Source organism: Agelaius tricolor, unplaced genomic scaffold, assembly GCF_023055355.1.
Source record: "Agelaius tricolor isolate 1412-34295 unplaced genomic scaffold, bAgeTri1.0.p SCAF_17, whole genome shotgun sequence".
Taxonomy (NCBI): domain Eukaryota; kingdom Metazoa; phylum Chordata; class Aves; order Passeriformes; family Icteridae; genus Agelaius; species Agelaius tricolor.
In genome coordinates, this window is record NW_027269277.1 from 5,578,530 (window position 1) to 5,717,907 (window position 139,378).

General features: G+C 55.6%; 2 protein-coding genes and 1 pseudogene across 2 annotated transcripts; 2 read left to right on the forward strand and 1 right to left on the reverse strand.

Moving 5' to 3' along the window:
• Positions 1-1,551: 1,551 nt before the first annotated feature.
• NALF2 (NALCN channel auxiliary factor 2) lies at positions 1,552-29,021 on the reverse strand. The gene is made up of 3 exons (XM_071442236.1): positions 27,828-29,021; positions 11,205-11,376; positions 1,552-10,716 (listed from the first exon to the last, which is right to left on the reverse strand). The coding sequence occupies exons 1-3, from the start codon at positions 28,602-28,604 to the stop codon at positions 10,307-10,309; spliced, it is 1,359 nt and encodes a 452-aa protein (XP_071298337.1). The 5' UTR covers positions 28,605-29,021; the 3' UTR covers positions 1,552-10,306.
• Positions 4,283-5,060, forward strand: LOC139597488 (SAP30-binding protein pseudogene; annotated as a pseudogene).
• Positions 29,022-73,276: 44,255 nt separating the features above from the next.
• Positions 73,277-116,928, forward strand: EFNB1 (ephrin B1). Its single transcript, XM_071442237.1, has 5 exons — positions 73,277-73,490; positions 101,728-102,005; positions 114,221-114,313; positions 115,246-115,374; positions 116,275-116,928. Exons 1-5 carry the CDS (start codon positions 73,375-73,377, stop codon positions 116,661-116,663), a joined length of 1,005 nt encoding a protein of 334 aa, XP_071298338.1. The 5' UTR covers positions 73,277-73,374; the 3' UTR covers positions 116,664-116,928.
• Positions 116,929-139,378: the final 22,450 nt, after the last annotated feature.

Here is a 139,378-nt window from a genome sequence, read left to right on the forward strand (position 1 = left end):
AAAACCCTTCCCTGGGAGCTCAGGAGTGGCATCACTACTCCCCAAGCACCCAGGAGAATGAGAGATAGCAGCAGGATTGCCAGGGCACATCTTGCAAGCAGCATTCCCTAAGGAAAAGACCCCAAACACCCTCCTGAAAAGGCTGATGCTGCATCCCAACACTGTTCACCAGCCCAGCCCTTTGCAGGACCCTTTTATGCAGTTCCTAAAGCCCAGCTGGGGCCCAGAGCTCTCAGACTGGGGCAGTTTAGGGCACACCCAGGAGGAATCACTCTGGAACTGGGAATTACCTGGGCTGCTGTAATTGCCTGCAGCAGGACAAGCTGAGACACCTGAGGCTTCCTGGGGACGGCCTCCAGTGGGTGCTTTCCTGTCTGAGGGGACAAACACCTCTTCCATCCTCTCTGGGCACCCTGTGTCAGGCTCTCACCACCCTCACAGCCAGGAATTCCCTCCCAATATCCCATCCATCCCTGCTCTCTGGCAGTGGGAAGTGGGAAGCCATTCCCCTTGTCCTTCTCTCCATCCCTTGTCCCCATTCCCTCTCCAGCTCTCTTGGAGCCCCTTTAGGCACTGGAAGAGGCTCTGGGGTCACCCTGGAGCCTTCTCCTCTCCAGGTGAGCACTTCCAGCTCTCCCAGCCTGGCTACAGAAGGGCTCCAGCCCTTGGAGCAGCTCTGTGGGCTCATCTGGACTTGCTCCAGCAGCTCCAGGTCCTTCTGATTTTGGGGTTCCAGCGTTTGAGGCTCTGAGTTTGGGGTTCCAGAGTGTGGTCTCACCTGAGCAGGGCAGGGAGACAGAATCCCCCTTCCTGCTGCTCACACTGGGGAAGTGCAGGCCCCTCATTGGCACCCCCAGCCCCTCTCACTGTGACCCACCAGCCCCTTCAATTCCCCCTCCTGCACCCCCAACTCTGTGCCTTGGTTCTTCAGCACAGCGGGTGCCTCCCCCCTTTGCCTCCTGCACCAATCTGTGTTTTTAAAACCATTTATTTCCATCCCCATCCAATTTCTTCCCCTTTTCCTGGTTTTCTTTCCAAGCAGAGGGTTTCCAGCTCAGGATGGGGATGGCCACAGTGTAACTCCAGAGCTTTGTCCCGTGGCCTTTCCCAGCCTGGCACGCAGCGCTCAATTTGGAGTGCGGTGTCCTTGCTCTGTTCCATGCCGAGCTCTGTTGTCCAGAGGAATTAATTCCAGATTATGTGTGGGTGTGGACTTCAGCTGGGCAAAATTTGGATACCCTGGTTGAGTCATTATTGTCTGATGAATCTCTTGGTGACAGCCTTCGCCCCTATTGTTCTGAGGTGAGCCCCGTGGCAAGAAATGTGAAAGCAAGAAACAAAAGAATATAAAGAAAGGTTACGAAATCAAATTCAGTTAAGGCAGGGTTATTGTCCCTCCATCCCGCCCCTCTGGCCTCCAGTTGGGATTGGATTTGGCAGGAAAACAACCCCCATGGGACAGTGGCTGGGGTTTAGAGCAGGTTCTGGGGGGAGCCCGTCCCTGTGGGACCCTGGTGGCCCCAGTGACACAGCAGAGACAGGGAGGAGGAGTTATCATCAATTCTTAACATTTTATTTCTTTACTGGGTTAAACAAGGAGCAGAGAAAACCTCGACCCCAAAATACAACAGAACTGAAAGCATTACAGGTACAGAGACTATTGAACACAGAGAGTAGTAGGATAATATTTTAATACAACTGAATTATAGCATGGGATTGTGTTTTTGTTGGGTTTTTTTTGTTTGTTTTTTGTCAAACCAGTTTGGAAAATAAATGTAATAGGAACTAGTGCAAAAAAGTTCTAAACATGAAGCACAGTGTATAAAATGGCATAAGAAAACTGTCCCCTCGAGGACACAGTCACTTTCTTATGACAGAAGGGAGAAAGAGAAACAGAAGGGGGGTGGGAACAGAGGGAGGGTCCAGGAGGCGGAGGAGGAAAAGCTGGAAAGAAAGAGAAACCGGGCCAGGGGATTAGAAAGGATACTTTGACTTCAGCAATGTTGGTTTGTGTTTCACCACCACGCACTGTTAAAGGACCTCGTTGGGGTCGGGCCGAGCTCTGTCACCACCCACATGGCACAAGCACTTGAGAAGGGTTCGGGCAGCAGCAGCAGCCTGGGCACTGCAGGGGTCGGGTCCCACAGGTGCCCCCGAGATCCCCACAGGTGCCCCAAGGCCCTGGGACACCCACGCAAGGCAGGGAGCCCCAGCTCGGACACAATCCAGAGGGAGAAGGGCACGAGGGGCTGGGCTCCCCTCCTGCTCTCCCTTCCCACATCCCTCAAGGACCAGCACATGGAATTTGTTCCCAATTTCCACTCCCGGGCTCAGATGGGAGCGTTTCCCTTTTGAAGGCATCCTGAGGCTGTGTCCGAACGGGAGGCTCAGAGGAGCTGGATTCAGTTTGGGTTGGAACAGAAAACCAAACCAAACCTCCCTCAGAGGGATGGCTGGGGATCCCCAGGAACTCCTGCCAGGCATCAGCATCTCTGATTCCCACGGGGAAGGTGTCCCTGCATTCCCAAGGTGTTTTCCCAGCCTGCTCAGCCAGGATTTGCTCCAGCCTGTTCCCACCATGGAGCCACCCAGCCTCCTGCCCTGGAGAAACTGGCTGGATGCTATTTTAAGGAGAGCTGGTTGGAATTCCTTACAAATTGCTATTCTCTCCCAATCCACTGCTGCCTGTTCCAACTCTGTGAGCAGAAAAAGTGTGATTTTTTTTTTTTTTTTGCCTCGTTTTCTTTTTGGAAAATGAAAGGTTTTGCGGGAAAGGACTGTTCTGGATGCATTTCTCAATTTGCAAAAAAAAAGAAAAAAAAGGAAAAAAAAGAAAAAAAGAAAAAAAATTGGTCATAATGATCAATCTGGCTTGTTTTGACAAGTTTCAAAATTAAAAAGAATCACTGTCTGGCTCTTTTTGTCTTTTTGTTTTGCAACTTAGGCATGTCCAGTTCCCAAATACATTTAAAAATGGTAAAACCAACCCCAAATTTCATAAACCAAACCTAATTCTTGGGGTTTTCTTGTTGAGTTTCAGTTCACAACAAGCAGAGTTGTCGACCTTCTGGGCTGAAAAAAGATCATCCTGAAGTGCTAAAAAGGCTGGAAACCGCTCCTGGCCTGCCTGGAACACAGGTCCTGGAGATGTGGAGCAGGAAAGGGTGGAGGGACTGGGCTAAGGAACTCACCCATCTCCTGCCCAGGCCTTTGAGAGGGACTGAGAGCTTTGATAAAACCCCAACAACTTTTAAAATTTATTATTCCTTATTTTTTTTATGATCCTCAATTAAAAGTGGTCCATCCCCCACCACAGTCTTCCCTTTGCTCCCTTCCTCCTTCCTCATACAGACATGCAGGGCTGGGAGGTCACCCAAAGAGCCACCTGGATCAAGAACACCCAAAAAGAGCTGCCAAAATCCTTCAATTCCTGGAATAAAATGAACCCATGGTGGGAGCTGTGCAGCTCCAGGGCTGCTGTGATGCAGGAGCTCCGAGCAGGCTCCTTCTGTGGCAGAAGGGATGATTTTGGGCTTGTGTGATGGTGGTACCTCCAGCTGGGATGCCTGTGAGCCAGCTTTTGGGCTGAAGGAAATCCTTAACATCCAACCTGAACACCTGACATGGCCCTTCCCAACTTTTCCAGCCTAGTTTAAGGGAGATTCAACCAGCCAGGGACGGGAAACCCCAGGGAAGGGCAAAAAGCTGATTCACAGAATTCCCTGCCTGTCTTGGGTTACAATGTAAGATGTAACCAAAAGATAGGTGGGGCAGTGTTCTTTATCTTCTCCCTGATAACCCCCTCCAGGGAAGCACCAGCCACTCTGCGGGGAGCCATCTCCAGGAATGGGCCAGCAAGGTTCCACTCATAGAATCTTATCATCCCACTGTGAGATGCTCCACCCTGGGGGAGGAACCAAACATTCCTACCTGGATAGAATCTGAGGCCTGGAACACCAGGGGAGCACTACCACTGCATTCCCAGAGGACAAGAGCTCCATAACCAACATGGGACTGACAGAGAAGGACCAGATCTTTTACAGGATCACTGCTTTGACAGAACCACATCCATCACTCCACCAGCCCCCATTTAATCAGAATGCTCCCACTTCCCTGACCAACGGGCTATCAGGTTGTACTCTGACTCTGTCAGTCTAAGCCAGTGCTTCTGTACTACTGCCTTTAATTTTCCTATTAAATTGTAGTTGTGACTTGGAATCTCCTGCTGGGTTGCTTTCAAGCTGGAACATTTCTGGTGCCCGGAGTGGGGCACCCCTGGGGGATGGTGGTGGTGGAGCACGGTGCTCTCTCCTTGCTGGGGGCTCACGGTGAGGACTCGGACCTGCAGCGGCATGGAGAGGCCGGCACAGAGGGGAGTGATGGGGGAAAGCCCATGGGGAGAAGGGAGGCCTGGTGTCAGCTGGGTATGGAGAAGGGGACCTCACCCACCTCGATGGGGATGAGGAGGGGAAAAAGAGGAGGATGATAGGAACAGCAGGCAGCCAGAAGATGATGATTTGCAGATTGAAAAACCTGAGGCTGGTGACCTAAAGGAATTCCAAGAAGTGGAGGAAAGAGATCCTCAGGAACTGGTTGCTTTTGCAGAGAGAGTGTGGAACATGTCTTCAGATAAGATCAAAATCCCTCCTGAGCCTCTTGGCAGATGTTCTAACCAATTGCAGGATAAAATTAAAAAGCTGTACGAGAGGAAAATGAAAGAGGGCATGGATATGAACTACATCATCCAGAACAAAAAGGAATTTCGCAACCCCAGCGTCCATGAAAAGCTGATCCAGTTTTGTTCCATTGATGAAATTGGTACAAATTGCCCAAAGGACACGTTTGATCCTTATAGCTGGTTAGAGGATTCATATTATGAGGCACTAGCTAAAGCCCAGAAGACTGAGATGGACGAATTGAAGAAGGCCAAGAAAGAACTTACAAAGATTGAATTTGTGACTGGCACTAAAAAGGGTACAGCAAGAAGCGCTGGTTCCACAACCACCACAACATCCAGCACCACTGTGGGAGATGCCCAGAAGAAGAGGAGGAGCGAGTGAGACATGTTGAGGAAGGGTCTCAAAGAATGACTCATAAAATCACATAATCTCATTGTGAGCTCCCTCACCCTGGGGGAGGAACCAAACATTCCTACCTGGATAGAATCTGAGGCCTGGAACACCAGGGGAGCACTACCACTGCATTCCCAGAGGACAAGAGCTCCATAACCACCACTGCACCTCCAGAGAAGGACCAGAGAAGGACCAGATCTTTCTACAGGATCACTGCTTTGACAGAACCACATCCATCACTCCATGGATGCCCCCATTTAATCAGACTGCTCCCACCTCCCTGACCAACAGGCTGTCAGGTTGTACTCTGACTCTGTCAGCCTAAGCCAGTGCTTCTGTACTACTGCCTTTACTTTAATTTTCCTATTAAATTGTAGTTGTGACTTGGAATCTCCTGCTGGATTGCTTTCAAACTAGTACGCTGCCCCATCACTTTCTGGCAGAATCCAGGAATGTTTCTGTCCTGACATTGTCTCCACCAAGCCCTACAGGCATTCTTTTCCCAGACAGCAGCAGGAATGGGATTAGGATGAATCACAAGCTGAAGGTAACCTGGGCTATGGGACTTCACTCCCTTTGCCTCTGTGAAAATCATGGAATCCCAGAGTGGTTTGGGTTGGAAGGGACCTTCAAGATCATGCAGTTGCACCTCCTGCCATGGAGGGACACTCCACTATCCCAGGTTGCTCCAAGCCCCATCCAACCTGGCCTTGGATGCCCCCAGGGATGGGGCAGCCACAGCATTTCCAGGCAACCTCAACAACCCATTCCAAACCATCACACTCGGTGCCACCAGAGGCCAAGAGGCACCTGCAGAGTTCTGCACAGGGACACTCCATGGCCTGGCCTCCCAGGATCCTGCCCAGGAGCAGCAGATATCTGGGATTTTGCCTTTATCCCCTTCCTCCAGGCGGCAGCCGAGCATCTCCCGGCCCCGCCCGCGGCCCTGAGTGGCAGTGAATGAACTGCCCTGACATCTCCTCTTGAAGCAAAGCAAAATGTGTTGAAGATAAACCAGTTCCAGATGTTTTCCCAGTGTTGCCAAGTTACTCAACATGTTCTGCTTTAGTTGTCAGATGCTTTCAAAGCGATTTCCCTAACTCCGAGCACGAATGGTGAGGGCTCTCCCTGGGAATCTTCTGCCTGAGGCTACCATGGATCTGTATTTTCATAAGAAAAAGACTCAGCTAATGATTAATGTTCCCCAGAGGAAGCGGGGCCTTTCTTTGGGATTTTTCTTCAGTTATTTTTAATTAATTTGTACAACTGGCAGCTACATGAAAGTGCAAAACCCGGGAATAACGCTGGATCCGACTCCTTTTGCTCCTTCTCTCTGCCCACACCTGGAGCTTGTGGAGACATCATCATCCCTCACTTCCCTGGGAATGAGAAACCCCCTCACCAGGGAGGAATCACTGCTTCCCACTGGGAATTTTCTCTGAGAAAAGGGAAGTTTGTCTACTGAAGGAAAAGTTGAGTTTTACATATAAATCCCAACATGGGGCATCTTCTTCAGGGAGAAGAGATAAGATCATTGGATGAAAAGGACAAAGTCCCTTAGGTTTAAATTCCTGGTAGGATAAATCATTTAGAGCTCAATGTATTCCAGGGTGGCTTTGGGAATGTGGAAAGCGTTTGGGATTGCGAAGGGCAATGGTGGACACAGGGCTTGGGGTGAAGCATGCCTGGACACACAGGGTAAGGAAGCCCTTCCCCCCCTTATCCAGGCACATTCCTTCTTTATCCAAGCACACTTGCTCCTTTTCCAGGCACATTCCCTCCACTTTGTAATAAAAATAATGCCAGTGGTGTTAAGTGAGACAATGTCACCGTCTGCTTCCTGGGCTGTTCTCTTAGAGACCAAAGCCAGAGTACTCAGGGATGGAGGATTAGGAGGTTGTAATGTCAGACAAAAAGCAGGAATTTTATCCAATGGGCTCCTGATGATGGACTGCTTCATACACCACTTCCAGCTGCTCCTGCTCTGGGAACAGCCTCGTCTGGATCCGTTTAAACAGATTGGCAAAGTGTTGAATGCAGCATATGGTGCCCTAAAACCACAGAACTTATTGACAGCAGCCCAGACTCACTAAAGAAAAGATCTTCTACAGCCTTGCTCTGGGAAGACCCAGCACTTTCCTCCCACTTGCAGCAGGTAAAGTCCATCCCACTCTCCCAGAGTGGATCCGCATCCCGTGTGCTCTCTCCGGCATCTTGTCCTCTTGGGAACACCCCTCGGGAGCTGTGGCCTGGAAAACACATGGATCTCCTGTCCTGGTGGCCTCCTCACTCCTGGTGGATGGGGCTCAAACCTCCCCAGTAGCCACCCAAACCAGCTCAGCCCTGAATTGGCTCCACCTCCTGATTCACTGGGATGAAACATGTGCTCCTGATGAGGGAAGCCTCCAGCTGGTGTTAGGGAAGGTGAAACTGTTTCTAACAGCTCCCAGGTTATCCCAGCAAATCCCTGCCAGCACTCCCTGAAGATGACTTAGGTCATTGAATCTCACTCCTGCAACTCTGTGGAAATCATGGAATCATGGAATGGTTTAGGTTGAAGGGATCTTAAAGCCCATCCAGTTCCACTCTCTGCCATGAGCAGGGACACTTCCTACTGGACCAGGTTGCTCCAAGCCCTGTACAACCTGGCCTTGGACACTTCCACAGCTCCTCTGGGAATCCCACATCACCCATCACCACCCCCAAGCCTGGTCTGACGCTCCATCACCAGCAGGACACAAGGGCTTCAGGGCAGGGAGAAGGACACACATCCCTCAGGGAGGTGCCGGATCTGGATGTGTGCAGGGACCGAGGCTGGGCCACCCCGTGCCCACCAGCACTGCTCAGTGTCACACATGACACAATGCACAGGGCCAGTGACTCAGGGCCACTTGCTGACGCACCACACTGGGCTATTCTTCTCTCTCCTGATGAGTCGCTCCAAGATTGGACACAGTCTATCTCTGAGAGAGGCGCCTGGAATTAGCTTAACTCTTGGCAGTGCAGGAGAAATCTAATTTCCTTCGGGATCCGGCTGTCTGGAGGCAGGGACAGGGCTGTGCTCCCTCCCATGGCCTGCCTGGGAGCTTTTGCTCCTTGTCAGAGCATCTCCACAACCAACTGCTCACAGAAAACCAAGGGACTGGATCCCAGCTTGCAGAACTGCTCCATGTCCAGCTGTTCTGATTGGTGTAAACTAGGCTGAAATTATATGGATGTCATGAGGAATAGTCAAATGAGAGACATCCTACTTTTTGGGTGGTAGTAGCAAGGGAATCTGCTTGGGAAACACTCTCAATCTTCCATGTGCCCCACCTCTCCCACCCCAAAAACCATGGGACAATGGGATCACAGGCCTCGTCTCTGCAGGACTTTGGGAACAGGCAACTGGTAGTGTGTAAACATCACCCCAAAGCTCTGAGATTCAAGTCAAAGCAGGAATCAAACATTCAGCTGCTTCTCAGAGCCTCTTTGGTCTGGAAATGGGCTGGAAATGTCAGGAAACCTGTGCTTCCCACGAGATGCCTGGTACTTCCTTCTTCCAGCCGGGCAGGAAGTAGCTTTGCTCATGGGGCTCTGCTCTTGGGGCTCTGCTTGGTTTTGCTTCACCTCAACAGACCAGAAACAACAAAACTCCTACAGATCATCAACTCTGGGACTTCTTGCATCCTCACAGGGATCTGGGATTAATTTGGGATGCAGGACATTCCTCCTGCTCCATCCCTGTCTCCTGCAGTGACCCACACAGGGCTCTGCTGTAGGTTCCTATCAAGAGCCAGCCTGGAAACAGAGGGACCATCCCAGCCCTTCTGGGAGCAGGGAGTGGGCTCACACCCAACTCGTGACCTTGTGCTAAAACACCCTTTTTCCTTCCCTGCCCACACCCAGGACAAATTACAGCCCCTGGTGCCTGGCCTGGAGGCACCTCCTCGCAGTGTCCATGCTGGGAACAGTTCTGGTGGCTGGGTGGAGAATTGGGAGTTTCCTAGGAAATGACCTGGGGATCAGGTCCTAGGGATCTGATGTTTGTTTGGGGCTGAATCCTTGGATATGCTGAGCTCAGGTTAAAAATCCACCCCAAGTGAGCCAAATGAGGCTACACCAGCCAGCACCTTGCCCAGCCAAGTCCAGCTGGGCTCCCAGAAATTTCCGGATCTGGGGGCATCCATGGATTGAAACTATTCACAAAAATGCTCCTCCCTAGCTGGGCCTTATTAGTGCCTCTTTGTGTGGGAGACTCTCCCTCCAAGCTAGATTTCTCCAGCCCGTTTGCCCAGTCCTCCTGCCATCCAGTCAATGATTTGTAGCTGGGAAGCATGGAAGGATGCCTTTGGGATTCCCTGCATCCAACTGCTGCCACGTGGGATCCCTCTCCCTCACAGCCTGTGTGCTGCTGGAGTCACATCTCCCCAACTCCTCACTGAGACCAGTCCCACCAGCCGGGGAGGACAACAAAAAAGGTTACACCAAATCATCAGGACACTTTGCAAAGTGGGATGTGGGAATGCTGGGGACATCCCTCCTGCTCCAAGCCTCCTCCCTCTCCTCCTCCTCGCATAGAGCAGCAGGAAAGGCCAGGCTGGAGGAGCAGGCTGGGATGCAGTGAGACCAACCCCGCGTGGTACCACAGTGCAGTGTCACAGCGTCCCACTCCTGTCCCCAAACGCCACCAGCGCCGCGCTGAGGACATTGCGTCTCACCAGGGCGGTTCTGCCCCGAGCCCCAGTGGCTTTTCCCTGGGACAGGAGTGGGCCAGGCTGTGCCGGGAGGTGCTGCCCCTCCGCCTGCTCCCTCGGCATTCAGACCCAGGAGAAAAGGAACCAGGGCCGGGCTGACCGTCCAACCTCGGCACGGTGCGGGCGGGGGAGGCGCGGGCACTCAAGGCACTCGCGGCAGCGGCCGGGGGACACCCGGCAGTCCCATGGGGACACCCTTCGATTCCCAGGGACCCCTCCCCTCGGTCCCCCCGCCTCCGTGCCGTTCCTGCCCTCCCGGCGCCTGCGGGGCCGGGAATGCTGGCCCTGCCCGAACCCTTCTGGCGCCGGGTCCCGCAGCCCTGTGCGCGTTAGAGACTCTTCACCACGGGGATGCCCCGCGCGAGCAGCTCTTGGGGGATGTGCGGGGGTGCGCGTGTGCCACCCCCAACCCCGTGCCTCCCATTGGAGGAATAGCATGTGCCCCCCTTATGGGAAAAGATCTGGCGTTCTCCTTGGAGGTCGGCTCTGCCCTCTGTGTCACTCGTCCCGGGCCACGCTCTCCTCCAGGGCGGGCGGGGCCTCCAGGCCGAGCCCCCCGGCGCCGCCGTGCACGCTCGAGAAGGACACCATGGTGTGGAGGAGCATCAGGACCAGCACGCACAGTCTGATCCTGCTGCTGCCGAGGCGAGACCCCGCAGAGACCGGCAGCAAGGACGGGGAGCGAGGCTGGTGGTACTGGTGGTACTGGTGGTGGTGGTGGTGGTAGAGGTGGTAGTGGTTCTGCCTCTGGTGATGGAGGTGGGGGTCGTGGCGGTGGAAATGGAGCGACTCTGACGCCGTGGATTTGGGGGATGTGTCCTCGTTGCTGTCTGGGGGGTGCTCGCAGGAGTCCCATTGCACCTCGCAGCACTTGGCCTCCTCGTCGGGCAGCTGGTTCTCCAGCAGCCCTGCAGGGAGGAAGGAAGCAGAGGAGGGGTCAGCGGGACACTGAGGAGGAAGCGAGCCCTGGTGCCCACCAGCCGTGGGATGGGCACACCTGAGAGCCAGGACATCCAGACACCCCCTGGCACTGGCCCCAGCATGTGTGAGCCTGCACACACCAGCAAGGCGAGCTCAGGGCTCCCCAAATCCTGCTCACAGTGGTTCAATATCCTCACCCTGCTTTAATCCATCACCTGCAGCTCCCTCTGTGCTTTAGCTTTCAGTCAGAGGTAGGACTTTCACCTCCTGGGCTGAGATGTTGCTGTGTCCCCATTAACCCCTTACCCCCGTACCCTTGGGATGGACACGTTTTGGCATCAGGCAATGTTTCCACACTGCCCCTCCTCCCACTCCACCCCGGCAAGCCTTCCAAACTTGGGGAGTGGCTTGGAAATTCGCCAGGGCTCCCCATCACCCCCGCCCCTGTGCCCGGTGTGAGCCCGGCCCTCCTTACCCGTACAGATGAAGCCAGGCAAACCTCCATAGATCAGCTCATCATTGTCCGGTAACACGAAGGGGCACCTGGTCTGCACCTCCAGGCAGTATTGCTTGCATGGGATCCGCTGCCGGCACTGCTGCTGGGTCACGTTGAAGTACTCGGAGCACAGCCACGCCTTGTAGACAGCCTGGGGGAAATCGTGGAGAAAGGGACACGTCACTTCCCAAGCACCGGGACAGCTGCAGCACCGCAGGGTGGAAGGGGACGGGAGAGCTCCCAGCTCTGGTAGGAAATGCGTGTTGGGGTCATTTGTTGAACAGCCATGGATTCAAACAATCCACTGGAGTGTAACAATGGTGGAATTCGTCTATCCAGCTAAATCCACCATGAAAATAAAGCTAATTACCACATGGAATAATGTCCCCTACAGACAGGCATCGTGACAGATTCTGCCAACATCAGTGACCCAAGAGCTCAGTCCATCACACAGAAATTCAAACACTGCTTATCACCTGTCCCAGAGTGTCCTCCTCATCCCCAAGACATCCCACTGCTCTCCTGGGAAGGGGAGGATTCTCACCTCCTCTAAAGTGCTTTGGCCACCATCAGCTCTGGACATGGGACAGCAAAACACATCATGGGCTGGTCTTCACTGGAAATTTCCTGCTGGAAAAGCTGCTGGACAGAAGCAGCTGGGATGCAGCACATGCAGCCACTGCACCTCAGGCTTGTCCCTCTCTGCCACCAAGTAACACCTTCCTCACCTTCCCCACCAGGTCCTGGGAGAGGTTCCTGATTCCTTGACATCTGGAACTTCTGCTGTTTCTGCCATTTCTTTTGGCTGAAGGGGAAAACTTGTTCATTTTCCATGGATGTTCTGGCACTGGGATGTACCAGTGGTGCAGGTGTCTCCATGTGCTCCGTTCATCTTCCTGATACTTCAAGCTGTGCTTGGCAACATTTCCAGAAGGAAGAGCACCCTGGGGGTTCAGCTGTGACTGCAAGGCTGCCACATTCCCTGCCTCTCCAGCCTGTCCAGTCCTGGGTTTCCCTCTTCCCTTCCAGCCTCCATGTGCCTGTGCCCACAGCACACAGCCGGCCATAGCCCAGCTGGCTCAGTTACAACCATATTCCCAAATTTCCCTTACTTCCCCAGCATCAAGCATGGAGGAAGTTGCTTGTTTCCACTGGCTGTAACAGACAGGGAGGGAGAGCCCCCATTTCTCCTGGTGTGCATCATTCCACAGGCTGCAAGAAACCCGTGGCACTTCCAGCTCATCCATGAACTCATGAGGGCACGAGTGACAGCACCATGGTCATTCCATGGCCACATGCAACTTCCTTTGAAACCAGCTAGAAAGGGCTCCCTGTGATTCAAAGGGAATGAGTTTCCCTCTTCTGCATGCTTAGAGAAACCCCCTGCTCTGCCTTCCAGCTGCATTTTCATTTTCTTGAGGCTTTAAACCCATCACTTCTTTGTTTCCCCATGTTTTTCATAGATCCTTATCATTGTTTCTTTGGCCCATGGTAGTGTCTCAGGATTAAAGCTGGTTGGGAAATTCTTGGCAAGTTATTTTAGTTTGTTTTTTTTTCCTGTAAAATGCCAAATCATGAAAGCCAGAATTTTCACAGAATTGTGTTAGCTTTGGTGAAACTTTCATCCCAAAAAGTTTAATGGGCACCAGGACACAATTTATGGAGTGAACATTTTGGAGCTGTCCCCAGTACTGTGGGCAGGGCTGGCCCCTGGGATGTGGGAATGCAGGTGCTTGTTCTCCTTGTCTTGTTGGATGTTAATTACTGGGACACAGTGGAGTGGCTCCAGAGAAGGGAATGACTGCAGAGTATGAGGACACAAGCAGGAGAGTTTTGAGGTCTGGATCTGTCATCCCTGGAAGTGTCCAGGGCCAGGCTGGATGGGGCTGGGAGCACCCTGGGATAGTGGGAGGTGTCCCTGCCTGTGGCAGGAGGTGGGACAGGATGGATTTAAGGTCCCTTCTAACCCAAACCATGCTATGACTGCACGATCTGCCCGAGCTGATTCCCTAGAACCGAGGAGGAAGAGGCCGTGCTCCGGAGGGGCCACAACCCCCACTGCAGCAGTGCCCTCCCTGATGGCCTCTGCTCCCTTGGGGACAGTGTCAGGAGCAAGCAGACAGAGGGACAGCAAGGAGGACACAGCAGGACCCCTCAGTGGGTGGCACATGGCCCTCTGCAGGCACCATGAGTTTCTCTCTGTTGGGAAAGCAGGACCTGTCCCTGCTGCTGTGGAACCTCAACAGGGTGTAAAGGAGGGTTAGAGAGCTCAGGGGACAGTGACACCTCACACTGATGGGACACAGCACCAGGGGGTGACAATGGGCTCCAAAGCACAAACTGACTGCCCAGGATGTATTCAGACAGGCCAGATCCTTAATTCCAATCTGAGGACTCAACAAGTCCCTGCCTGGACACGATGCTGTTATTCCCACACACTCCAGACACACTCCAGTGTAATCTGGAGCAAAACAGAGAGAGGTCTTATTAATTACCTTAATTATTTGGGGTGCCTTTAGAGCAACAAGGAGAGGGTGTTCTTAGAACAGCCCAACCCTCAGAGTGTCCAGCAGCGAGCAGCTGGATGAGCTTCTCCTTCCTCTGGTGACCATCCAGGATTTTGGACAGCTGGTGTGGATGACCTGCTTGAATTTGAACTGGCTGATGTCAGGTGAATTCTTCCCAAAGCCATGAAGCTTAAGGATTAAAATCTGGATGGATTAATTGAACCACAACCAGCCTGCAGTTTAAAGGGGAATTATGAATGCACAAGGAGCTGGATTGACATTACTGGTGTGCCCAGTCCCATCTGGGATGGACACCCTGAATCCATCCCTCCAGCTCAGCCTCTTTTCCAGCCCTCATCTGCCTCAGGATAAAGATCTCCATCAATGGGACTTCCTCGTGTTTCCCAAGGAGGTTGTTTTACAGCACTTATCTCGCTGCCTACAAGTTTTCCTTCATACTTGACCTACATTTTTCCATCCAAAAGTTCACTCCCTTCAATCATTCCCTCCACCATTCCCTCTCCCTGCTCTGTGTTTACACATCTCTAATATTTGCAGATGTCTCATGCTCCCCCTTTAGTCACAACTCAGGCGAGCTGGGCTGATTTACTCACTCCCATTTCCTGCCAGTCTCCTTCCCAGCTCTGCTCTCCCACGCTGCTTCCCAGATCCCAGTCACATCCCAGCTCCCACCTGGGCTCACATGCAGCCTGGCATGGAGGCTACACTGAGTGCTTCAGCAGAGGATTGTGGGTGTCACCTGAGCTGTCCCAGCTCCAGATTTGGGTGGAAAAGGCAGCTGGAGCAGGAGATTTCCCAGAGCTTTGTAGGAAACTGATTAGGTTAATCCTGCTCTCATGTGGAAACAGCTGGCACAAGCAGGCTCTGCATGGATTCACACATATCCCCCCTAAAATGTTTGTGATGATTCCCATCAGGGAAGTCTGGCAGGGGGCTGGGGTCACACACAGGGACATTCCATGAATATAATGAAAATATGGAAGGAGACACTGCAAGGAGCTGGTGATACCACTGGGGAGGGCAGAGCTGGAGCACTCACCCAGAACCTGAACCAGGATTCCCTGGCTGCCTTCCATTCTTCCTTCCCTTTCCCCTTGAGGGAAGCACTGACCCCAGCCAGCCCTTGCCATTCCCTTGTGGCAGATCCTCCAGGTGCTGCAGCAGGAATTCCTACAGCTCTGCAGGATGGAAACTGCCTGTGTGTACTCACAAACAGACACATCCAAGACCTGCTGGTCCAACGGGGCTCTCCCACTCCACTGGGATCAGGCTGAGACACAGGTGAGATCCCAGTGGCCTCCCATCACTCACCCAGAGAGATCCATGTCACAGACAAGGAGCAAATTCCCTGGGAGATGCTCAAGGTTTTGGTACCCCCAAGCTTACCCCCCCACAACCTCCTTAGTTCTGCTGTTAAAAAGGACATGTGAGAATTTAGGACAGGAGGAAATTTATTCCCTGCTTAGATCAACTAGGAAAACTCCCTGGTTTCCATCCTCACCCTCTCTGGATTCTTCAGGAAGCGGGTTGGGTTGCAATCAGTGTTCCTGCCATTCTGGTTTGGCTTTTGGCAGATCTCCAGCCTGGCCAAGTAAATTAAAGTGACCTCAACTCCAAAATAGCTCCAATTTGGTGCCCTCTTCCTGCATTTTTAGCTCTGGAGGACTGGCTGCATGACTCTGAGGAAGCACACAGAATTTGGGTGCCTAGGAAAGGAGCCAGCTTCACAGACTCAATTTATATGGAAGGAAGAGGACAGGCTATCTGTCCACATTGGAATTTTGGAGGTGGGATGAAAAACCTCATCCTAAAAGACATTAAAAAAAACCAAAATTAATTGGATTTCTAATAGTGAATTAGGCTGTCTGCTCATGCTTCCAGTGGGATCTGGAAGCAGCAGTCAGAGGGATGGCACTTTCACAGGGAATTCTGTGCCAAGTGGGAGTTCTTCCCTGCTTGCACTATTCCCTCTGTCTCCTGGCAGTACCAGGACAGCATTCCCCACCAAACAGCTTTTCCAAAGTCTTTTTGTGTCCTTAGGATTTCTGCACAAATGTGGGCACTTCAAGGCCAGTCCAGTTGCTGCCAGTATGTTGGAAACACTGGCACTGCCTGTGGAACCATCCCAGCTGCATTTTGGGAGAACTGAGGAGCAGGAATGGAGCAGCATTCTCAGGACACACCAGCACTGCAGAGGATGCAGTGTTTGGGATAGTCTGGATGCCCACTGGGAATGCCAGCTGTAATTAACACAACAAACTGCTGTTTTCCCATCTGAACAGGAATCAATGCTTGGGAAGTTTCCCCAAGGAAAATCCTGCTAATGGCATAAACATAATAAACCTTCTCATTAATTAGTGGCAGGGATTGGGGCAGCATCCCCAGCCCCAAATCTACTTCTCTGGAAGGGGGAGATGCAGTCTGGAAGGCAGAGAGGGAAATGGGGAGATTTTCCCTACAGAATAACCTCAGAAGGAGTCCTGGGAATGTGCTTGGACAAAAGGTGAGGATCACTCTGGAAGCTGGGCTCTGCCATCATGACTCTCCTCCTTTCCCTCTTCTCACTGGGTGCACCCAGCTCCCAGCAGGGATAGGATGAAAAATCCCTGCCTGTCCCTGCCAGACCCCCAGGCTGCAGCAGCCCCCTCCCCTCCCAGAGCAGTTCCTGGGACTCACATTTCCATCCTGGTCTGAGAGGAGCATCTGGAGTGGCTGTGCCTCATTAATCTTGGACACAGGGAAATGAGCACTGCTAATGAGCCACTCGGGCAGCTCTCCAAGCTCTGGCACATGAGGATGCAGCGCGGGAAGCAGGACAGGCTGGGGGGGAGAGAAGAGCCCCCCTGGATGGCAGAGGATTAAGGGAATACTGAGGTCCAGGGCCAGCCAGAAGGAGTCACAAACACATCTGCAATGTCCAATTACCACTGTATTCAATTAACTCAGACAGTAACAATGTGGAGCTTTAAACCAGCTTCTTTTAGGCTTTTTAAAAAATTCTCCTTGCTATGGGCTGTTCCAACATCATCTCTGGAACAGCTGATTTTTGGTTTCTTTGATAGTTCTGGAGTTGTTATCCCTGCCTTAACACATTCACATGCTCTGGGTTAGGAGAGAGGGGACCAAAAACACCAACCCAAGCCTAAACCTCAACAACTGGACAGGATTATGGGATTTGTATTGTTTTTCCTTCATTTTTAATATAAAGTTGCCTTTTGCCTGGCGATGACAGCCCTGGAGCCGCAGCTCCTCCGTTTCCCAACCAGGGGAGCCTCTGCCCATTGTACCCAGCTCCAGAGGGCACGGAGCAGCAGGCACGGGGATGGGGCTGCCAGCAGGAATGGCTGGGACATGGATGGGATGGGGGAATGGGGATGGATGCACATTGTGCCCAGCTCCAGAGGGCACAGGGATGGGGCTGCCAGCAGGAATGGCTGGGACAGGGATGGGGATGGGGGAATGGGGATGGATGCACACAGGCTGCAGGGAATGGCACTGGTGGGAATCCCAACTGGATTGGGTGTCATCCCAGCAGATGCCACACTGCCCTTGGAACAAGCCCAGGAGGAAGAGCTTGTGCTCGTGGTTGCACTGAAGCAGGAAGCATTCCCTGGAAGAGCAGGGCTTGAGGACTTGCTTTGGGCACCTCTGACAGTTCCTGTGCTGAGGGGACAGAGCACATGGCATCCCAACATGGCCATGTGCCTGTGCCTGTTGATTAATCACAGTAATTAATGGCACAGCTGGATGAACAGGAAGGCAGTGACCACTGCCAGGCCCTCCTGCCTCCCACAGCCAGTGTCTGTCACAGGTTGCTCCATGCCCCTGCCCAGCAGTGTCTGCAGCCCTTTCCCTCCCACCACAGCTCCCACTTTTCCCAGTGCAGGCTGGGATCTGGCTGGAGTTTACTCCTGTGGAGCCACCCGGCCCTGCCTGACCACTCCTACAGCCCCCAGCCCATTGCAGGAGGCTCCTGATCCCAGACCACTGCTGTAAACATCCCAATTCCCATGGAATATTTCCATTTCATTATCAGACTCCACCTCGGGGTAGATGCATCCTGTCTCCAAGGGGGGTGAGCAGGGGGTGCCAGTGCTCTGCTCACAGATGGGAGCTCTCATCCCAGCATTCCTGATGTCAGTCTCCTGTTGAGTCCCCCCTCCTCACATGCTGGGTGTGTCCCCTCTACTCACCCTGGGAATTCCCTGGCAGTGTCTGGGACAGGGTGGCCCAGGCATGGTGGGCTGCCCGTGGGCACTGCTGCCAGACCCCAGGCACAGCCAGTCCCTGTCCCAAGATCCCAGCCCAGGAGCACGGGCAGGACACAGGGACCTGCATTCCCAGGCTGCAGTTAATCCAGGCTGCTGCTCTGTGCTCCCCTTTCAAAAAGGGTCTTGGCTGGGCTTTAGAGAAGAGAAGAGCAGCTTGTGAGGAAGGCAAGGCCAGCTGGAGTGTGGAGGTTTGTGTGGACACCAGGAGACAGGGACAAACAGCTGGTGGCCAGAGAGAGAGCAGCTCTCCCTGGCATCTGGAGGGCTCTGTCCTTGTGACACCACATGGCCATGCCCCAAGGAGGAAGAGGGGAGGCCAGCCCTCCAGTTCCAGGGTGTCACCACACTCTGAGGAAAATTTTTCCCAATATCCCATCTAACCCTGCCCTCTGGCAGTGGGAAGCCATTCCCTGTGTCCTGTCTCTCCATCCCTTGTCCCAAGTCCCTCTCCAGCTCTCCTGGAGCTCCTTTAGGCCCTGGAAGGGGCTCTAAGGTCTCTCTGGAGTCTCCTCCTCTCCAGGTGAGCACTTCCAGCTCTCCCAGTCTGGCTCCAGAGGGGCTCCAGCCCTCAGAGCAGCTCCATAGCCTCCTTGGGACTCGCTCCAGCAGCTCCATCCTGTACAGTCCTCACCTGCCAGCCCCCAGTGGGTCAGATACCAGCCCATCCTACCAGCCCAATGACTTAAAAAGTAATTAAAGACCTCTGCAAAACTGAAGCTGAACACGATGGAGTTGGGGACAGAGGGAAAGTGAGGTCCCTGCAATCCATTAGGATGGCCTGAGGAATTCACTCCCATTAGATCCTGCTGCAGCCAGGGGCTTAACAGGATTCAAAAGTGGATTAAACATTTATACAGCTAATGAGAACATCCTGTTACATTAGATAGGATATAAAAAAATAAAGGCGAGACACTTCAGTGCCACGAGCCATAAATTACCCACCAGTGATGGGGGCATGGGAGAAGTTTCTCTGCTCATCCCCCTTCCAAGGAAATGGTGAGGCTGGAAAATTGTTCTCAGGATGGTGTGAGTGTCCAGCCCAGCAAGGGCTTGCCACAGCAGGGCTGTCTTGCATCCAATGCCTATGGAACAGCCCAATCCTGTACTCTGCCAGGAGCCCCCTGCACAGCATCCTGTGAAGTGCCACTTGGCTTGAGTGGGAATGGGACAGGGTATAAGGCAGGAGGAACCTGGACCCTCATGTCATCCTTGTGCACTCTGCAGAGATGGGCAAACAGCAGGATCTGGCCCATCCCCACTTCCCCATGGAGCAAAGAGTGGGGACACAGGAGCATCCCAGTGCCTAGGCACCTTCCATGGTCACAGGGAAGTGCAGTTTTCCATGCTCATGCTGGGTCTTGTATCCACCTCAACTTGTGCCCACAGGTCCCTTAAATGCAAGCAGAGATGATTTTGAGATGCTTATCAGCACTCCTGGCAGCTCCTACTGCTGGAGACACACAACAGGCCACGGCTCATATCAGACCTGAGAGCTGCAGCCTCTGGTTTTCTCTCCCTGGCTGAACAGCACTTGCAGAAATCTCCTGCTCCCTTCCAGGGAGGAAAGCCCCAGGATAATTCTCAGTCTCCGTGGTGAGCAGCAGGCAGGCGCTGCTGGCATCGCTCCTCAGCCAGAGAATCCCAAGGGATGCTCTACTGCAGGGAAACCCATCCCTGCTGCTTCCCCTGGAGCAAGCCAGGCCAGGCTGGGGCTCTCCCTGTCCCTGTCCCTCTTCCTCATGCTCCACAGAGTGGAAGTGCTTCCCCTGCATTCCCATGAGCAAGGGGTGTCTGGAGAGCGGTCCCAGGATCACACTCTGAGCCAGGCTGCCACCCCAGAGCTCCTGGTGCTTCCTGACAGTCTCATTTGAATGGGAGAGCAAGGAATGATGACAAACAAGCAACACAGCATGGCAGGAAAACACAGCTCCCTGCACACACAGGCAGAGACCCCTGTGGATTCCTCCTCTCTACATCCAGCTCCATGGAAAATGACACAGAAGATGACCAGCTCCAAGGAATATGACACTGAATACCAAGAGCAGGTCAGGGAGATGCCCAGGTCTGAAGGGGGTTGAACTCATTACAATAAAGACACAAACACAGCTCCTGCTCAGCCAGCATTGGTCAGTCCTTCCCAAACTGCAGCTGTTCAGAAAATTCCAAGAAAATTCCACTTGTCTCCTCTCCCTCTGTAACCACCAGCAGTGGGTAATGCTTGGAACTGGTGCCTGTGGGCTCAGGGTGTTCCAGGCTCTCTGATCTGTGCAAACCCAGGAGCTGGCACACCCCTCACCATGAAAACCCCCCACCCAGCCACTTCCAGGCCCCCTCTCCAGCTCTACCTTTGCTGTCCATCCACAGCCTCCACCCACCAGCAGTGAAGCAGAGGTGCCATGCAGGGATAAGATTCCAGTCAAACACGTGTATCTGTTACTCCCAAGAGGATGAGCAGGGCAGGTGGCATTTCCTTCTCCAGCCAGGACCAGGAACACCAGGATGCTGGCACAGGCAGGGCTCTGGAAAACCAAATCCTTGCCGGGTGAGGCCATTTCAAGCTGCTTTTTGAACAGAGTGGCCACGTTGGCAGCATCTGGGGGTGGCCAATGCTGCCAGCACTGCTCTTCCTGTGACACCCCACGAGCATGGCTGGGAGAGAGGCCCCAAGGAAAAGCCAGGAGCTGGGAAGAGGAGCGAGGCTGAAGCAGGCGGGCCATTCCAGGCAGGCAGCTGCTGGCTCTGCCCACGGGAATGGGGCTGGAGCAGCGTGGACAGATGGCTACTTCTTGCCCAGGCAGCCTCTGTGTCTCATTCACAGATTTGCTGTCCCTGAGTCATTGCCCTTCAAAGGACAGCAGAGCTGAGCTCCTGCGTGGAGCCAGGCATGAGTCGCATCCTAATGGCATCCCGGTGACAGCAGGAATAGCCCCCGGCAGCCAAGCACGTCCTGCCTCTCCCACCTGCCTGCCTCCCACCCTGGAGGGCAGCTCTGGAGCCCACAGCAGAGGAAGAGCCTGTGGGGCATCCCTAGGCACAGGCCTGGGGCTGTGGGATGTTTTGACAAACCCTCTCTGTGTGGGATCCTTGGCACTGCCCAGTACTGGGGTCAGGCCAGGCCATGTGTGATCCCCGCTGGGCAGAACAGCTCCTTTGCTGCTGGAAAAGAATCCTGTCCTCAGGCAGGGACCAGGTGAAGCCCCTTGTGAGGGCAGGTCCAGCTGGGCTCAAGCAGACACCCAGTGCATCTTCTCCCCTCTCCCAGTGCTGCTGTGGGAGGTGCTGCCTGCTCTCCCTGGGATGTGTGTGGGGCTGGAGGTCAGTGTGGCACCAGCAGATCCCTTTGTCCATGGGGAGCACAGATCACTGCCTGGTGGGAAAGGCAGCCTGATCTGGATGGCCACAGGCAGCCTGTGCCAATGGATGTGCACAGCAAGGGGGCTGAGGGTCCTGTTGTTCTCCCAGATCTCACACTTTGCTGGCATCACTGTATGCACTGCTGAGCTCCTGACTCCCAGAGCCTTCCTGCACCACACAGAGCAGCCAGATACTTTCCATCTCCAGCTGCTGAGGTGGCATCTCTGAGGAGCTCATCCCACCCTGCTGGTGAAGCCCCTGTGCCCACCATGCTTCCAGGGATGGGCACACATAGAGAAGAACGTGGGCTTGCATCTGGCACTGATGGCAGCAGGCACAGCTGGGAGCACACAGAGCAGGAGCTGGTGCTGGAGCCTGTGGCACTTGGAGCTACTGGTGACAGTTTGATGGAGAGAGATGTCACCCTCCCTCGCTGTCCCTGCACCATTTGCCAACCTGCCTGTTGCTCCATGGACCTGCTGCTGCCTTGGGAAACTTGTGGGTTGTCCCTGCAGCACCACTGACAGACACAGGCGAGGACAGGCAGACGACAAGGACTGACAGACAACCAGAGCAAAGGAGGCAGCCAAAAACCACCCAATATCCCCTGTAAATCTCTCCCATTCATACCCTGACCCCACCAGAGGCTGCTTCACCCCACAGTACCTGTGTAGGTTCAGCCTCCAGCCCACCACACACTCTCAGGCAGCTTGAGATGTCTCCACCCCAAGCAAAACTCAGGACTGTCCAAGCACCATCTGAGCACCCCTACTCCCACCTGGCTTGCAGCCCTCCCAAGTCCCAGGTACCACTGGCACATTCCTGACACCTCTATATCTTTTATTCCAGGGGGCAAACTCCTTCCATAAGTTCAGCTTTTGTTTCTCCTGTTTTTCAAGCCTTGATCTCAATTTTCAAGCATCGAGGAGGTACCAGACACAAGGCACTGGAATTGGGCTGTGCCAGAGGCTGCAGCATCAGCACCTGCAGACCAAACCCACCATGGTCATTTGGCCCAAATTCTTTATACAACTGAACCACATCTTTGTGCAAGGCTGAAAAAAATTCCCTTTGTTCCCATGGAATGGGTGGGGAACATGGAGCTGCACACTTGGCTAAGCTCATGCATGTGCTCTTGCTCAAGCTGCCAAATGACTGCACTGATCTGCTGGAATTACTTTCGAATTCACTCTGGAACCTTTTTTCACCTCATGAAACACCTCACTGGCCAGGCTGGTTGTGGAGAAGATCTGGAGCTGCCACAGGTGTGTGGGAGCAGCCTCTCCCCTCCTGCTGCTCCTGGTGCACCAAATGCTCCACAGGAGACCAGGTCCAGGGTGCAACTTTGCAGTCACCCATCCAAAGATTCTCTGGAAGCCTCACTTCTAAAGTAACTTAGCAACCTTAAAAAACCTAAAGTAACTTAGTAACCTCAAAAAAAACCCCACAAGGTTTTGGTGAAATCACTTTTGCTGTGGTTCTCAAGGGACCTTCCCTCTGTGCAAGGAGCCATCCAGGCTCAGAGCAGGAGTGCACCAGGTTTAGCAGCATTTTGGATAAGCCCAGCCCAAAAAAACTCAACTTGAGCTACTTTTGTGAAGCTAAAACGCTGCTTTGGTTCCCCCAAGAGGTGCCCCTGGCACTGGGATAACCCCAGGACATGGTGTTCCCAAAGCTCCCGGTGCCAGCAGGCTTAGGTTTCCAGAGGATGTTCCACAGGGAGGGATGCTCTGTAGGGATGCTGATTGCTGATGCTATTCCTGGTTAAACAAGAGCCAGAAAACAGGACCCCAGAGGGTGCTGAACCTGGGCACTGGGGATTTGCTCCCTGCTCCATGTGAGATGTGCCAGGGATGATGCCAGAGCAGGAACAGCCTCCATTTCTCACCACATCACTGCACACCAGCGACACAGAAACACCAGCAAAGCCTCGGGAGTGAAATCCTGCCCTGCCAGGGGCACTGAGGAAACCAGAGGTGCAGAACCAGATCTCACAGCCACGGGCCTGTGTGTAGTGAAACCTGATAATCTAATCACATCTGAGATGCTACAGGTCCTGTCCAGCCCAGCTCTGCTGCCAGCCCCCTCCTGCCTGTCAGCCCTTCTCTTGCCACAGCTTTGTTTCTTGCAGCCTAATGACTCCTTAATGGGCTTTGTCCCATAGATCTTGATTTGCCCCAGGACGGGTGGGAGGGGGCACTTTTGGGAGCTGTTGGGGCGGGAGCCAGCATGCAGAGCTTGGCCTTGGCATGAGCAAAGCTCTCATCTGGTGTCTGAGCTGGAGCAACACTGCTCTTTTCCTGTTTGGAAAGATGGGAAAAGGCACAAACAAACCCTAAGCATCCCTCAGGGCATTGCTTTGGAGGGACAGTGATTTCCTCCTGCACTAAGCCCTGCAAAGCCTGGGCTGACAGTTTGAGTGCTGCTGCTGCCCCACATTTCCTGATGGATATTCGTGTCCAATATCCACGTCCCCAGGCCATGACCTCCTCAAGCCCCTTTGGAGGATGCTCCAAAGTGTCCCCACAACTACTCAGTGCACTGAGTTCACTGTGTCTTGCAGTGACAAAGGGTACAAGTTACACAGCAACAGGCGAGATGGAGGCGGCCGGCAGCTGCTCCTGACTCAATTAATGACTTTTCCCTCTTATGTTCAGGAAAACAGGCATTTGCCACCTTTCATCCACATCATCTCTACCTAGCACCATCACCCAGCAGCTGGCAGGCAGATCCTCACAGCACAAGGTGAAATGTATTTGAGAAGATGGATGGACCTTGTGAACTCACTTCCCTCTGTTCCTCCTGTCACAGGATGCCGGTGCCCCTGTCCATGAGCGTCCCTGTGGGAGCCAGACCCTCAAAATCCCACCAAGGGGGAAATGCAAACAATAAACCCCAGAAGTGCATCTTCATGGTTTAATGTCTCTCAGCCACAGGGATTTCTGGTGTTAGTTGGAAGAGTAACAAACAAAACATTTCCAGGGAGTGATTTGGAAGTTGACGGCGCTGCACAGGAATAACAACATATGCACAAAGTGGGATCTGCCCAGGAATGATCCCCAAGCAGAAAATAAAAAGGGAGAGTATGACAGCACTGAGTAATCTCAGCAGCTGAATTACACACAGATCCCACCATTTCATGGGATTCCTATCTCCCAGGGGGACTTTGGTCCAGTCTTCCCCAACCTCTGGGCACAGATGGATGTAGCAGATAGGTAAAGAAATTATAAAAGAAAGGCCTCATAAAATCAGGCCTGCTCTGTTAAATCAATATCTAGTCTGTCATTTCTTCTAAGTGCAGCTCGTACTTTGCAAGTTCCCATGTGAAAACAATCTGGGTATGAACAGTTTGTTAACATAACAACCTTTTTTGGGTGAAAAATAAGTGCACCTGCACTTATTAGATTTGTTCCATGAGAACCCACAAAAGAAAAATGTAAATAACTTGAACCTTAGCACATACACACAAATCACCTTCTGACTAACAAATGAAGTAGTAAGAAACTACCAGGTAATAGATTTGGTACAGGAAGTCTGTGAAAACTATACAATAAGTTATGTGAATAAAAATTTGGCTTTTCCTGCATGAAGAAAATGGAGCTCAAGTGATTTATTCCAATAGACAGATCTGGGGTTGGGATGCCCAGGATGCTGTTTCCCCTCCTGGCAGGACCTGCTTTTTCTCCCCAAACCTGAGGGCAGCTCTCAAGATGATTTTTTAACAGGGCATTATGTGTCTCCTGAAACCAATCCACAACACTTACACGCTTCCAAATTTTTAGCTCGGGGTGAAACCTGCTGCCACAGGAAGGAACTGGCAGCTCCAGTTGGGATTTGGTGTTGCTGTTGTTTGAATTCAGGTGGAAAAAAGAGCAAAAATCACCAGAGTGGTTTGGCTGCCTTAGAGCTCCCTGTGAGGTGTCTGCTGAGCCACACTTCTTAGGCACCAAATTCCAGAGGGATCCATGCCTCAGCAGAGGGAGGCTGTGTGCAGGTGAGCTGGAGCTGCTGTGCTTCCTCATCTTCAATTTTCCAGCTGCTGTTACAGAATGGCAGGGATGTGAATGGGATGCAGCACTAACCCTCCACACTCAGCCCTGCTCCCACGGTCCCATGTCCCAGAATTATCATTTAAATCCTGTTTCTCCAGCTCCAGAGCTCCTGAAGCCAGAATCCTGCTGTGAGGGCTCTGCAGGAGCTCTCACACTGGCCAAGCTGCACATTCCACTGTTTTCCTCCACTCCTCTGCTGTTTTCCTGTTATTTGCTCTCAGATGTTATCACTATCAAGCAGTACCTTTGCTATCCCTCACAAACAGGTATTATCCAGCATCTGTAAGGGAATCACAAATTCAAACTGCTTCCAAAAATCCCACCAGCCACATTTTTCCAAGGCAATGAGTAACTGTAGTCCCTGCTCAAGTCCAGAGGACTCAAAATCAGGCCAAAACTCGCTTGTCACAACAGTGCTGGAGGGGTCTGGTATTAGCCTCAATTCACAGATGGGGAACAGCCACTGAGAGGGAAAAGCTGAGTCTCATGGATGTAAGGCTGGGGTAAGACACATAAATATGGAGTGAATGGCTTAAACAAAGCAGCCTGATTTTTCAGGATGGGATCAGTGAGGGCTCCAGTGGGAGTGTGTAGGCTCAGGCACTCCCATGGGAATTTCCCAGTGGGTGGCTCAGGGGAGTGTGCACAGGTTGTCCCTGCTGCTCCTGCCTCCTGTTGCTTCCCAAGTGCTGCCTGAGGAATGCAAGGTTGGAGCTCACAGATGCTCTAAGGATGCACTGACATGACACAGAACCAGCTCAGAGTCCAGCCACTACCTCCAGTTCTGCATCTCCCCAGCACATTTCCTGCTCTCCCATCAAGGATGTTAAACCCAGGGATAATTAATGGAGACTCATTGAAGCACAGCTCTGTTTCTACACATTTTGGAGTCCCAACATAATTATTTTCTCACCTCTTTTGCTTCTCTCTCTGGGACTCCCAGCAGAGATGGAAGCTAAGCCTGAAGTTGGAACGTTTATGCTCCACCAGACATGGCACAGAGAGATCCTGATCCTGCTGGGCCCCTGGAAGCAGGAGCAGCACAATGGACAGCACCCTGTGGAAGTGGAGCAGCAGGACCAAACTACTCAGAGCAGGCTGAATACCATGTCCCTTGGAAACCACAGGGGGAATTTGGGAAGCAGACTGTAATTACCTGCCCTGGCCCATGCCCAGAACACAAGCACAAGCTCCTGCTCAAACCCAGCTCCCCACAAAAGCGACCCTTGGAGTAGCGGCCAGGATCTCAGCAATGTGCCCTTGCTGAAAGACACCACCTCGGTGTCCCAGTGCTGCTCTCGGTGCTGCTCCTGCACTTTCCCAGGGCATGAACATCACTTCAAGAGCTGCTCTGCAAATCCAAGTGTCCCTCAAAACTCCTGTCCCAGAAGAGGAGCAGCCAACCCCATTGTACTGCCAGGGAGGAAGCTCTGCAACCATCCCTGTGGGGACAATGCTGTCACACACCCCAAGACACAGCTCTGAGAAAGGGAAGCAGATTTAATTATGGAGACCATTGCACTTCCCAGAGGTGATGTCTGGAAGGAGCATGCACAGGTGAGCCAGGCAGCTTGGAGCTGGTGGAAGCTGGAGGCACCACAGGCTTGTAAGAATGAGCATCCAGCAGAACCACACTGGGGGTTTGATGGAGATCCAACCACAACTCTCATCTGGGAGAGGAGATGGCTCCATACTGAGCCTTGATCCCACTGATGCTGAGAGACACAACCAACCCATCAGCTTTCAGAACAGGGACTGTGTCCCAAGGCTGGGGACAGTCAGTGACACTGGGGGAACACCAAGGTGGGAGGCACAGTCCAGCACCCCTGGGCAGAAAGGGTGTAAGAGCTGGAAAACAGCTGCTGCATACAGGGAAGGGGCCCTGGCACCATGGTTCATCTCAGGTCATCACTGGTCTAATGACAGCCAGGCAGAACCCTGGAGTGCACACGGAAAGGGGTGTGGGTAAGGCTAGCAGGGATTGGGGTGTCAGGAGTGAGGTACTTGGACTGAGGTGGCATGAGGGGATTGGGGTGTCAGGAGAGGTGTCAGGATTGGGGTGCTGGCAGTGGAGTGTCATGAGCTGGGTGCTCAGACTGTGTTGGGAGCAGGGTGTTGGGAATGGCAGTGGGATGTCGGGAGCTGCCTGTGTGTGCACAGGTGTGAAGGGATGTGCGAGTGCTCATTCAGGCCAAGTCCTGCTTTGCCTTTTCTGTCCCATCACCCTGTCCCAGCTTTCCCAAGGGCTCCAGACCTGTCCCACCACCACTGCCAGGAGAGGTTTGGGGAGCAAAGCGAGATCCCAGCCTGCAGGTAGGTGTGAGAGCAGGGGGACCATAACACCCACACACCACCAAGCCCGCTGTGGCCTGGCTCACCCGGGACACCCCCTCGTACCTTGCAGTCCGTCAGGCAGGATCTGACCGAGTACTCTTCCGATTGCAAGTACTTCTCCAGCAAGAGGTCGAACTCCTCGTATTTTTCCTGAGCGTGTTGGTCCAGCCGCTGGTACGCCTGGACGCAGCTGCTACAGGCCTCCCCGTCCAGCGCCCCGGCCGCCGCCACCACCAGGTCCACCATCAGGTTGTCCAGGCTGCAGTCCAGGCCGTCGGGGCCGGCCATCTCCCGCAGCAGGTCCCAGATCGTGTAAGTATCACAAAAGGAGAGGTTGAAGTTCCTGAAGTAAGCCTGCAGGAAGGTCCTTTTGGAGGAGGGCGAGGCGAAGAAGGGCGCGGCGGCGGCGGCGGCGGCGGCGGCGGCGGGGGGCGAGCGCAGGGGCGCGCCGGGGGCCCGCGGGCGCTGCGGGGCGAGCAGCCGGGCGCACGCCGAGTCCAGGTCCCCGCGGGCGGCGGGGCAGGGCCCGCCGGGGCCGCGGCTCAGGTTGCCCAGCAGGGCCTCGCAGCTGCCGCCGCCGCCGCCGCCCGCCGGCTCGGCCGCCAGCAGCGCCCGCGGCCCGCGGCCCCGCGGCCGCTCCCGCGCCCGCAGCTTGGCCCCGGCGCAGAGCCACAGATGGTCGGAGAGGAGCACGGTGAAAAAGAGGAGCGAGGCGAGCGACAGGCGCCATTTCTGCGCCCGCTCGGGGTCGGCCACCGGCTTGTCGCTGCGGCGCGGCGCGCAGCACACGGCCCCGCCGGCGGCGCCCCCGCGGGGGGACATCCAGGCGCCGCGGATCATGCCGGGGGCGCGCGGGCGGCGGGCGGGCAGCGCCGCGCTGCCGCCGCTGTCACCTGCCCCGCACCGCCGCCATGCCCGCGCCGCCCCCGCCGCGCCCCGCCGCCGCCGCCCGCCCCGGCCCCGGCCCCGGTCCCGGCCCCGGGCATGCCCCGGCCGCCCTCACTCGGCTTTCCGCTTGCCCCGGCGCGGTGCCGGGGCCGCGCCGCGCCCGCCGCCGCCGCCGCCCGGCCCCATCGCCCTCAGTCTGTCGCCATCTTCGGCCGCGCCGCCAACACCTTGAGGAGCCGCGAGCGCTGCGCCTGCGCGCTGCCTCCGCTCCGCCGGCACCGGCACGGCCGCGGCCCGGCCCGGCCGGCGCTGCCGAGGTGCTGAAGGACAGCTCCGATCGGCTCCGCTCCGCTCGGCCCGGCCCGGCCCGGCCGGGACACCCCCGCGCCCGCACACCCGCCACACCCCGGCGGCAGCTCCGCGCTCAGCCCCGTCCTCACCCCCACCCTGGCCGTCACCTCATCCGCACCTCATCCGCACCCTCAGCCTCAGCCTCTTCCTCATCCCTTCCCTCACCCTCGCCGTCACTACACCCCCACCGTCATCCTCACCTCACCTTTGCCATCATCTTCACACTCATCCTCATCCTCATCCTAACCCTCACTTGAATCCTCATCCTCACCTCAGCCTCACGGACTGGTCCCATCCCCTCCCCGGTATCAACAGGTCCCAGAGGAGAGCGGCCCTGGGGGCTCCGGCAGCAGCCACACTCACGGTGCTGTCCCCCAAGATCAGAGCCTGGTGTCCCTTTACTGCCCACACACCCTCAGCCCCACAAAGAGCCCCAAGTGATTCCATTTCTGGGGGACTGGGAGACAGATATCACCAGACAGCAAAAGCAGCTTCCAGGGACATCCCTTATTCATGTCCCTAAATCCCTGTTAGGGGGTTCTTGGCATGACTAAACCCTGAGAGACCATCAGCTCCCTGGGAGTGGAAAATAAAGAGCAGCTGAGGGAGCTGGGGGGACTCAGCCTGGAGAAAAAGAGGCTCAGGGGGGATCTTCTGGCTCTGCACAGCTCCTGACGGGAAGGGACAGCCCGGGGGATCAGGCTCTGCTCCCCAGGAACAACAGGCAGGACAATAGGAAATAGACTCAAGTTGCACCAGTGGAGGTTTAGGTGGGATGTCAGGGAAAATTTCTTCACTGAAAACATGGCCAGGCATTGAAACAGGCACCAAGGGAAGCAGTGAAGTCACTGGAAGTGGTCAAAATCATGGGGATGTGGCACTTGGGAATATGGATTAATGATGGCCTTGGTGGTGCTGGGGGTGATGGTTGGACTCACAGTCTCTGAGAGCCATTCCAACTTAAATGATTCCATAATTTTATGGACATGAAACCCCAGTGTACACAGAATAGAGGGCAGAGCCTGCTTGGAGGCTCCTTCTCCATTCACAAAGCCATCCTCAGCCTCGGGAACTACCCTGGCTGTGGGAATTGGTTTCTGGGGTTTTCCTCAAGATCTGTCATGAAGTGAACCAGCTCCGTCAAGGCCATGGGGTGCTGGAGCTGGTTACCCAAGCTCCCTCAGGAAAGTGGGATCCCACGGGCACAGGGAGACACCAGAGGCTTTATCCTTCTCCTGTTCATCATCCTAATCTGCAAGGAGAGCAAGCCCCATGGGAAAGGGGCTCTCATGGAGGGGCTGTCACCCCAGCTGGTGCCATTAGTCACAAAGGCCACGGTGTGTGAGCTGCTCACGCTCCAGCAGCTCAGCCCTGGCTGAGGCACTGAGGGAGGGAAATACCTGGTGCAGAGCCAGGAGAGGTTTTACAGCCGGAACGAACAAATGTTGAACATCACCGGGAGTGATGTAAGGATCTGCAACCCAGGCTGGAGGCTCAGCTCCTCTGAGCCGTGGCACAGACACCTGTGACTCCCCCAGGGGCTGCTTCCCTCCTTCTCTTCCACCCCATCCCTTCCTGCTCCTCCAGCGTGTCCACAGCCCCGCTGGGAGGAGATGCTGGAATAGCTGAGAGTTCTGTTCCTGCAGGTCTGGGGTTCCTGGGTTGGGTTTCTTTCCCAGCACTGTCTGTGCCTGCTCTGTGCACACAGGGTCAGACTGGCATTTGAGGAATCACTGGAGGGTTTGGGTTGAAGGGACTTTTAAACATCACCTTGCCCATACCCCTGCCATGCACAGGGATGCCTTCCACTAGCCCTGGTTCCTCCACTCCCCAGGCTGCTCCAAGCCCTGTCCAACCTGGCCTTTGACTCTTCCAGGGATCCAGGGGCAGCCCCAGCTTCTCTGAGCAACCTGTGCCAGGGCCTCCCCACCTCACCACCCTCACAGGGAATAATTTCTTCCCAATTTGCCATCTAAACTTCCCTTCTCTTTAGTTTAAAGCCATTCCCTCTTGTCCCATCACTCCGTGTCTCAGGGGGAGTGGTGCAGGCAGGAGATCAGCCCTGTCCTGTCCTGTCCTGTCCAGGTCTAGGAAGAGCTGAGACAGCCACAGAGCCCCTCCAAGCCTTGTGCACCCTGTTAGTCATGGGACATTGAGTCCTGCTGTCCTTTCTTTATTTCCTGTCTGTCCCCACTTGTTCCCACCCTTTTTCAGCTTTCTCCCCAGCCTGAGGACTCAGCTTTCTTCCTGCCCCAGCACTCCTGGTCCTTTTGTGTAGCTGGGGCTGAATGAAACCAGGAGGGAGGCCACGGAGAGGGTGTCCCAGGGAGCCACCGTTCAGGAGCACTCTGCCTGTCCCTGACCTCAGCTCCCCTGTGCTCCCACAGGGCCATGACAGGAGCCCATCACTCCCATTCCCATCAGGAGAGGTCCATCCAGCCTGGAGCCTGTGCCCAGCTCAGCATGACCTGCTGAGACGAGGCTGCACCAGCCCTGTTTGCTGACAGCTCTGTTTCCAGGGCACAGCGCTATTTCCACCCGGGAGTTTCCTGTGCCTGGGAAAACATTATCTGCTCCTCCCACTGCCTGCCAAACCAGCGGCTCACACATGACCCTTCAGGAGAGAACAGCTTTGCTCAGCCCTCCTCTGGCTTCTCTCCCTCTAGTGCTGCTGCTGCTGTGCTGAGGGCAGTGTTGTACGGATGTTTTACTGCCAGTATTCCAAGGGAAATGTGATTTACGGATGTTTTTTTACTCCAAGCAGATATGGACAGGCTGGCACTCAAGTCCTGGTTCCTCAGGTGGGAGAGGCAGCTCTGCCAGCCTCTGCCTTGGTGCTTGGGAAGATTCCCTGGGGAATTTGGAGTTTCCATGATTACCTGTGAGGCAGATCCTTGATGGGGATAACTAGGAAGGAAATCACCATCAGCATGAGGTGTTTTCTCACTTCCCACTGCTCCAGCCAAGGCTTGGCCTGGCCTTGGCAAAGGGCTTCAATGAGATGTTTTTATGTTTTATCACACCCCTTGTTTGTCATGGGGTGACATTCCTGGCAAGCCCTGCTGCCCCCCAGCTCCCAGGCAGGAGTTGAAAGGGGGTTTTTGGGGTTTTGGGTTTTATCCCCAGCTGAGGAGGGCACTGGGGGTTTGGGGACTCTCCCAAGGGATGTCCCCAGGGTGGGATATTTTGCTGCAGCCAGAATGCAGCTGAGATTGCTTTGTACAGAGGGAGAGGCCCTGAGAGCTCCCCGGAGAGTGAGTAAATCAAGGATAATCAGTTCTAATGGCCAAAATGTGGGGAAGGAGTGGACATACTGGACATTCCTGGAATGAGGCTGGGAAAGGCGGGGAAGCGCTTGGTGCCGTGTCAGACATCAGGAGCGCCCTGCCAGTGCTGCCCGTGGGACTCCCTTGTCCCCTCCTGGCACCAGGGTGAGAGGGGACAGCCGCCTCCAGGTGGGGGCTCAGGGACCCCCTGTCCCCATGGTTTTGTCCCATCAGCACTGCCCGTCCCGCTCCCATTCACAAATCCCAATCCCGGCTGGCTCCGTGCCCTCCCTGCCGACCTCGGTGGCCTCGTGTGGCGCCGCTCGGCGTTCGGAGGCATCCGCGGAATGATGACAGCAGCGTCCAGCCCTGCTGCTATACGGCCCTCCCGGGACAGCCCGCCCGGCCCGCCAGGCTCCTCGGCAAAGGGCTCCGATTGCTTCAGCTCCCGAACAATGGGTGCTGGCGGGGGCTCTCAGCCAGCCTCCAGGGCATGGGCTGGTTTTCATAGAATCATGGGATCATTGAGGTTGGAAAAGACTTCCAAGGTCATCAAGCCCAACCTTTGACCGATCTCCATCTGGTCAACAAGCCCAGAGGACTGAGTGCCACATCCAGTCCTTCCTTCGACACTTCCAGGGATGAGGAATCCACCACCTCCCTGGGCAGCTCCTTCCAATGCCTGATCACCTTTTCCATGAAGAAATTCCTGCTGATGTCCGACCTGAACCTTCCCTGGCACAGCTTAAGGCTGTTTCCTCTCATTCTGTCCCTGTTGCCTGGAAGCAGAGCCCGACCCCTCCAGCTGCTCCCTCCTGTCAGGGAGTTGTGGAGAAGGTCCCCTCTGAGTCTCCTTTCTCCAGGCTGAGCACTCCCAGACACTCCAGGTTCTCCAGACCCTTCCCTCTGTTTGATGCCTGACCACCCTCTAGGGGAAGAACCTTTTCCCAATATCCAACCTAACCCTCCCTGACACAGCTCCAGCCATTCCTTGGTTACCAGAGAGAACAGCTCACTCCTTGTCCCTCACACTCAGCTGCCATCAGGCCATGGATCTGAGGGGTCTGGAGAGTGGTGGCAGAGGTGGCACAGTGGCAGAGGTGGCACAGCAAGCTATGACAGCTGTGGGCCAGGGGCACAGCTCCCCTGGCCGGGCTGGCTGCAGCCCCATGCTGCTCCCAGCTGTGAGCGCTCGGAGCAAGGGAGGGGAGCAGCGAGAGGGTTTTACAGCCCACAAGAGCAGATGTTGCTAATTGAGCCTTTGAGTTCCATGCCAAGCCATGGCATGGAGGCTCTGCCCGGCTTTCAGAACCACTGCCAGGTCCCTGGCTTTGAAGATGGTGGGGGTGGGAGAGGGGGCTGGTGAGGGGGGTCATGCTTGGATATTGGATTGGGCACAGAGCCCGAGGCCAGGCTGATAGACCCCAGTCTGCACCAGCAGCAACTGCTGGGAAGCTCATCCTGCTGGAGCAAAGGAGCCCTGGAGTGATGATCCTCAAACCTGCTCCCCAGCCAGGGCTGGGCCAGGACAGATTAATGACTCAGAGTGGAGGGGAAGGTAGCACCCACAGACACAAGTGGGTCCTCAGTTATTTGGTGGTTGAAGATGAAGAAGCCCTTGTGAACAATGCCAGGTCCTGGAGCTGCCTGAGTAGGAGAGAGGAGCTGACACCTTCTGAGTAGGAGAGAGGAGCCGACACCAGGCTCCATCAGAGCATCCCGGGAGACCTGGCACAGGGGGCCCAGAGAAGCTGCGGCTGCCCCTGGATGCCTGCAAGTGTCCAAGGCTAGGCTGGACATTGGCGATGGGAACAAGCTGCTCTGGCGGCAGTGTCGCTGCCCAGGGCAGGGGGGGTCGGGCGGTGTTTCGGGTCCCTGTCCCCGGTAACTCAGGGGCTCTGCCCCGCTGAGGGTCCCGGCCCCGCTCCCGCCCGGCGCTGCTCCCGCCGCCCGTGCCCGGCGCTCTGCTGCCCTCCCGCGGCCACCGCCGGCACCGCAGCGCGGGGACAGCGGGGCGACAACGGGAACAGCGCGGGGACAGCGCCGGGACAGCGCCGGGACAAGGCGGGGATAGAGCCGAGACAGCGCGGGGACAGCGCTGGGGACAGCGCCGGGAGAGCGTGACCCATGTCCCCAAAGGACCTCAAAAGAGCCCCAAAACACCCAGCCCATGGAGGGGACAGGGGTGCCACCCACCCCCGTGGCTTAAGGACAGGTGTCCCTCTGTGCAGCACTGGCAGCAGCCTCGGAGCCTCTGTCCCTGTGCCCACAGCCCCGGAGGGGACAGGGCAGGGTCACCTCGATGGGCTGTGGAGCGGGAGGCAGGGCCAGAGCTGGGCACACTGGCAGCGAGGTGAGGAAGGAACTGAGGCTGAGCTGAAATAGAGCCAGGGCAGGTGTGTGGGAGCCCCAGGTGACGCTGCTCAGGCTGTGACAGCCCCAGGCGCTCAGGGACCTGCACTCCATCCCTCCTCCCTCGCTCTTCCCCTCCTTTCCCCCTGCCATGTGCCTGTGGTGGCTCCCCTGTGTCGAAATGGGGTGGGAGTCCAAAGAGGTGTGGGAGGATTGAGGGCAAGTAGAGACCAGGAAAAACTGGGGGCTGAAAAAGAGGGGGAGGCCAAGAGAGGTGGGAGGGCGATAAAAATGTAGTGGGAAATGGAGACTGAGAGGTTGATGAAGAGCGGAGGCCACTGAAAAATGAGAGACTGAGAAGGAGCAGGAGCCTAAGGAATAACTGGACACCATTAAATTAAGTGGAGACTTAATAAAAAACTGTGGCCAAAAAAGCGTTGGAAGGCCAAGGGGGATTGGGACATGAGAAAATAAATGAGGGGACAAAAGGATGCTGAATAAACAGCCGAGCCCCTAAAAATGCGGAGTTTGGAAGAGAGTGGGAGGTGGGGCTTGGTGGCGCTCCCTGCCTGCCCCGCCTGCTTTTCCCTGCCTTTCCCAGCCCTTCCCTGCCCTTCCCAGCCCCACGGCTCCGTGTCATGGAGCCGGGCGTGCACTAGAGGACAGCCGAGCTCCACGCGAGCCCCGGCACCTCCAGCCTGTCCATGGTCACCCCCCAGCGCCGAGCATCCACATCCCGGATCATCCCCACAGCTCGGAGCACAGCCCGGAGCATCCCCACAGCCTGGAGCATCCCTGCCGGTCCTCAGTCCCCCGCCAATCCCGAATGTCCCTGCCAGCCTCAAGCACTCCTCCAGCCCCGGGCACACCTGCAGTCCAGAGAGCCTCTGGCAGCCCTGCAAGTCCCTGGCAGCATCCCTGCAGTCCCCAGCACCTCTGGCAGCATCCTTGGAAACATCCCTGCAGCCCCGGGCATCCCTGACAGCATTCCTGCAAACTGCCTGGATCATCCCCCAGCCTGGAGCACAGCCCAGCCTCACTCAGGACTCTCAGGGCCTCCTGGACCTGGAGACTGAGAGGTTTTGGGCTGCCAAGGGTGAAACTGGGGGGTATTTGGTACTTCTGCTTGTCCATGGGATTTATAGATTCTTGTACTTTGTTTAAATCCAGAGCAGGGAGAAGCTGCCTGTGCAGGAGCTGCTGTGGTTCACAGCAAATATGGGAAATGTTCCCTTTTTCCCCAGGTTCAGGTCAGATGGGGTGGGGGCTCTGCACACTGGGGGGCTGCAGCAGGCCCTGTGGCTGGCAGTAAAATCCAGGAGGAATGAAGGGATGCAGGACATCCCAGCCGTGTGACAGACACACAGCCCTCACTGGGGGTCCCCTCCTGTCCCCACAGAGGGGGCTCCCAGCTGGGGGCTGGCTCTGCCTCCCAGATCCCATCTAGAGCCAGAAAGGGTTTCCTGATGTGTAACCTCCACTGCACCCCATGCTGCACGTGGACGGGGCAGTGGTGGCCTCACAGCCTGTCCTGTCCCCACACAGCTGTGGTGTCCCCACAGTGTCCCCGCTCCTCTGCTGCTCCAGTCCCTTGCCTCACTCCCACCCCCTCAGGGGGTTCTCCTTCCAGGGGATCAGCTCACCCACCCCATCTGCCACACCAGCAGGACTGGCACCACCTTGGCATGGCTCCTTGGGGCGGGCAATCCCTTTTCTCATGGCCTGCTCAGGGCTGGCAGTGCCACCTCAGCTCCCACACCCCTCATGCAGCATCAGAGCCACGCTGTCACCCCTGGATGTCCAGGATTGCTGTGGGATCAATCCCAGGGGCATTTGGCTGCCTGGGCAGTGTGTCCTGGGCTGGGGTGTGCAGAGGGGCAGAGGAGCAGCTGTGTTTATTTTCCATCTGCTGCAGGGAACAACAGGGGGAATTTTTTTTTTTATTAGTTTTATTTTTTCAAGGCTTTGTGTGTTCTTCACCAGCCAAAATCCATCATGTAAACATCCTGCTGTGTCTTTAGCAGGGGGGAGGTGTCTGGCCTCCCACTCTGCAGGGCTGTCCCTCTTGCCCACCCCCAGCCACCAAAGGGGGCACAGGGGAGTGCCAGCATCCCTCCAGCTCAGCATGGTGCCTGTGGCCTGGCTGGGCACCCCAAGGATCCCCAGGAATCCCCAGGAGCATGGGAGACACCCTGGCTGCAGAATGCTGCCAGTGCCAGCCCCGAGTACAGTGCAGCATCCAACAGGCAAATATCTGCCAAAAATGGCTCAGATGCTGTCCCTTCAGAGGGGGATGAGGTGGTGCCTGCTGGGGGGAGGAGAGAAGGGCATGTCCTGGGGTCAGTGGGTTGGGATACCCAGGAAAGCTCCCAGCCTGCATCCCATGGGCAGTGGAGTTCATGGGAGGCAGAGGGGGCGGGAGGCTGAAAGGTGGAGGCAGGAGAAACACCAGGATTTGGGACCACAAGGACCCTGAGAGTTTGTTCTGAGCGTCCCACAGGGCTTTCCTGTCCCCTGCTCCAGGCAGGAGCGCAGCCATCTCCTGCTGGGTGTGTGGCTGGATGAACCAGCAGAGTGTCCCAGGCAGGGTCAGAGTGCTGTGACCGGAATCCCAACGAGCAGGGACTCCCTGACCCCTTCATCCCCTCTGCAGCCACAGCCCCACATCCCCTGCCTGCCCAGCTCCTGGTGTGACTCCTGGGGGACACGGGTGACACGGGGACATGGAGCAGGAGGCACCGTGCTGGTGGCAGAGGGCTCTGGAAGAATGTGGTCAATCACCCCGTTGAGATTCCCAGTCCCTGGGGCTGTGTGGGAGCAGGAGGGGAGGGGCAGCCCTGCCCGCTGCCAAGGCTTCATCAGCAGGTTTGTTCCGAGTCGTGGCCAGCCTGATTAATCCAGGCTGCCTCTGCTGGGCTGCTGATTCCTGAGCCTGCCAGAGAGCACATTTGGGACTATTATGCACAGAAAATTGTGCAGGTTCTGGCTGAATTACCGGTGTCCAGGGAAACGGAGCATTCCCTCGGTGGCACCGATGCTAATGGTGCTGCAGCAGGGCCGGTGCCGCTCTGTGGGTGTCAGACACACTCAGGGGACAAACCCCGAGGCTCCAGGGGACACCAGTCCTGCTCTGAACGGGACAGGGAAGACCAACTGCTGGCTCAGAGCATCATCATCTTTGCTGGGGCGGAGAGGGAGAATCTGACTGTGAAGGGATCAGCAGCCTCAGGCTGAGGGGCAGCTCTGGGGCTGGGGGCTGGGGTGAGGGCTGTGGGGACATCCAGGCTCCAATAGGGACATGTAGCCTCCAAAAGGGCCATCCAGCCTCCATTGGGACCAGAAACACAGCCCCAGCACCCAGGAGAGTTTGGCGACTGCAGCTTGGCTTTGTTTACCCTGCAACTTTCGGCTGTGGCTGGAGTTTGTTAAGGGGTCAGGGGGTTTGGGTTGTTTTCCTGTACTTTACAATTTCCTATGTGGGACTTTATGAGACAAGAGGGCGCCTCCAGACACAGAGACACTTTGCTTTGGGTTAGAAATGGAAGGAAGGGAAGGAATAAATGCACCCAGGCATCACCTCCCCCTCCCTGCTGCCTCTCTCTGCCTCACTATCTCTCCTCAGTCCCTCACCAGCTTCCTCTGGCTTGGGGGAACCTTGTTTAAAGCAAACACAATATATTTTTAATGAGGCCTGTTAATTAGCCCTGGCCCCAGCCCGCTGCACATGGATTCCTTGGAGCTGGGCCGGGGCTCTCCAGAGCTGCCGCCGGCTCTCACAGAAAATCACGGAATTGCTGAGGCTGGAAAAACCCTCTGAGATCAGTGAGTGCCACTGTCCCCCAGCACTGCCAAGGCCATGACTAACCATGTCCCCAGGTACCACATCCACACAGCTTTTAAACCCCTCCAGGAGTGGGGATTCCACTGGACAGCCCTCCCCATGAAGAATTGATCCCTAATATCCAACCTAAAGCTCTCCTGGGGCATTATGAGGCTGTTTCCTCTTGGCCTGTCCCTTGTTCCTTGAGAGCAGAGCCAGACCTGCTTCTTCTGCCCCATGTGCAGGCTGAGGGCAGGTCCCCATCGTGCCAAGGTGACATTCCCCCTGGTCACAGCAGGTTCCTGCTGGCATTCTGCTCCAGGCACGGGCAGCTGCTGCCCCAGGACCTGCCCCTGGCACTTGTTTGTGCACAAAGACTGGGGCTGCTGCATTGATAAGGTGCCAGCAGTGCCTTTCCCTGCTCTCCCAGGCCCGGAGGGCAAACATTCCTGGCATATTTGTCATGTTCAGCTCAATACAGCATCCTTCAGAAAAGAAAAAAAAAATCAAATAAAAGAAAATCCGGTTCTTCCACTGCTCCCTTCAGTGTTCTTTCACACTGCAGCTTTTTCGTTGTTCCAGCCCTGAAGAACAGTCTGGATGGGGAGGCCTGGAGAGCTGCAGCCCTCACCTGGCTGGGGCAGGGCTGGGGGGGGCTCAGCTTGGGGTGGGGACACTGGAGGAGCCCCCACTGTGTCCCTGATCCCCACGGGGACCTGGGGAGAAGGGAGCTGGAGGTGCAGTGGGGCAGGTGCCCATGAGGCTTGGGGGTGGCAGGGACATGGGGAGGGTGGCACAGGGTGGCCTCAAATGAGACCTCAAGAGCATGGAAAGGGTTTCTCATCATGCATTAAACAGAGCTCAAGGATTCCCTGCCACCCTGGAGTCCAGTGGCTCTGCCCACTTTGGTGGCACCAGACCTGTCACCCACGGCTGGCCCAGCACCACCACCTCACCTCAGCCCATTTCTCTCCCTCCTCGGTAACCACCCTCCTTTTGTGCCTTTTGTTCTTCCACCAAAGCTCTCAACCCCCCCTCCTGCAGGTTCATAAACACTTGGTTTGAGGTGAGCAGGTGACTTCCATCCCCAAACTCTGTCAGGAGCGGCCCTTCCCTTCCTGGGGGTGCCACTCCCGGCGCCGCCCATGCCGGGGCTGCTCCCGTTCAAAGGCCACCTGGCTCCAGGGGCGAGAGCTTCAGAGAGCTCGCCCAGCTTGGGAAAAAGCCTCCCAGGCTCTTCTTCCCCAGCTGTTTTTGCCTCCTGAGCCTGGGGGATGAGGCTGTGCTGCTGGCATGGCTGCTCCCCCACCATGATCCTGCCACCTCTGCCAGGAACACAGCCCCAGGGGTGGGATGGGATGGGATGGGATGGGATGGGATGGGATGGGATGGGATGGGATGGGATGGGAAAGGGGCCACAGCTGCCCCCAAGATGTGGGTTTGGGGGAGTCCAAGGAGCTGGGGGAATGGGGAAGCAGCAGGAAGGGGTTTGGGCAGATCCCTGCTCCTGTGGGCAGCTGCCCATCCCACCCTGCCAGGGCCCAGCAATGCTCACGGCTTTCCCACTCCCATCCCCAAATCCACCCCCAGGAAAGTGATGTTTTTGGAGGAGAATGAAAGGAAAGCCAGGGAACTCTTGCTGTGCTAATTCTGTCAGGGAGCCAAGGAATATGAAGCACCCCTTTGTTTTTTGGAGCAATTATCCTCCACGATTTGGCTTTTGGTATCTCCACGTGTGTGAAATGAGGGACTATATCCCCCTTACCCATGGGGGGATTGCTGCCTCCTCTCCTCACTGCCCTGTGCTCCCACCTTCTCCTTTCCCCCATTCCTGGGCTGTGCCACACTGGGTACCAGTCCAGCTCCCCCTGCCCTGCTCAACGAGTCTGAAAGATGCAGAGCATCCCTAAAAACACAGAATCCCAGAATCACTGAGGCTGGAAAAGTCCTCCAAGACTGAGTCCAACCTGTGACCATCCCAACCCAGAGCACTGAGTGCCATGTCCAATTGTTCCTTGGACACCTCCAGGAATGGGGACTCCAAACCTCCCTGGGCAGCCCCTTCCAAGCCCTGACCCTTTCCATGAAAAAAATTGGTCCTGATAATAAATCCTGGTCATGGATGTTTGCTACAACAGAGAGTTCTGGCTGTTTCCCCAAGCCATCACCTGCAGCACCCCAACATCTCCCTGGGATGGATCCCCCTCATCCCAATTCCCACCCAAGCAGACCCATGGCTCCCACTCCTGGATCCAGCTGTGAAGCAGCTGCTGTACCACTCCAGGGAGTCTCTGATGCTCTGGAACTCCGGGACCCTCCCTGGCCACAGCCCCACCCTGAGCTGTGTGATGGGGGGGCAGGAGCTGTGTGCTCCCTGTGCTGGCCTAGATCCCACCATGCAGATTTCCAAGCTCCAGGGATGGGATTGGGGCAGGGAAATGCTCTGCAGTGGCTGCAGAGCCTCCCCCTGCTCTGGCTGCCCCCACGCTTGGCTCTCCATCACAGCAGCTCCTTCCACCATATCCCATTCTGAGCCAAAGGCTCCCTGAGACCCCCCTTATCTCTCCTCAGGGCTGCCAGGTTTTACAAGGGGCTTTACTTTAAAGCACAGAGCAAATCTGAGGAGTGTAAAAGCAGAGCCTGGAATGCTGCAGGGCCAGTGGATGCTGCAGGGCCAGCCTTGCCTGGGGACACAGCTCTGGGGTCCCCTCCGTGATGCTGCCAGCCTCAAACGTGACACTGGAAACAGCTGCCAGAGAAAACATTCCTGGGTTGGCTGGATGAAGGATTTGAGCAAAGTTCCTGCCTTTCCTCTCCTCTAAAGGGAGCTGATGGAAAAGATGGAGAGTGGTTTTTTACATGGACAGTCAGTGACAGGAAAAGGGGAAATAGTTTTAAATTAAAGATGGGAGATTTGCATTGGCTACTAGGGAAAATTCTTCTCTGTAAGGGTGGGCAGGCCCTGGCACAGGGTGCCCAGAGAAGCTGTGGCTGCCCCTGGATCCCTGGAAGTGTCCCAGGCCAGGCTGGACAGGGCTTGGAGCAGCCTGGGATAGCGGAAGGTGCCCCTGCCCATGGCAGGGGGTGGCACTGGATGAGCTTTAAGGTCTCTTCCAACCCAAACCACTCCATGACTCTATGATTTAGCAGCCCTCCCATCTGTCCTTCTCCCATGGAAGACACTGGAGACCTCACATGCACAGAGGCTGTGGCAGGGAGAAAGCTGGAATGCTCCGTGTGTCCCTGTAGGAACACACGTATGTTCCCTGCAGGGAAACCACAGCAGGATAAACAAGGCTGAGCTCCTTGGGCTGTCCCACATCCAGCTCTGGGGAGCAACTCAGACCCCCCTCTCTCATCCCTCCTGCAGCTGCAGCTGCCTCCGGTTTGCAGAGGGTCCAGGGGGGCTGGGAAACCTGGAATGAGCCTGGGCTGAACAGGACGTGAGCAGGAGCATCTGTCCAGCAGTGCTGGGCATGGACACGGCGCTCCTGGGGCCAGGGGAGAGGGCTGGGAGCCGGCTGTGCTGGGGGATTGCATCAGGAGCATCCTGATCCTGCAGTTCCCAGTGCCCCCTGCACAGTGTGACAGCAAGACAGGCTGGGAGAGCTGGGGGGGCTCATCTGGACAAGAGAAGGCTCCAGGCAGAGCTTAGAGCCCTTCCAGGGCCTCAAGGGGCTCCAGGAGAGCTCACAGGGACTTGGGACAAGGGATGGAGGGACAGGATGAGAGGGAATGGCTTCCCACTGCAATGGGGCAGGGTTAGGTGGGATATAGGGAAGGAATTCTCCTCCCTGTGAGGGTGGAGAGGCCCTGGCAAAGGGTGCCAAAGAAGCCATGGCTGCCCCTGGATCCCTGGAAGTGTCCGAGGCCAGGCTGGACAGGGCTTGGAGCAGCCTGGGGTAGGGGAAGGTGCCCCTGCCCATGGCAGGGGTGGAAGGACACCCTGGTCTGTGCAGCCCTTTCCAGCCCAAAGCAGTCTGTGATTCCATGGTTCCCTGGGCAGAGGCTCCATGCTCACTCCCCATGCAGCTGGGGTGCTTTGCCTCCCTTTCCTCATGGTTCCAAAGGAAGGTTTGGAAGCAGCAGCTGCAAAAGTGAGGGTGAAAACCAAGAACTTGTGACTTAAATTTGGAGGATTTTATCTGTGTGAAGGTTCTTTGTGCAGTCTTGGAGCTGGTGATCCTGATGGGAGCTGCTGTGATTCCAAGAGGATTCAATGGCAGTTCTGCAGGAGGTTTAGTCCCAACAAAAGAGAGGAAGAACAAAACCACCTGGAGGAAGCAGTGGAACCCATTTCCTATTGGAACGGCTGGGAAGAGCAGGAATCTCTGCCCAAAGCAACGCTGGGCTCGTGCAATGTCTGGCCAAAAATTAGCCTGATTGTTTCTCACAGGATGAGGACCTGAGCAGAGGAATTCCAGCCCATGGAAAGGGACACGGCAGCCCTGGTGGGTGCAGTGGGTCTGGGTGCTCCTCAACACCCACATCCCCACCAAGCAATGGATTTCCTTATCAGAAGCACCTGGCAGAGACCCAGCTGCTCCAGCTCCATTAAAGGAGCTGTCAGCTCCATGGGATGGGGGTCTCCTGGCACAGGGAGGTGAGGGACGAGCCAGCCCCTCTGCTCCTGGCCGTTCCTCGGGAACATCTCTGCCTGGAGGCTTTAATGACAAAGCCAAATGTGTGTGAGGAGGTGTAAGCCAAGGAGCCCGTGCCAGGTCCTGCTACCTACTTAATACCTGGGGCCTGTGCCGTGCTGACGATTCCCGCCTGGATAATGAATATTTTTAGCACTCTGCTAGAGTGCTTTTAGTGCCCGGAGAGGCCCTTCCTGGCTGGCTCCAAAGGCGGTGCTGGGGCTGCTGATGTTATTCCAAGGATGTCTTCCCCTATACAGATCCCAAAGGACTTGCAGAATATCCTGATCTCTTTCTCTTTTATGATGATTTTTTTTTTCAACTTTCTCTGATGTAAGCGGAAATAAATCCTCTGCTTTGGAAACAGGGAAAGCTGCCGGGCCCTTCCCGGCTCTGGCACCGGGCACAGAGCGGGGACAAAGGGCAGATCTGTCCCTGTCACCCCCTCCAGAGCCTGGGGCTGAAGGAAAGGTCCATGCTGGGAGCAGAGAGGGGGGTTGGCCCCTACCCTTTGGTGGGAGCGAGGGGCTCCATCTGGAAGCACTAAGGATGGGGGGAAAGCCGAGTTTCCAGTATTGTGTTTGGCTGGGATCTTGTTGTAGCGACTGCTGTTAATGCAAATCCCGGGGTGATTCGCTCCAGCTCACTTAGCGCAAGGCAAAAAGGCAGGATTTCTCCAGCTGGAGCCAGCAGCCAGGGCAGCAGAGGAGGAGGTGGAGGAGAAAGAGGAGGAGGAGGAGGAAGAGGGCACTGGGATGCCCAGCTCCATGAGCTGCCCTGGGCACTGCAGGGAGGAGCCCGCTGGGGTCTCCTCATGATGCCTGGACATCCCTCTGGGGTGTTTTCTGGGCTTTTGGGATTATATTTCTGAAATTTTTGACAGTTGCTGTGGTTGCTGTTTATATCCATGACACCGGGGGATGCACACCCACCCTGATCCCTGGGAAAGAGGCCTCACTGCCTGAGCTCTGGGGGTTTTGTGTCCCACCCAGGGGCACCCACTGCCTGCACTCCTCTGCTCTGTTCATCCCTCTCAGAAGAGCATTTTTCCTTGCAGGTTTAAGTAGGAATATGGGATGGTTGGTGATTCCTGAAGGGAAGCTTTGGGGGTTGGCATGGGCAGCTCGTCACAAGCACCCACAGCCACTGGAGGCAGGATCTGCTTTCCCAAACAGATGAATTCCTCAGCCCTGGAGCACTCCCTCCCCTCTCAGGTTACTCTGCTAATCCCAGCAGGAGAGGCATTGCTGATAACTGGGAGATGCTTCGGGTGGGAGGTGTGGGGATCCTCCATCCAGTGCTGGAGGATGCACGTGGCAGCCCCAGAGTCACTTCCCACCTTGGGCAGAGCTCTGGAGAGCTTCACCCAGGAATGAGAAAATTCCCTGTGACATGGGGAGCAAGCCCTGACACCTCTCCGTGGCTGGGGGCTGGAGCTGTGGATTGCTGGAGAGGGTGTTCCTGCCCTCCCAGGGATCCGTGTCCTGGCCTTTCCCACACCCAGGGCACGGGCAGGGCAGCAGGTGACAATTTGAGCAAAAACTGATCCCATTCCAGGTTCCTGAAGTCACTGTGCCTTTGCAATGTGCTAATTCCTGGGCCCGCACAATAATTGATTCCAGATCCCGGAGCAGTTTTGCAGGAGGGCGATGGATCTTGGCAGCCCTTCCCACCTCCAGCACGGGGAACCTGCAGCTGCAGTGGGACCAGGGCACAGCCCCTGCTGAGGGAGGGATGGTGGGAAGGGCATCAGCTTCCCGGGATGCTGCAGGGCTCAGATCCAAGCTGGAACGGCCGTGGGTGGCCATTCCATGCATCCCACCTCCTGATCCAGCTCATCCTCCCCGGCTGCTGCACGTGTCCCCCACCGCAGGGACATCTGCTCCTGCTCTTCCCCCCCCCCTGCAATCCAGGCCGGAGGTGCAGCTTCAATCTTTCCAAGGGTTCAGGAAGGTCAAAGACTTTTTCCGATGGTTCTCACTGGGCTGTGCCTTCCCCGGATTGCATCAGGGCAGGAGAGTGCTCGTTATCCCCCACATCCGACCCCACGGTGAGCTCATTCCTTGGCCGGGCTGCTCCCATCCCAGATGGATTTATTCACCCCTCTGCCTGTCCCACAGCACGTGGATCCCACAGCGTTTTTCCTATGGATCTGCCCTCCAGGGCAGCTCTAGCTGGAACATCCACAGTGCGTGGGTGAGGGATGAAGCCTCCCCGACCCCCTGCCCATGTACCAGAGCAGGGGGGTTCCAACAATTCCCAAATCCAGGCTCTTCACGGCTATCCAGGGCAGCGCTTGGAGCCCAAATGGAGCCTCTGCGGCTGGGGAAGGTTGTGCTGGGGCAGAAGCAGCTCTAGCTTGTTTTTCCCTCTAATAAAAAACTAATAAAGGAGAAAATGAAAAAATAATTTTCTGGAATTTGGCTGTGTCTGCCTGATTTCCTCTGTCCGATACGCGGGGATGCGGATGTGCTGGCATGTGAGATGTGGGACACTGCGGCATGGATGCCTCAGGGCAGGGATCTGCTTCCCTTTTTCCCTTTCTCCTTTTTCCCTTTTTCCATTTTTCCCTTTTCCCCTTTTTCCCTTTTTCCTTTTTTTCCTTTTCCCCTTTTTCCCTTTTCCCTTTCTCTTTTCCCCTTTTCCCTTTTCCTTTTCCTTTTCCCTTTCCCATTTGTCTTCCCCTACTCTTTTCCCTTTAGCTTTTCCCTTTTTCCTGCTCCTTCCTCTTGCTCTTCTCCTTCCTCTTCCCCTTCCACTTTTACATTTCCCTCCCCCTATTCCCTTCCCCTTCTCCTCCCTCTTTTCCTCTTTTCTTTTTCTCTTTCCCTGTTTCCCTCCCCTTTTCCCCTCCCTCCTGCTGCAGGATCCCACATCACACCGCGCCTGTTCCATCCCTCCTGCATCCCATCTTTTCCCTGCTTCCCACTCAGTGCCTCCTGCCCTTTCCACCCTCTCCACAGCCACCATCACCCTTGGCAGGGCCCAGCCCCCTGATCCCCCCTTGCTGTTGTGTTGGGCTCGGAGCATTCCCGGGTGTAAATCCCTGCTCAGGGCCCATCCCGCGTTATTTATGCTCCCGCCGGGACCCCGCGCTCTTTTATCCTCCTTTTTAATCCGAACCAGAGAGGGGTTTGGCTTAACCCAGTCTGCAGCATTCCCACTCTGGCCCCTGCCAGCCCTGCTCCTTGGAAATTCAGATAAGAGGAAGATTTATTCCGGCGAGGGGGGGGTTAAGGGAGAGTCACTTTTGGGGGTTCTTTGAAGATAAATTTAACTTGTTCTTATCTGCTGCACTTAACCAAAAGTTAACGCTGGGGGGGCTGTTGGAGGGGGTGGTTTTAATCTTTGGCCTCTTCCATTTTGGGTTCATTCCAGGGACATCCATCTCTCTGGCCAGGTAAAGAATCCCGGTCCCTGCCAGCACTGGGAGAGCTGGAGAAGCTGTGGATAACTACGGGATCCTGCCCCCCCTGCAGCACTGACTCATCACCTCTTTGGGGTGGGGGTGGCAAGGGGGGTGTCCCGGCCCTGTGGGGCTCTAATCCCCCCCAAATTCATTGACAGCCCTGCCCCCATGCCTGAGCTAATGAGCACAGGGCTAATTAGCGCCCCACGTGCTCAGGGCCCAGCTCTTGGCGCCAGGGGTTATTAAGGTGCTGCCAGCTGGGATCCCCATGCTGGGAGGGGGGTTCATGGACCCTATCCAGGAGCTGTGCCCTTGCCTTGTCCCAATCCATGAGGATCCCTTTGCCAGGTGTGTCTCTGCCTGGGTCTGGGGACAGAAGTGCCCCAATCCCTTCAGGCAAGCATCATTTTTGGGGTGACCTGAGCAGGTGCAGGTGACATCCCTGGGGTACCTGTGCTCGTGTCTGGGCAGAGCACATAAATACTTTTTTATTGGTGGGGTTTTTTTTGTTTTTGTTTTCATTTTTTTGTTTTGTTTTGGTTTTGTTTTTTTTTTTTTCTTTTTTTTTTCTTTTTTTTTTCTGTTATTTGTTTTTGGCTTTTTTTCTTTCCGCAGTTTCTTGTGGTAGGAAATTTCGGCCAGGATGTTAAAGATTTTCCTTGTGTGAGCAAGGAGAGGATGAGGAGTAGAAAGCATGGAGAAAATCTTTGCCTCCTGCCTGCTCTCTGTGCAAAGCCAGCCATAGGTTTGCCGTTCCCACATCCCTTTGCTGGAGCCTGCCTGGCACCCAGGGCCCCCATCCCAGGAGCGGTGACGATGCCTGGAGCAGCCACGTGTCACTGCAAAGGCCACTTCCCGTGGCTCACTGGGATGCTTGTCCCTGACCTGTGACCTCAAGGTCAGCAGGTATTAACAACCCCCCCATTCCTGGGGGGAAAGGAGCCCCCAGCCAGCCCAGGAATTCACAGCTTTGTGGAGTCAGAGCATCCCGGGATGGGCACTGCAGCTCTGGATCCCTCTGCTCCAGGCCCCTCCGGGCCAAGGGCTGGCTCCTATCACTGATTCCCATCACTAATTTATGTCCCAGGGCTTGGGCTGCCTTAATTCACCCGAGGAGGGAGGGCAGGTCCTGGCAGCAGCCGTATTTCTGCCAGAGGTTATCTGGGAATTCCGCCTGGCTCTGCCGGGGGTTATCTGGGAATCCTGCCTGGCTGTCGTGACCCTGCATGGGCTGAGCTGTGCCCTCCCCTGCCAGGGTCCCACTCATCAGCCCAGAGCACTCCAGGACTGTCACCTTCCCCCCCAGGGTCACTGGATGTTGACCTGGCACAGACTGTGGGACAGCTTTGGGGCAGGAGAATGTGGGAAAGCAGGGAGGGAAAGAGTTCTGGATGGGGATCCCAGTGGTTCTGCTTCCCAACTGGGATTTCCTACAGTGTCTCCCTTGGCACAGGGGCTATTTAAGATGCTCCAACCAGCAGGAAATAGTTAAAAGCAACCACAAGTGTCCAAAATTTAAATAGAAAGGACAAATGGTGGAGAGAAGAGCTGAGGAAGGGATGAAATCCATGATTTTCCTCAGACTGCACCAGCAGCTCCAGAGGGTGAATCGGTTCCTATCCATGGAGCAATGATGTTTTCCAGGTGCTTTGTGCTCTCTCCATGCACTGGGCTGGGTGGGAAGTGCACAGGAACCATTTCCTCTCCATCCCACCCCCCTGGAAGGTGGATGCTGGTGGGGCAGCAGCGATCCATCAGGCTGAGGACATTATTTGGGTTTCAATCAACTGGAAATGAGGGAGTACCTGCGGAACAGGAGCAGGAGGGGGCTGCATGTGGCTGTTGAAAGGTCGGGGGCCCTGGGGGTCTCTTGCCTTCTCCTGATAAATGGAGGCTGTGTGTTCCAACCCCATCCTGTGTCAGCTCCTCTCCACCAGGGAATGGCATGGGGGGACCTTCCTGGATCTCACTGGGGCATCCTCCAGGACTGGTTAAGGGTGAATAAAGGTGTCCCCCTGCTCTAACTCTTGGTGCCCTCTTCATTAGGCACAGTGTGTCCTTAGGGATTGGGTTCCCAGCAGGCAGGAAAAGCTCCATGTCCCCACATCTGATGTGGTCAGCAGCGACCTCATTTTCCAAATCCCTTTCTGGAGGAGCTGCCCTTCCTGAGCCCCTGGAAATGGCATGTGGGTCCTGTCCCCACAGTGCTGAAGGACAGGATCCCCCTGGGAGCCCTTTTCCACTCACCAGCATCCTGCAGGTATGGCCTGGATGAGCTGGGAGCATCCCAGTGAGCAGGAATGGCCCAGGCAGGACCTTGGGAGTGGCTTTTGGTGGTGGCAGTGCCGGGGCAGGGAATGGGCAGGGAACAGGCAGGGAACAGGCAGGAATCAGGCAGGGATCAGGCAGGGAACGGGCAGGGAACAGGCAGGGAACAGGCAGGGAACAGGCAGAAACCAGGCAGAGAATGGGCATGGATGCCATGAGCCACAGACTTTTGGGAAATCCAGAGTCCTTCCTTTGGAGGGGACATGGGAAGCCCCAGCCCTGCCAGAAAGAAGCAGGGACAGCCCTGGACCTTTTCCAGCAGAGAAGGGATCCAGGAAAGGCAAGGCCGAGGGCAGGAGCCTGAGGAATGGGAGCTGCAAAGGTTTTTTCAGCCCTGAGGAGCAGAACTTGCCTGGAGGCAGGAGAAAGGACAGGAAACAGAGTAGGCTGAGGCAAGGGTAGGGAACAAAGTCCTCCAGCACTTCAGAGGGAGAAGCTCTGCCAGGGAATTTGTGCCTCCACGAGAAAGCCACAGGCAAGAAAAGGGAAGGTGGGAAGGACACTGCAGAGGAGAGGGAGGATTTTCTGTGGCTGATTACTTCGGAGCCAGCATCCCTGTGAAGGAAATGCCAGGGGCGAGGGGCTGATGCTGCAGAGGAGAATCCCAAAATCATCAGCCCCAGGGGCCACCAGCCTCTCCAGGAGTGCAGGAGGATGGAGCAGCTCCTCTGCCAGAGCAAAGGGATTGGGCTGGGAAGTGGCCAAGGAAAAACACAATTGTTGAAAATGCCGATTCATCAACTTTGTCAGGAGCAGATCAGCACTATTTGCCTTTTTCACTGCAAAAAAAGAGAGAGAAAACCTCCCCAAATTATTGAACACGTTTTTCTGTCTCGAAAACCCTGAAATTAAACTTAATGACAGGAAAACATATTAAAAATAAATGACCATCGTGACTGAAACAAAAGCTTGGGAAAATACAGGGGGAGCACATTTGGGCTGTCCTGAGCTCCTCTCTGCAGATCTTTTCCCTTCCCCCACAGCATCTTTTAGCTCCTTTTTTTGAGATGTCACATCCCCAATGCCCAGTGTGGCAGCTGGGGATGGATTTGATGGAGAGGAGCCCATCCAAGAGGATGATGAGGACAAGATGGGGTGGCAGGAATCCACAAAGGATGCTGGATGGAGCTGTGAGCTGGGAATTTAACCTGCACCTCTTGACTCACTTCAAGCCAGCATTGAACCCATTCTGTATTCTGCTCCCAGGCTTCCCAGAGAGGTATTGCAAAGTCCTTGAGGCACAACGAGGTGCTAAAGTCATAATAAATAAGGTTTTAATTAAGCTTGTGGTCCCCAAAAAAGACCTTGGTGAAAGATGGGAGCAAATCCCACCGAGGGAATCTCAGCCCTACAAAGAGTGAGGCTGTGTGAGACCTGTAATGGCTCTACCAGAAGGGCTCTCCCTTGGACAGAAAGTGAGAAAAGATGCCTTAATTGCTAATCCAGAGGAATTCGGAGCCACAGGCACAATGTCCCCTCCCCAGTGCTGGGAGGATCGGCAGGGAATTCCTGGAATGATTAATCATGGGACAAACTCATTACAAACAGAGAGAGGTGAACCCAAAGACTGGAGGCTCCTCTGGAAAAGGGATTTTAGCAGGGGAGAGGAAGGGGCTGAAGCAGCTCCCAGCAGTGACTGCTCTGGGTGACCACGGTGGCCCCAAGGAAGGGCAGGGGTGGCATTTCCTGGCTGCTGTGGGGAAGGGCTGCTCCTAAGGGAAGATCCCCACTGGAACTCACTGTCCTGGGGGCTGGAGCAGGGAGTTCAGGATCTGGGGAGCTGTTGGATGCTCCACTGGCTGTGCAGGGTGACCACAGGACATCCCTGAGAGCAGGACATGAGTCCCTCATCCTTCTGTCCTGTGCAAGGGAGGGCACATCCCTGCAGGACCCAGGGAAGGGATGTGCTGGGGGGATGAGGGCAGCGAGAGGGGCAGGAAACTCCAGTGTGAGCCTGCTGGGAAATCCAAGAATTATTTATGTTAGAAAGGATCTCCAGGATCATCGAGTACAACCGTAAACCCAGCACTGCCAAATCAGCCTCTTTGGGGAGCTGAAGGTGTCTGGAGAGCTGGGGGGCAGAATGGGGACCCCTAAATGCCACAACCCTGCAGCTGGGAAGCGGCCAGGGCTGGAAGGGAGGGCAGGACAGGCAGGGCTGGCAGGACAGGTAGGGCTGGCAGGGCTGGCAGGGCTGGCAGGGCTGGCAGGACAGGCAAGGCTGGCAGGGCTGGCAGGGCTGGCAGGGCTGGCAGGACAGTGGGCAGCATCCTGCCCCCCAACCCGCTTGCTCAGCAGCATCAGTGCAGCCCCAGGTCATGTTTTCCCATCTCCACAGCACAGCTGGGAGCCTGAGGAAGCTCCCAAAGCCCCGGGCCGTGTCTGGAAGCACTCGCTCAGCCTGAGCCCGGAGGATGGGGAGGGACGGGCGATGAGTGGAGCCGTTTGTGTGCTGGGGACGCTCTTCCTGACAGGAGCCGCCCGGGGGCAGATCCCGGTGTCCCGGGGATTCCTCCGGCTGCCAGGCCGATCAAAAACCCCTCACACCTCCAGGGGAGACGGCGGCGTGGCCATGGCCCGGCCCCGGGCAGCCGTGCAGGACTCCTGTGGCTCTGGGGGTGTCCTGGTGCAGAGCTGGGGGATGTTCCTGTGGCTGGATTTTCTCCTGAGCTGGTGGGAGCAGCTGGTGAAGCTGTGGCCGCTCCTGTCCGGCTGCTCCGGCGTTCTGGAAAAGCCCCGTGGGGTGTCCCAGGAGAGGAGACCTGAGGGAAGGAGGGGTGGGATGCCCTGCATTCACTGAGGGGTGGGATGTCCCGACATTGAGATGGTTTGGGGGTGGGATATCCCCACATGGAGGTGCCTTTGGGAGGCTGGGATGTCCCGACATTGAGATGGTTTGGGGGTGGGATATCCCCACATGGAGGTGCCTTTGGGAGGCTGGGATGTCCCGACATTGAGATGGTTCGGGGGTGGGATGTCCCCACATGGAGGTGCCTTTGGGAGCTGTGGTTTCCACACATTTCCCTGGATCGGGACAGTTGTGCCCCCGTGCGCTGACCCGGGGAGGCTCCGAGCGGCGCTGGGAGGGGCAGCGCAGGTCCCGATCAAAGCCGGGTCCCTCCCGCCGAGCCCCCAGCGCTGCCCCGGCCCCGGCATCTGCCCGGTAATGGCTTTCAGGTGTCCCACCGGGAACCGGGCAGGGAGGTTCAAAGGGAGAGGTTCAAAGGGAGAGCGGGGGCTCCCGAGCGAGCCCAGGGTGCGGCAGGGCCGGGGGCTGCAGGGGACAGGGACAAGTGGGGGTGTGACACCGGTCTGCCCGCCCTCCTTGTGGTACCCAAAGGCTGATGATGAAACCTCCTTTTTGCCATGGAAGAGCTTGGGTGGGGAAAAAATTCAAATATGAATATTTTGGAGTTTTTGTTTTCCCCAATTTCACAAAAAAAAAAAAAAAAAAAAAAAAAAAAAAAGTCCTATTCCCTGCCCTCCCGATTTTGATAAAACACGATTTTCCTCATCTCATTTATGTGTAGGGGAAGTGTTGGCCATTTTCTGGCCAGTCTCACTCCCTGTTTTCTCTCCTCCCGTTTTTCCTTATCGCGGCTGGGTCTGTTCCCCACGTGCCAGGGCTGTGACATTGCCCCGAGGTGGCAGAACCCACACCAAGAGTGAGAAAAAGGAGGACATGAAAGTGGTTTTATCTCCCGGGATAGACATTAACACCTTTCACCCCACCTAATGATGCTGTGGGGAGGAAAAACACAAGGAAAGAGCCCAGGAAAGGAGGATCCAGAGCTGCGGGGGGGAGGATGTGGATACCCAGGATGGGTTTGGGTGCTGCTGGATGGCGCTGGTCCCACTTTCCTGGCGGAGACTTTGGCATCCACGGGCGATGAAGCTGCTTTGGCAGCGAACACCTGCGGGGCTGGGCCAGGGAAAACAAAGGTGAGGTGTGGGATGGAGGGCGAGGGGTTCGCGGGGTCGGCCGGCTCCTTATCTCCCGCACTGTTTACTCCAAGATTAACCCGAGCCTGCAAGATGCGAAAGTCCAAGGAAAAGCAAGGCTGGGGTGGGATGATCGGGGGCCTCTCCCCCTTCCCCCGGCGGGATGGCCGCGCTCTCCAGGAGGGCTGGGGTTTAAAGTCCAGGCGATTGCAGGGTGATTTACGACTCATTATTCTCTGGTGCAAGAGCTGGTTAATGAGCAATCAGGGGTTGGGCAGGCGCGGGGGAAGGGGGGAATTGCGAGGCATTCCCCTGGGGAAGAGGCTTCTCTCCCTGGGGCTTCTCTCCCCGGGAAGGGAGCAGGGAACAGCGCTGGGAAGGCCGGGGAAAATCATTCCCAGCCCCCTCAGCTCAAGGACAGGGCAAAGAATTCCTGGATCTTTTCCATGTTTTACACACCCCCTGCCACCGCGTTTAGCTGTTTCCCCATTACTTTCCAATCATGCCAGTTATCAGGAGCCCATTTATCTGATAATCTGGGACTTGGAATTATTCCATGTTTTTGTAGTAGGTGATAACACTTCCCATCCTGCTGACTCCATCAATTTGTCTGGAATGGTGGGGACGGGCGCAGGAAGCATTCCTGGAGAAAAGTCTCCCAAACCGGGCCAGAACCAGCTGGATTATGGTAAAACCTGGAAGAGAGGGAGGCAGCTCTGCTTCTCTCCTTGCTCACAGCCAGCCAGCCATCCCTGCCCAGCGAGGGCATCCCACTCCCAGCGGGGCCTTGGAAGAGTCAGGATGGAACAAGAGGATTCCCTGCACCCCGTGCCCTCGGGGCTTTGCCTGCCCTTCCCCACAGAGTGCGGCACAAACATCAGCAGATAAAAAATCCCACAAGTGAACCCCAGGGCAGGGAGGGAGGGGAATGGGAAGCTGAGCCAGACCGGCAGTGCCTCGGGAAGGGCCCGCAGGGAATGGCTGTGCCTGGAGCATCCCAAATCCCTGCCAAAGGCCGGGCAGGAGCGGGGCAAGGCAGCCCCTGGCTGACCCCAGCCCTCCTCCAAGGATGGTGCATCCGCCTCACTGGAAGGTTCTGGAGCTCCCATGCGCGTTCCCAAAGCTTTGATTCCTGTCCGGAGCGGTCCCACGGGCCAGTCTGTCCCAGCAGGGCAGGGCCAGCCGGTCTGTGGCTCGGGGACAGGGCCCAGCATCAATCACTGCCCCGGGAGGGCTCCGACGATGTGCTGCCCACGGGTCACCGCCCGCGGCCAAAGGGCACTGCCCGAGGCTCTGGCTTTGCTCTGGGATAACAACAGCCCCTGCTCGGCTCATCCCACCTGCAGGGAGCCTGTCCATGGGGCCGGGACAGCCCCGGGGCTCCCAGCCCGGAGCGGGGGTGGGATCAGTGCCAGGAGGGATTCCCAGGGGGATTCACAGAGCTCCGGTCACAGGAGCCACCGAGCAGCCAGGGGGAATTCCCTGCCTGGGGTGCCTGCAGGGGATGCTCTGCTGGAGGTGTGGGATGCTCTCCCATCAGGAGTGCTCCCCTGTTCTTGTGGGATGCTCTCCCCTCAGGAGTGCTCCCCTGTTCTTGTGGGATGCTCTCCCATCAGGAGTTTCCCCCTGTTCATGTGGGATGCTCTCCCATCAGGAGTTTTGCCCTGTCCATGTGGGATGCTCTCCCATCAGGAGTGCTCCCCTGTTCTTGTGGGATGCTCTCCAGCCTGTCAGACACAGCTGGTGGGGCATAAGTTGCTTTTGGAGATGCTGAGCAAGTTCTCCCATCTTTCCCTTGCATCCCTGACTCCATTAAAGCACTTTTCAGCTCCAAGGTCAGCACAAACCCTCAGCTTCACTCTGTGTCTCAGCTGCAGCAACCCCAGCCCTGCAGCCACAACCAAAGGGTCTGTCCCAGTCCCTGGGGTGACAGTGGGGACACCAGAGCTGCTGCCACCACAGCAGCAAGTGGCTGCTCTGGGGAGAGGCAGGAAAAGCAAAGCCCAAATCCCAGATCCAGGAGCACTGGGGGAGACCCAGCTCCTCCCTCCCAACCCCTCCTGTTTTGTCTGGGCTGCAGCTGTGGGGAACCAGCAGAAAGTGGCAGAGCAGGGACAGAGGGCCCAAATCTGATTTAAGTCGGTGCATTAGGCCAGGGATTATTTGGCTCAGGGGCTGCTGGCTGTGAGCAGGATCCCAGGGAAAAGCTTGGTTTGGGATGTGGGGAAGAGCTGCCACTCCCCAGGCCTGGGTCAGATACACTGTAATTAATATCAGCCAGGAATTAGGAGGGATTTGGAGGCAGAATGGCCTGAGACTAAGCCAAACAGCAATGTGATCTCAGCTTTGTCAGAAATCCCCTTCCTAAAGGACTGGTGCTCCCTCACAGCAGCGGGGCTGGGAGGCTGCCAGGAACTGTCCCCCCTGTCCCTGGTCATCCAGGGACCCTGCACAGGCCTGGGATCCCCCCCATCCTGCACCCACAGCCCCAGGCATCACCCACAGCGTCAGGAAAGGCTCAGAGCTCTCACATGGTGCTTCAGAAGCTTTTCTTAGTAGCCTCTCCTAAGTCCCCTCTGAGGAGGGCAGAAGAATCCTCTTCCTCCCCAGGGATCAGATATCAGGGAGTTAAGCAAGAAACAGGATCCAAATCCTCCAGTTCCTCTCCAAGCTGCCTCTTACACAATTGGGTGCCCCCAGGATGGTCCCTCTGTCACCCCTCACCTGTGACCCTGTGTCAGGTGACAGCTGGAGCATGGGAGGGTGGTGGTTTTTCTGTGGGATCACAGAGCTGGCGCTACTTTTGGGAACTTTTGGGCTATTTTGCCATCCAGGACATTGCAGAGAGCCCAGGCTGCAGGTCCAGAGGCAGGAGAGGAGAAGGAGGAGGAGGAAGGTGGGTGCTGGGGCTGCTTTACCCAGAGAAATCCTCATGTTTGACCCACCCACACTTTTGGGATCACTGTGGGATTACACCAGAGCAGGAGGAGAGGCCCTTCCTGCTCCCCCAGCCCTTGGCCCTGCTGCTGATCCAGGGGCATCACACCCCAAACTCCTGCAAGATGGAGCTGCAGGATCAAGTTCCAGGCCCGATTTCCACATCCTGCTCCTTGCACGTGCCCAGGTGCTCTCCCCAGAGCCCAGCAGCCCCAGCTCTCCCTGCCCTGGATTCTCCCAGTCCTTCCTCTCCACACATTTGGCCCAGGCTCTCTTTCCCTATGCCAAAGTCAACACGGCCATGGCCACAGCCCGGTGGTGGCAGTCCCCAGCAGCCCATGGACAGGTAGGAAATAAATAATGTCAGGAGATAAACAGAGCAAACACGGCCTGGGCTGCTGCGTTTCAGGCAATATTTGCAGACCAGGTGTGTCCACCCCACCCTCCTGAGTCACCCTGAGCAGGGTGTGGCAGGGGGGGTGGTGCCCTGGGGGCTCCCCAAAGCTCTGCTGGGGGTGCAGCCCCTGCTTCCCCCACCTCTTCTCCTCTGTGCCCTTAGAGGGGCACCCAGAGCACCCCCGGGTCTGTGCAGGGAGCGCTGCCCCCTCAGCAGACCCCTCTGGTCCTTTCCATGGATCACCCTCACCAGGGTGGATGTCAGGAAAACTGGGGGCCCCACAGCACCCTGAGGATTCCCCAGGAGGTTGTGGAATCACAGAATGGTCTGGGCTGGAAGGAGCCTTAAAGATGATCTTGTTCCAAACCCCTGCCATGGGCAGGGACAGCTTCCACTCGCCCAGGTTGCTCCAAGCCCAGTCCAGTCCGGCCTTGGACACTTCTGGATGCTCCTTCTGGAGCCCCCAGTGCAAGGTGATGTTTGATTCAAAGGAAATTTGTGTTCTTTGAACCAGGAACTGAGTTTCCAGATCATCCAAGAGGTTGAGGAGCATCTTTAGGGACCTCAGCTGGCCCTGGTGAACCCACAGCCAGCAGCAGGAGCAGCAGGAGCTGCCAGCATGTCCAGGAGTTGTGCCAGAGCAATCTGGCTTTATCCTGCCTTGCTCCCAGCTTTGCCTTTTCCTTCTCTCCTCACATCTGGCCACATGTGGCTGTGTCACTGCCACACCCTGAGCCTGCAGACTGTGTGCTCCCTGCTTCATGAGGGAAGGGCCTGAAGTGTGGCTCACACCCCAAATCCAGCCCTTGGTGTGGCAGTGACGGATCTCTGCATCCAACGGGGAGCTTGGAACGGGCTGGTCCCTCTGGCACAGCCTCCAGGGATGTGCAGAGAGATCCCAGGAGATCCCAAGCTGCCCCATGGTCCTGCTGGGCTGGTGAGGGATGGCTCCTCTCCTCCAGGAGGGGTTTGGATGTGGCAGAGATGCTTCTCCTGCTCCTTCCCAGCTCTGCCTTGGCACAATTCCCACAGAGCTGGTGGGGCTGCCCTGACATCCATGGAGTGACTCTGCTCCACCACAGCCACATCCTGGGATGCTGCACCTCCACTCTCCATCGTGGTGGCTCCAGGGTGTGGCACAGCAAAGGGACACTTCCCTTCCTCCTTCCTGGTTTGGGCTGCCTGGACAGGTTGGTATTTCATGGATGCACTGCAAAAATCAGAGCACTTGGGAAAACTCACAAAACAGGGCTGAATTCCTGAAAAAAAATATCATTTGGGAAATTCCTTGAAGCATCATGAAGTGCAAAGGAAAAAAGTCCTGCAAAGCACAATGAAAATTCTTCTAAATCACCAGGACAATTTCTAGAATTCCTCATTTGAAGAATTTCTAGAAAAAGGTGGAAGAATCTGAGAAAAGTCCTTGGCTGAGGTTTCCTGGATGGAGAAGCTTCTCAAAAGTATTTGGAGAATTTCATACCAATATCCTAGACTGAAGAATTTCTTGAGAGCCCTTGTGGGAGTCTTGGAATTCATTGGGATGCTCCTAGACAGGTTGCAGATAAGGAAATGCCAGAAAACTTCCGGGAGAGAGAAAACTCACGGGGAAAATGGAAGACTCTGGGGAAGTTTGTATGTGGAGGAAAAGTCAGGGAAGCTCTAGGGCGTTCCTTGAAATATTTCAGATTGGAGAAGTCTTATGAAGCCCTTGAACATTCCTGGAAATGTTCTAGATACAAGTCATAGGAAATTCCTAGGAAGCCTTGGGTTGCAAGAAAGGAACGTGCCCTCCCCAAATTCACAGGACAAGACCCTATAGCAGCTGTTGTGCTGTGGATCCCAAGAAAGCTCCAGGAATTTCCCAGGAGGTTCCAGGTGAAGGACTCAAACATGGTGCCCACCCTGGCTCTCTTTACTTTCCATCCCAGGTCAGGTGGGATTTGCCTGGAGCTGATCCTGTTTTTCTCACGGATGCAGAGCTGACCCTGCAGATCTGACCTCAGGGTGGTGAGAAGTCTCCACTGGTGACAATTCCCACAGCTCCATGAAGCCACTTGGTGGGAAAAGCATCAAATCCATTATCCAAGGATCCTGTTGTCAGTTTTCCCATTCCAAACCTCTATAACTTTGAGTTATTTGTCTCTTTACCCCCCTTTTCCCCAGCTCATTTTAACTCTCTCCACACAGGTGTTATCCCAAACCCTGGATCAATGTGATCCTTTCCCCGACCATCTCCTTGTTCCCTGGCATGGATCCATCAGAGAGGCAACAGATGAAGGAAAAAAAGGACATTTTTCCTTTTGTTCTCTTTCCTTACTCCAAGAATTCTTAATATTCCACTTGCCTTTTTTGACTCTTGCTAATCATGGGAAGGAGGCTTTCAAAGGGGCTCGGCAGCGTCTCCGAGATCTCGTTAAATCCCAATAATTGCTGATACGGAGCCGCTGCGCGTGGCCGGGTGGGGGAAAAGCTTTTCATGTTCATTACTCTGCAATTATGAGCAGGGAAGTTCATCTGCCATTTTATTGCTCTGCTCCATACGATCATTCCATTCCCCTGCAACTCCTCGGTGCCAGGAGTAATTTGGAGCTGCTCCAAAGTGCTTGGCTCTGCTCTTCCCTCTCCTGCATCATTTTGGGGGGCACCAGAGGAGATTTCTGGCCAAACTCCTATGGGACCTTGTTGAAAGTCTTCTCTCCTGCACAAACAGGCTGTTCCCCAAATCCTGCCATCCTCAACCATGGATTAAAATTCCCATTTATCCCTGGGCTGCTCTTGCCTCACCAGCCAGGGCTGAGTGACCTTGCAGAGACCTTCTAGAAACCCCAAATATTGCAACCTCTTTGCTCCAAGCCTTGTCCAAGGGCTCAATTACTCTAATTAAGGTCATGTTACAGCATGGCCGGTGTGGACACACCGGCCCCAGGACTGCCAGGGCTCGGTGCTCATCCCACTTTTCTCCTGGAGGCTGGAGACTTGGCAGGTCTCTATCCCAAGCAGTGCATGAGCTGAGTGACCTGGAAATTCATGGGCACCTTCAGCTGCTGGGGCAGGAGGGATGATCCTTAGAAGCACAGAAACCCTCTGGGACTGTGCAGTCCAACCATGTCCCAGCACTGCCAAGGCCACCACTGACCATGTCCCCAAGTGCCACGTCCACATGGCTTTTAAATCCCTCCAGGGATGGAGACTCCACCCCTATGGCAGGGCTGGACAACCCTTTCCATGAGGAATTTTCCATGATAGCCAAGTAAACCTCCCCTGGCGGGACTTGAGGCTGTTGCATCCCTTATTCCCTGGGAGCAGAGCCTGACCCCTCTGACTGCCCCTTCCTGTTGTGCAGAGCCCCCTGAGCCTCCTTTTCTGAAAACCGAGCCCCCCCAGCTCTTTCAGCCACTTCTGGTGCTCCAGCCCCTTCCCCAGCTCCACTCCCTATCCTGGACATCCTCCAGCCCCTCCATGCAGCAGCACAAGAGCAGCAGAAGATGGAGAGGGATTTGGGAAAAGCTCCTTGGACTTGACAAAAGCTCTCGAGGTGCTGCTGATGGTCCTGGCTCCTTCGGCCAACACCTGCCAAGGTCGGACAACTGGAAGGAAGGGGGCGGCCAAAGGGCCTCTTTTGATCCAGATTTTCCCCTTTCCTGAGTGAGGAGTTTGATGGGAATTGGTTTAAAGTAAACAGAGGAGTCCTTGCAGGGCTGGCAGGATCCGCCGGGGTTGGCGCTGCCCCGGACAGGGAGGATGAGGCGTGGGATAATTCCCAGCATCCATAGGATGTTAGTGTTCAGACTTCATCAATAAGACTCTTCTCCTGCGGCTCCCCAAAATGTTTATGGAAGAGATACAGGAAGGGAGGAAGATCAAACCTGCTCTGGCGAGGCCTTGCTGGCTTTATCTGTGGTTTATGAGGTGACCAGACCTTGGCGGCTCTGTTTTAACTTGTTTTGATCTGGCCGTGCTTTATGACGATTATTCTGAAATGTTTTGACAGGCACGAGCCTCACCCGTCTGGGCCGCTCTGCTGGGAGTCCTGGGGCAGTGCTCCCACAGCTTTTCCATAAAAACCCAAAAATTCACAGGGGAAGATGATGCCCGTCCCGAGGATGTGGCACTCATGTCCACCTGGGAAGACTTGACTCGCTCATGGCCCTTCCCCCTGCTTGGGGTTTGCTGGTAGTGCCTTTCTGAACTTTGGGAATGGTTTTCCAACAGATGTTTGGGCTCTCATATTGCATTTTTGGTTTTTCCCCCAAAAGTCTCTCTCGTTTGCACACATTTAGTACTTTTAGTTAAAGAATTCCCAGCTGCAAACCACATTTCTTGGAGGATCATTCCTTTGTGTTTCCAGTGAAAATGGGAACATTTCAATAAATCATTCATGGGTTCTTTTTAAGTTTTTTTTATGGCCAATAGTCTTGGAGCTGCTGGCTGGATTTGAGGACAAGTCAGATGTGCCCGTCTGGAGGGTGGTGGGGTGAGCTGAGCTGGGCTCCCAAGGCCAGGGGAGATGTGGGAAGATGCCGGCGGTTCCCAGGGATCGGCAGGATTACATCAGAGGCAGCATCTTCCACACCTCCTGTTTACTGTCCTTCCAGCCAGGTCTCCATCTCGGAGTCCTCAGGAGCTGGAGCCTGGAAATAATCATGGAATCACAGGAAATAATCATGGAATCTCAGCATGGTCTGGCTTGGAAGTCACCTTAAATTCCATTGTGTCCCACCCCCTGCCATGGGCAGGGACACCTTCCTCTATCCCAGGCTGCTCCAAGCCCTGTCCAGCCTGGCCTTGGACACTTCCAGGGATCCAGGGGCAGCCACAGCTTCTCTGGGCAACCTCCAGGCACTGCAAGGGGCTCTGAGCTCTCCCTGGAGCCTTCTCCTCTCCAGCTGAGCATCCCCAGGTCTCCCAGCCTGGCTCCAGAGGGGCTCCAGCCCTCGGAGCAGCTCCGTGGGCTCCTCTGGACTCTCTGCAGCAGCTCCAGGTCCTTTTTGTTTTGGGAGGCAGCTCTGCAGGCGGGGTCTCACCTGATCAGGGCAGAATTCCCCCCTCCCTACTTCCCAGCCAGGATCAGCCCAGGTCTTGGGGGGTTCTGGGGTCCCTGGGGGCTGAGCAGGCTCCAGCCTGGTCCTGCTGGGTGTGCCCAGCCCTGCTGTGGAAGCTTGGCATTGGCTTATCCCTCTCCAGGATCCTGATTCCTACTGGGAATTAGGGATGTGCTGCCCTCAGCGTGGTCTCTCCTCTGTTCTCACCTCTGATGGACTAAACCTGCCCCTCTTTGCCCTTTGCCTCTTGGGGCAGCTCGGAGGGATTAGAAGATGAGGGTAAAATTGCCTCCTGCTAATTCATGCAGGATAGGCCCAGGTGGAAGGAGGATGGGCCCAGGTGGAAGGAGGATGGGCGGGCAGCGAGCTGAGGCCGTGTTTGCATCTCTGTGGGTGTTTTCTTCATTAAAATGCTGTGGGAAGAGGTTGCCTCGCCTGCCTCCGTGTTTGCTGCTCCTGAGCTGGAAGCAAGAGCCCTTTGTCAGGGAAGGAGTTTTGGCAGGAAGGGCTTTCCGTGGGCTGCCAAGGGTGTGTGGGCACTGGCCGTGGCTGTGGCTGCTGCCCATGGGTACCAGGGCTTTGGCAGGGGACTTTTGGACAGTGTGGGTTTGATTTGGGCCACCCTGATGGCAAAGCTTGGTGTCCCTTTTAATGGCCAAAGCCCTCTCTGTGCCTGTCACCTGCATTTCTGAGCCCATCTCTCTGAGGAGCCCTCCATCCCCCTTATCTGCTGTGGGTGGTTACTGCCAGGAATTATCATCTGCCTCAGAATTGCTTTGATCTGTTGCTCCCGGAAAAGGAAAACACACGTTTTCTCTCTTTATTTTATTTTAAGCATCGTTTATCAGCATAGCAACACCTTTAGGTGAAGGGGCGTGTGGGCAGGGCCCCCAAACCTCTGAGGAAAAGGCTTGGGAGCTCCTGGAAGGATGGGATGGCTCGGGATGGGGGTGGAAGAGACCCCCTGTGCCCCCCAGAGCGAGAGGTTTCACAGAGCCGGGCATCCATCGGGCTCCTGATGCTCTCCCGATGCTCTCCCGATGCTCTCCCGATGCTCTCTGTGCCTCCAGGCAGGGTTTGCCAGCCCTGGACGTGCCTTGGAGGCAGCGCTGAGATGGATGCTGCTCACTGAGCTCCTTAATTGCTTTTAGTTGTAGACTTATTAAAGAACAAGATTTAAATAACGTCAGGGGGAGGAAGGAAAAAAACACCTCAATAAAAACAAGCTGAAGGAGAGAGAGGAGAAGCTTCCCGTGGTGCCGAGCGGGAGCTACCCGGGAGGAGTCATCAGCAAAGGCTTCCAGGTTTCCTATTTTTCATCCAAATCTGCTTTGAGTTTAGGCAAATCCCCGAAGATTGCCCATGAATAGTCATGCGGGAGCTGCCCTTGCCTGTGCTCCAGCCGCTATCCCGAAAAACCCCAGATTCCTGGCAAAAAGGAGATGAGAAAAAGCACCAGCTTTTCCTTGAATATTCCTCATTATTCGGGCAAGGCTTGCAGACACTTGTGCTGAGATCTGATAGGAAAAGATTTGCCCAATTATGGAATGGAAACGGTCCCGGGGGTCGCAGCCAAGGGGGAGGGAGCGGCTGCCGAGGCTCAGCCCGGGCACGACGCCCCTGCCAGGCAGGGAGAGCTGCCCCTGCCCCTCCTGGCACAGCCCCGCGCGTGTGGGCGTCAAACTGAGAGGGGAAAAAATCATCCCGAGCACCTGGGGGAAATCCAGCAGCGAGAAGGAGCCAAAACACGGCGGGAAAGCTTCCCTTGATCACCCCTTGGTGTGCTCAGGGGTCGGGGAATGGGAGATGAGTCCCAGGTTTGCCCTGAGTGATGGAGGCAGATCAGAGGATTCACCCCAAGAAAGCACCCAAGGAAGGGCGTTAGGAGAGGGACTCGTTGTGTCTCCTTGGGATGCTGGGATCACGGCAGGAGGTGGGATGAGGGTGCTCAGGGATCCAGCATGAACTGGTGGCTCTTGGCTTGTCCTGGGTCTCTCAGTGGGATGAAGGATTCACTCAGGGCTTGGAATTCACCCCAGATTGCCTCATCTTTGCTTGGTAGGAAAGACCTCTCCCCCAAGGAATTTTCCAGAAGTTACTCTGGATGTGGATGTTGGAATTTCAAATATCAAAGGAACAAAGAGCCCTGGGTCACGCGTTTCTTTCCACTGCATCCGGTAATTCCACCAGCCATCCCCTTTCCCTGGAATTCAGCTTTTTCAGGAGGAAAATGGCTCAAAGAGGAGGAAAATGGCAAAAAAAGGGGGAGAAGAACGAGATAGTGAATGAGAAGGAAATGGGAGAATGGGATGCTGGCAGGGCAGGAGCTCCTGCACCTCTGGAACCAAATGCTCCGGGTTTGGGGTCTCATTCCTCTGTGCTGAACCCAAAACTGCCTGGTCTGATCCCAGAAATTCTTTTGCCCCCTGAAGTGGGGGGGAAAAAAGGAGAGGAGGGATGTCCCTTGGCTCTCAGAGGGGTCCCTTGGCTCTCAGAGGGGTCCCTTGCATGGCCAGGGTGTCCCTGTGGAGCCGGGAACGGCAGCCGGGGCCGGGAATGGCTTCGGGAGCAGGCGGGGAAGGGGCTCGGCCGCACGGGGCCGGTCCCTGCCGTAGCTGCAGCTCGTTAAAGTCTGGCTGGAGGCGAGAGAGATCCCTCGATAAAGATGTGAAGCGAAATCGAGGGTAAGTACAGTAATCTCCCAACTTCCCACCGGGGTGTGAGCGCCCAGGTTGTAAATAGGCTGGAATCAAAGACTCATAAACCATGCAAATTGCTCCGCGTGTGTTTGTCTGTCTCCTTCCCATGTCTTTGCCCCTCACCTCCTTCCTCTGAGTCTCTATCTCTCTATCTCTCCTCTTTCCATGAGCTCTGCTCTGCTCCCGACGAGCCTGTTCGGGCGAGGGAGGGACGCTTTAAAAGGCATTTTTGTGGTTCTGGGCAGCAAGTCAAAAAAAATCTGCTTTTTTTCCCCCCCTGCCACCCTTCCCCCCCACCCCCTCCCCATTCCAGACTCAGGGACACGTCACCCCAAACCTCCACAGCCATCAAAATAAACATTAATTAAGATATTTCCAGTGATCTTCACTGTCACAAATTACCAGCCCCACAAAAGTAGCACTGCAACTGCTCAGGATGTTCAGTTTATCCCTTTTTGTGATTGCTGGGAGATAAAAGTGAATTTCTCCACTTTCCTCTTCTGCCTTTCAGCCCATCCTGCTCAGGGAGCCTTCAGCGGCACCACGGGGCTGAAAACATCCCCAAAACCTGTATGGAGTCCGGGTGGGAATCACAGAGCCATGATCCACCTGAAGGGGAGGATTACAGAGCCTTGTGCTGTGTGGGAAGCTGGGATCCTCTCCTGGGTGCTGGGGGGTCGGGATGAGGTGTGGGAATGTGAGGGTGCAGGGATGTGGTGGTGTTGGGATGCTGGGATTAGGGGAGAAGGATGGCAGGGAATGCTGGAGGGCAGGGTGAGGGGATGCAGGGGATTGCAGGATCCAGGGATGCAGGGGATTACAGGATGAAGGGGCACAGGATGCAGGGGATTACAGGATCCAGGGATGCAGGGGCACAGGGATGATGGGAAGCACAAGTGCAGGGGTGCAGATGTGCAGGTGTGGGGATGCAGGGGATTAGAGAGGAGACAAGATGCAAGGATGCAGGGGCACAAAAAGGGATTTAGGGGCACATGGATTTGGGATGCAGGGGCACAGGGACACAGGATTGCAGGGGCTACAAGAGTAGGGGTGTGTGGGTGCAGAACTGAGGATGCAGGGATGCAGAAACGCAGGGATGCAGAGTGGGTTCAGGGCACGGGGATACAGGAGTGCAGGGCTGTAGGACTGCAGGAGTGCAGGGCACAGGGGTGCGGCAGTGAGGGGTCCAGGGGGGCTGGATCTCCCTGTCCCGGCTCCTGCAGCCGCCCGGGAAGCAGCGTGGGCCGCCCGGAGCCGGGGCTGGCAGGGCAGGGTGGGGAAGCAGGAAAGGGAGCCCCGCTCCTCCTCCCCTCGGGGAGAGCTGTGGCTCTCGGCGGGAGGCTTGCGAGTACACACAGACTCTCTGGAGCCTCCCATGTAAATCCTGGCAGGACGCAGCCAGCTCTGAGCTCATTCACGTGAGATCACCGGCTGGTTCGGGGCACGGGGTGGGGACGAGCCGGGAGCTCTCGGGACCCTGCCCCGGGGGCTGCTCGCCGCTTGGGAGCTGCGAGAAGAGCTCAGCACATCCAACCCCTCGCCCTACAGGTCCCTCTTACAGCAGCACCGTGCCCGTGTGGCCACAGACAGCATTCCCCAACCTCTGCAGACAGCTGGCAGGAACCGGCTGTCACACCCGGGTGCTGGCTCTGATCCTGGGCATGGCTCGTGGGACACTGGGGGTGGCAGGTGTGACACTGGGGATGGCAGGTCTGACCCTAAGGATGGCAGGGCTGGCACTGGGAATGGAAACTTTGGCACTGGGGAACAGGTCTGACACTTGGGATGGGAGTTGTGACCCTGGGAATGGCAGGTCTGACCCTGAGGATGGCAGGGCTGGCACTGGGAATGGAAGGTGTGGCACTGAGGAACAGGTCTGACATTTGGGATGGGAGTTGTGACCCTGGGAATGGCAGCTCTGACCCTGAGGATGGTGAGTTTGACCCTGGGGATGGAAGTTGTGACGCTGAGGATGGAAATTGCGACACTGGAAGTGGATGGTCTCATCACAGGGATGGCAGGTGTGGCCCTGGGGATGGCAGCTGTGGCATTGGGAATGGAAGATCCGGCCTTGGGAATAGCGGGTCTGACTCTGGGAATAGCGGGTCTGACTCTGGGGACAGCAGATCTGATCCTGGGGACAGCAGCACTTGGATTTTGCACGCCGGCCGAGGAGCAGAGGCCATGGCAGGTGATGGAGCAGCCCCGGGAGCGGCGATGCCTCGGGCACATCCCTCGGCAGCCGCGTGTCCCGGCACAGCCCCGGGCTCCCGGCACTCCCCCTGGGGCAGGACACAGCCCCGGGTCACCTCCTGCTCCTCTGCCACCTCCACCGCTTTTCCTTTGGTGTTCGAACCCGGCGGGAGCTTCGTCTGCCGCTGCGACTTCCCCCGGCCGCTGCCGCTCCAAAGAAAACAGATCCGTGTGTTTGAAAATCTCAGCTTACACAGCATTCCTCCAGCTTCTGCTCCTTTTTGGGGCTTCTCCTTCTTTCCCTGGCTCGCTGACCTGAAAATGCACTTTATGCTTTCCCTGGGAGAGGGGGATGAGGAGAGCTCCGGCATAGCTGCATATTAAACCCCTCGGATTTTCCCGAGGTGCCGCCGCCGCTCTCCCGCTCCAACAACTTTTTAATCACTCGCCCCAGATAGACGCGATTACATTTATTTTTTTTCCCCCCTCGAACAAAACCATGGCGTTTCCTGTGCTCCTTTCTGGCTATTTAGGCCCCTTTCATGTCTCCCTGCCTGTGGAAGGACGGCCGGCCCCGCACACCGGGATAGCGGCGGGAATTGCAGCGGGAATTCCAGCGACAAGCTGCTTATCTTCGCTGCCAGGTCATTAACGAGCTGTGCTGCCTTTTGCAGGTCATTAAGAGGGATGTTAAGGAATGACCTCGGCAGTGTCCCCTTGGATATTTGGATATTCCCGCCTCCTCCAGCAAGCTCTGCATGAATGGATATATTGCTACCTCATATATATATATATCTCATATATATATATAATGTATATAAACATGTATAAATATACATAAATAATCTATTAAAATGCAAAAATTCCTTTATCATACATAAATACATAAAATATATATATACACACATATAAATATATACTATATATATACATACACATATATACTACATATATACCCACATATCTATCTACAAAATTGCATCCATATATATATATATATATATATACATATAAAAAATATATATAGACCCATTAATATATATCTATAGCTGTTTCTTTTCCCACCATATTCCTCCTGTAATCTGTAATGTGCTCGTTCAGGGCTGCTCCTTCTCCAGCCAATTTGAGGCATTTTCCTGATATTTTCAACAATAATGGTCAAAGAGCTAAAGGCAGCTCCCTGGCACGGCTCGCCCCTCACCTTTGCTCTTACAAGAGTGAGCTGATTCCCTTCTGGTGGGGTTTTTGGGATGCATTGCTTGATTTTCTGGGAATATCAGTATGCTCACGACCTCTCTGTTGCCCTCTCTCCAAGTTTAGGGTGGCACCAGCTGCCTGCCAGGGATTTTCTTGTGGTTTTTGTTGTTCTTTCCCTCTCCCTTTGTCTTTCCCGGGGCATGGGTTTGCTGGAGATGGGGAATGATGTGTCCTGTCCCAGAGAGCAGCAAGAATTCGGAGCCAGGAGGGAATTCAGCCTCTCTCACCCATTTCTGTGGCCTCATTCATTGAAGCCAATATTCCTTCCTTCCCAGAGGTCCAGAGGAAAGGGAGCTGCTCCAGTGAGGATGTTTAGGATTAAAACTCTACTCCAGTTCCATTAAAGCTCATGATTAAAGTGCTGGACTCCAGACAATGCTTCCCTGACTTCCCAGCTGCTCCCCCAGCTCCCACTTTCCATCTCCAGCCCAGCCCCTTTTCAGCCACCTTTGAATTTTCCCCTTTTTTGCAGGGTTTTATTCTTTCTCTTTATTTTTTTAAACCCCAAATCCATGAGTGGCCACTTCTGCAAGTGATAAAAATCTTATTCCCTGCCTTTGGATTTTTTTTTCCAGGCAACTGTAGCTTGCAACACCTTAATTATCGCGGCTCTGAAAACCGGTTAAAGAGTTTAATACTTCCTTCCCCAGCCTATTATGCAGCGACTTCTCAGCCCCATAAAATGTTCCTCTGGAGCCCCATGGCCTCGTGCTGCTGCATTTCCCTGCTCTATCCTTTCCCCATGGATTAAACACTCCCAGCTCCCCCTCTCCCTCTCCCCTTGGGGCAGGTGGGAAGCGCCCGGATTTCCAGGTGGAAAATGGGGCTTTTTGTAATTGAAATCCTATGACACAGCCAGCAAAAATGTTGCATCATTTTTAATCAGGCAGCACATCTGCAGAAGGTGCAAGATTCCCGGAGCCTGAGCGCGGGAATGATGGGATAAATCACGGCAAAGGCAAATCCTTGACATCACCTTCATTGCTGGTTTTGATGCTCTGATTTCTTGGCTTCCCTGGCACCCATCCTGCCTGGCTGGCTGGTATTCCATGGGTGCAAGGCTCTTTGGATGTCTCCATGCATCCCAGAAAAAAAAAAAAAAAAAAAAAATCTTTTTTTCTTTTTTTTGGTTTGGTTTGGTTTTTGTGGGGGTTTTTTGGTGGTTTGTTTTTTGTAAGGTTCTTGTCGTTTGTTTTGTTTTTTTTGTTGTGGTTTTGTTGTTATTTCTTTCTGTTTTGTTCTGTTTTTGCTTTTTGTTTTATAGAAATTTGGGTTAATCACGAATTTTGGTGCCATCTCTGCAGGGCTCCTTGGAAAAGCACTTTCCAGGGAGAGGGGCTGTGCCTCTGCCGGGCTGTTGGGATCCACGTGCCAGCCCGGTGGGATCTCATCCCTTTCATCCTAAAAAACACTTAGGGGGAATATCTCCCTGGTCCCACGGTGCCTGTGGGATGAGAGAAGTTTATTCCCCACCGATGTTTTATTTAGGTGAGTTTTAAATAACTCCAGCGCTTTCCTGGGGGAACCATCCCCTGGATTTCTGCACTAAGCACTTTTTCCTGGTGTTCAGCCGAATCTTTCTTTTTCTTTCTTTCTTTTTTTTTTTTTTTTTTTTTTTTCTTTCCCTCTGTTTTATCCCATTTCTCTCTCTTTTTTTTTTCAGCTCAGAAATTTCTCAGGTAATTTAAATGTGAAGTGGCTGTGGAATACATTGGGCTGCAGCTCATCACTTGATGAGGGGCTGATTGGGCTCGGAGAGACTCTGCCAGCAGGGAGGGAGGTGGGAGAGCCGGGAATTTTGGGAATGATGCCGGGTGTCACCGGTCCAGTCCTTTTAGAATGGAGCAGGTAGGGGAAAAATCGCCCAGATGATACCCAAAAATGTTTTAATGAGGTTTCAAGGTGAAGAGAGAGGAGAGGGAAGCCAAGAGTCCAGAATCCATAGGATGTGGGAAGGGCACAGCAGGAATTGTGGGAAGGGGGCATGGATTGGGGACGAGGCAGCTCCTGGGCCCCCAAAAAGGTGAAGAATTTGGGAATTCAACAATGTCCTTTCTTGCCCCTCACCATTTGCAGGTGAGGACTCTGGGGGAGCACCAGGTCTGTGGGTGGCTCTTGGATCCCTCATGGAATGGGAGCCTGGAGCAGCACCCCAGGATGGAGCTGTGGGGGAGCTGAGTCCCCCAAAACTCGTGACATCCACATGGGAATGTCCATGGCAGCCCCAGGAAAAGGGAAGGGAGGTGGAAATCCCAGTAACTCCTTATGGAAGCACAAGGATCATCCACCGTGCCTGGGATTTTGGGCACGGATGGGGTTTGTGGTGCCCTGGACCTGCTCAGATCCCCCCAGGATATTGGATCCCTTCCTTCTCCCACCTGGAGCCCAGATCCCGGTGTCAGGGGTGCACCTGAGGCAGGGAACCATTTCCCATTTAATTTATTGGGTTTTTTTATCCCTGACCCATCCAAGGAATCGCCCTGGTTGGTTGCCACTGATTCCTTCCCGTGGCTGGGTGGGAAAATCGGGTGCTCCGCTTCCCTGGGCAGGTGTTTCCTGCTGGGACAACACCAGGAGGGCTGGGAAGGAGTTTTCCCACTCTGCCACCCCTCCAAGGTGTCCCACTGCCCGGGGTGAGCCCTGCTCCAGTTCCATGGGGCCTCTCCCACCTTGAAGTGTTTGCTTTGGTGTCCCTGGCACATTCCAGGAAGGGCAGAGGCCGCAATCCCGTATTTTCCTGGTGTGCCAGGTGTGGCTTTGCCAGGTGTGGAACTCTCCATGGAGAGGTGACCTTTGGAAGCTCCTGCCTGGCTCAGCTGTGCCTGCCTCACCTGCTCCTTCCCCCATCCCAAGGATCCACATCCCCCACTGGGGTGAGCCCACGGGGTCTGACCCCAAAATGTTCCCAAAGGGATCCTGGAGGGATCCTGTGCCCTCCTGGCCGGGGTGGGGTTGGGGATCGTCCTCCTCCTCCTTTCTAAAGGATTCCCGGGCTCCCGAGCCCCACCTGAGCCGGAGCCGGGAGAGCGGCATCGCCATGGCAACGGGGGCTGCTGTCAGCGCGGGGATGGAGGGGCAGGAGAGCGGGAACGGGCGGGGAACGGGCAGGGAACGGGCAGGGAGAGCGGGAATGGGCAGGGAACGAGCAGGGAACGGGGCAGGGAACGGGCAGGGAGAGCGGGAATGGGCAGGGAACTGGCGGGGAACGGGCGGGGAATGGGGCAGGGAACGGGCAGGGAGAGCGGGAACGGGCGGGGAACGGGCAGGGAATGGGGCAGGGAACCGGGAACGAGCAGGGAATGGGGCAGGGAACCGGGAACGAGCAGGGAACCGGCAGGGAATGGGGCAGGGAACCGGGAACGAGCAGGGAACGGGCAGGGAGAGCGGGAATGGGCAGGGAACGGGCAGGTGGGGAACGGGCAGGGAATGGGCAGGAAATGGGCAGGGAGAGCCAGGAACAAGCAGGGAGAGAAGGAATAGGCAGGGAATGGGCAGAGAGAGCCAGAAATGGGCAGGGAAGAAAGGAATGGGCAAGGAAAGGGCAGGGAATGGGCAGGGAAAGAAGGAATGGACAAGGAAAGGGCAGGGAATGGGCAGGAAATGGGCACGAAACTGGCACGGAACGGACAGGGAATGGGCAGGGAATGGGCAGGGAGAGAAGGAAATGGGCAGGGAAGAAAGGAATGGGCAGGGAAAGGGCAGGGAATGGGCAGGGAAAGAAGGAATGGGCAGGGAACAGTTAGGGAGAGGGCAGGGAGCAAGCAGGGATCCAAGGCCCCTCTCCCAGGACATAACCAGGTGCTCAAAAATATTGAAAAAAAATCACATTTTTGGATGTTTTTCTCATTCCTCAGGTGTTTCCCTCTCCTTTGGATCGGGATGGCTCCAAGAGCCCAAATCCCGCTGCTCCCTGTGCCCAGGGAGCCCCACACCCCATGTGCCACCCCTAGCTTGGGGTTTTCACAGAAAAGATGGAAAAATCACACTTAAACCCTCCAATTTTCATAAATTTTGGTAATATGGAGCCAATTTGACCCCAATTGTATAATTTTTTTTATTATTTTCTCAATAGAAATAGAACTGACTCTGCCATTTTTTTTTTAAATTTTTGAGCTTTAATTTGAATTGTTTTAATAAAAACCGAAGGGACTCGGGGGGGTTTTGGTTTATTTTTGTACTCTAGAGTGACTTTTTTGTTTGTTTTTCAATTTTCTCAACACAAATGAAAGTGATGCCAAAATTTGTTGGTTTATTTTTGTTACAGAAAGGAACTGACTTGAGGGTTTTTTAAAAAATTTCCTTAATAAAAAGTGAACAGACTCAGGAGGGGGTTTTATTTTATTTTGTTTTTATTTTATTAATAGAAATTAAACCAACTCCAAAGGGGTTTATTATTGCTCTTGTAATAGAAAGTGAAATGACTCCAAAGATTTTCTTAACAGGAAGCAAATTAATTCTGGATTTTGGCTCCTCCCTCCTCATGGCCCAAATAAAAAACAATCAAAAATTATAAAAACTCCAAAAAGTCCAGAATGCATTAAAAAATTGCCACAGAAATAAAACCCCCACTTTAAATAAAATTTTAAAAGAACCTCAAAAGCCCTCAAAAATAGAAGAAATTTTTAATAGGTTGAAAAAAGAAATTAAGGAAGAAAAGCTCCAAACAATTCTGGAAATGAAAAAAAAAAAAAAAAAAGTTGAAAAAAAAGTTCAGAAGACTTAAAAAATCAAGAAAATTTTGAAAAACATTTAAAATCTAAAAAACCTCCTGAAAACCATCCCAAATCTCCCAAACCTAACCCCCCCCCAAAAAAACCCCAAAAACTAAAAACACCAAAGGAAAAAAAAATTAAAATCAAGAAGATTTAAGAGACTTAAAAAAATGTAAAAACCTTGAAAGAAAAATCTTCAAAGAATTAAAAAGAAAAAAATGGCAAAACCTTCAGAAAAAAAGAAAAAATCAGAAATCTGGAAAGCTACATTAAAAAGTTTAAAGAATCAAAAATTGGAAAAAACTTAAAAACTGTAAAAAAGTGAAAACTCCTCCAAATCTTAAAAAAAAACTGGTAAAAGGAAAAATATTTTTAAACACTTAAAGATGTCTAAAAGTTTCAAAAAAATCTTTAAACAAAGTAAAAAAAAGTCAGAAATGGCTTAAAAAACCTCAAAAAAGTAAAAAGAATTAAGAAATCTTTTAAAAAACATAAAAAAATTAAAAACTGAAAAATGCTCAAAAAATTCCAAAAAAGTAAAATATTTTAAAAAAACTTTTGAAAAAGCCCCAAAATATTGAAAGATCTTTACAATACCCTTTGAAAAAAGTAAAAATATTTTTTAAACTTTTAGAAAGTTTACAGAGACCCTCCAAAAGGTTGAAGAAGCGGAAAATCTTTTTTTTAAAAATGAGGAAAAAAGAACAAAAACCCTGGAGAAAATAAAATAAAATAAAATTTGAAAAACTTAATTAATTTTTTAAAATTAAAAATGTAGATAGCCTCCAATCCGCTGGAAAAGCTGCCCCAAAGCGGTGGAATGCCTTTACCCCCTCCCAGCCCGGGATTTTTGGGAATTTTTCGGTCCCGCCGCCGCTCCGGGCGTGGCCGGCGGCGTCCGCTGGGGGGCGCTGCAGGATCGCGGCTGAACGGGAGGGCGAGGCCAAGCGCGGCGCGCAGCGAGGGGGCTGCCGGGCTCGGCGGGGATGGGGCCGGGCCGGTGCTGCGCCCATACCGGCGCTCTGCCAGCTCGTCCCCAACGCTGTCGCCTCTTCACCTCCCCCCGGTAACCCGGTAGCAACGGCGGGCAAGCGGGGGGGGGGCATTAAAAAAAGTAAAAATCCTCCGCGCTCCCCTTAAGAACCCACAATGGGCGTGCCCTCCCGCAAGGCCCCCCCCGCTCCGCTCAGCCATTGGCCGCCCGTCCGGGCTGTCCGCGCCGCTGCCTGCGCGGAGGGGTAGAGCGGCTGCCGCGGCGGGCGGCGCCTCAGTCGGTGCGGGGCGGGCGGAGGCGGCGGGTGGGGAGCGGAGCGGGAGGAGGCGGCGGCGGAGCGTGATGGGCGCCTGACGCCCGGCCCGTCCCGCCGCCGAGGGACGATGGCGCGGCCCCGCGGCGGGCGGTGGCTGCTGGGTGTCCTGCTGGCCCTGTGCCGCCTCGCCGCGCCGCTCGCCAAGAGCCTGGAGCCGGTGTCGTGGAGCTCCGCGAACCCCAAGTACGTGCGGCGAGAGAAGGGGGGGGGTCGGGAGGGACGCGCCTCGCACCCCCCGCGGGGAAAAAGGCACCGAAACCGCGTCCTAAATGCGGATTTAATGGAAACAGCGAGGTTTTTAAGGTAAAATCGCGCCTGGAGGCTGCGGGCGGCGGACGGAGCGACCCCCGGCTGAGGACGGACCCGCGGCGCCGCGCTGCTTTTCGTACCAAAAAACCAAAAATCTCCTTCCCTTTTTTCCCCTCCGTTTTTAACTATGTTTTTACTTCTCGCAGCTTTTCCTCTCTTGAAATCCGTTTTTGTTTTTGAAAACCACGTTTTGTTTCTTGATTTTTAATTTTTTTTTTCTTTTTTCACGCCTCGTTTTTTTTTTTTTTTCCTCCCCCGGATCGCTGCTTCCCTCCAGCGTTTGGATTTATTACTTTTTTTAAAAATGATTGTTATTATTTTTTCTGGGTTTTCTCATCCGAAATCAGCCGCGGAGGAAAGCGAGGGGATTCGTTCCGCCCCCACCTCGGGCTGGGTCCGAACAAAGCGGGCGGTGGGGCTGCTCCGCCTGTAGAGCCACCTAAATTCTATAAATTTATATATTTTTATATACATCTTTGGATATGGACGCGGCTGCCGTGCAGGAACAATATGAAGGGCGAGGAGGAGGAGGAGTGGGGGTGTTTGGTCGCCCCTACGCCGGGGCTGGTGGTCAGGATGGGTCGGTGGCCCTTGCTCAGCTTTATCTTGTAGATCATAGAATGTTTATTTATCTTACTCCTTTCTCCCTTCAAAAAAATTCCTGCTTTTAGCCTGCTGCTATTTTTTTTTCCCCACCACGCTTCTCAAGGTAAAAAATAACCCAAAAATAATCCAAAGAGTTTTTGAGGGTTGGAAAGAACTGAAACAATTTGGACAACCTTCCTGCCTGGACACGTATTCCAACCAAAAGTTTATTTGCTTGGTTTCTCGGTGGGGAAAAAGGAACTTTGCAGGCACACTTTGCGTGTCCCCAGCTCGGGCAGTGCCGGGACGGCGGCTCCATCACTTCGTTCTCCTCGGTGTGTTTTTCCTTTCCTTTCTTTGGGAGTTGTGTCACTTGGCTGGGAGCAGAGAGAGCCTTTTCCCTCAGGAATTGCCCTGCTGGATTCGTGAGCTTGGTGAGGGGCAGGCAAATTGCTTCCAGAAAATAGAGTTTTTATTTGGGAAAAGGCAGCTGGAGGTGGAGGCAGCTCTGGCTTGGTGCTGGAGGATGCCATGTCACCCCTCTTCCCTTCCTTTTCCCTGGTTTTCCTTAAGCTACTGAGGACTGGGAAGCTGGGAGGAGGCCGTGGCCATTGGCTGGCACAGGGGTGACAATCCAGGACTTCCCCCTGAGCCCTGGAGTGGTGGCCTTGGAGATGGGGTGCCCAGAGAGAACTTGAGGGGTTCCTTCGTTTTCCCAAGCTGGGAGCTTGGTGGTTTTCTGTTCCCAGTTTTTGGGGCTCAGCAGTTTCTGCCTTTGGTTCACGCCTAGTTCAGAGCTCAGAGGTTGTCCAGGTTTGGTTTTCCCCCAGTTTGGCTCTCAGTGGTTGCCCACTCTCAGTTCCCCTTGAATTCAGGGGTTGGAGTTGTCCACCTTGGTTTCCCCCAGCTGAGAGATCTGAATTTGTCTGCCTCCAGTTTTCTCCCAGTTTGGAGCTCGTTGGTTGCCCACTCTCTGTTCTCCCCAAATTCAGATCTTGTTGTTTGTCTGCCCTCAGATCTCCTTCAGTTTGGAGCTCGGTGTTTTTGCACCCCCAGTTCTCCCCAGTTTGGAGCTTGTTGCCTTTCCTCCCCCAGTTTGGAGCTTGGTGCTTTGCCACCCTCAGTTCCACCCCGCTTTGGAGCTCAGTGCTTTCCCACTCTCCATTCTCTGGGAATTCGGAGTTTGGGGGTTGTCTGCTCTCGGTTGTCCGTGGATTTGGAGCTCGGAGGTTGTCTGCCCTGGACCCAGCTTTCTGGGAATGTGCCATCCCGTGTGGGGCTGCTCCTGTGGGTGCTTCCCCATCCCTGTATCCCCACAGGGACAGGAGAGAGTGAGAAGCGCCCGAATGTCGGCGTTTCCACCCAGAAATGGCTCTGCCGGGACATGCACGGGCAAAACCCATGGAAGTGTTTTGCCTCAGTGGGGACTTTCGGGGCCTGGCCGTGATCCCACTCAGGTCCCTCCAGTCCGTGCCCCTGTGGAGCAGCCCCGGATCCTCGTGTCCGGGATCCGTCTTTGGGATCCGTCGCTTTCTTTCCCAGCTCCGAGCTTTGCCGGCTGCGTGGCATCGGGCAGAGCCTCCTCACGGCCGCTCCCAGCAAACCCAGCTGAGGAAACCAGTCTGGGGATTGTGCTGGGCAAAGTCTGGCTCCAGCTGGAGGAGAACTCATGCTCTTGGTTGGAATGGGATTATCTTCCAGATAGATCCATAAAAACCCTTCGCCACTGTACTTGGGCTTCCAAGCCCCTTCCTGGGGCAACGCCGGGGCTGTGCCAGCCCCCATCCCATTCTGCTGAGCTTTAACTCTTGTTTTTAGAGTAAAGAGAGCTAAAGCCTTTAAAAATAACATAGCTAAGTGGAATTTTCCAATGAATCCGAGGAGCAAGCGTGGCGCTCCGGGCCCAGCCAGCCTCAGCGCGATTGCTGTAAATAAGGAAAATATTTTCCTGCCCTTTTTGGGCAGCTGGGAGCTGTGGGCTCCCTCTCCACCAGTGAGTCTGGGGCTCCTGGTGTTATCAGAGGGATGCTGATAACACATCCGATAGATGGAATGATTTCCTAATCGAGTTAAGTCAGGCTTAAGCTGTGTGCTGCATTGGGAAGCCCAGGTCGGCTCCTGGGTGTGTGTCCCAAAGCCAGCGGTGAAATCATCACCCACTTCTCACTGTGAGGATGCTGGGTCTTGAAAGAGAAAAAAATAGGCCTAGGAACGGTTTTGTTGGAAAAAGTGATAATTGTCTCAAACCTGTGCTTGGGATGAGCTCACCCTCTGAGTGAGCTTTCCCTGGGATGCCTGCAGAGCCCTTTGGAAGGGGGCTTGGAGAGGCAATATGGCTTTAATTTATTCCATCGTGTCCAAGGGGGGCTTTGGGGAAAGTGCTTCTGGGATTTACTCGCCCCTTTGCTGCGCAGCCGGGGAGCAGTGGGAGCGTGCTCTCCTTGGACAGCCGGGAATTGCCAGAGGAATTCTGGCTAAATCCTTTCTCAACTCCCTCGGCTGTAATTTGGGAGAAATATTGACCCTGGTGGGCTCCTGTACCGGCCGTTAAAGGGAAACATTCCTAATAAAATATGGTTTGGAAAATTCATTTCAGGCTGGAATTCGCCTCCCCCGAAAGTATTTTAATAAGGAGGTTGGGGAAATGGGACACATCATCCACGCCGCTCCGGAGAACGCCTCCTTTCGCCTCTGCTTTTCCCTCTTCCCCTTCCAGAAAGTTTTGCTCAGTTCCAAACTTGTTAAAAACCAAATAAATGCATTTATTTAAGAAAAAAAAAAGGTGAGGGAAAGAGGGAAAAAAACCCCAGACAAAAGTCTAATCCTTCGTGGTATTTTTATTCTGCCTTTAATGACATGATGGTGTCCCATAGAATTCTGTCAGCGCTGGGGTTGAAGCCTGGCAGATCTTTGCCTCTTTTAATGCCGTTTTACGAGGGACAAAGTGCTTGTGGGAAGGCTGTTTCCGAGGGGAAAGGCTGGCCTGGAGCTCTGGAGCAGGGGGCTCGCACTTGTCAGAGCAGATGGAATGGAATTACGGGAGCCGTGGGCGCGGGAGGCGCTTCGCAATGTCAGGATTTAGGCAATAGGGAAAACTCGCTGCTTATTTTTAATTAAAAGTCGTTTCTGACTTGTGGACACTCCCCCTTCCTGAGGCTGAGAGGTGGAGAACGATTTTAAACTAAAAAGATGGGAAGTTTAGGTTGGATATTGGGAAGAAATGCTTGGCTGTGAGGGTGGGGAGGCCCTGGCGCAGGTTGCCCAGAGAAGCAGTGGTGGCTGCCCCAGCCCTGGAAATGTCCAAGGCCAGCTTGGATGGGGCTTGGACCAACCTGGGCTAGTGGAAGGTGTTGCTGCCCGTGGCAGGGAGTGGGCCTGGATGGGCTTTAAGGTCCCCTCCCAAACCATTCCAGGATTTTTGATTCTGTTTTCCCATCAAGAATCCCATGGTCCCTATGTGCACCCTGGCCTTTCCAGGGCTTTGCTTCATCTCCGATGGCTGGCTTGGGCAAAGCAAGCCTGGACAGCTTGCTTTCCAGTTGGAGTTTCCCTTTGGAAGGGGGGGAACCCTTTGCAGGGTGCCAGGCCTTTGGGAGCCCTCCCAGCTCCTGCTCCCCACAAGGCAGAACCCCCGTGCCCAGCCCACGTTTCACCGGAGGCGTTCTCCCTCTGCCTGTGCCGGGGGAAAGGAGCACCCAGGGCTCCTTGCGGGTCGTTTGGGAATGACTTCATTAACTTAAATTAAAAAAAAGGGAAGGCAGGGCTGCGGCTCTTGCAGTAGCAGGGTAAATACCGCTGGATTCCATAAAATGGATTTAACTGCTTCCTTTAAAAGAAAAAAAGAGCCGTGATGGGGTGGCTGATTGATTGTAAAAGGAGCCGGAGCTTTCTCCGGAGCAAAACAGCTGCTGCAGCTCCTTGGATCTGCCTGGCAGTGGGGCTGGATGGGGCTTCCATGCCAGTTCTGCCTGGGAAGGGCTGGCAGGGGCTGCTTTCCTCCACTGCACCTGAGCTGCCGTGTTGCTTTGGGGTCTAAGCTGTTCCCTTGAATCCTCATCCCAAACAGGCTGGATGTGGCAGGGCAGGATGTGCCTGTGCCCTCAGTGGTGTGGTCAGGTGGGCTAAGTGTCCTTCTGAGTAGCTTCACGAGGTGTTTAGGGGGTTCCCCCAGACAGCTTCACTGGGGGCTCAGGGGTTCCCCCAAGCCCTGTCCATGTTTTTAGAGATCATGGGTGTCACAAAGAGCTGGAGTGCACGAGTACTCCCTTGCATGACGTCCTTCAGGAGCTTTTTGGATTGTCCCCTGTAAACCAGAGGCTTAGCAGTGGGGATGATCCCTTGTTTCCCTGTAGGATTTGTATGTCCCAGCTTCCCCCCAGCTCTTCCATAGCTTTGTGCTCGCTGCCCCTGTGGCAGGGCACCCTGTCCTTGGCACAGCAGTGGCCGTGCTGTCGGGGAGCCTGTCTGCTCCAAGGAGCGCTGGACTCCAGTGGGAAAACATCTTGGAGCGATCAGTAGCACATGCTACTTGGAGTCTGGCAGCTGGAATAGGGTGGGGAGAAACAAAGCTGATTCCGTTCTGTCTCTAATTAATGATTGCTGGGATCAGGGAGCAGGAGCAGGACTTGCTCGGCGCTATCGCGGCGTCACATCTGGGCAGGAATGCGCGGCCGGGCTGTGGGGCTTTTGTTGTGCAGGGCTGAGGGAGAGCCCAGCTCCTTGCTGCTGTTTCTCAATGCTTTTCCCCTTCCCATCCCTTGCTCTGGGTCGGGTGGTGTGGCAGAGAATCCTGCTCTGGAGAGCAGGAGGGATGGTGGTGCTGGTCGTCCTGCTTGTGGAGAGAGTTGGTGCAGTCCTGGCATCCTTTGGGAGGGATTTTCTTGCTCCTTGTGGGTTGTTTCTTGCTTGATCACCAGCTCAGAGCTTCGGGGTCCTATCTGTTGTTGAACCCTGCTGATCTGCTCAGGGCTGTGCTGGAACCTCTGGATTGCATCTCCAGTTGGAGCATCAGAGCTCAGCTCATGGCTGTGCTGGAGCCTTGGGATCCTGTCTGTGGTTGGAGCAGTGGTGCTGGGCTCATGGAGTCTCAGGATCCCATCCCTGGTTGAAGCCCCAGTGCTCTGCTCACGGCTGAGCCTTGGAGTCCTGGCACTCCTGGCTCCCCCAGCCTGTCCAGGCTTGGTCCCAGAGGAGTCGGACAAGCCAGGGCTAAACGTCCTGCTTGGTGAGGCTGGATTTGTACACAGTGGGGTTTTCCTGGCCCCTGCCCTTCCGTGGAGCAGGTTCTGCTGGAGCTGGAGCGGAGGCTGCGGGCGGTCTTTGGAGCGCAGCTCGGGGGCCTCCAGTCCCTCCCCCCTGGAGGATGAGGGGACAGGTTTGGGGGGTTCCTCGTGGTGTTGCAGTGAGCAGTGGCTTCTCTGTGAGCTCTCCCTGCCGGAGCCCCCGGGCGGGATCCGAGCCGGCTCAGGTGCCGGCGTGGCAGTGCTGCCCCGGCCGAGCTGAGCTGAGCAGCTGCACTTCAAAAATGCCAGCTATTTATAACCCTGGCTCGCCTGCTCGGGAATAACCTTTTCCTACCCGCAGCCGGCCCTTCCCAGGTGGGCTGCTTGCCCTTTCTGAGGCCATGGGACCCGGCTTTTCCAGGGGGGCTTTGTGAGGGCAGAGCCGGGGATTTGGTTGGTGTCCAGCCATGAGCTCCTCTTGGTGTTTTTCAAAGGCTCTATCCCTCTGTGGTGCTATGCCTGCACAGAGGTCCACATGTGTCATGTCTGCTGGGGCTGGGCTGTGGTGAGAAGACTGAAGTCACCTGGTTTAACAGGGATTGGCCCTTGCTAGTGCCAGCGTGGAGGTGCCAGACTGGGATATTTGGGATTCACTGCACAAGTTGTCCCAGCTCCTTCTGTTCCAGCACCTTCAGGTCAGAGTTTGGGAAGTTCAAAGCCCTGGAGTGGGTGCCCTCCTAGCTGGGGGTCCTGGCTGGTTTTGGTGGCACCCAGGCTTGCGTCACTGCTGGTGATGGGGCATGAACATCCCACTTGCCAGCAATCCCTTTCCTTACCCCTGGCATCCTACCAGGATGAGCCCAGCCCTGTGTACCAGCTGCACTGCCTGGCTTTTGCCATTCCACCTCTTCTGAATAGATACTTTGGGAAAAGCAAAGTGCCTTTTCATGGCTTATGAGCTATAAACCCCCTTACACCACTCCCATTGATCCCAGAATGTGTCCATGTTTTCCTTCTCATTAGGCTGGGCAGCGTCTGCGGTTGCTCGCACAGGGCTGAGGTTCGGCGCCGTCTCCTCTTTGCCACCGATTTTTCCCTTTTAATGGATTTCTGAAACACGGGAGCACGGCCTGGTGTGCGGGTTGGCAGGCAGGGCTGGCAGCCTCGGGATGTGGAGGGATGCAGGGATGTGCTGGTGCTGGGCTCCGTGCTCTTTGTCTGGGCTTGCTGTAGTATCGCAGCCAAACGCGAGAGGGAGGGACGCAGCCCCCTACTCCCACTGGGATTTCGGGGGGCAAATCCTCTGTGGGGTTTGGAAGGGGCGCAGAGGCACCCCCATTAAGGCAGGGTGGGCAGTGTTCAGGGGTCGGGCGGCTCCCGGTGCCGGCAGGGATGCCGTCGTGCCTTGCCTGCGGCCGGCCGGGAGCATATGGAAAGGATCTGGGTGTAATATCCCGGGCTGCTCCGCGGCTTTGCTGAAGAGGCCACTTCAGCAGGGGACGCGGCGTGGTTAGTCCTCCCAGCTGACACATCCCAGGCCTTCCTCCGACTTGAAAGAGCTTGAGTTCGCCTTTGAATCTGAGGATTTATAGCCCTTTTAGGCCTCTCCAATAAAAGCACTGCTCCCTCCTCAGACAGAGCCCACCGTCTCCCTCCTCCGGGCTCATTATCCCGGGGATTTGTGTTGCTTGCTCTCGCTCTGTTGTTCGCTACTGCCGCTTTCTTCAGATGTGTGGCCGAGAACTTCAGAGCAGAAAAGCCGAGCTGGAGTGGCCATGGGGCCCGGCCTCGCTCCAGGTTGGAGCAAGCATGGATCCACATCCAGTGGTGTTCCCAGAGAGAACCCTTATCTGCTGATGATCCCCTGCAATTGGGGAGCAGCAGTTCCTCTTTGTTCCCTGTGTTCCTCAAGGATTGTGAGCAAACCAGGATGAGCTCCCTTTGCATGGAGAGCTTCAAGCGAGTGTCTGTTCCATATGTCCATCCCATCTTCCTCATTCTGGCACATGTAGACGTTGGAGCACCCTCAGCCCCACAGATTTCTGCTTTCTAGAGGCCCCTCAAGCCTCAAACTGTTTAAAAGGAGGCTTAGGAAAGAGGCCAGAGAAACGACATAATAATTATTGTATTACAAATTGTTTCCTTTAATGGGCCCTGTCGGATCGCTCAGTCTGCTAAACACATTGTGCCCTCCCCCAGCCCCTTCCCACTGCTCCAGCCTCCCCTTGAAACCCTGGTTTCAGAAAATTCCTCCTGGTGAGGAGCTGGGGTGGTGGGATGAGGGATGGGACTGCGTGTGCATCCACCTGCTTCCTCAGTTCTCCACTTGTGAGGGGAGATGGGGTGGCTCCACTTCAGAGTGGGGATCCTGTCCCTGCAAATCCCTGCCTATTCCCCATGCTCCAGAGTTTTGTACTACCCTGAATGTTGCATATTCCAAGGGCTTTTGTCTGGTGGCACCCTCAGCTGGTTCTCAGGGCTCGTGGACATTGACTCAAAAACCTCTTGCTGTGCAAGGGCTCCCTCCCTCCTGTTCTTTCCTGGCGTTCCGGTGTGTGCTGGCAGAGGCTCCCAGGCAGCTTTTTGGCAGCTCCCAGCCCTGAGGGCTGTGGGGTGTAAGCAGAGGAGCCACCAGCGGCTCTGTGAATTTTTTCCTTGCCCCCCAAAGAATGAACGTGTTGGAATTGGGCAGCAGGTTACGTTTCTTCAAGGCCAGGCAGCAAATATGTTTTAAATTTGGCAGCCGACAGCGGAGAACGGGTGGGAGAAATTTTCCAGGTATTGCATTACACTTTCCCCTGAAAGGGCTCTGCTTTGGGACTGGGGATTAAAGGGAGGAGAGGAGGGGGACCCTCTCCCTTTCACGTACTCGCAGCCCTGCTCTGAGGGTGCTGGGACTGGGGTGCCCTCCCTGGGTGCTGCCTATCCTGGGTGATGCCCGCCCCGGGTGATGCCCATCCCGGCTGAGTCAGGCCCTGCTCAGGGCAGAGCTGTGCTGCGGGGGATGATCAGGATTAATTTTTGGGCTTCCTCCCTCTGGGTGCGATGGGAAATTTCCAGCGTGCTCTGGGCACCGCCCCGGCCTGCCGGGCTCTGCCTGGCCCCCCTCCTCTCCTCTCCTGTCCTCCTGTGATGTCTTTAATAAATGCTTTATGCAAGAGCAGACCTGGGATCCACTCCCAGCATGGACCTGGGGCTCAGCCAATTAGTCAATTATTTCAAAAGAAGAAATTAAAAAAAAAAAAAAAAGATGAAGTGTTATTTTTGTAAGGGAAGGTCTGGCCCATGGCTCAGCCAGCAGCCCCTCTCCTATGGGAAGAGCTGGGGTGGGGGAAGATGGGGAAGCCCCTCCCTCAGTGACCACAGCCTGCAGTTGCTGAATTCCCTGTGTGCCTCTCGTGTCCCCCCATGTCACCAGGACAGGGAGCTGCCCCTCACACCAAGCAAGGGGAGGGTGTCTTGGCAGCTGCCTGTGCCCCCTGCTCCAGGCTGTCCCTCCCAGCCTGTCCCTTGTCCCTGGGCAGTCAGGTGGGTGGTCCATGAGTGTCCATCCCTGCCGGAGCTGGCACTGGTGCATCCCATTGTTCCCAGCTTCCTTCGCAGCATGTGAGGAGGAGGAGGAGGAGAAAGAGATGCTTCCCCAGGAGGTGGGAAAGGCTGTCCCAGTGCCATTGGGGATGCACAGCCCCCTTCCCTCTCACTGGGCCAAGGAGGCCTGGCTGGATTGGGGTTTCAGGAAGGCGCTTGGAGGTGTGAAGGGCTGGAGGCAGTGGAATTTCCCCTTCAGCTGTGTTTGGGTTTAAGATTTGTATTATTCTTCTTTTATGGAAATTTTGTGAGGCTGAGATCTGGCTGTGCATCCCAGCTGGTTTGTGCCCCCTTTTTCCTGCAACCCCCTTTCCCTGTGCTCCCCTTCTCCTGCCCCCCATTAGCAGTGCCTGCACTCAACTAATTACTGAAATAATTGAGGCAGCAACATCCTGGCAAAGCAGTGGAGGGAGGGGAACGGGAGAGGAGAGTCCCTTGTGCTTCCTGGACCCCCAGCCCTCTCCCACTGCTCCATCCTTTGAGCTTCATGCTTGCTGCTCATTTAATGGCAATAGAAGAGCTTTTTCCTGTTTTCCTTCTTTTTATTTCATTTCCCCGAGCTACAGGAAGACTTGCTGGATGTAGGGGATGGAGGAAAGCCTGCTTGTGTTGCCTTGGCTTGGCATTCCCTACCTGCAGTGAGTGGTTCTGGGATGCAGGGATTGTTGGGGGGTGTCCTATAGGAGTCCATTCCCAGGAGCAGCTCCCGATCCTGGTGAGGTTTAATGCTCAATTCTGCTTTTGATCTCTGCTCTGACTTGGTGAGCACTGGGTGCTGTTCCCTAATTACCCCCTTCATGTGGGGCTGTGCTGGCTATTTGTGTTCACCCAGTCTCTCCAGAAGAAAAACCCACCCTGCGAGGGTGTGTGCGGGGTGGGGGAGCCACGTGCTTTCCCAGACCACGGAGGAATCCTCCGGGCTCTCCATATAGCCCTGGGTGCTCCCACCCACGGCAGGCAGTTTCATGCTCCCTGCCTGGTTTCATAACATCCAAGAGAGGCACGAAAGTCTTCATGAGCCACCTCCCTCTGCTGTGTGTGGAGTTTGTGGGCTCGGAAAGGTGGGCAGGGGTGCCCCTGTTTGAGGTGCTGGGGATTTTCTGGATGTGCCAGCCAGCTGAAAAAGCCCTGATGCCCATCAGCCAGCCTTTGGTGGCTGGGTTTTCCTTTTGGGGTGCAATCTGTACGTTGTCCCTGAGCATGGTGTGGGATGAGGACAATGCCAGGGAGAATGCAGGGACTATCTAGCCTGGGGAGGGGGTGTTCAGGGTGCTGGGGAAGGGTTGTGGGATCCTCCTGGCTCCTGCTCTCCTAGACAAGGCCTGTTCCTCCTTGTTTTTCCTCTTTGAGGATGGAGGCACGTGGGTTGAGGATGGAAACACATGGTTTGAGGCTGGAGGCGTGTTGGTTTAGGATGGAGCACATGGTTTGGGGATGGAATTGCACGGGGTGCGTTGGAGGCATGGGGACCATCCCACAGAGCTCCCAGAAGTTAATCCATGCCTGTAAAACAGTTGGAGGTTTTTTGGGGCATCAAACTCAGAAGTACAGTGTTGAAAGTGCTGCAGCATCATACCAGGGCATAGGCAAAAGAGGCAAATTGTTATAGTCCTTATCTGAGTGGGCTTCTTCCTGAAGGTGCCTACAGGTGCCTGTCCCTGCTGTGCCCAGTTCTCCTGTGACCTGGCAGGAGGAACCTTGCCCTCCCTGCTCTCCATCAGGAAAGTCTCCACTGCCTCGTTGGGATGAGGGATAAAATCCCTTTCCTGGTTTATGACAGAGAGATTGCTGATACTGGGCATGGTTCCTTACAAAAGGAGTGGGTGACAGATACAAGAGTGCTGGGATAATTGCTTCCAGATGCTGCCTCCCCTTGTCTCCGGGGCTGTGTGTGTTCCAGCGTCCTGCCAGCTCCAGTGAGCAAAACCAGGGAGTCATCCCAAAAAACAGAGCTGGCTGGAGCAGTGTCAGACAGCTCGGAACGCAACGACTCCTGATGTCACCCGAGCTTCTGGTGGCCACTGTGATCCTGTGTGGCTGTGGAAGCAGGTTGGCTCGCAGGGGCTCTCCCAGTTCTGCCAGCCCCTGAGCTGGGGCTGCAGGAGGAGTGCCGAGTGCTGAGGGACTGGGATGTGCCCTGGAATTGGCAGCACCGGCTGCATTGTGCACAGCAGGCGGCTCTCCCAGATCCTGCCTCCCCTTGTGCCATAAACACGGCATTTTTGGCATCTGGGCTTTCTTGCAGAGAGCCTGCTTGCTGCAGCAGCATTAATGATTATTTATTGGCTCTTAATGCCAAATAATGTCAACATCTGGCTGACGCAGCACACGCAACCCTCATTCTGTGAGGCATCTCCGAGTGCTCAGCGTTGGGTTGGCGTTGGGTTGGCGTTGGGCTTGTGCGCTTTAGGAATTAGAAGGTAGCAAATGGTGGGGTTGTTTGGATACTCCCCTGAAGGGACAGATTCTTGAAGGGCTTCGCTGCTGACCTTCTCCTTAATTGCTGCTCTGCGGCGCCGGCAAGACCAGCTCAAAGGGAGCAGTGAAGCGTCGGCACCGGCGCTCGGCCCAGGGCCCTGTGAGGGGAATGCTGCTCCCTCCCTTCTGCCAGGATGGTGCCTCTCTCCGTGAGATTCCCTGTGCCTGGCAGCTCAGAGCTCCACTCATAACACCTGTGTTAAGGTTTCCATTCTAACCTTTGTATACACCAGCAGTTGATGCAGGATTTTTCCCAAGGTAAATCCAGCTGATTATAAAGGTACCAGGGCGGAAAAGGGAGGAAAATGGCATTGCCATTCTCACTGATGGACACAGGCTTTACCTCCCTGCAGCTTTCCCTGCTTTCAGCCCCAGACAGAGCTTGGAGGGAAAGAGAAAGGAAAATGTGAATGGAGGAAAATTTACTTCTCCTCTGATTCCTGTGTGGCTTCTGAAGGTGAGAGTTGAGTCACTTTGCCTGGAACCAGCTCAGCAATTCCATCTTGTCCCCAGAGAGTGTCTGAAGTCACGCAGGGAGAAATAATGCTGGGGGTCAAAAATAGACGCTGACAATAGGACGGGAGGACTGGAAAAGCTCTGTGTCAGGCAAGGTGGACAGAGCCTGGTGAACGGCATTGGGATTGTGCACTGCTAGTGCTGGGCTTTACTGGGTTAAACTGCACTTAAACCTCATTTGCACTTGGAGCCTGGAGCAGATTTCAGTCTTGGGTTTTCGTGTCCATCCGGCAGACTGGGGAAAGCACTTCTGCTTTTAAGGGGCTTGGAGAAGTGAGGGAAGGATGTGGCACTGCTGGGGCCAGGGTTGGGGAAGGAAACAGCTCAGTAAATCCAAATTGCTGGAGGAGGACAGGTAGGACAGGGCTGGGGCAGAGCAGAGTCTGGCACTGGCACCTGTGGAAGTGTTCCAGCTCCCGTGGCATTTTAAAGACTCATCTGCAGAGTGAAGCGTTTATGCTCGATCCACTTCATTGCCAGTTGGGATGTGCAGTCATGACAAGCCCAGAGCGCTGTGTCGGGGTTTCCCAGTGCCACCAGTGTCCTCGGTGCTGGGAGCAGGGTGTGCAGTGCTGCTCGGCCGGGACAGCAGAGTGGCATGATGGCTCCTGCAGCCCTTGCTCGGGGCTTTTGTCGAAGCTCTCTGAAACCGTCTGTGGCCACCGGAGCCTGAGCAGAGCCCCGGGCGACAGCGGAGGCTGGGGCAGCGAGTCCCCGGCCCCGCGGAGGGGACACGGCCAGCGCCGTCCCCCGGGGCGGCCGCCAAGCAGCAGGCGGGAGGAGATGGGGTCACAGCTCCCGCTGGAGCGGGACCAGCAGCGATTCCGGCTTCTCTCTTAGTTTCCAGCTCTTTTCTTTCTCTCCTGTTCCTTTCCCGCTGGCAGCGCGCTCGGCCCGCTCCTGGTGCTGCGAGGACAATGGGGCTGCGAGGTGGGGCGGGAGGGGGACGGAGATGAAAGGGGAAAAGTAAAATCGAAGCATGTCTGGAAGGGCATTTTGATGTAAATGGGACTTTTTGATAGACTTTGAGAGACACCGGCAGAAAGGGCACCGGCCCCCTTCGGCGCGCTGAGCTCCGGGCTCAGCTCTTTCATTTCCTCAGGAAAAGGGCATTTTTTCACCTCCTGTTGAGTGCGGCCACGGTCCCTCCTGGTGCTCTCCATCCCCATCGCTGCCCGTGTCCTGCTGTGGAGCCCTGCGTGCATGGCTTAACTGAACTCCAACAACCGGAGCTCCTGTTCAGATGGTGAAAGCAGTTGCTGAAGCTCAGGAAAGGGAGACGGCTGCTTGCAGCCCATGGGCGGCCGGGAGGGCCCGGCTCCATCCCACCTTCCTCCCCCCGGGCAGTTCCCTGAAACCTTTCCGTCCCGGGGAGGGCGCGTGTTTGATCCTCTCCCGTGCTTTTGATCCCAGCCTTTGTCCTTGGCACCGTCTCGCAGCTCTCGCGTGTCGGTGGAGATGTGGCCTCACCGTGAGTCATCCTCCTTCCTTTCTGCTGCTGTTTTATTTTTCCCTTTTCCTTCTCCTAAGAGAGCACTTAGTAAAAGGAAGCAGCGCATTCATCCAGGAAACGGGAGCACAACAAACGCCTGCCGTTTATCCTTTCAAAGGCGTCTCCCTTGAGCTGTTGCTGCTGCTGAGACAGGCTGAGGAGAGAGGCAGCTGCTGGTGGGGGGCCCGGGGATGCTCCCCTGTGCATCATCCCTGGTCCCTGGTCCTGCCTGGCCGTGGGGAGCGCTCAGGGGGTCACCTTCCCCTGTGCTGGCAGTGGGGAGCCCTCGGGGGGTCACTTTCCCATGTGCTGGCAGCTCCTGACCCTGCCAAGGTGGGAGGAGGAGAAACGAGGACAGAGCTGCTCCCTGGAGAGAAGTCTGACAGGTTGGGGGGCTGGGAGTGGGGGCCAGGAAGGTCGGTCGGAGCTGGCATCCATGTTCCTGTGCCGGCACTGGGGAGCCCAGGAGGAGCTCTGTCACTTCTCATCTCGGCCTTGTCGCCTGAGCCCGGGGCTGGGCTCGTGTCCTCCCCGCACCTCCCTGCTGCTGCCTTCACTTGTCTCACACACCGAGCTGTCAGCAGCCCAAAATTTACTGCTGGCATAAACCCATCAAAAAGCCAAACTGTTGGTCGGTAAAAATGGCAAAGCAATTGCAGGGGAACTTGTTTCTTCCTCTGACAACTTCTGAGTCAGTCCTTTAATCTCTAATCTAGGTTTATGGTCATTTTATTGAAATGCTGGGCTCTGTGGAAAACTGACATGTATGACCATCATAAACCAGGAGTTATGGGAGCCCAGAATTGCCTTGATGGTCTAAGTGTCTGCAGGAAGCATTTTTAAAATCCGTAATTGGGATTTATTGGCCATTGTGGCTCAAACTGTCAGGAGAAAATAAAATAATCAGCCTGGGATTTTTTTTCCTCTTCGGCTTTTGAGTCTTTCCACATATTCTGAAATCTTTTGGTACTTTGCTTCTGTGTTTAATTCCCTTGTAATGGCGGGATGTGGATGTGAGGAGGGAGCCCAGCCCTGTGGGGGCTGTGGCTCCCATCCTGGCTGTGCAGGCTACCTGTGCCCTCCTGCCTCCGTGTCCTGTCCCATGGGATGGCTGGGATCTCATCAGTGTCCCACGGGATGTGGTGGTCATGGACATACAGGGGATGTGGATTTGGAGATGTGGAGCAACAGGCGAGCCTGGAGGAGGCCTCTTGGCTGGTTCCTCATGTGGGGTGGCTGGTTCGATGGATGAGGAGATTTGTGGGTTGGTGAGGTGTTGCTGGAGATGGACGTAGCAGGAAGCGTGTGGTGGGCTGGCACAGGGAGAAGAGACACTCCTGTGCCCAGCCAGAACCTGTGTCAATCAAAGTACCCATTGCCATGGACTTAAAACATGCCAGCACCAGAGCTTGAGGCCAGGGGCACATTTTGTACCAGCAGCCCATCCAAGGCAGTGCCATGGAGGCGGGCTGGGCCATGCTGGAATGGGCCAAGCCCCACTTGGTGTTTGGCAAACCTCGGGAAGGACCTTGGTGTTCCATCTCATGTTCATTCTTTTTGGATATGTGAACTGACTCATCTTTCAGGGTTTTTCTTCCCAGTCTGTGAGTGACTCCTGTGCTTTGCCTTATGCCTGTCTGTGTCCAGTGGGGCATGGACTCATCCAGGCTATGGATGGCTCTCCTCAGTGCTGCCATTCCCTGGCTTGCTGCTGCAGGATGCACCCGCCAAAACTCCTGCCCCTTCCCCGTTATCTGCCATTCCCAATTTTCTCTCCATTAACTTGCGACCGCAAGCAACATCCAGCAGTGCCAGGTCCGAAGTTACCCTGGAATAATCTGCTGGGCTTGATAAATATCTCTGCTTCTGTTTTGTTTAACAAATATCTCCTTTAATGGCACAGCTTTTTGTTAAGCTTCCTCGCATTATCATCCCGCTTAATCATGCAGGGTGACTTCTAAAAGTACTTTTTTAAAAAATGCCACTTTTTATCCAGGTTTTAAAATTGAAACTCATTTTTTATCCAGAGGCAGGATATAAATGAGTCTACTAAAATTAGATTAATCCTAATAAGAATGTCAGTTATCATTTCTGAATACATTAATTTTTTTCTTAAAATTTTACATGCCTCTTTAGCTATAATTGCTGGTGTAATTTCTTACACAGACATGGTGTGTCCTCATGGTTGACAGAAATACTTAATGCAATGTCGACACCGCACTAAGTTCCAAATTAGTGCGTCGCAGACACTGCCAACGGTTTGAACTTTCTCCTTAATAAGTTAAAAAAAGAGAAAGGCAAAGAAAAAAACACCTTACATGCAAAGAAAGACTTAAATGGATTGAGGAAGTTGGAGTGAAGTGGGATAGTTGGAAGCTAGAGCCCCATGAAGAGATTTTCTGGGAGAGGGAAGCAGGAAAGGGCTGGAGGAGCTGGAGGTCAGGGAGGAGATTTGGGGTCCAGTGAGGGGTTTGTGGGTTGAATCCTGGCAGCTGCTGGGCAGGATGGAGGAGCTGAGGGTCAGGGAGGAGATTTGGAGTCTGGTGAGGGATTTGTGTGGGTGAGTTCTGCCAGGGGCTGCAGGGCAGGACGGGGAGGACCCACAACAGCGCTGGTGCTGCTCACTTGGAGTTTTTCCAAGCCCCAGGGCAAAGGACCCCCCTCTTCTAGGGGCACCCCAAAACCATTGCTCCAAGGTGGGGGTTGGTCTCTGCTGTCACAGCTCGGTGGGTTTGAGGGTTGCTCTGTGTTGGGAACTGGGAACTGGGCTGTGCCTCAGCAGGACAGACAGACACCAGCCTTGGAATGAACTCTGGTTGGATTGGTGGCATCAGCCCTCTCAGGCTCCCAGCGTGGTGGCAGCATGGCTGGGACGTGGCCCCAGCCTGGTGGCACACACACTGAGTGGGGCGAGGAGCGCTGCTGGGATTGCTGGAGCGAGCGGGATCTTGGGACAGGGCTCTGGGGGATCACATCTGGCAGCAAAGCAGGGGGGCAGGATGTGGCTGGGGGAGACTTTGGTCTCTCCTGCAGTTCTTGCCAGTTTTCTTCCATGAGTGTGGGTGGCAAGGCGGAGGATTTCGTCTCGGGGGGAGGATTGGGAACACTCCCCGTCCGCAGGCAATTGGAAACTGCTGGCGCTGGAGCGGGACAGGCTGGGTGCTCTGCCCTCCTCCTCCCCAGGCCCAAGGGCTGGGTTATTTTTAGGTTTAAACATGAGCTTTGCTTAGTGCCTTGTGAAAGCTCCCTCTGGGAGCGGGAGCCGTGTGTCCCGGCGGAGTCTGGTGACGTCCTTGGAGGTGGAAAGAGCACCAGTCCCGAGATGGGTTCTGGTTCCTCTCCTCTCCCATTCCTGGCTGGAAGTTGTACATTGAATTGAAGTTCAGCTGTACATGTAAATCTGGCCTAAAAATAAAAGCAAGTACAAGCCAGATCTCTTTGTACTGGAGGAGGGATTAAAACCTGACACTCCTGTGCTGTGCTGGCCTGTCTGCTGGCCCTTCCCTCAGCTGCTGCTCTTCCCTTCAGACTTCAGCTGGGTAAACTGGGAGCAATGGAAGGGCTGCTGAGGGGGAGCACAAGAGTGTCCCAACCCCTTCCAGTGGTGAAACCTTTAGGAGGGTCTTTTTGGTATAGATATGGAGAAAATTTGGGCTGTTGTTCCAGAACACGACCTCACAGTAAAGAGGGGTGTGGGCAGCACTGGGAACAGGTTCTGGGGAGAAAGGGGCAGTTTCTGCCCTGCTGAGTGACATCCAGAACAGGACTGGAGGAGGAGGAGGCTGGATCCGGCTTCCCTGCAGAGCTGGCTCTCCAGGCTTTGGTGATGGCTCAGTTCTGTGCAGGAGGACAAGAGAGGAGAGAACAAATGAACTTTTGAGGTCCTGTGACTCATCTTCAGCTTTTTCTCCTAGACCTAACCCAGCCCCATCCACCCTCGTGGAGCAGGGCCAAAGGTCTGGAGCAGCTGAGTGCAGCAAGCCAGTGGTGGGATTGGTGTGGGAGTGAGGAGCATGGGGTGACCCGGTTCAGCCTGGAGAAGGGAAGGCTCCAGGGAAACCTTGGAACCCCTTCCAGTGCTTAAAGGGCCTCTAGGACAGCTGGAGAGGGACTTTGGATGAGAGACAGGACAAGGGAGAATGGCTTCCCACTTGCCATAGGGCAGGATTAGATGGAATTTTGGGAAGAAATTCTTCCTTGTGAGGGTGGAGAGGCCCTGGCACAGGTTGCTCAGAGAAGCTGTGGCTGCCCCTGGGTCCCTGGAAGTGTCCAAGGCCAGGTTGGACAGGGCTTGGAGCACCCTGGTGTAGTGGAAAGTGCCCCTGCCCATGGCAGGGTTGGAACTGGGTGGTCATCAAGGTCCCTTCTAGCTTGGCAGCTGTGGACAGATGTGCACATGGCCTGTGTTGGAATGGGGGTTGGTAAGCTCTTAATAACCCCCGGTGCCGGTGGCAGCCGAGCAAGTTCCCAGTAATGACGCTGGTGCTGAGGGCTGGTGATTTGCAGCTGCCTGGGAAGATGGCGCTTCCAGACGGGAGCCAGGGCTGGAATGCCAGAACTCGTTTGGCCACTCTGGGAGCCGGGGGATCAAAGAGGCCCGGAGTGAGTCAGGGCGGCGCGGTGGGGGTGACGCTGCTCCCCTGGGACCAGGGGCTGGCAGGGCTGCCGAAACCCGGGAGACCTGTCAGGGCAGGGCAGGGCATCCCACAGCTGGGATGGGGAACCCTCCGCAGGGTTTGCTCCTCCCTGCCCAGTTCCTAACGTCGGGATTAATCCTTGAAACCTCAGCATTGCATCCCCAGGCTGAGCCAGAGCCCCAGGGACCTGGGTGGGTGCTCTGGAGCTGCCTCCCAGCCCTCAGTAGGATCTCCAGGGATGGAAAACCAAGCCCTGGGACACAGTGAGGGGCTTCTGGGAGCCAGGGGAAATCCAGGAGACCTTGTGGTTTCTGCTGCTCCCCAGGACATGTGTGGGCTTTATTTTTCTGGTATTTCTCAGAAAAATGGGGTGGCTGATGGCTCCTCTCCCTTGCCTTGGAGGAAGCAAAATGAAGTGGGAAGCTGAGGGATTTGGGGAGCCCTCTTGTACCCCTTGGAATGCAGCAGCAGCATTACACTCAGTTACTGTCCCGTGGGGTGTTTTGAGACTCCTGGCTGCAAACTGTGTTTGTGGGGTGCCAGGGTTATGTGGGGTGTCAGGTCCTGGGGTTCAGGGAGGATGGGGCTCTTTCTCTCCTAAGGCCCAACTACCAGCTGTAACTTCAGCTCTTGGCTCTTAGCTTTCTGTTCTTTTTTTTTTCCAACTGAGCTTGAAAAGCGAGAGGTGGGAAGAGGGGGGATCTTGGAGAACACCGGGGTTGCTGTCAGGTCTGATGTGCTGAACCCCCCACCCGCCCTTCCCTGTGCCCCCAGCCCTGCTCTGGGGAGGGGGGCCTGCAATTTGCCTCCGTTCTGTCCCGACTGGGGTTGATCTGCATGAGAATGAGCGGGGCTTGGCGGGGAGGGCTTGTCTTGGGTTCCTTGGGCATATTCCTGCTGCTTTCCCTTCCAAGTGGGCGCCCGGCCGCCGCCACAGCCCCTGCCAAAGTAATTCTTTGCTTTGGACCGGGAGACGAAATCTCCTCCGTTTTATTTCGGAGGGGTCAGGGAAGGAGTGGGAACCCCGCTGATCCAACCGTGTTCCCTTTTAACCTGCCTCTCCCTCTCTCCCCCGTCCCGGCCCCCCGTCCTCCGGATGAGCGGGGCTGTAGCCAGGGCACGAGTGGCCAAACTGAAGCCGGAAAACACACGGAGCCGAGCGGGAACATGAGCTGTTTCCGATGGATCATTTAATATCTGCAGCATCCCGGAGCTGGGACTGCGCTGCTCCTGGTGCCGTCAGGGTTTTGTGATGCCTGACGTGTGCTGGGCTCTGTTGTTCTGCCTCCGTGTTCTCCCCGTGGGTTTTAGGTGGTGTTTTTTGGCATGGGGGTCACGGTGCAGCCTCCAGCTGCCAACCTCTGTTGGGGTAGGGATTGGGGTGCGGGTAGGAGAAGGTGAGCGCCCACTGCCGCCACCGCCCAGCCTCATTGTCTCACTTCTCTCTCCATTCCTACGCCAATTAAAGCGCCGTGTTGCCATTCATGGCCCTTATGGTTTTGTTCAGTTGTCTGTCAGCTCTTGTCAAGCCCTGTCCCCTTCCCCTCCCCCGTTTCCAAAAACAAAACCCCTGACAAACCCCCCTTTGAATCCCCTCTTACCTCACTCCCAGCGTGGGGCCCCATTGCCGGGGGATGCCGGCGGCGGCGGCGGGGAGACCGCTCCCCACGCCGCCTTTATGGGCCGCCGCCGCCCCCCAGCCCTCGGCCTCCCGCTTCTGCCAGCATTAATTAGATAACTCGGCCCCTCTTGATTCCTCCGAGGGGAGAACGGGACGATCCGACTCCAGGGAGAAAATATGGCTTTTCTTCCTTTTTATTTTTTGGCCGAGCCCTTGGTTCCGTCGCTGCTGGAGGTGCTTATTGTGCTGGGAAATAACGGGTTTGGGGGGTGGGTGTGTGACGGGGGTGAGCCCGCGGGACTCCCGGTGTTCCTCATTCCCTGTCTGGACCCCAGGCGGGCGTGGGCGGGAGCCCGGGGTCCCCCCGAGCCCACGCCAGCGGCTGCGGAGAGTGCTGCAGGTGGCAGCAGCAGCCTGCGCCAGTGCTCTGGCCCTAATTAAATCGACTCCAAAATCCCTCAATTAGCAGCAGGTTTTGTTTCCCCCCCTCGCTAGGTTTGCACTGAGATATTTCGGGTGCAGCGTCTGAATGCATGGAGTGTGCGCGGACTTGGGAGGATGGAGCAGCACATGGCTGCTCTCGGCAGGCCTGGCTGCTGTGAGGGCTGGGAGCCTTCCCTCTCCTTCCCCTTCTCTTCTTCTTCCTCCTTGGGGCATGAGGGTGGTCAGCAGCTGTTCCTGGAAGTGATGGACTGGCATCAGGATACATCCTGGCCGAGCTTGCAATGGGACAAAGGAGAACATTCTCCTTTTGTGGGTGCTGCCTTTGGTGGTGGTGATCTGTCATCCTCCTTGGGGCTGGTGGGGAGTCTGGCACTAGGATACTCTCCCTGGCCATGCTGTAATTATGGGGATAGCTCAGGGAGAAAGCCCTTCCTGCAGCCCTGCTGTGGCCCAGGAGGGCTGAGTCACTGGGGCCAGGGATGTCACCAGCTGTGGTGGCAGCTGCTGGCTCTGGGTGCTGAGGTGTGGCTGGCATCCTACAGCATCCATACCAGATTTCCTGAAGCCTGCTGACCTGTTCTGCCAGCATCCTGATGGCTAGAACCCTCTTCTGCTCTTGGCTGGTGGTAGGAGAAGAGGTCTAGACTGCAGGAGGGGAAAGCAGACCTGTCCACAAGCTACGGGTTTGCAGTTGAAACCAGGATCCTGCTCCTGACTTCCTGCTTGAGAAACCCAGCAGTGGTGGGTATTTTCCTGAAAAAGTGGGCTCTCTGGTGTGTTCCCCAGATGTTGGACAATGGCTTGGTCTTCAAAGCTATGGCAGTGACTGCAACATGTGAGCAAAGCTCAGGGAGCTGCAGTGAGACATTCCCTGCTTCCCCCATTCCCTGAATCTCACCTTCCCTGCTTCCATGACTGCTCAGGGTAAGCAAGGTGCTCTCTCAGCCTTCAGTGTTTGAGGCTGCCTGGGGAGAGTTATGGTCCAGTGTTGAACATGAGGCTCCTGTTTGCCAAACCTCTGTGTGAAGCATTGGAGTGGCCTCTTGGCCATTGCCAAAGCATGGGAATCCCCAGGGCCACCGGTTTCCCTGTGAAGTGCTGGGAGCCACGCTGTGACTGGGGCTGGTGTTTGAGCATGGACAGACCACACTGCCTTGGGCATCACCCCCTTTCTGGGCAGTGAGGGGCAGTTTGGGTTTGTTTTCCCCTGCACTTGGTGTTTCCATCCCTTCCTTCCCATCCGAATGCTGGCTTGACCATGACCCAGAGTCGGTCACAGTGCGGAGCTCTCCGGAGTGTCTGTGCCAGGGGGACACTGGCTTGGGCATCTTGTAACTTCACCTCAAAAAATGTCACCCCTGGCACCCGGACGTGTGGGGTGAGGGTTTACCAGCTTGTGAGGAGCCTCCCAGCTGGCAGAGAAGCAACAAAAGGGTTTTGGGGAGCAGCAGAGTTGTAAAATGGCATCCCAGAGCTGGGGGGGTCGGTGAGCGTTGCCATGGAGACCCGTTTATGCCTCACTGATGCGTCGTGTAAATCCGTTTGGAAACGAGAAGGGCCTTTTGTCTTTGGAAGGGTTGAATGGGCCTCATTAAACCCGAGATGAGGAAAAAAAAGGGCCTTAGAGTGTATCTGGGAGGGGGACTGGACAGGACGGCCCCAGGGGGGGCTCAGCAGAGGCTGTTCCCTCTCCCAGGATGGTGAGGAGCTGGGGGGGCTGGAAGGTGAAAAATATCTCCTTGAACAGCAGAGACCAAAGGAGTGGAGGAGATATGAGCTGCTTTCAGATACCTGGGATTGCTGGCTCTGTGTGGCCACCTCGGCTCCAAAAGGATAGAGCAGAAATAGAAGAGGGCTGCTGAAGGGCAAGGAAAATAATTATCCATAGATTAGCAGGGGGAAAAAAGATGGCAGGCTCTTCTAAAGGAGACTAATAATAGAGGAGCACATGAAAGGAGTGGGATCTGAGAGCGTGGGGGTTCGTGTGCTCCTATTTACCCTCTTGTGGTGATGAGCGGTGCGATGGACGAGTGAGAAGGCGACAGATACAGAGGGAGGAACCTTTTCATTCCACTTGTAATTAACTTCCTTCCACGGAGTATCTTTGTTCCCAAGAGCTGAATGGGAGTCAAATAGGAGAAAGGGGCTGTGCCTTTGTGTACTGGCACCACTTCGGGGAAGGGCTGTGGATGTTGCTGGTGTGCTGGGATCAGGTGGGCCTTTGGGATTAGGTGTAATTCCTCTGGTTTGATTGTTCTCTGCTCTGGAGAGGTGAAGTGAGGTGGGTGGGGGCTGCTCTGTCTCACTGATACCTCCTGGTGTCAGCAGGAGAACATCTCCCTGTGACAGGGGGTGGCTGATGTTCTCAGCTCAAGCTCCCTGAGGACCATGTGGTTGTCCCTGTCTGGTAATGCTGTTTGATCTGTGATGTCCCACTTCACCTAAATTAGGTTCCAGTTTTTACTACTGATCTCTTAATTCTCTTTCTTGATGAAAATTCAGATTTTGGCAAGGGCAGAGGTGGCTGGATGTCACCAAGGGAGCTTTGGACGAGCTGCACAGGGACCCTCCAATGGCAGGAGTGTGATGTGGCTCTGTGACATCGGGGTATGGAAAAGAGCTCAGGGAAGTTTGGACAAGTGAGGCAGAGAGGGCAGGATTGGATCTGTGTGTGGCTGGGCACCAGCAAATTGCAGGGTTCAGGAGTGTTTTTCAGGATCCCACACCCAGTTTGAACATGGAGCTTTGGATTCTTTACTGGATCTGGCCCTTTCCCATCCCTTCCTTGAGGAGATTCCTGGTGGGTGGGAGCTATGATCCATCTGGAAGGACTCACATGCTCTGTTGGTGTGGAGAGCTGGGCCCATGGGGGCTTCAGCTGCCCAGACACCAGGAAAACCTCCCAGCTCCTGCAGGTCTCGCTCTGCCGGGCACTGTCAGCCTTCCCTGCCAGACGTACACGTCCTCCATGTAAGATGCAGTTATTTTTGGATTTCTTTGAAGCAAACAGCATTTAGCATATGTCATCTTATATGTATGTCAGCATCAGCGTTAGGACATCTTCTCCAAGGAGAAGGTTCTTGGGAAATGTTGTTCTGTTTCTGCCAAGCCTGAAATCAGGTGAGGGGCATCGTATGCTGTGGACGTGGGGAAAGGTGATGCTGCCCCAGAGATTTTGTGGTTGATGTGGTGCAAGGAGTGCTTGGATCCAGGGGCAGAGCAGTTGGAAAATATGTCAACCTATTATTTAAAAAAAATGTATTTTTAAGCCATTTTTTGGTCTTCCCTAACAAAGAGGTGAGGGACTGTTGGATTTTAAGGTTCCAGATGACTTATCTGCAGGACACTTGTGTCTGTGGGATTGCTGGGAATGTGTTGGCTCATCCATGTCTATCCATGTGTGCCTACATGGAGGAGAGGTGCCTGCATGGGAGGGGGTGTGGAGGAGTGGGGTATCATTCCCAGTATAACTCCTGATCTTGCTCTGGCCGACTTGCTTGGTTTTCTTCCTTAGCTTGTTCTTCCTCCTGTCCCAGCAAACCCTCTCTGGGATGCCTGCCTTGCTCTTCCAGCAGGTCCCACCTCTAGCCGCTCCATCAGATCCTATATTTTGGACCCCCAAGGGGAAGTGAGGGGGGCTCTGCAAGGGATTGGGGGCCCCACCAGCAGCCCCCCAACTCAGGGCAGGGGAGAGGCTGCACTTTAATCCCATCTCCCTGCTCCGGCATCCCGGCATCCTGCTGCCAACAGAGCTCCCGTTGTTTACCCAACTCAGAGGAATCGGTTTACAAGGCTCACAAATCCCCTTTTCACCTTTCCCATCAGAAAACACCTCCCGAAACAATGAGGAAATTGGACGCTGCCACCTGATCGCTCCCAAGGAACCTGCGGGGCCGGGAGCTGGGGGCCTGCAGTGGCGCTGGGGATGGGGACGCCTGCCTGGGATGGCCGGGATGGTCCCCTGGCTCTGCAGGTGGGCAGCCACGGATGCCACCCAAAAATCAATCACCTCAGGGGCTTTAAGGGATGAAGCTGCAGGCCCTCTCCACCTGCTCAGCTGGCAAAAAAATACTTGTTTTAAGCTTTAGTGGCTGTGGTTAATCATTCCCACCCTCCTGGACACCAGGAGAAATGATGCTGGGATGTTACCTGTGAGCTGGTGATGGTGCCAATCCCAGGATCCCAGAATGGTTTGGGTTGGAAGGGACCTTAAAGCTCATCCAGTTCCACCCTCTGCCATGGATAGGGACACCTTCCACTATGCCAGGTTGCTCCAAGTCCTATCCAACTTGGCCTTGGACGCTTTGGGGATGGGGCAGGAATAAAGCTGGAGCCATTATCTTCCTCCTCCTGCGTGTTGGGCAAGGTAGAGGAGAGGGTGATTCTTAATGCTGAGAGTTGTTTCAGCCTTAAGGTTGAGCTAAGTTTTAGTTTTCCTCTTTTTTTTTTCCCTTCCCACCTTAAAACAGGGAAATCAAGCTGTGTTTTCCAGAGGAACAGCAGATTCCCTCTTCCCTCCCTGAAATTACAGTGGGTGCTCTGAGGGCACGATGAATTTCCCTATTAATTTAAGAGTTGCTCTGTTCACTCCTCCGGGTTAAGATAAATCTGAAGACATGTCCTTGTGAAGACAAGTCAAGAGTGTAATTCCTTTTTGTCTTCAACCATCCCTTGGAACTAAAATACCTCGTCTCCAGTACTGGCTGAAATCCTGTGTTCAGGCAGCATGTGACAATTTTTGGACGTTTTTTTCCTCTCCTTTTCTTGTGATAAATGTTGCTTTTCACCATGTATTTTAAAGGAGAATTTCCCAGAGAGCCAGCCTCTGGCATTGTGGGAGCTATTGTTGGTCTTCCCTAGGACGATCATCACAAGCTGTTCTTGTGACAAAGCAGAATTTTTGGGAGAAATAAAGATCTCTGTGTGTGGTGAAAAGCTGGAAGAGCTGCTTGAGGGGTTCGAGATACATGCCTCAGGTTTATATCCTCTCCTGTGCTGCCCAGGCTGTCATCTGGAAACGGCCCTGCTGTTAGAGAAGAGGAGAAATGGAGGAGAAAAAAGTCAGGAAAATTGGAGGACATAGGGAAAACAGCCTGTGTGCAGGTGGGGAACAGCAGTTGGAGGGAGCAGCGCAAAAGCTCCATGCACAAAGAAGTGGCTCTGTCTTGCTCCATGTTTGTGTGGATCTGGAAGATGTTGAGCTAATTCCCAGAAAGCAGCTGTGTGCTTCTGGAGCCGAGACTGAGTGTGGAAAGGATTTGCCTCCTTGTTTTATCCTTACATAAACCTAAGGTAGGCCTTGGTCCTGAAGTTCCTGAGATGAAGAGGTGCCAGCAGGATGTGGTACTGGGAGGTTCTCAGCTCCCTCAGCTGCTTTGTGGCCCCTCCCCTGCTTACAAATCCATTTGGCCTGATCCCAACAGGCTGGTGGCCCAGGGACCGGTTGGTTTGCAGGTGTTGGCCAAGGTTTTGGCCACAGAGGTGTGATAGGTCCTCCTGGTATGGAGATGAGGGTGGATAGGAGCCTTCTTCTCCTGCTCCGGCGGTGCAAGACATCTGCTTGACTTGTTTGTGGCTTCCTGTTTGGCATCTTCTGGGCAGGAGGGAGCTGGCAGGAGCTGAGGAGGGAGCTTGAGTCACTCCAGAATCCTGTGCCAGGAAGCCTCTGACTCAGCCCAACCGTGGAGAAAGGAGTGTGGGATCCAGCTGCCTCTCGGGGTGGGAACCCGTGCAAGTGTTCACTTGCGCTGCGTGTCTGCGGCCAGGCGGGGAGGGAGGGACAGGGGCTGCTCCTGCCTCCTGCTCCTGCTCCAGCCTTGCATCAGGGCTCTGGCCGTGGGTGGGGAAGCCTTTATCGCTCCCAAGCCTTTGGAAGTGCCTGCTGGCCACTGGCCAGGTGACCTACTTGGTAGTGTGAAGCAAAGCATGGCTCACCTGACGGCAGTGCCTGGACGGAGGCGGGCTCTGCATCCCACCTGCATTCCTAAAGACCCTCCAGGGGCCAAGTTTCCCACTGTCTCCTGGTCACCATCTGCCTGAATCATGGCTTGTACAAAATTCCCTGCAACCTCACATCGCCAAGGTGCTGCTGTGCCACTGGTGCTGGGGTTGGGATGATCCCAGCTGCCCCGTTGTGCTGCTTTGGGTGCTACTGTAGCTGATGTGGAGCTGCAGCCAGGCAGGGAGGATGGACCTGTGACCCCTCTAAATCCAGCTTTGTCATGAGGCTGTGCCCGCCATCCCTGTGCCATGCTCTGGGTGCCTGAGATGCTCCTCTGACCTGGCAAGCTGCAAGTGAGGTGCAGATGATGTCTGCATGTCTGCCCTGCTACTACAGCTGGCACTGAGCTCCAGAGCCTGTGCCAAGGGCACTTGGGGGTGCGTGGGCTTCAGCTCCGCCTGCCTGCTCCAGCCCAGCCTGTGGATCTGCTAGGCTCCTGCAGCCAAAGGCCTGGTGCTGGTTCCAGCTCTGTGGCTTCTTGCTAAGACTTGCATGGAGCCACAGAGCAGGTTGGTCTTGTGTGTTTGATCTTCCTTCCATGGAGCCTGCAGCTCCAGCCGGAGCAGCTGGCTGGGGGAGAAGGTATCCTGGCCCCATCCAGTCTCCAGGGTGGGCTGGCACAGGGATGGGCTGTGTCCGACAGCAGAAGGGGAAGCGTGGCCACGCAGCCTTGGCAAAGTGCTCGCTTTGCGTTTGCCGTGCCCAGATTACGTGAGGGAGTTGCAGCACAGATAACTCTGCAGGAAAATCCATTCCCACCTTATCTCCCATCAGGAACGCATTTAGTTGCCTACATCAAAGTAGATGATCTGCTGCTTCCCTCCTTGCTGCCCTAATCCTTTCCTTCACGCTGAAAAAAACCTAATCAGTGCCTTGCCCCACCATAACGAGATCCGAATGTTAATTATCAGCATCTTGCCTTCCTACCCTTCCCAATGCCCTGCCTTCCAGCCCCGAATAGCTTTCCTCCCTCCTTGCTCCTCTCCATCCGGTCCTCCCACGCTCCTGGGCACGCTGTTGAGCCTGGCTCAGTAGAAGTTGTCCTGCAGGATGCTTCCTTCCCTTCCATTTAAGGACAGGAATTCCTCAGGGAGCTGGGGCGTGGACGGGATCCCTCCCTTCACCCCATTGTCAGGACTTCTCCCTATGCCTAATTATTGCCTGTCCCTGCAGGAAGCTCCTTGCCTGGCCGTCGGGCAGAGCTGCGGCGTCTCCCAGCCCTTTGTGGGAAGACTCATTCCCAGTTGGATGCCAGGCTTGGGGCCGGGAAAGGTGCCCACCCTTATCATGGCTGGCGAGCGGGACTGACCCAAGCCAGCCCTGATTTTGTCAGCAGGAGCCTGTGCTGGCTCCATGAACAGGCTGAGTTGGTGAGGGAAGAGGAGAACTTGTTTTCGGTGTCAAAACCTGTCTTACAGAGGGGGAGCAGCAGAGCTGAAGCACAAAAATGGTGTCAGATTGGGGTGGGCTGGGCTGGTGTGGCCTCTGCTCCAGCACGTGGTAACCTCTTACCCTCCTCTCTTCCAGGTTCATGACTGGGAAGGGGCTGGTCATCTACCCAGAGATTGGGGATAAACTGGACATTATCTGCCCCAAGGCGGAGCCGTCCAAGCCTTACGAGTACTACAAGCTGTACCTGGTGAGGAAGGAGCAGGCGGATGCCTGCAGCACCGTCATGGACCCCAACGTGCTGGTGACGTGCAACCGGCCCGAGCAGGAGATCCGCTTCACCATCAAGTTCCAGGAGTTCAGCCCCAACTACATGGGCCTGGAATTCAAGCGGCACCAGGATTACTTCATCACATGTGAGTCGCCCTCCTCTTTCTCGCTGCCAGTCCTGGCTCGGGAGGGCTCGGGCGCCTGGAGAGTGTCACCAGGCGCTTGTGTGTGACTTGGCCGGTGCAGAGAGCTGACATGGATGGAAAATATGTCCCGCTGGATGGGAGCAGGGGGAGGAATGTGTCACTGGCCGAGTGGGTCACCAGTCCCTATCTGGCTGCTCTGCTGTGTCCTCTTCCCTGCTCACGGCTGGGAGCAGGAGCACATCCCCATCTGGGGTCAGCCCTGGAGTGCTGTCATGCCTGGAGCCTATGTTTTGCTGCCATCTTTGCTGGAAGTGTTGTGGGGTTTTGCTTTGGGGCTGGGGAGAAAGAGGAATGGTGATGCTTGTCCTTATTCCTCAGTATTGCCTCCAGGAGTAGCAGCCCCAGCACAAGGAAGTGCTGGTGGTGTCCAGTGTGTGATATGATCGAAATGGCTGAAAAATTCTGTACACTGGCTTGTTCTGTTTGTGTCTTGGTGCACCATGGCATTTTAGGGAGGGGAGAGAGAAGAGGCTGGAATTTTCTTGGAGCCTGTGGTCTGTGCGTGCAGGGGATTGCTGCACAGAAATCTATCCCCCTGTGCCTGCTCTGGTGTGGATGGAGAGGGAGCTCAGCCGTGTCTGGGCAGTGCTGCCAGCTCTCTCTTTGTCCCCTCCCCTCCTCCTCAGCCTGGCTGTCCCCGCCTGGCTGGGTGCACTGCAAAGGGCACGGTGGCCACGGCTCAGCTCCCCTTGCTGCGTGCCGTGGGCTCTGCGGCGAGCGGCTGGCACAGGGGTCACTGCCCGTGTGGGGGCGAGCTCCCAGCCGTGGGAGCTGTGTGTTCCTGGCTGGAAACAGGGTATTTTTAGCCTGGAATCTTTGGGAGGGGGCAGCAAGGCCATGGCAAGCAGTGGAGACGGGGGGGCTGTGCTGTAGCATGGTGCTGTGGTGAGGCTGCTGGTCTGGATCTCCCCAGCGAGCCTGGCTGGGGCTGTTGGAATCTTGCTGCAGAGTAATTTGGGATAAACCTGATGCAGAGGAAGCAGCCGGGCCTGGCTCTGGCAGGTCAGCCTTGAGCCCTCATCACTTCTGTCATAGCAAATTTTGCCCGGTGGTGACAGGGGCTCACAGGGGGCTCTGTTACCTGTGTGGCCGTGGAGATGCCAAAGTGGCTTCTGCATGGTCAGCCAGGGAAGTTTCCCTAGCAGGAGGGATGACAGCAGGGACGACCTGGCACTACAACCTGCAGAGCCAGCTTGGCTCGGTGCTGGCAGCGACCGTGGGCTCTGCAGGGCTGAGTCACTGTGGCAGGGCCAGGCTCTTCCTGGTCACTGTCACTGTCCAGACATGGGGATGTCTGTTCTGTGTCACTTGACAGGCACCAGCTTCGAAGCCATTGTGGGCAGGACACCCTGGTTCCAGTCCAGATGCCCCAGATGGGCTGGGGATGCCAAAACCTGTGGCACAACTCCCATGTAGGCTCCCATCTCCCTTAGCACAGCTGCATCAGCCTGGTGGCTCTGGGATGGCAAAGTTCAGCCCTTCTGCTATCCTTCAGCTGATGAAAAGCTTGATTGAATATAAGCTTTGCCTGCAGTGGGCAAAAACTTGGAAGAGAAGCCAAAGTGCCAGACTTGGGTCAGCCAAGCATCTTGAAGCACTTGGTTGGTGGCTCCTCTGTGTTTGGGGGTCAAGTTCAAGCACTGACATGGTCATCAAGCTAATGAGGACTGAAATTGGGGTCCTCTGACCTACAGCCCTTGGGACTCTGATGCTGCAAAGAGCCCTCAGAGACAAATAGGCTCCCCAAAACGAGCTCAGGAGGTGAACAAAGCACCGAGAAGAAGAAATCTGGGATCCCTCTTATGGTAACCAAGTCCATCAGGAAGGTGGAGGCAGACAGATTTACAGCCTCTGAATTACCCAAATTTTAAGGAGCTGTTTTGCATTTCACACGAAAACTGAAGTGAAAATCAACCTCCCGGAGCTTTGGGAGGTGCTTTCACAAGCGGCTGCCGGTGCATTGCCGACTCCAAACGCGGCTCCCGCGGGGCCCCTGCAGCTTTGAGCCGATGCCAGCTCCCCTGCACGGCTGCCAGCACACCTGGGTCACTGCTGGTGACCGGCTCCGGCTCGCTGCGGATCCGACGGGACACGCAGCCGGGATTTTGCAAAGACGGCATAGCCCAGGTTGGGAAATCCCGGCTGTGAGTCCCGTTGGATGTTGGGCCGAGCCTTTTAAACTCATTTTTTAATATAAAATCCTATTTATCCTCTTGTTCCTGGTTTCAGGCTGTATAGGGATGCAGCAGGCGGGGTGCTTGGAGCATCCCTGTGGGATGCCCCCCCTCTCCTCAGGGGGCCGGCAGTGCCCTCTGCCCCTGCCTTGGACCGTTTCTGACTTTAATTTCTCTTGACTCCTCCAAGCTTTGATGCGAAACCCCTCGGAGCTGGGAGCTGCCAGCTGAACTTTGGCCCCTGGGTGGGCTGAGGATGCTCCTGTGATCTGGCCATACCCTCTGCTGAGCAACCCCAGGAGTTCTTTCTGCCAAGAAATAAAATAGCCAAAAAAACAAAGTCAAAAGTCTCCTGAGCAGACCACCCACATGTTGTCTTTTTTTTTTCCCCCCCCAATTTTTCTCCCCTCCCTTTCCCCAAGCTTTGCCTGGACACACAAAAGGGTTTTTTTCTCCCTTTTCATTTCTAAGCCGGGGAAGCAGCGCTGGAGCTGAGGGGAGCAGGGCGTGTGCCACTCATCCCCCACCTTCCCCAGCGGCTGGAAAACCTCCTCACCGGAGCTGGGGGGCTTCCCAGGGTCCCTCTATTCAGGACTGCTCCTTGCCATTGCTTTGGATATGCCAAGCCTTGTTTAGGGACACTTTTATCATGGAGGGACACGGCCCCAGCCCTCGGCTTAGCAATGAAAAGGCTTTTGAAAGCTGCTGTTCCCTGTCCCCATCCTCTCTGGAGCCTCACACTGACCCCCTCCACACCAGCTCCAGGCTTTCCTTAAAAGCATCTTTGCTCCTGGGGATGGATAAGGAAAGGTGATGCTTATTTCTAAAGCTTTCCATAATGAACAAGATGCAGCAGCATCTGCCTGCAGGTCTACACTGGAGACAGAGGCTGGGGGGGCATGAGGGACTCCAGCAGGACATGGGCACCATCCCCAGGATGAAGTGCTGAGAGGGTGAAGGAGATGGGAATTTGGGAATTGTGTGTTTTATATCATGATGCGCTGTGGGTGTTTCCCTGCTTGCCTTTGGTGTCTTGGTGTGATTCCCTGTCCCCAGTGTCCTGTCCCCTCCCTTCAAAATACTTCCCACTGGAATAACCTCCCCCCTGCCTGGTGCCTGCACTCCTGGGATGTCGTGGGCAGCTCCAGCCCCACCATGGCTTATCCAGCCCTGCAGGTTCAGCTCCCTGCACCTCCCCTCCTAATTCACCCCAGCTCCTAATTGCGTTTGCTGCTCCTCTTTGAACTTGCTCCAGTTTTACTATCTCTGGTAATGAGGTGCCTGGATAGAGATCCATTAATCCCCATGTCCTGGCAGCAGGGTGACGTGAGGAGGAGCTCCTGGAGTGGCTCCCTGCTATCCCAGAGCTCTGGATCAGACAATCAAAGAATAGTGTGGGTTAGAAGGAACTGTTAAATGTCACCTAGTCCATCCCTAGAATGTCTCATCCCTGGAAGTGTTCAAGGCCAGGTTGGATGAGGCTTGGAGCAACCTGGTGTAGTGGAAGGTGTCCCTGCTCAATGCAGGGATGGAACTGGATGGACTCCCATAGTTCCCAGCTCCTTCTCTGGTTTTTGGAGCTGGTGGTGGTCCTGGCAGCCCCTTCTGTGTTCAGTGGGGTGTAGAGAGCCCAGGCAAACCTCGCTCAGCCTCGGGGTGCACTCCAGGCAGCTGTTTGCAGATGTGCTGGTGGTGGTTCTGAGGTGTTCTTCCAGGTGTTCTTCCTCAGTGTCCAACCTGTCCCATGAGCCTCTTTAAAGCACAGAGCCCTTGTTTGATGACAACGCTGAAGGAAAAACAAGGTCCTAGTAGATGCTTCCTCATAAATCCGACACATTTGCTGTTTATTGTGAGTCCTTAAGCCCTTCAATCCATTTTTGGTGTAATAATGTCCGTAATCCAATCCAATGCTTTTTGGCAGCGGGATGCAGTGAGAGCGGATCTATTACCCTGAGTGTTGTGTTAAAGCCCTTGTCTTGCATTTCTGTTTTTAGATGCAATTAGTCTTAACCTGGCAAGAGTTATTTGTTGTAAACCATCGCTGCTGCTGCGATGTGGCTTCGTCCCCGCGCCACGCTCCGTCAGCGTTTTCCTGCAGCTCAGCATGAGGAAGGGGGTCACCTATACCCTGCCAGCTGCCAGGATCATCCTTCCTTGTCAGGAGCTTTTTTGGGACATGTTGCCATACTTGCTTTTCTGGCTGTGCTCCTCCAACTTCCGTTGGTTTGGGAAGCCTTCAGCCCATGCCAGTGCATGGGTGCAGAGCCGCTCGCGCTCCTTCCTGAATTCCTTGGGATTTGATAATTCCCTCCCTGGTTCCTTGGGCTGGGGGCTGTGCCGGGGGGGCTTTGTCAGCCTGCCAGCTCTTTGCTGATGCCATTTGAATGTGGCCACTTTCATGTGCTCCTCATGCTCTTTCCCACAACTTGTTTGGTGGAGGGGAGTTGAAAGCCCAAGGGCCGTTTGATGCCATGATGGGAGCTGTGAACTTGTGCTGATAAAACTCCAATTAAGCGGCTTCCTCATTCTTCACCCAAAGGGGCCCGGCTTGCGACACACCCGGGCCAAGCAGAGCCGGCCTGGTGGCATCCATCTGGTTTTGGGGCTTTGCTCCTGCATCCCCATTCCTATCCCGCTGGGAGCCGCTGGCAGGGGATGGTGATGCCGCGTGGGAGCCGCTGGCCAGACACAAATGGCTCTAACGGTGTCCTGCTCCCGACTTCAAAGCCCGGGCCCTGGCCATGTCAAACCCAAATAATGGCCCTTAGACAACACGCGGTTCCTTGTCTTGCAGGCTTGTCTGAAGAGCGTGACCACAGTAAATGTGATTTTGTTGAGCCCTGTCCCTTAAGCCTCTGCCTCTTTTCTCTTCTCCTCCTCCCTCCTGACCTTTTCGGCTCAGCGCTGTCCCCGGACAGCCCCTGGCAGCTGATCTCATGGCTCAGCCTTTCATGGCCCTAATAGGGATGAAAAGCCCCCTCAGAAAGGGCCGGTGTCCCAGGCCCGGCCGGGAGGTAAATACCCCGTGCTTTGATCTGCTCTGGGGCCAGGGGGCCCTGCCTGCCACAAACCCCTGCCCAGGGGTCCCTGCCTGCCATAACCACCCACCCAGGGGTCCCCATGCCCTCTCATCTCCCTGGCTGCTGGGCAGCCCATCTCGGCCTACAGCCCTGGCACAGCTCTGGAGCTGGGCACTGGGTGCTGTCTGCCTGGGGAATTGGGCTGGCTGCATCCCGGGATGCTCTTCCCCAGGAGAAATGATTGGCAAGAGCATCTCTGTCATTGTCACGACCACTTTAACATTGTCATGACCCATTAGGAGAAAACAAAACATGTTTAACATGCGACAATAGAGATGGCAGAGGTGGCATCTCCCCCTGCATCACCTGCCTGATCCTGCTCTGGTGTGGTGGGAGGCTCATGCCAAAGCAGGTTTTTTGGTGCATCCCATCTTCCCTTTCCTCACCCTGGCTCTTCCAGCCCCTGCTCCTCCTGCCATGTCTACAGCAAATCCCAGGGCATCTCCTGAAGCTGCAGCTGCATGGATTGTGGTGGACCTGGCTCTTCAGTGGTGGTCACCTCTGAGGACTTCCTCTGGGACACTGGAAGTGATTAAACTTGGCTGCTTTTGGATTAACCATTGAGTAGGAGACTCTTAAGGCAGAAAGAGTTTTCAGCTTGAGGAATTGAAACAATTCCTGGCATACTGGTGTGGCTGGGAAGCTGTGCATGGATAAGTGCAGGCAGCTCCTTCCTTGGCATATTTTTTTAGATAACCATAACCTCAAGACCCTCTCCCTGGGCTTTTCTCCTGGGATTCCTATTGCAGTCCACTGCTCCTGTAGTGCTGGGAAGAGGCTTGTTGGTGTTACTGCAGCTCTGAACTGGTGTGGAGGGGTCTGTAATGGTGAGTGCTGGGCGTGTGATGGTAGGTGCTGGGATGTGGTGGTGGATGCTGGTGATGGTGAGTGCTGTCTGTCAGACCAAGGGCTCACTGGGAGCTCCAGGAAGCACCATCACTCTGTCACTCTGTCACTCTGTCAGCTTCTCTGTCCCTGATCACCTGAAGTTTTCTCTGAGCCCCTGGGAGTGTGGATGGAGCCTGAGCTCAGGTGGGCAGCTGGCATCGGCCATGCAGCTAGGGGATGGCACTGTCTATCTCCATCCCCTTCCCAAAGGATTTCTCAGTCAGCTCCCAGAGGTTTTGCTACCTAACAGGAGAGATTTGCACCCTGTTAAAAGGCAGTAAGTGGTTTCCTCCCCTCCTGCTCCCAGCAGGGCCCACATATGACTCTGGCAGAGCCTCAGGTGGGGAATTATGTGGCACTTTCATCCTGACCTGTCTCCAGTTGCTTGGAGTGACCACAGAGACTGCACAAATCACCTTCCTCCCCCAATGATGTGCAGGACCGACCTGAAGAAAAAGGGTTTATTTAGGGCTGTGGTCCCTGAGCTGAGCAGGAAGCAGGATGGACACTGGGATTTTCCTCAGCTCTTCTACACAGACAGTGTTGATGATAAAGGGCTTGAGTGAGTCACCAAGCTGTGGTCCTGCAGCCAAGATGTGCTTTCCAGCCTGGATGAGGTTCCCTGCAATCCAGCAGTGACTCTTAATTATGATACTAATTAGAGCTGGTTATAATTTTCCACCAGAAAGCTGTTTTAATGGGAAATTAGCTCTTCACTTAAGCATTACTTGGTTAAAGTGTCTTTTTCCAGTGGATACTTCAGTGTTTGCCTGTTCTCCCTTTGCCCCAGGAAAGAGTGGGAGAGAGTGGAACTGTAGGTGGTGAGGATGAGTGTGGTGAGTGGTGTCCTCCCTTCTTCTAGCTGTAACTGTGTGTGTCCTCTGCTCTCTATAAGGAATGGGGCTAATTTAACCCTTTAATTTGATTTTGGGGGTGCTGACCCTGGCCAAGGAAAGCCAAACCCCATCCCACACAAGCCCCACATAATGGTTTTCATTTCTATTTCCAGCAGTGCATTTGAACTGGGGATTTTCCCACTGTGTTTGCTGGAGCAGAGAGTGTGGGGTGGGGTGTCCAGATTCCCAGTTGCTGCAGGGACAGGCTCCTCACCTGCCCTGCACAGCTGTGGGGATGGACACAGCAATCCCCATTGCTCCATGGCATGGCAGTGCCCTGATGGCAGGGAGGAGAGCAGAGGGGCCCTCCCGCGGTCAGCAGCGCCACTGGAGCAGCCCCCAGGCCCTTCTCTCTCCATGCCAGACCCTGGGGCAGCTCTGGAGCAGCTCTGGAGCTGGCAGGAGTGGCTGTGAAACCCAAGCCTTGCACCTCCTGCGCCGTGCGGGGACGGGACAGGGCCGGGCTGGCTCACGCAGGCATTTCAGGGGCTGCAGGGCCCCTTCCCGGCGCAGCTGCCTCGGAAAGGCTGGGAGAGGGCTGGGAGAGGGCTGGAAGGCGGCTGCCGGCCCCGCTGGCAGTGTGACAGCGTGGGGTGGGCTCCCTCCGCACAGCCCCTGCCCCGGCGCTGGCAGCGGCCCCAGCCGGTGTGCTGGAGCTCAGGAGAGGGGCTGGGGGATGTGTTGGGGTGGGGGCTCGTGTCCCCACAGTCGGGCTGGCTAGGAAGTGACACTAACATTAATATTAATATTACCAATAATGGGATGCCCTGAGCTGGAGCTGCGTGGCCCTGATGTCTGGGAGAAGCAGGAGGAGGAGGAGGAGGAGGAGCAGGGGCTGTAACCAAGCTGTGCTCCCCGGCAGCCCCAGGGAGCTGGTGTGCAGTGGAGCAGGCGGGTGCCTCTGCTCGGTGACCTGGAAGTGGCTCCGTGTCCCCTGGGTTGCCAGTGCTGGTTGGGATGGGGGGGAAGGAGCTCAGTGCCCGTGGTGGTTTGGGCTCCAGTGCAGCACCTCTGTGTCGGTACCGAGGGGGTGTAAAACAGCTTGAAAGACCTGGAGAGGGGAGGTGGCAGGAGCTGGGATTTTATTTGAAGTGCAGTCTGCTCGTGGATTCCTGCAGGGATCTCTGACAGTGTCCCAGCACATCAGAGATGTGGGAGACGCATCTCCAGGGTGACCTGTAGGGGCTTCACCTGTGCCAGGAGGGGCTTTCAGCCCAGGGGTGTCCAGGCTGGGCTCAGGTTGCTCTGCAAGCTGCCCCTTGCCCCCGTGGTCTTGGCAGGACCGGGGTCAGGCTGTGGGGCACTGGTGAGATGCTGCCACTGCTCCCAAAGTGATGGAAACACGAACCTCGTGCAGGTCTGGGGGTGAGGGGGTGCTGGGGATGGCGGCCGGGCTGCGGCCACGCCGTGCCTGGCTGGGGCTGGAGCAGGGCTGAGCTGCACAGATGGAAGAGTGATTAAGAGCAATAAAAGGAAAGAGACTTGGATTTGCTACAGTCTCAGCACATTAATTGTGCTTTGGGGCCCAAATCATAACGCAGCCCTGCTAGAGGGAATCCAGCAGAGAAACCAAACATCTCGCTCTGGCCAAGGCTGACCATTTAAGAGACCCTTGCCTTCATCTCTTGCCAGGTATTACTTCCAGCGTCTCCCATCTGCCAAAACCCGAGTTCTCCTTTGAAATATTTTTAGGGGAGGGAGAAAAGCTCTGGTGACACCGAGTGCTGGCGCTGAGGAGGCAGCAGGGACAGCACATGGCATTGCTGGCTTGGAGACGGGACCATGGGGTTGTTGGGGATCTCAGCCATCTGTCCCAGCTCCGTGGTGTGTGTCACTCGGCTGGGTGGGCGTGTGGGATTCCAGGAGTGGAGGTCCTGCCTGGCTTCCATGGTGGCTGAGCATCTCCTCTAAATTGACAAGCAATTACATGGTTAATGGTATCACTGTTAAATCCTCATCACTCAGCAGCCCGGGGCTTAATGCTCCATTAGGGCAGAGGCATCTGATGGCTCTCTGGGCTGGGAGCAGCCTTTGGAAGTCAGCCTTTGGAAATCACTGACCAGAGGTTACTTTTGCTCTCCCAGTCCTACAGCCAACCTGTGAATCCATCCAAAATGGAATAAGGCAGGAAAATGCTCCTGTGTGCTCAGTGTTGCTGGGTCTGGCTGGACTGAGCCTTGCTGGTGTGGCATGGGGAGGTGACAGTGTTGTTTGAGACCTGCCATTTCCTATTCCATGGCTGTGCCCAGCTCCCTGCCTGGCTTCCTTTGTTGTGTCACAGCTCTGCCTCCTGCTGCTGCCCTGCAGCTGCCTCTCTGCAGCTCGGGGCTCTCCCAGCTCTCCTGCAGCCGTGCCTGTGGATTTAACACTTTCCTCTGTGGGTTGCTGACTCTGGATTCCATTGGCAGCTGAGGATTGGTGGTGTCACCACAGCTCACCCAAACTGTGGCAGTGAGTGGCACAGGTACCTGAGGAATCCATCAAGTACCACCCAGATCCCAGTGTGGATCCTCTGGAGCTGGGCTGAGCTGAGCATGGAGCCTTCTGCTGGAGCTTCTTCCACTGGGAAAGCAAGAAACGGAGCAGGAGGAGCAGCTCTTCATCGCTGAGCTTCACAGGGCATTGCACTGGAGGAGCCTTTCCCGAAGGATCAGGGTCCTGCTGCTCTCACATCACCCTGCCCTACATGTTCACATCCAACTCTCTGGACTCTGCACCATTTGGATGGATTTGGGGATTTTGGATTTTGACTTTTGGAAGCCCAACCAGCTGCATGGAGCATCCAGCTTCTCTCTGGCCCATTGTGGATTTACACAGAATGTGGAAGCTCATGTCCTTGTTTCCAGAGGCCATTCCAAGACCATCACTGTGGGTTTTACAAATGTTTTTCCCTTTTTTGTTCCCTCAAGCAACTGATTCATTTTTCCACGTGGTTCCCTCTCAAAGCTACTTTTTCCCTCATCACTTCCATGGCTAGAACAAGAAGAAACTTTGTGTCCAAGTGTGGGGTGGGAAGAGGGATGCTCAGCTGTGTCCCTTCGTCCATCCCTGTGGCTCCAGCTGCCATCCCTGTGGCTCCAGCTGCTCCCTCTGTCCTCTTTGGACCTTTAATATTTTTTGTTGTATGTGGATGGAATGTCTTCATAGTTATTTGGAGAAACTGCTGCCTTTGTGGAGTCTTCTGGTTTCCCCCACTTGAACCGCGCTTGCTTGTTACCACATTTTGTTACAATTAGTTAATTATTTATAAATCAGATCTCCTGAGGCCTCACAGGGACTGGTTTTTACAGACTGCTGCCTTCTCCCTCGATGGATGAGTCTCTTTGAGATGCAGCAACCCGTGGCATGGAGCTGGGAAGCTGGGAAACAATTCAAGGAGCTGCTTCAGGGCTGTGAGCTGGGATGTACCTGCTGATTTCACCCCCAAACCGGCACCTCCGGCCTGGGAGAACTGGGCTGCCGAGCCTTCTGCTGGAGTTCACTCCTGATGTGTTTTTATGGGGAGTCTGAGCTCAGGTCCATCCTGTTTGGATTCCAGAGAACTCGTGCAGGCTGTCAGGGGCGTTTCTCCACATTCCCAGGCATTTGCGTGGGGCTTGGTGCTGACAGTGCTGCTGTTGGAAGGGCTGCCAGCAGATCCCAGCTGGATGCACCATCCCAGCTGGATGCACAGCTCCATCCCGGGAGCCGCTGGCAGGGGGGACCCCACTGTGGGAGAGGTGTTAACTCAGCAAATGGCCCAAGGACTTTCTGATTAGGAAAACATTTGCTGGAGTTTCAGGCAAGTGCCTTGATTGCACAGAGGTGTTTGGAAAGAGCTGATGGACTTGGAGCCTGCTTCCTGGAGGGATCTGGGTGTGCTTTCCAGTTTATCCCAGCGTGGAGGCTCATGGAGGCACCCAGCCTCCTGCTGGGTGCCTCATTGCTGTGTACTCCAGCCTCTTCCTGTCCCCTCACCAACACCCAGCAGGGTCCAATGGATTCATCCCAAATTTCTGTCAGTCGCCTGCCCTCCCAGAACTGCTTTTTTGCAGGATGGAGGCAGGAATTGGGCTGCACAGGGAACCTGAAACCCTGGGGCTGAGCTTTGACTTGAGGCTCTGGGAAGTGTTGGCTGCGCTGTGCTGGCCAAGTCCTGCCTTGTGTCTGGAAAATTATCCCTGGACTCCATGATTCTCCATCACATTGCCTTCCCCAAGCTGTTGCTGAGCTCCTCCCAGGTTTCCCTGCTTCCCTGGGTGAATTGATCCCTGTGGTTAGATTTGGTGGAGCACTGGGATGCTTTGTGTCTGCTGTGATGGAGGGAGGTGATGGGGTGGGAACCATCCTGGTCCCTGGGCAGATCCAGCTCCATGCCAGGCACAGTGCCCACATCCAGGCCCCTGGTGGGGTCAGAAACCAGTTTTTTGAGTCTGTTTAGCAGAATCTGCCATTTAGGTGCTTAATCCTGAAATCCTTGTGTTTGGGTTTATTTTCTCTTGTGTCCCCCCTGCCCTGGGCCCTGCAGAGAGCTGGAGGATGGGGGAGGATGGGGGGAATCTTCCCTGTGCTCCCATGGGATCCAAGGGCTGAAAACTCCGTGCCGGCTCCAGCGAAAAGTTAATGTGAATTTAAGTGACTTCTGCCCTGCAATTAGAGCCCCCGGAGTCCGCTGGGGCTCTGAGTTTACATTCTTCACTGAGGCACAGGGTGTAATTAGAGATGTATAATTTAAACTGTGCATATGCAAGTGTTCCCATTCTGCACCAGGAGCAAAGGAAATTATCCAGGAATTAAAGGGGGAGGAGGGTGCAGGCTTGGAGAATGGCTCACTTGTGTGGATGTGGCAGTGAGAGGAAGCTGCAGGGATCATGTCCTCACTGCTGCAGGCACGTTTGGAAGGAGCAGGAGCTGGGAATTCGGAGGGCTCTGGATTGGGGTGTGAAGATGTGGCTGTAATGGGGAGTCAGGAGTGAATCCCTGGGGTAGGAGGTGCCAGGGGATAGCTGGGACCTGCTTGGCAGTGCCAGGGGACAGTGAGGACCTGCACAGTAATGCCAGGGAACAGCAGAGAGCTGCCCAGCAGTGTCCTTCCAGCTCCTAGGAACCTGTCTAACGTTCCCTCTCTTTTCTTGCAGCCACTTCCAATGGCACTCTGGATGGCCTGGAGAACCGGGAAGGAGGGGTCTGCCAGACACGCTCCATGAAGATTGTCATGAAAGTGGGGCAGGGTGAGTCCTCCTGTTCCCTGGGGTCTCCTGCTGCCCCCTGAACCCTGCTCCTCTGGGGGATGTGGGAGTTCAAGATTCCAGGGAAACTGAGGCCAGGCCAGCTGCTCCTGGGAGCACTCTTGGGTTAGTTCAACAGAATTTCATTTTTAGGACCTTTCTTCCTGCCTTTTTTCTCTTGCCAACATGGCGCATGTGTGGAGCACTGGGATTGAAAGGGAGCGATTGTTCCTGGTTACCTCGTGGGCCATATCCCAGCGGGAAGTGAGCTCAGCACAGGACCCATGAGCCCCGCAAGTGTCTCAGGGGGCTGGCACAGGCAGTGCCCCTGTGACTTCCTGGGCATCCAAGGGGGGATTGTAGCTGGCCAGGCATCAGGGATTGAGCTTGGTGGCTCTCAGCTCTGGAGGCCACCAGGCTGTGGGGACTCTGGTGGCAGTGGGACAGCAGGGATATCACTATCTGACTCTTCTTCTGGAGTTCCTGCTCCCCACCACCTCCATCCCAAGCTGCTTCCCAGCCCCATTGATGCCTCGGCCTCATTTCAGCCCCGACTCGGATGCGCAGCTCCCGATTCTGCTTCTCATTATTGTGTTTGCACGTTGGGGCCAATATTTATAATAAACAGGCAAAGCTGTGCTGCAGCCTTGGCCTCCTTCCTGCCCTTCCCTTCCTTTCCTCCTGCTGCCCGAGCAAGAAACCTGTCCCAGCCCACGCACGGGAGCTCTGAAAACAGCAAACCAGGGAATTAGGGTGGGGACCTGCTTCCCACAAGCCCTGGAGCAGCTCAGCCTTGCTCTGCTGCTCTCGGCATCTCCCAGTGCTCCTGTGCCCCATGGGAGCGGCTGACAACTGGGGGCACTTCTTTAGGGGGGAACAAGCTGCTGCCTTCCAGGTTGGACCAAGGCTTCTCATCCATCTCTCCCCTTTCCCAGATCCCAACGCGGTGATCCCAGAGCAGCTGACGACAAGTCGGCCGAGCAAGGAGTCAGATGACACTGTGAAGGTCGTCACGCAGAGCCCACGCAGCAAGGTCCCGGCAGTGGAGGAGCCTGGCAAGCCAGGTGGGTATTCAGGGATCCCCAGGAGAGGGATGGGGCCAATGAAGCACCTCCAAGTTCAGCTTGTTGCATGGATCCCAGGGATACCAGACTCTCCGGATCTGGGAGCTGGATGGGTTTGCTTTAAGTGTTGTGCTCATCTCTGCTGTCCTGAGCCCAGGCTGCAGAGCAGCTTGGGTTTGTTTCCCCAGCTCCTGGCAGAGCTTGGCAGAGAAGTGCTGTTTCAGCACTCTTCCTCCTCCTCCTCCTCCTCCCATGTGTTCTTCACAGCACATCTGAGAGGGCTTGGAGAAGGTGAGGTCCTTGGGTGTGAGAGCCCTTTGAAGGTGGTTTCCTGAGTTCCTGACCCCTCTGAGAGCAAAGTGGAATCAGATGAATCTGGGAAGTTTTTCTTTTCTTCCTGCCTGGATCAGCCTCCAAGCACTGCCCCTGTAGGGGGCTGCAGCTGCCCCAGCCCAGGGGTCAGTAATTGGAGACTGGGGGGCTCTGGGTGTCAGAGTCCACATCCACCAGGGCATCCTGGTCTGGAATGGTGTCACCTGGACACAATCAACACTCTGCTCCATAAGCTGGGAGGTGGGAAGGGGAGCAGTGGTGCAGGATGGGGAACAGGGCATGTGGTGCCCCCTCTGTGGATGCCTGGGGCTCCTGCCTGCCCTGCCCAGTCCTTCCCAGGGATGTGTGGGTCTGACTGGGGTGGGAAGGTGGGGAGCAAGTGCTGTCCCCTTGGAGGTGAGGGGCTCCCCTCCTTGGGAGCATGGCAGGAGAATGTTGTGCTGAGTTCGGGGGGCAGAGAGGGGCTCCAATGAGCAACTCATCCCCCTGCTCCACAGGGGTGACCCATGCATGGACAGAGCACACACCTGGCTGCCTCTCTGACCCCCATCTCCCCTTGCCTTGCAGGCTCCGTCAACCAGGACGGCCAGGAGACCCAAGGTCCCAGCGATGGCTTCCTGAGCTCCAAGGTGGCCGTGTTCGCGGCCATCGGCGCCGGCTGCGTCATCTTCATCCTCATCATCATCTTCCTCGTCGTGCTCCTGATCAAGATCCGCAAGCGGCACCGGAAGCACACGCAGCAGCGAGCCGCAGCCTTGTCCCTCAGCACCTTGGCCAGCCCCAAATGCAGCGGGAACGCGGGCTCAGAGCCCAGCGACATCATCATCCCCTTACGGACTACAGAGAACAACTACTGCCCGCACTACGAGAAGGTGAGCGGGGACTACGGGCACCCCGTCTACATCGTGCAGGAGATGCCCCCGCAGAGCCCAGCCAACATTTACTACAAGGTGTGAGGAGCAGCCTGGGAACGGCCGATGCAGCAGCGCGGGAGCGCCGGGCGCAGGGCTGGCGCCGCAGGGAGGAAGCGAAACGTTCCCCCCGGCCCGGCACGGCGCGGGCAGTGCCGGGAGCGGCGCCGGGGAGCGGAGGGCTCAACGCTCACGTGCTGATTCTCCCCTTTGTATTTAGTTTTGTAGTTCTCAGCTTTTGTAATCCCAAGACTCTGAGGGTGAGCCTTCAGCCTCCTCCTCTTCTTCTCCAGACTGTGGCCGGCCATGGGGGGCGGGCGCCGTGCCTTTCTGTGCTCGGGACACCGCTGGCAAACCCGGAGACTCCACCTCCCCTTTGTGGTTTGGGATTTCCCCGCGTCACCCCTCCGGGCCTGTGGGAAGTGCCCGCCAGCACGGCAGGGTCCCGGAGCCTGGAGCGACGCCGGGGCCTCGGTCCCAGGAGCAGCGAGCGCACAGGGGGATGAGGAGGAGGAGGAGGATGCTTTGCCATGGTGCCAAGATGCAGACAGCTGTGCAGGGAGGAAGCTGGCAAACCCGATTTACTACTACTACTATTATTATTATTATAATAATTATTTTAATTTTTTTGTAACATTTTTATTTTTGTGAATTCCGGGCGGGACTCCGGCCCGCCACCTCTGGGCACACGCCATCACCTCCTTCCAGCACGTCATCCTGCCGGCCACGGGGCAGATCCCGCTCCTCCCACTGCCCCTGGAATCTTTTGTGTTCGTAGCTGTTGACTCTTGTTTTAGTCTCTTTATAAAAAGAAAGAAAGAAAAAAAATTTCTATCTCCACCCTGTCTCAAGCGTTCAGTGCGCGAGGGGCTGGACACTGCTCCTGCCCCACGCGGAGCAGCCGTGGCCTGGCAGCTCTTCCCAACCCCTCTGGAGCATCCCACTGTGGAAAAAAGTCTTTGGCTTTCCTTTGGGCTGGGGCTGAGCCTGCTGGAAGCAAAGTAGGGGGTGGCAGGGGGAAGCTGCAGCCCCCTCCCAAGCTGGGCATACTGCAGGTGGTTGTCCTTGGAAAGGAAAACTGGAAAACAAAGGTTCCCAACTTGCAGCTTGTGCCAGGAGTGTCAGAAGGAGGCTGGTGCTTGGGATTGGAAGCCCCCAAGAGGCTGGAGCACCAAGCTTGGCTTGGTTGGGAGCTGAGCCAAAGGCTTTTTCACCCTCCTGGTTTACCTGAAGAATCCAGTGCCCCTCGGTGGGACCTGATTTGGGGACCAGCCCCACTGTGCCTGTTCCCTGCCCTGCTCCTGGTGCAGGAGCATTCCTTGTCCTGCCTCCTCCTGGGGGTCTCCAGCCCAGGCTCCCCTGCCCTTGCCTTGCCCATCTCCCACCCAAAACTGGAAGGGGTTGAGCCTGTCTGGTGGGATCATTCCCAGCTTCCTCTTCCCAGGAGGAGCCGCCAGCACCGTGGCTGATGCCAGTGAGCCTAGCAGGGCTGGCAGTGCCCTGTCACTGCCTGTCCTCGGGCTGTCCCCCCTTCCTCACTTTCTTTTCCTTCCAGCAGTAGCTGCTTTTGCTCAGGGAGCAGGAGTGGGGCCGGCAGGGCTGTTCCTGCCTGGGCTGTTCCCGCCTGTCCCCAGGGCCCCGAATCCCGCGTTAGGAAGTGCCCAAAGAGCGAGGGAGCTGCTCTGCTAAAGTGCCTTGACAAGGAGCGGGTGGGGCGGGGGCAGAGCAGGGACAGGGGCCCGTGGCCTGGGAGGATCTGGTGACCTGGGGGGACCTGGTGGCCCCGGGGGGATCCGGTGGTCCGGCTGCTGCGCTGGGGTTTGGCCCTGAGTGGGATGGGAGCATCCTGTGGTGCCATGTTGTTGGGTTTAGGGCAGGAATTTGGGCTGGAGTGGAGTGGGGTGTCCCAGCTCCCCTCCTGCCCTTGGCATCCTGACGTGATTCTGCTTCCAGGGCCCCAAACCAGCTGCTTCCCTCGGGAGAGATGCACCCCAGTGGGTGCTCGCCCTATTCCCCATCCCAGCACTGCTTCCCCTGTGTAGCACCTTCCATCCCTCTCTCCTCTGTGGGATCCACTGCCCATCCTGGCCTGGGAGCCGCCTCCACCAGGACCCCCCCAGGACCCCCAGTGGGGAAATCCCAGAGAATTGTGTCTTAAAAAAAATCCCTTCCCTCTTCCCTCTGCCAAACCTTAGCTTGTGTTTCCCCAAGTGGGAAGAGCCCTGGCTGGGTGGTGGTGGCAGTGGTGATGGTGACAGTGGCAGTGGAATCCGTTAGGAATAATGACTGAAGTGGAGGGGGAAGTGAGGGAACAATGTAATTTTGGTTTGGTTTTGGTGGAGAAGGGACAGAGTCTGGCCACAGGTTGTACCAAAAGTGATCTGACAGTGCTGATGGCTTCTCATGGTTGTCCCCATCTGAGGTCTCCATCAGTCCCACTCCTGCTGCTGGGAACAGCTGCAAAATCTTGTAAATATGTGAAGAAAGGGTGAAATCAGAACTCTTGGTTTTTGCTGAGCACCTCGGGCTGCTGGGTCCTGGATCAGAGTGTGTCCCTCGGGTTCTTTTCTTGGAAAGCATTGAAATTTGGTTGATTTTCCTTTTTTAAATTTTTTTTTATTTTTTTGTTTCCTGCCCCCCCTCCTTTTGTTTGTGTAAATACTAGTCTTTTTTGGAAGAAATAATGTAAAGATGTTTTGTATAAACTCCGAATTATTTTCTGGTTGCTTTTTCTTAGAAAAACAAATGAGAACTTAAAAAAAAAAAAGATGAAAAAAAAAGAAATTTTAACCACAAGAACGGGTGTAAAACATTGTCATAGAGCTCAGCCTGGAGCCTGTGGGCTGTGCTGGAGTGTGGGAACTGCCGGGATCGGGACTGGGGACCTGCCCTTGATATAATGCAGGATCAGATGGGCTCCAAGCAGAGAGTGAGGCAGGAATCTGGGGTTCTATTCCATCCCAGAATCTGTGGCTCATTCCCAATGAGTCCCAGAGCTCTGAGCCCTGTCCTGGACACAGGCAGAGACTTGGGGACCACATGGTGATCTAAAGGGACATCAAATTTATCTGCTTTCTTATCTTTAACCAAAAAATCCCTGACTTGGGGATGCAGAACTCCATGCAACATTCTGAGATCCTGCTCTGCTTTTCTGGGCCTGTGGAGCTGCTCCTGGTGCAGATCCCTTTCCCCAACTATTCCATTTTGTGTTTGCCTATTTTGATGCCAACTGCCAGCTTACCATGGCCCCATCTCTTCTTGGTGCCAGGGCTGGGATGGCTTCTCCTTAGCCGTGCCCAGTGCAGGGTTCCTGCCCAGGGGTGGTAGCCATGCCTGGTGCCATCTCTGGTGTCATGTGGCCCTTGTCATGGGCAGCTGGAAGGCATCAGGGAGCCCCCAGTTCTCCCAGTTGCTCCCAGGAGCTGGGCTCTGAACCTGCATTATATTGACAGAGGGTTTCTGGGAGGTTCCAGAGGTGCTGGAGCAGGGATGGACAATCCCTCTCTCCATCCCGGCAGCGCCGCGCCCCTGCACGTCCTTGCCGCGCTCCCACATTTCAGAGCTGTGCCACCTCCACATCCCACGGCGTCACATCCGCACCGTCCCTGTCCCGAGGGGCCTGGCCCTGCCATCAACCAGCTGGGACTGCCACTGCCCCACCCCTGTGCCACCACCAGAACAGCCAGGCTGACAGATTTTCCCTGTCCACCCTGCACTGCCCTTAGCCCAGGGGTGGATACGGAGCCTGGATGTGCTCCTGCCGCGGGGCACACGGGATGGGGCTGGGGCCGAGCGGGACTGGTTGGGCACCGTGCGGGGAACCAGGCACAGGGGGAACCAGGCCCCTCTGTGCTGGCACCTCCTCGGCTGCAGGGCACATCCTGGCTCCAGCCTTGGCATCCCCATGCTGGTTGATCCTCCTCGGCTCCCGGTGGGGCTCCGGCGGTGCCGGGATCCCCTCGGCCGCGCTCCCGGCGCCGCAGATTTTCTTTCTTCGTGTCATGATCCTGGTTTTGATTCCTTTCGCCTTCTCCCAGCTCTCCCGCCCAGTAGCATATCATCGGCATCGGTAACAGCTCTGTGGCAGCTGAACTCCATGGAGCCGTGATGGAACCTGATATATTGTTAAATAAAAGGGTTTTTTTCCTATGGAATCCTGGCTGTCTCCCGTGTGCTTTATTCCTGCCCTAGGTTTGAAACTGCAGATTGAGCTGAAGAGATCTGGAAAGAGTTGGCTGGGACAGATCCTCACCAGCAGATCCTGGAGGGATCTGGTGGGTTTGGTTTTCTTAGGAAAAACTTGGAGATTTTAGTCCAATATTTACAGCATGGACTCAGGACTGGATGAACTCAGGGTTGGATATGGATGGATAGGGTTGGGCACTCCATAAATATGGTTGGACCTGGTGATCTTAAAGGTCTTTTCCAATCCAAATGATTTTGTGTTTCCATGGCTCTGTACCTGCAGCTAGAAGCTCCTGGGGGCCACTGGATTACCCTCAAGCTTAAAGGGCTGCTCATGTGCTCTGGAGTAGGCAGAGCCTATTGGGAGCTGCTGGTGGCACAGGACAGGGATGTCCCATTCCTGGCAGGAATGAGCCTGCTCCAGACAGGCAGAGGGAAATGCAGGAAAGGAGTGAGGCTGGCTCCTCCTCACCCTGGAGTTGCTTTAGGAGAGGATGGAGTCAAGGAAGTTCCTGCCTGCTGCAAACCACACCTGCTCCAGTCCAGGTTGTCCTGTCAGGAATTGTGGGTGCTGGATTCTGGGGTGACCTACAGGGGTATGGGAGGGAATGGGTCTGGTTTATGGGATCTTAAAGTGGGGCTGAGGCACCAACCAAGAGAGACTGGAGAAAACTGATCCAACCTGGAGGGGTGAGGTGAGCCTTGGAGATGGAACACAGCAGGATAGTTCAGAGCTGCTTGGGCTCAAGCAGAACCTCTGGGACCATGCCAAGAGCCTGCTGGAGTGAGCGGGGAATGCCGGGATGGGGGTCGGGATGGGGGGGCCCTGGGGTGCACCAGCTGGGCTCAAATGTGGTTTGCTGGTTTGAAAACCCTCCCTCTCTGCGTGCTTTGATCCCAGTGGGAATGAAATAAGGCTTTTAATTCTAAACAGCTTCGCTGGGCCCTGATGCCTGCAGGGAGAACTGGAAGTGCCAAACGTGCTGGGACCTGCCAGCAGAGGGAAAAGTGCTTTAACAGGTTCCTGGAACCCACCCCCGGCTGGGAGAGGGAGGGTCCCCCCGGCTCTGGGGCTGCTCTGGGTGGGACCAGCATGGACTGGGGGGTGCAGAGCCTGTGAGCCCCACGGGGTCACTCCTGGTGCGCCGTGTGTGCCCTAAGGTGGCTGCAGAGGGGTTCCATGGACAGGGATGTGCTGGAACTGCTTCTCCTCCTGATCCCTCCCCTGTGTGAGATCCTGCAGAAGTCCCCATGCTGGGAAAGGTTTGGTTGGGAGCACTCTTGTCCTTGTCTGTGGTGGGAGGGGACATCAAACCCTGCTGCCAGTCAGTGCCCATGGGGACATGGGAGCCGAGGCCATGCAGTGGCTCTGCTCTGCTCCCAGGGGCCGGCTGGCAGTGAGGGATCTGCAGGATCCTACCCAGGAGCCTCTGGATCTGGAAAGTTCATTAAAGCTGCAGAGCTGCTGATGGTTTTGGATGTCCATCAGGACTGGAGGAGTTATTTTAATTATTTCACATAAAGGAGCTTTTTGTTGAGTTTATTAACTCGCCCTTGGCCGGATCCCATTCAGGAGTGGGGCGGCTGCCAGGCCAGCAGAGCTGGAGCATTTGGGGGGATTGGGATACTGGGGGTAACAATGTCCCTGGTGCAGGAGCATTTTGGGGTTACAGATGCCAGGGTCACCCCAGGTGCAGGAGCAGTGCCACCGTGCCATGGCCAGAGTGGAGCCCCCATGGAAGGGGAGCCCATATGGGAAGCGCCTGTATGACCTGGTTAAGGGATGGGAAGCTCAAAGCCCCTTGGAGGAAGGTGAGCAGGGAATGATGGATCTGCAGCACTTCCAGCTCCAGTTTGAGACCAGGCTTAGCTGGAGATGGGACATTGGGGCTGCTGTGGGGCTCAGGATGAGCTCTGGAGGGGGGGAGCACAGGGCAGGGATAGCCCCAGGATTCCCGGAACATCAGCTCCATGTGCTGGGGCTGTGCTGGTGGCCCTGGTGCTGACAGGGTGCTCTCCCTATTCCGTTGATCCTCTCCCTCCTAATCCCAGCACTGCCAAGGCATTGCCATCCCTGGAGCTTCCCTCTCCCCTCAAGGCCCTGAGCAGCAGTTGCTGCTGCCCATCCATGGATGAACTGGCCCTGGGAGGCAGCAGGGATGGAGCTGGAGCACCAGGGCCTCCAGCCTCTGCTTGTCCCAGCCTTGGCTGTATTCCCTGGATCTCAGCAGGGCTGAGGGTGAGCAGGACAACATATCCCAGGTTTCCTTTCCAATATCACACCCCATTCTCCCATTGCTGCAACCCATTCCTGGCCTCATCCTCACCCTTCCCAGAACACTCAGCTTCCTCCTCTGGCATTTCCACTCCAAGGGGAGCATCTGAACCCCCCAGCCTGGAAGGAGCTGGATAACAGCAATTCCTGCTCATAAACCTTGGCTGGACCAGCTGCGGCCGCCCCGATTGGGAAGTTTATCCTTGTTTTCCCTACAGTGTATCCAAAATAACTAACAGGTTTTCCTGGTTGAGGCAGTGGGCTTTTCCCACAGCCAGGCCTTCTGCTGCATCCACTGGCTTGCTTGCACCTGGTTTCCAGGGAGAGGGGCCTGGAAGATCCATTAGGCTGTCGTGGAATGCAACGAGTCCCGCGGGCTCCGTAATAAGGGCAATAACGGGAATGCACTGGGGGGCTGTTTGTCACTGGGATGGGATGGGATGGGATGGGATGGGATGGGGACACGCAGGGGATGGGAAGGAGGTGGGAATGTGGACAGTGGTCTGTGTGTGTCAGACGCTGAATGGGATGGGAGGAGGAGAAGGGTGAGGAAGAGGAGGAAAAGAGCACAGCTGGTGCTGGCACGGCAGCGGGTCGGGCTCCAGCTCTCTCTGTGTTTCTGTGCCACTGCCAGCCCCATCCCTGTGCCAGGGCAGCCATCTGTGCCCGAGGTGGAGCAGATCTGGGCGGAGCGGGCCCGGCGCCGCTCGCACAAAGGCCCCGCAGTTGGACCCAGAGGAGCTCAAGTGCTTGGAGAAAAGCGTCACACGCTGCCAAGGTTTTCCCTCTGCAGGCAGGCCCGGAGCCAGCAGGGATGGTTGCAGCCTTTTTCCCCTGGCAGTGCTTCCAGCATCCTGAAAAGGCTCTTCCCTGGTCACATCCCAGCCAGCTGGGATGTGCAGGGGCTCCTGTGAATGACCTCCCTGGCTTTGCCAGCAACTCGCTGGGATAACCATGAGGGAAGGGCTGGGCTGGAGGGGTCACAGGGCTGGAAAAGGTGAAGGAGAGTGCTAGGAAGCCATGGGGGGATGGGGAGGAAGGTTTGTCCCGGTGAAACAGGGAGCTTCAGGATAAATCCTGTAGGTTTTGGTTCGTTAAGAAGGAATGAACACGGCTCTACAGCAAACATCAGTTAATTATGTGCAAGGTTTTAATGTTCCTGAAACACAACCCTTGGAGAGGGTCCCCCAGCTGCTAGAAGGGGGTCTGAAGGAAACACAGAGCTTTTCCTTTTGTTTTGGATGGAGGACGAGAGAAAAATGGGAAATATCAGTGATGTGGCCACCCTGAGAGCTGCTGCTGAGCCAACCCAGGATCCCACTAGTGCTGGGGTGTTCTGCCTCTCTGCAATCCCGGGAGTCTGACGGGGGCTTGTCCTGCTTTTCAGCAATCCTGGGATCCTGATGGGGCTTGTTCTGCCTCTCACTAATCCCAGGACCCTATGAGGGCTTCTCTCTCCCCTGAGCCAGTCCAGCATCTGGCTGGGAAGTTGCCCCATTTCAATGGTCACTCTGTGCTTCTCCCCTGCTCCCCAGGGCTCAGGGAATAAGGACACCATGACTGGATGTGTCCAGGGGGAGGTGTGATCCAGGCTCCCATGGCTTCACCCTGCCCCATGCAGGGTCATGGCTGAGCCTTTGTCAGCTCCCATGTCCCAGGGCTCAGGGATGGGATTTGGGCAGAGCCAGGACAAGCTGGGCTGCTGTTCCCATCCTGCAGCTCCTGTTCCCATCCCAGGATCGCCTCCAGCCTTGGACCTGCCCTGGCTGGGAAGGGCCGAGCGAGGCTTCGGTTTCAGCCCAGCTCCCCCCTAATTCCTGCAGCCTGGTGTAATCCTCCCCAGCGAGCCCAGCGCCAGGTTCCTGCTGGAAATTGGCTCTGGCTGTGGCTCTGGGGTCTTTGTAGGGAAGCTGAGCCAGAAGGAAAAGCGAGCTGGAGACTCCAAAGGGCTGGGGGAGGCTCTGCTCTCCTCCACCTGGGGGCTGGGGGAGCTCAGGTGGGGACGTGGCCCAGCTGGTGCCTGGAGTGGGGTGGAAAAAGCCCTGGATGCTGCTGAGAGCTGGGGTGGGATCATCCCTGCAGCAGGGGATGGGGTGCTATGGGGTGCCAGCCCTGCCCAGCAGCAGGCAAAGGGCTTCCCAGGGTGCCCCAGCTGGAGATGGGCCTCTCCTGGCGCAGATGGGGCTGGGGAGGGATACAAGGAATATCTGGGGAGATGAACCAGTGGGTGAACCCACAGCCAGCAGCACAGAGGCAGCTGCCTGTGGGGTTATTTCCCTTTGCATCAGCAAAGGAGCTTTCCTGCTGCCCCAGCCCCAGCAGGGAAAGCTGCCCTTGGAGAAATGGGGTGGAGAGCTCCCATGGCTGCTGTCCCCGTGGGACCCCCTGGTGCCCCCCAAACGGTGGCTGTGCCAATGCCCAGCTCACTCCAGTGCCAGGACTGCAGGGACTTGAAAGGATGGCAGCTCCTATCCTGCATCCATCACTTTGTCCTGGCTGGAAACGAGAGAGCAGCTCGAGAGGAGGATGCAGGATGAACAGTGGCTTCCCACTGCTTGATGCAAACTGGGATTGGCCATTAATTATGGACTTTACAGGGCCAGGCTGGGGGGACCTGCAGGGGCTGGATCCCAGTGAGGGTTGAGGGGACCTTGTGACCAGAGAAAAGGTTTCCCAGGGGATGGATGGGAAGGGCTGAGCTTCATCCCAGCGGGGGAAGGCAGCTCTGAGCAGGCAGAGGTGGGCCCTGCTGGGGTGTGCATCCCTGTGCCAGAGCCTGACACCTCTCCTCGCCCTCCCTGGGCTTCCAACAATAATCCCGGTGCCGGCCGGGCTCTGCTGCTGTTGGACGCGGGAGTGGGGCCGGGGCGCTGGGCTCGTAAGGCGATATCCCGATATCCCGGCAGCGGGAGCAGCCGAACAAAGGCGCAGTGTCTGCGCCCCCCCGGGGCACCCGGAAACCCGTCCCGGCGTGGGGGGAAAGGGTTAAGGAAGGCTGAGCCTGCAAACATCCCGCGATCCTTCTCAAAGCCAACTGAGGGGCAATTAGCTCCTAATAAAGGGGGAAGATGAGCCTGGGTGTCCTTGGGGGGTGCAGAGGGCGCAGGGGCAGCGGGGCTGAGGGGGCTCATCCCGAATCCCAGGAAATGCCAGGCTATGAACAGCTCTCTCACAACTCAGGCAGAGGCAGCGAAGCCTGGGGGTGGGGATTTTATTCCATGTCTTATCATAGGATCACAGAATCATTAAGGTGGGAAAATCCCGCTGAGATCGTGGAGTCCAACTGCTCTCCCAGCACTGCTGCGGCCCCAGGTGACACTTCCACATGTTTTTTGAACACTTCCAGGGATGGTGACTCCATCACTTCCCTGGGCAACCTGTTCAGGCCCGACCACACTTTCAGTGAAGAAAATCCTGCAGCGTTTCTCAGAATCAGTTTTGCACCTTCCTGGTGATCCCAGCTGCTGGAGGTGGATTTCCAGGCACAGAACCCTGTGCATGTGAGGGGAGTGCAGGAGTTCCCACCAGGAATGCCATTTGGATGTTGGAACCCCCTCGTTCAGCTGGGGATAGGCAGGGGGCTTGGCAGGAGCCAAAAAAGGCTCTCCAGGAGCAGCAGTGGGTCTTGGGTGTGTCCTGCCCAGAGATTCTCCATGGGATGCTCCATGAGATGATCCATGGGATGATCCATGAGATGATCCATGAGATGCTCTATGGGATGCTCCATGGGATGCTCCATGGGATGTTCTGTGGAATGCTTCATGGGATGCTCCATGAGATGCTCCATATGATGCTCCATGAGATGATCCATGGGATGATCCATGAGATGATCCATGGGATGATCCATGAGATGCTCCATGAGATGCTCCATGGGATGCTCCATGAGATGCTCCATGGGATGCTCCATGGGATGCTCCATGAGATGCTCCAGCCCCGCCTCATCCCGCGCTCCCTCCTCTCTTCCCCGCGGCACCACTGGCTGCGGGAGAGCGGCGGGGAGGGACGGGTGGGCGAATCCTGCCCTGAATGGGAGAGAAAGGCTCTTTCAGAGAGTGCAGCCAAGCACGGAGCGCGGCCGCAGCCGGGGGAGGCCCCGTGGCCCCAGCGGGACGGGCGGGGAGGACGGAGCTGGAGCACGGCGGGATCTGCCGAGCCCCTCTGGATCATCCTCACCCGGCACCGGGGCTGCTCCTGCTGCGGGGGGGTTTTCCAGCCGGGATGGGCACCTCGGCCGTGGAGCCCCTCCCGTCTCCAGCATCAGGGGATGCTGGCACAGCAAAAGGCTCCTCAGCTGTGTGGGATTTACCCCGCCAGGAGCAGGAGCAGGCAGCCGGGAATGCTCCCAGCCCACCCCAGAGCTGGGCATGCTGGGGGAGCAGTGGAGGGGCCTGGGGGAGCTTGGCTCTCACCCTCCATCTGCAAAATGGGGAAACCATTCCTTCCCCTCCAGCAGGTTTTTAAAGGAATGGTTTTGCCCTAGAAGTCCCATAATAAGCATTTCCCACTTCACAGTGTCCTCTGGGCATGCTGGTCCTGCCCAGTGTCCCATGCCCTGCTCCCCAAAACCTTCCAGCACCAAACCTGGAACTGGCTCTGCCGTGGTGGCTTTGTTTCTACCAGAGTGGGGTGAAACGTGTCCGATTAATGCTGTGCTCAACAAAAATATGCAGTTTTGGACTGGCCTGGACTATTCATTCGTTCTGGGTTCGTGGCCAAAAGAATGGATTTTTAAAAATATAAAAATGTCTCACTTCAACATTTTTTAAATCAAATATTTTGGCTTTGCCTTTGGAGTCAGAACGGGGAGATCAGGTGAAGCCGTAGGGAGCACTTCTAAAAACATTTTTTCCAACCTTACTCTGCCTTCCCAAACAAACTTGGCCTTTTCTCTGGCTGTATTTAACGTGGGATTGTTTGTTTATCCTCGTGCAGACCACGGCATTTGCTTTTGTGGTGTTTCTTGTTTGTTCTGGGATCCTTGAAATGATTTGGGTTTTGTTATTATTTGCTCGCTGAAGGAAACCCCAAATCCATTATTTTCACACCTCTTGTTGCAGTGGGGTTTCCTCCAGAACTTTCCATTACCCACCAACAGGAAGAGGGATTTGGGGCATTACTTCCCATGGATGGACCCTTGTGGGGTGGTTGGTTGTTTTTGGGGCGTGTGCTTTAGGGTTTTTTAGGTTTTTTAGGTTGTGTGTGCTCAGTCTGGGAGGATTTTGTACCAGCAAAACCAAGGGGATGCCATGGGAAGGTGATCCCTAGGGATGTGTCCTGCTCCACCACCCGCTCACCCTCTCCTCAGGGAGTTCCGGAAGATCTCCAAGGTCTTTTCCAAACTCAGTAATTCCAGGATTCTGTGTGGATACTGGGCTGGGCAATGGGTGATGCTCCATGGGGAGCAAACAGGGGCTGTTCCCGTGTGAGCTGAGGCTCATGCCCTGCTCCCCTTCCCCTGGCTCGGGCACCTCCAGTTCCCCGTGATGTGCAGGTAAATCAGCCTAGGGTTCGGGATGGTCCCAAGGAAAAAGCTGTGGAGGCAGCCATGCTGTGGCAGTTCTGTGCTCCCCTAGGGATGCCTCTCGCAGCTGCAGGGTGCCTGGAACTTGGGGCTTTCTGCTTTAAAAACCCTAACCCTGACCCTAACCCTGACCCTAACCCTAGGCAGGTAAATCACCCTCCCATGGACACCCCTGTCCCTCGTCCTCCCCGGCTGCTCCTCTTCCCGCTCCTCTCCATGGGTTTTTCCAGGGGGATGCTGTGCCGGTCACTGGCCTTATGGGCTGGGAGCAGCGAGCCGTGGCTGAGGGAGAGGATGGTGGGGGAGGAAGCTTTGCTTGTCCAAGGCCTCCTTTTCCCTGCTTCTCACCGTTTCCCAGATCCTGGCCCTGCTGGAGCAGCAGCTCCCCGGCATCCCTGCGCCGGCTGCGTCCCCCGGGACCGGCTGGGCTGGTGTGACAGGCGTGAACGGAGCGGTGGTGACACAGCTACGTGTCCTCATTCTTCACTGTGGCCTCTGTGTGCAACTTTTAATTGCTTTTGTGCCGTGGGTGGCGAGTCCGGCAGCCCAGGATCCGCGGCGCCAGCAGAGCCGGCTCTCCCTCGCTATTGTCCATGCTCCTGGAATGTTGGAGCTCTGGCACAGCTCCGGCCTGAGAGACTCCCGAGCCAGGCAGGGAGCACCCCCCAGACTGGGATAGAGACACCTCCAAGCCATTTCAGGTCCAGGGAAGCGTTTGCAGCCATTTCCATCCTCCCTGTGCCCGCATCCTCCTGCCCCAGGCTGGCGGGGGGCAGGGAGCTGGAATGGTGAGGGGGGTGCTCATGGCCAGCTGAAGATCCTCAATGCCTGGTTGGACTTGGCATGAAAGATTCGTTGGAGGCAGCCCCATCCCGCTGGCCACGGGACAAGCCATCAGCTGGCAGGGACAGGAAGGGGCTGTGTCCCCCACGGTGGGGACAGGGGGATGGCACCAGGCAGGGAGAGCCCCCACTGCCCTCCTCCTGCACGGGCTCCAAATGCTCAGGCCTGGTGGGAGGCTGCGGGTTCCTTCCGGGAAGAGCAGAAGGGTCCTGCAGCTCTCAGCAGCCTCCTTGGCTGGGGGCTCGGCCACCTGGAAGAGGCTGGGAACCAGCCTGGTTTGGAGCAGCCTGGTTTGGAGCAGCCTGGTTTGGAGCAGGCTGGATCCTGTCTGCCCACCTGGGATGTGTTGCACGTGCACAGGGGCTGGGGGAGGGAGCTGGGTCCTCTTGGCACTGGCAAGGGGCATTTGGGGAGTAATCACATCCCAGGACAGGGTCACCCCACCTCTGCTGACATCCCTGGGTGAGGTGAGGAGCAGGATGCTCCCACATGGACCCCTCGTGCTGTGCTCCCCATCTGTGCCGTGGGGTCTCATCCATCTGTCCGGGGTCCAGCTGGAGCATCAAGGACCCACCACTCCCGTGGGTTCTGAGCCCTGGGAAGATCCAGCCAGGAGCTTTCATGGCAAATCTCAGAGCTCACCAGGGCTGCAGCGTGTGGCGAGGAGGGTGAGAGATCTGGAGCAGCCCTGGGAGATGTGGCAGCTCCTGCACCTCCTGCAGCTCTGTGCTCACTGTACTCAGTGTTACTGGGAATCTCAGCCTCTCCTCTGGTCCCTGCAGCTCCTCATAGAAAATCTGGGAGCCACAGCTGATGACAGGCACTTCCCTCTATGGCTGAGGCAAAGAGTTGTTTATTATTATTATTATTATTATTATTATTATTATTATTATTATTATTATTATTATTATTGATTTGGGGCTGAGCCACCCCACTGTCTTCTCCCTCCCCTGACTCTCCTCTCCCTTTGGGGCTCCCTGGGATTGTGCCTCATCCTGGGAGAAGAGGAGCTGTGACATTCTCAGTGTGTGGCCATCAAGCCCCAAGAGTCCCCTGTGGGGGAAGGTGCCAATCCCATCCCAGGGACCACAGGGAACACATTCCCCCTCAGCTTTTGCAAGTGCAAAAGTGTCACAGTCCTTCCCGGGGCACAAAAATTCGGGTGGCAATAATGGACATGGGAGAGCCACGTGCTGCTCTGAGCCTGCCCTCCTGCTGCTGCCGGGGTCCTGCTCCCAGGATGGATGGTGCTGGTGCAGGATCCTGGCATGGATCCCTCCTGGTACCCTCAGGGCAGGATGGACACAGGGGAAACTCAGGAGGGGCTGCACAGAGCAAGGAGAGAGGGACGGTGTGGCTGTGGGAAAGGCAGCCCTGGTCTCAGTGATTTTGGGGCAGGAAAAGGGGTTCTGAGCCAGATTCTCTGGGGTTTGGGTGCTGCTGGCCCTGTGTGATGGCAGCACCAAAGCTGGAGCTCATTTGAGCTGGAAATCATTACAGTGCCAGGCATCCTCTCTGTGAGGAGGGACCAGCGTTCCCCATCCCATCTGCAGTTCTGGGCAGCAGCCTTTGCCCAGGGCACTGGGCAATGCCAGGGCATAGAATTGTAGAATCCTGGAACAGTTTGGATTGGGAGGGACCTTAGACCTCCATTCCACCCCCTGTCATGGCAGGGACCCCTCCCACCATCCCAGGTTGCTCCAAGCCCATCCAGGTGAGGTGGGAAGCCAGCAGTGTTCCAGCTCTCTCTGGAGCCCCAGCATCAGCTCAGTGCTCAAAACCAGGTCCCAGCATCCCTGTCCTGCTCCCATGGCTCAGTCCCAGCTGACCCCTGCACCTCCCCGTCCTCCTCCTGATGCTCTCAGGCTACAGATGCCCAAATGCTGCCGTGGCTGTGCCTGCTCTGTGTCCTCTCCCAGGGCTGGGGGCTGCAGTGGTGCCTCTCACATCCAGCTGGGATCTGGGCTCCTCTCCAGGCACAGGAGCCTCAGTGGGGCTGTGATTTACCACCATCATCTCAGTGCCACGGGCAGGGCAGCTCTCAGCCCTTCCCACAGCTGCTTCAATGACCTACTTTTAATCCAGGGCCTGCCATGAATTAGGGGCAGCAAAGCCTGGGCCAGGTTTTGTTTGGCCTTTCTGGGGTGGGTTTTTTCCCCTATTTGGGCAGTGCAAGTGGGAGCCCCCTTCACTCTCAGGGACTCTTTCAAGTCAGCTCCTTGAAAGACTCCCCCAGAACTGCTTCTCTCTTTAGTGCAGTGATTAAGCTCCTCTCCCCACCCCTGTATCAAATCCAGCTGCAGAGCTGAAGAGATTCTTGGCAGGAGGCTCAAGACAGAAACAATACTTCAAGTGGAGAAGGGGGGCTGGGGGCCAGAGCTCTTCCCAAAGCCCTGGAGAGCTCTGGGGCTTCATTAAGGGGATTTTTGCAGCCTGTGGTCAGAAAATCCTTCAACTTTGTAGCTATAAAAAGTAAATTTCCATCATCTGTTTTGCCCAAGCAAATGAAGGTGAGCATTCCGTGCTGGCGCCTTGGCTGGATCCAGCTGGGGGTCACCTGAGGGAAAAGCTCTCTGAGATCCTCAAATCCAACCATTCCCCAGTGCTGCCAGGGCCACCACTGATTGTGTCCCCAGGTGCCACACTCCCAGGCCTCTTGCACCCCCCATTGCCCTGGGCAGCCTGTGGCAGGCCTTGACAACACTTTCCATGACAGAATTTTCCCAATTTCCAGCTAAACCTCCCCTGGCACAGCTTGAGGCTGTTTCCCCTTATCCCATGGCTTGTTCCTTGGGAAGAGTGGCTTGGGTGGCCCCAGGTGCCCATGGATGGGTGACAATCTCTGCACATCCCAGCATGGAAAAACCTTGGGTAGCTTGGGAAGGTGGTGCCCACAGGAGCCTTCCAGACCTTGGGAAGTCAATAAAAATTGGGTGGGGGGCAGGAAGGAGTTATTAAAAGTTGTTTGTAGACTTGGCAAGGAGGGAATGGGGTTGATCCATGCCAGAGGCTGCCCATCACAGAATCCCAGAATGGTTTGGGCTTGAAGGGACCTTAAAACTCATCCTATTCCAGTCCCTGCCATGAGACACCTTCCACTGGACCAAGACAGGGAGGTTTAAAACTACACTGACAGGAATATCGGCCTGCCTAGGGGGGCACATCCCTCCCCAGGGCTCCTGCCCTCATGCCAAGCCTCTCCCATGGCACTGGAGGACAGGGAGCCAGGGAGGGAATATCCAGGGCATCAGCAGCCGGTTTGGGAGGTGAGGCTGCCCCGGGCAAGAGGCAAGAGCAGACCCAGAGCAGGAATGAATGTGAGAAAAGCAGACTTTGCTCTGGGTGGGGAATCACCGAGGGATTAAAGGTTTAATAAGATCAGAGGGACAAAGCAATAATTAGCCTAAATTATGCTGTAATTTAGGAAATTAAAAACAAAGCCTCTCATGTCAGGGGAATAACTCTGCCAGCAAAGTGGGGGAAGAGCTGAGGAGCAAAGGGGGACGTGACAACGTGGGGCAGGGAAATCGGGGGAGCGGCCGCAGCTCGGCCCCGGAGGGGCGGTGGAACAAGGGAGGGATGGAAGGAGGGATGGAAGGAGGGGAGCCTGGAGGGTGGGGGGCTCAGCCCTGGCCCCCAGGGCGTGCTGGGCGTGCAGGCTGGGACAGGCACCCGGCTGCAGCTCTGCCTCCCTGCCCTGCCTGCAGGAGCGGGGCTGGAGCTCAGCCCTGGGCACTGGAGGGGGGCCCCCACTTCATCAGCCAGGCCTGGAGCGTCCCCCCTGTGTCCCCTGGGCTTTGAGGGGCTCCTGGCTGGTAAAGCCCCTCCTGGCCTGGAAAAACCCGACCGTGGCTGGGATGGGAGCTGGGGAAGTGGCTCCAGGCTGGCAGCAGCGTTTTCACTGGTGCTCAGGAATTCGCCTGGAGAGACAATCAGCTCAGCCCCCAAGCCTTAGCTCATTACAATAACATCAAGATTAAATGGGATATAGGAACAGCTGTCCTAAAGCTCCTTAAAGGATCTGAACAGATGTAACAAAAATAGATTTACATTTTATATATTAAGTTTTTCCTCCCTTAACATTTAGATCATTTGGTTTTTTTAATAGTGTTTTATCTCTGCCTGGGCCTTCCCCAGCCCTCTGTTAGCTCCAATTCCTTGTTCTGCAGCGCAGAACCCCATTGCAGGGAGCAGGGATGCTGAACTGGCCGTTTTGGGTACATTCACATTTGGATCAGCTGCCCAGCTGCAAGTGAGATAAATGTGCAGAGCAGAACTAGGGCAGTGAATGCTCAGAGCAACTTTGGACCTGACCCTGCTGAGCCTGGGCTGCTGCAGGCGCCTGCCTGTGGCTCAGGGAGCTGATTCCTGATTCCAGGCTCTGTGTCACCGGATCTGCCTGGTGACAGGGGATGCAGGGACAGAGGCTTGCTCAGCTCCACAAAAGGAAAGAGATGGAATAGCTCCCCGGAAATTTGGGGGAAAAAAGATAAATAGGGAGGGAAGGCATTTAACTCCAGTGGTTATATCAGTGTGAGATCAAACGGTTCTAAATTGGTGAAGAATTAATTTAGGGCGGCAATTAGGGAAAGGTTTTGACCAGGTGATGGGTGGAGGTTTGGAGCAGCCCTGGGGAAAGCAGCCTGGCAGGGTCTGGAGAGGAGCTCAGTGGATTTCAAAGAAATCACAGAATGGTTTGGGTTTAAAAAGGAGTTTAAATGTAATTTCATTCCTCCCCCTGCCATGGGCAGGGACACCTTCCACTGTCCTCCAAGCCCCATCCAGCTTGGCCCTGGACATTTCCAGGGATGGGGCAGCCACAGCTTCTCTGGGCAGCCTGTGTTCTCACCACCCTCATTGTGAAAAAAATCTTTCCTTATATCCAATCTAAATCTTCCCTTTTTATTTTTAAACCACGTCCCCTTGGCCTGTCACAACAGTCCCTGCCCAAATCACTGTCCCCACCTTTCCTACAGGTCTCCTTTAAGGACTGGAATTTCATGGGGGCATTTGTGTTGCTGGACATGAAAACACCAAACACAGGGAAATTTACCAGGAATTTGAGTGAGCCTGAAGGACCTGGACGGAGGTGCTTCATTTTGGTGTGAATCATGGTGGGTTTTTATCCCTTCACCCCTGGTATCTGTGAAGAGAACTCTGACCTTCCAGGGCTGGGAACCAGGGTTTGCTGTGTGCATGGGACAGCAGGGAATGTCACCCACAGGGAATGTCACACACAGGGAATGTCACACACAGGGAATGTCAGAGCATCCCTCAGCCACGGGGTGTGGAGCACCCATGTGCCAGCTGTGGATCCTGGCTTTCCTTCCCTCTCCCAGAGATGCTCCCTGTCCCTCCCTACTCCTCCACCACCACCTGTCCCCTTCACTACTCCTTTTCTTCCTTTGTCTCTTCCTTCCCCTCACTCCCAGCCCCTTTTCCTCACCCGCTGTTTCCCTTCCCCCCGAGCAGGAAATTTTGCTCCCGTGTCCTCGCATCCATCACCGGCACAGCCGCGCTCCCGGCCCCTTCCCTGGGACCCGGCTCTTGCTGCAGGATCCGCCGGTAAATTGCTTGGATGGCAAACGAGCACCTGGGCTCATTACGGGGACATGGTAATTACCTGCCTGCGAGGGAGAGCGGCACCGCCGGCCCCGGGGATGCTCACCGGGGTGGATACAGGCTCCGGGGCTGGGAAAGGGGACAGCTGATCCCTGAAGCAGAGCCTGAACCCTGAACCCCTGCAGTCCCTCATGGCGGGAGTGTCGGGATTTTTGGGCAGCCCCAGCGTAGGGAGGGATTTTCCAGCTGGGGGATTTTCCCCTGGTTTTTCCCTTGTGCCTCCTGAGCAGCTTTGCTCAGGCCTTGGAGAGGAGGGCGTTCAGGACACGCTGCCTGTCCAAGGGCACTGCCGGACACGCGATTTGTCCTTCCCGTCCCGCGGCCGCGGGGAACGGGAGGAGGTTCTGGTCTCCTTCTCGAATGACAGCTTTTCTGCTGAGCAGCTTGTTCTCTCCTTGAGGGCGGCTGCTGAAGGGCTGCCAGGCTGGGTGGTGGCCACTCTCCTGCTCCTCTCTGAAGGATTTCAGGAGCATCCTCCGTGCTGGAGCCAGCGCTCGGCTCCCCCGGCTGGGGAAAGCAGCAGCCCCGGGCTCCGCCGGGCCGGCGCGGGGCCAGCTCCCCCCAGGACAGGTTTCAGCCCAATTTCCAGCCCCTGTGCCACAGACACCATCTGCCAGGGCCAGCCCGGCGTGTCTCACAGTCCCCCCCAGCCCCAGGCCCCCGGCCCCTCCCAGCCCCGTCTCTCGGCGGTGGCTGGGGCTCGGTTTTCCAGCGTTGCTGGGCACACGCCGCACCCCCAGAGTGTCCATCTGTCCTCCAGTAATAACTTGGATTCTGCTGCCTAATTTTAACCGAATCTGACAGCTCTTTCGAGCACGTCATTCCAGAAAGTCTCCAGCGAGACAGATGCATGGTAGCCAGGCAGCTTCCGATGGGAAGCTCCAATGCTCAGGGAAACGTCAGGAGGGATTTGAGGCTGGAACTGCTTTTTCCAGGCAGGGGAAGGAGCTGTGCGGGGATGGACCCCTTGTGCCCCACGGCCGGGCTGCATCAGGGCCCCCCACGGGGCAGGACCTCAGAGGGGTTCTTTGGACAAGGACAAAGTGTCTCGGCTTTCCCGCAGCCCCTGCAGCCCCGTCCCCGCTGCCCCAGCCCCCCACCCGTCTGTCAGCTCCTTTCCCCGGCCCGGGCGTTCTTCAGCACCAGCCTATTCCTCGGTGATGAAACGGCCACTCAGCCGCTGCCGGCGAGAGACAGTGACCTTGTGTGTCCCCTCTCGGTCTCCTGGAACAGCAGCTGAAAGATGGGGACAAGGTCAGTGGCTCCTGCCGGCAGGTTTATTGCCGAGGAGGGGCGGCAGCTCCGCTCCGGGTTCAGCTGCCGGAGGCGCTCCCGAGGTTCCAGCAGCACGCACAGAACCAGCCCCGCACCTCCCCGCCTCGGGGCGCTCCAGGGTGAGGGGCAGCGCCGTTCCACTGCCTGACTCGGGATGGAAGGCTGGATATGTCTTTGTTGCCTCCATCCCTCCGTGTTTGTTTTTCTCCACTCTCACGGCCGCTGTGCCGTGGTGCTGGCGGGAGCATCCCCGGCCCCGTGCGGATGACTCGGTGCGGGCAGCAGTGTCAGGGACCACCCCGCGGCTCCGTCCCCTTCCCTCTCCCTCATCCTTCTGCTCCCGTTGCGTCAGGATGAGCTCAGCCCTCCCTCGCCCGCGGGCGCCGTGGCCGGGTGGAAAATCTCCCCAGGTGGGAACTGGGTCATCCGGAGCGATGGGAGCGGTGGGAGCCGGGCCGGCACTCGCGGCACCGGGCCGGTGATTCAGAGGGTGCCGGCTGCTCCCTCTGAGCCAGGGCTGATTCAGCAGGGCCGGGGAGCTCTGCTGCTGCAGGCCCGGCCTTTGGGCCACCCCCTTTTCGCTGGAAATGTAAAGGATGGGGTATTTTTATAGTTTAAAGGATTGCTTTTATGTTAGAGAGGGAGTGAGAATCCCAGGGCAGCTGCTGCACATCCAGCACAGCCCTGGGAGCGCTGGGCAGCTCCCGGTGCTGCATCTGCTGAGCCTGGACCATCCCCTCCCTCCCTGGGAAAACTGGAATTCCAGAAGGCCTTGGGCAGAGCAAAGGTCTGCTCCTGGCAGTGACAGTGTCTGGCGTGTACCCCGAGGTGCCACCACACACTCTGAGGTGCCACCGTGCACCCCTGAGATGTCACCGTGCACCCCCGGGAGCCCCAGTGTGACCTCTGGATGTCACAGTGCAGGAATGTCCCCTGTGGCACCTCCCCTCCCTGGCCACTCTGTCACCCACAGATCCAGACATCGCCGTGACAGGGCCTTGGGGACAAATACCCTGTTTGCAACAAAATCCTGCTTCAAAGAGTTCCCAGCACCCCCGTGATATAAAAAGAACTCGCCTGTCTGTAACAGTATTAAATCCATCACCGGGAGATTAAATTCTAAAGGGATTTTGGCTTTCAATATAAACAGCAGATTCTTAAGTGCCTCTTCATTTTCTGCGTTTAGGAAAGACACAGAAAGGCCTAAAATCCTCCCAAATCCCTCGGCATGGCTGAGCCCGGGAGCTGCTTCGTGACTCTCCTCGCTGACCGGGCTGCGATTCCTCACCAACCACCCCAGGAACCAGGGAGCTGCAAGGTCCCAGCTCCCTCGGGGCACTGACGAGGCAGAAATACCAGGAGAATTCCGGGAGCTGCCTGTCTGGAGCTGGGGACATGGGGAAGGAGCGGGGAAGCAGCTGTGGAGGGCGAGCAGGGGCTGCAGGGCGGGCGCGGAGCATCCCCTGGGATGAGGGAGGAGCGGGGCAGGAACATCCCCTGGGATGAGGGAGGTGCGGGCACAGAGCATCCCCCGGGATGAGGGAGGTGCGGGGCAGGAGCATCCCCCGGGATGAGGGAGGTGCGGGGCAGGAGCATCCCCCGGGATGAGGGAGGTGTGAGGCAGGAACATCCCCTGGGATGAGGGAGGTGCAGGGCAGGAACATCCCCTGGGATGAGGGAGGTGCGGGGCAGCTGCGCCCCGGGGCAAGGTGCGAGGTGCGAGGTGCCACGTTCCTCCCGAGATCCGAAATTTCCCGATCACATCCCAGACAAGGCCGGGATGACGAAGCCCTGACGAGACACCAGCCCCGGGACAAATTCCTGCTCGGGCTCTTTGTCTGTGTCTGGGTGTGGTCCCGGGCCGGAAGGGAGGGCTCGGGGTGTGCCCCCGCTGTCTGGGGGTGCCTCCCGTGCCCCGCTTTCATCTCCCCCACCCCCAGCGCCGCTCTCGGGCCGCTGGATGGGGGTGATGGGCTCGACACCTCCCTGCAGGAGCTGAGCTCCCAGACATTCCCCCGGGCAAGGTGAGCCCGGCTGGCTCCCATGCCCTGAGTCACTCCGGGCTCGCCGGCAGCAGCCAGGGCAGAGCTGGCAGTGCCACCTCAGCCCACATCGCCTGCTCCAGCCACCGGGGAAGCACCTGGAACACGGCACTGCAAGAGGTTTCACCCCTGGCCACTGCCTCGTTCATCTTCTGATTTCTCAGAAGAGTGTCTTGAATTTGTTTGATTTTTTTTTCTTTTACTAAATTTTATTTACAAGGTTTTTGGGTTTTTTTCGTACAACTGAAAATTGATATTAAAACTGCAACAATTCTCCATGGTCCCATTCCACCTTGGCTGGCCAAGATTCTGGTTCTTGTTGTCTTGGATGCTCCAGTGGTCCCCCAGCAGCAGAAGTCAGTGTGGATTTTCATGCTTGGGGTGTTCATGTGAGTTTTTTGGAGGTGGCTGATTTTTTTCAGGGATTCTCCCTCATCTTTTCCTGCCACAGGCACAGCTGTTGCCCCAGTGCCTCGTTCCATGCTGGAACTTGGCTCTGGCTCACAGGCAGCAAGGGGTTAACGGAAACGCTGCTTTGAAGGTGATTTCTCCTTTATTAAAAAAATCCCCAACCAAAGCAATGTAATTCCATAGGAAAATAACCCAGCTCGGGAACGAGGAACCACCTGAAGGCTCACGCTGGCTCTCATACCCTTTTCTCCCAGCTCCAGCATCTCCTGGTGCATATTTGCCATAAAAGCAGCCACAAAGAGCTGTTGGGTCATGTAAAATCCTGCCCCAGTGGCCACAGCCCACAGCAGCCATGCCCTGAGCTGTGTTATCCCAGCCAGCTCTGCTTCCCAGGCATGGCCCAGAGAGCCTGGAGGGATGGAGAGGGGGCTGAACCTGCCCAGTGGACAAGGGAGATCTGCCCATGGAGATGCTGCTTGTCATGGACAGACTGAGCTTGGTGCAGCTGGAACAGGGATTTGTGCTGGAGTTGGATCCCTGGCCATCCTCTGGTGGGAACAGAGAGCCCTTTCCACCTCCCCAACAG

Excerpts from the sequence above, each read along its gene's own strand:
- NALF2 (XM_071442236.1), bottom strand. The coding sequence starts at position 28,604 with ATGATCCGCGGCGCCTGGATGTCCCCCCGCGGGGGCGCCGCCGGCGGG. Across the intron at positions 11,377-27,827 it reads CCTGCCTGACGGACTGCAAG|GCTGTCTACAAGGCGTGGCT; the intron begins GTACGAGGGGGT and ends GATTTCCCCCAG. Across the intron at positions 10,717-11,204 it reads GCCTGGCTTCATCTGTACGG|GGCTGCTGGAGAACCAGCTG; the intron begins GTAAGGAGGGCC and ends TCCTCCCTGCAG.
- EFNB1 (XM_071442237.1), top strand. The coding sequence starts at position 73,375 with ATGGCGCGGCCCCGCGGCGGGCGGTGGCTGCTGGGTGTCCTGCTGGCC. Across the intron at positions 102,006-114,220 it reads CCAGGATTACTTCATCACAT|CCACTTCCAATGGCACTCTG; the intron begins GTGAGTCGCCCT and ends CTTTTCTTGCAG. Across the intron at positions 114,314-115,245 it reads TGTCATGAAAGTGGGGCAGG|ATCCCAACGCGGTGATCCCA; the intron begins GTGAGTCCTCCT and ends CCCCTTTCCCAG.